Source organism: Cinclus cinclus, chromosome Z, assembly GCF_963662255.1.
Source record: "Cinclus cinclus chromosome Z, bCinCin1.1, whole genome shotgun sequence".
In the NCBI taxonomy this organism is placed as follows: Eukaryota; Metazoa; Chordata; class Aves; order Passeriformes; family Cinclidae; genus Cinclus; species Cinclus cinclus.
Genome location: NC_085084.1, coordinates 1,108,535 through 1,252,713, shown reverse-complemented (window position 1 = coordinate 1,252,713; position 144,179 = coordinate 1,108,535). Strand labels below are relative to the sequence as shown.

The 144,179-nt window shown below is 42.6% G+C and overlaps 3 protein-coding genes across 3 annotated transcripts; 1 reads left to right on the top strand and 2 right to left on the bottom strand.

Annotated features, from left to right (window-relative positions):
• Positions 1-55,495: 55,495 nt before the first annotated feature.
• On the bottom strand, positions 55,496-70,441 carry LOC134056274 (V-type proton ATPase subunit S1-like protein). The gene is made up of 7 exons (XM_062512951.1): positions 70,353-70,441; positions 64,341-64,381; positions 63,458-63,519; positions 60,945-61,189; positions 58,472-58,522; positions 57,408-57,651; positions 55,496-55,798 (listed from the first exon to the last, which is right to left on the bottom strand). Exons 1-7 carry the CDS (start codon positions 70,439-70,441, stop codon positions 55,496-55,498), a joined length of 1,035 nt encoding a protein of 344 aa, XP_062368935.1.
• Positions 70,442-80,213: 9,772 nt separating this feature from the next.
• RPS23 (ribosomal protein S23) lies at positions 80,214-81,930 on the top strand. Its single transcript, XM_062513281.1, has 4 exons — positions 80,214-80,277; positions 80,514-80,673; positions 81,430-81,550; positions 81,734-81,930. The coding sequence occupies exons 1-4, from the start codon at positions 80,274-80,276 to the stop codon at positions 81,878-81,880; spliced, it is 432 nt and encodes a 143-aa protein (XP_062369265.1). The 5' UTR covers positions 80,214-80,273; the 3' UTR covers positions 81,881-81,930.
• A 2,451-nt stretch (positions 81,931-84,381) lies between these two features.
• Positions 84,382-143,006, bottom strand: ATG10 (autophagy related 10). Its single transcript, XM_062513222.1, has 8 exons — positions 142,887-143,006; positions 138,576-138,695; positions 107,522-107,648; positions 100,917-101,014; positions 88,177-88,274; positions 87,756-87,874; positions 84,469-84,521; positions 84,382-84,390 (listed from the first exon to the last, which is right to left on the bottom strand). Exons 1-8 carry the CDS (start codon positions 142,998-143,000, stop codon positions 84,382-84,384), a joined length of 738 nt encoding a protein of 245 aa, XP_062369206.1. The 5' UTR covers positions 143,001-143,006.
• Between the last annotated feature and the right edge of the window lie 1,173 nt (positions 143,007-144,179).

The window sequence follows — 144,179 nt, the reverse complement described above, 5'->3', positions numbered from 1 at the left end:
CTGAATTATTTCCTTTTTTATTATTTCACTAGCATACAATCAAATGGAACATGTTCTTTGAGAAGGAGCACCTTTAGGCAGCTCTTCTTATTCAGGATTTCTGCTGAAGTTTCCCTGCTTCAAAAGTTGTTTTCTCAGAGAGCCATAAACCTAAACACATGGCCTCTCCTGGTTCTCTTCCTGTGAAGAAGACAATAACTTACATCTTATCAGACATAAGAAACCCTACTCTTATGTCATCTAATAACACTAGAATTTGGGGAGTTTTTATCTTCTTTATTCAGGCAGAAAAGTTGGAATTTCACTGTCTTCCCCCCACCCCCCCCCCCCCCCCCCCAAAAAAAAGATCCAAAATGCTTTCCAGGTGAATACAAGAATAAGTATTGTTCACCCCTCTTTTAACTTCAACCATACTTCCCCTGCTGTTTTTTCAAACAAAAACAATTACTAAACACAATGCCTCATCAATTTAATTTTTTTTCTTCCCCCCATAATATTTCACACAGTGGGGTCTTTGCAAGCTGAGCTACTCCCAAAATAAAATCTCATTTTCTGCATATCAAGTGATTTTTCCTAAATGCACCACAGCTTTACTGATGCAGACAACACTCCACACCCTCCTTGTGAGCCCAGACCAGTGACCAGGCCAGACTCTGTCCCATCCCAACCCTGCTGCAGCGTTCCTGAACCATCTGCACGGAGAGGAAACAGGAGCAATGAGCATAGGAATTTGTGTTCCCCTCTCCTGATCCACACAATGCTCACCCCAAACCTCAAAATCACCTGTTGGACCCATGGGACAGTTAATTCCTTGCTTGTATCCTCCTCTCTAGAGCAGGGATGCTGAGGGAGGCACAGCCAGCAGCTTTAGGATGGCTGTTCCATACCCTAAAGTGCTTAAGTAGAGTCAGGAATGAGTCCTGCAGTCATAGAGACTCCAATAAAGTGTTAATTTCAGTAAATTCTAAGCCACCTGAATGGATATGGATTGTTCATCACAGTCTAAGAAGAACAGGGCTGGATAGGTAGAGTTCAACACCTATGCAAAGGCTTTATCTCTCCTTATTCTGATATTGCACTCCTTGCCAGAGATGGAGCTCCCATAACTTCCCACAGGAAAGGTCAAAAGCCATGTTCTGGAGGGGAACACTCCAGTCAGAGCAGGAAATTTTCCAACATGGCTTCTTCCTTTAGAGAAATGTCAATTCCATGAGATCAGCGCGCTCCCTCAGAACGTTTTGATTTCATCAGCTGCTTTGAAGGAAAGCAGCTGCCTGGTTCTGGGCCAGTTTCCCAGCTGGCCCAGCAGCCCACCCTACAGACAGCCAGGACAGAAGCCACGGGGCTCAGGGCTTCTCCACTCTGCTCACTCTGGAGATCTGCAGCCAAAATCCCCTGTTTGCACAGCATAAACCATCCAGGTCCCAGTGGCCAGGGCAGAGGAGCCTGGTGCCGCATCAATGTTGGTTTGAAAACAGGTGGAAGGAAATGCTCCGCCCATGAGAAGTCGTAAAGTTTTATGCCAATACAGAGCTTTTGAATTTATTTATTTATTTATTTATTTATTCATTTATTCATTCATTTATTTATTTATTTATTTATTTTATTTCCCACAGACCAGGCATGTTGAAGCCTGGTAGTTTGGTCTGGGAGATATAAACCTACAGGAGGTAATTGGCATCACACTTACAAAAGGCTCCAAGTACCCTGTAAAATGCAGGAGGGAAACACATACATAAAGCCAAAGCCTAACTGAACAGGATTCCTCTTTAATACACACCAAGTGAACAAAGGTGATATGAAAAATAAAAGCAATAAAATTTTAAAAAAAAAGAAGAGAGAGAGAGATAAATAATTATTTAGAGCAGTTCATTTAGTAAATCTTAGAGAGAGAAAATCATCTTGATCAAAAGAATAAGAGTGAATGATTAACAACATAAAAGTCATCCAGGAAAATGTCTCAGCTGAGCCTGTGGTTTTTTGAGCTGTGCTTCGGGCCCATCAAAGAAGAATCCCATGAGTGCTGAGCAAAGGCTGTAATGAAATCTGAGCAAGTGGAAACCTTCCGTCAGAGTCTAGAGTAGCTCAGAATCAAAAGGACACAGAAATACACCTATTTCTCCTGTTTTCAGCTGCCTTAATTACTGGGCAGTAAATTATGGCATAATTAACCAAAAAAAAAGTAAATGGGGTTCTGCACGAGAAAGTAATTGCCACTTGACCTAAGGCAGAATTTAAATTATACACTTGCTGTTAGATGGGAGCAGGAATCAGGGCTCCTCCATGACCCGAAGGGAATCAGGGAAGTCTTTTGCCCCCACAGCTCACACTCAGGAATATCTACCCCCTTTGCTGTTCTTCTGCTTTAAGAGGACAAAAAGCATCAAAGAAAAAAGGAGAAAACCTTCAGCTTTCCTCCTATCAGCTTTTTAAATAGAGTCACAGAATCATTAAGGTCAGGAGGTTCAAATACTTGCCAGGTGAGGGGAAGGTTTGTAATAGAAATGCTCATTGCCATGAAAAGCCATAAACAAAGATCACTGCTGGGAAATTCAGGATGTTACCAAGGGATCTTCCCAGGCTACAATGCCTTTGGCAAGCTGTAAGGACCAGAAATTACAGAAAACCAGGGCTGAAAGGCTCATCTTTTTTTGAAGGGCTAAAGCTGAGGTCACTGAGAACGACTCTTACCCTGTAACTATTAAAGATCTGATCAAACACAGCTGTGCTGTGGAAATCACACACAACCACCACCATTACAGGGCTAGATTTCTGCTGAATTGTCAAGGTAGGTTTAAAATATCTGAAAGAGAAATTCCTCTGTAAAATACTTGAGAGCCTCCAAGGAGAGGTGTCAGCCAAAGAAATCCCTGGGCACTTGTAGCCCCACAACCCAATTTCTCCATCCTTTCCACGGTGGTTTCAACCAGAGCTGATAATTGAGTCTGGAGTCTTCCCATCCTTCATTGGGCCCTTCCTTTGTCTCTGTTTGGGTGGCTTGTTCTTTTATCTCTAAGGTGGCAGCCTGTCTTAATGAAGGTGGCTTCCTCACCCTCTGGCTTGAGCAGCTCTGGGGCCTTTTTATTTTTCAGGTGAAAGTTCAGCATAACTGGGTGAAAGTTCAGTGCCTGCAGCCCAAGGCTTGGGCAAAGTTAGCTACTACTGGTGAGCAGCCTATGCTGAACAAGTTCCCTGTAAGTGCTAAAAATGTAATATCTAAGTGCAAACCTACTCCTACCTAAGTAGTGCGCCAAAATCACAAACAACTGAGTAAAGCATTGACAGACTTGGAAAACAAATTGCCTCAAACCTGAGGCCCACGAGAAAGGCAGAGACCAGAAACTGCTGTGTTGAAAAGAAAGCCTATGAATTAATCATGTAAGTGTACTAAAACATTATTAGTTTTGAACACTGAAGGTGAAAGAACATTTGTTCACCAAAGGTCATTCTCCCAGCTCAGGGGGGAGTTTTAAACAACACATGTTGGAAAATTTGCCTCAGTATTCATGTTATTTCACCCCTGGGCATCGTTTGCAGTGTAAAGAAATTAGTCTGGTAGCCAATGAGCATCCTGGTGTTGAAACCCTCCAAGAAAAGTCAGCATCACTTAAAGTAACAATACCTCACTGCCGGTTCTCACAAGCATTTACTCCTTATTAAAAAAATAATAATGAAATTATCCCAGACTGAACAAGCCAGACTGATATAAAAAATTAAGATCCACTGCCAGCAGAAGTAAGAAAACCGCAACTGTGAATCTCGAAGCTGTCACCTTTGGAAAGGGGAGAGAATTAATGGCAGCACTGCTTTAATGGGTGGAGGAGAGTGTGAGCACATGCCTGGAAAAGAGGATTTTCTGGAACAAGTTGGGTGTGAACGGGGCACCCCACGCCCAGCTGTGGTTTCACAAGGATTTCTGTGGAGGAAACACCTTCGGAGCGGCTGCGACAAAGGACGTGGTGGAACAGCTGGGAGAAACTCTGACTGCAACCCAACCTCCCTTCATTATTTCTCTGCCAGTTTCAAAGGAAAGTTAACATCAAGTAGCTTTTTCCCACTTAGCTTTATTCAACGGAGGCAATAGTAATCTCCTTGGAATTTGGTGCCTCTCCAATGTTTATCGCACCATTTATCATCCAGATTCCCAACTTGCAGAGATGTATAATACCAAGCACAACTTAAATCATGCTGCACTTCTGGCAAGAGATACCATTTATCGTACATGAAAGGAGTCCAGGGGCTGATTTATGCAAATGGTTATATTAGTTACTTAATCTGACCGAAAAGGCAACAAAAAAATTGCTTTAAACTCTGATAAGGTACCCTGTACAAATGTTTCTAACTCCAGCACATAGTGGAAGTTATTTTTAAGACTAATATACTGTACTACTGTAGAGCATGTTTTCTCAAATGCACACTCCATATGTTTGTAGGCTTTGCCACTATTAATTTTATGAAGCATCCTTCACCATCCCAAATGGACACTTTCTAATTCCCCCTTTGAAGAACCAGAATTCTTAAGAAAAACTCTCCCAAAGATTCACTAAAATAATGTATACTGACAGCCTGGCAGGCCCATTCTGGGTTTTGCACATTTCCAGCTCCTGGAAAATATCTGGAAGGTTTTCCTGAGAAGATTGGATGCACATACTGTATAGACTTTAATTTTTGCAATGAAACAAGCCTACTCTATGCAGGTACTTGCATATTTTAGCATAGCAAAAAATAATATATTTACTGTCAGAAATCCTGTATTGGTCTCATCACAGACAGCACTGAGTGCTTAGTGCTGTGCAGAAACTCCTCTGTGTAAAAAAAGGAACAACATCTTCCCCTGCTCCCCATGGGAACAAATCACTGGCTGCAAGCACACTTTGGGTATTTTGTGGGATTATTTCACTACCAAAAGAATAAAAATCTCACTTTTCTTTCTTCCTTGCAGAGCAGCCTGACAGGTGCCCTGCAGTTTTGCCTGGTAACTAGTTATGGACTTTATTACTCGAACTGCCCCAGAGCAGGATTTCCAGCATTAAATTATAAAAAAAGTCTCCAAATCTGAGCTATTTAAACTTCAGGCTCCTAAAACTTGCAGTGCCTGGAAGAACAAAAACACGAAGTTAAGCATTCACCGGAGGCATGGGGTAGAGGAGGGAGAAACAAGGAGCTGAAGAAGGTGACTGATTCATTTTCCTGCACCAGAGAAGTGCTGCACCACCTCCACAAACCCCTCCAGCCTCCATCCTTCAGGAAAAGCTTCCTACATAACCCAACAGCAGAAAGAAACAACACAAAACACCAAAACGAGGGTGCAGTTCAGCTTTTCTTGTATAAAATTATTAGAACAGCCCAAAGGAAAGAGGTACAGCCACTCAGATAAATGTGGGACCATGGCAGGGTCAAAGGTTGAGCCTATGTGAATGACATTCTGGGATGAGGGCTTGACAGCTTCTTCAAAGGGTGAATGAAGTCTGTTTGTCAGTCTGTTTCACCAAGACAAAGGGAAATGGCCTCAAAATGCACCAGGAGAGGTTCAGGTTGGACATCAGGAGGAATTTCCCCGCTGAAAGGCACCTGAAGGGGCTGCCCAGGGAGGTGGTGGCAGTAAAAAGGTGTTCAAGGAATGACTGGACGTGGTTCTGTGTTGGATGACAAGGTGGGGATCTCTCAAAGGTTGGGCTCGACGGTCTTGGAGGTTCTTCCCAACCTTGGTGACTCTGTGATTCTGCTTCCAGAGCACCCTTCACCAAAAGAAGAATTCTGGAGCTAAGAGGCTCCTACTGTGTGTATTTGAGGTTTGGGTGAGTCCTCCCTAAACTCAAGGACTGCCAAGCTCCTGCTCCTCAGTGCTGTGATGTGGTAGAGGAGTTGAAAACAGCATCCAGACATTTCCACGCGGCAAGTGACGTTGGGTGCCACAGAGACACAGAGCATAGGATAATCCAGTTTAAGAATGGCAAGGGAAAAGTAGCCCATGGTAACCATTAAGCAATAAAACTGTCAAGGTGTTTGAAAACACACCAATGCTGCAATTCTTTCTCACCATACTCAGTAGCTGTTCTGCCTTACAACACTTCCCAGCACAACCACAATTCCCATATTATTATTACCTATCAGGGATTACAAAAATTTAGGAAACACACAGCACCCTTTGCTGATCAGCAGACGCTTTTTTTTTTTTACTCCAGGTCTACCATTTTCACTGTTGTAGTTATCAAATAGTCACCTCTTCAATAAAACACTTCATGGTAAGTAACTGCAGCAAGCAGCTGAGGGGAAAGAATTATGCAGTCAGGAAATGGGCAATAATCACTGAGGCAGCAGAGGAACCAGATGTTAATATGGGTTTGTAAACCCATTAAAAAAAAAAATATCATACTCAGCTCTGTGATACGAGGGCATTCTGTGCCAGGAGGAGGTGAGTAGGACAATTGCATGGATTGGAGGCAAATAAAAACATGTCTGGAGTGTAAAGTTCATTTTTCTCTGATGTAGCTGTGGAGCAGTGCATGTATTGAGAGATTATCCAAGCCTTGCTGCCAGGCTGGAGGAGTTCATTCGTTCTGCACAGGGGATGAATGGGCTGAGGGTCTTCTGGAGAGTCCTCCCAGCCACATCTTTCTCTGACCAAAGAGCAGCAGAGACAAGAGGTTGAGTTTGCTGTTGGGTGGGGCTGGTGCCATGAAGCTTTTGCCATCCAGGTCTCCTCCTGTTGAGCTGATGAAAGGGTAGCAAGGGCTTAGTGTCAGATGAAGAGAAAAAAAATATTTTTTTTTTTTTAAATTTTGAAAATTAAAATTAAGCCAAAATTAAGAGAACTAAAAGCAGCTCTATGTATTGAAGGTGTTCAGGTGCATTTCAGGCAGACAAAACCCCTTGGGGCTGCACCCAAAATGGACAATGGCTCACAGGGTTTCACACTTTTACAAGTTTGCTCCATTTGCAGGTTGGGGTTAATCTCCCAATGACAGCTTCAGGTAATGAAGTCATTTACCCCCAGCCTGCTCCCCCAGCTCACTTTAGTTTCCATCTCAGGGCTGAGGCAGTGAGGGGTCCTTGATTCCCAGCCTGGAGAGGAATTGTTGTGTGTGCCCAAACTGGGAGAGCAGAGCTCACACTGGCTGTGGAGTTTAGACTTACACACCAAAGAATTGCAGGGTTACAAATGTATGGACAATATAAAAAGCTAAAATCCCAAGGCACCCACCACCACCATCATCTTCCTCCCACCACATGGCTCCTCTTTACTTCTGCTGCCCTGTCCTGAGGCAGGTCTGAGGTCTCCCAGGGATGTTCCTCCTCTCTTTGCTACAGCCTAAAACCTGGAAATGAGTTTTTCAAGGATTATCAGAGCAGCAGACAGCCCCGAGTCTGCAAGGTCTGAGCTTTTCCTGGGGTGAGTTTTTCAAGGGAAGGGAAGTGCCAAGAGGGAAGCTGCTCACTGAAGTTATTCAGTGACACTAGAAATCACTGAATCATGGAATCACCAAGGCTGGAAAAGACCTCCAAGAACAAGAAGTGCAAGCTTCACCTGAACACCCCCATGTCCACTAAACCATGTAGTGCATTGGCACATATACTCATTTTTTGGACAATTTCAGAGACAGAGGATCCACCACTTCCCTGGGGGAGCCTGTTACAGAATGACATTAATTGCTTTTAATATAATATCCTAATAATTTTATATTTATATTTATATTTATGTTTATATTTATGTTTATATTTATATTTATATTTAGATTTAGATTTATATTTATATTTTAAATATATTTACATTTATATATATTTATATTTATATAAAGTATGTTTTCTCTATATATACTTATATATAAAAATAGAAAATATGTATTTCTTTATATTTCTTTATATTTATATTTTATATTATTGATAATAATATATTAATTTAATATTTGACACATAAGTGGAAGGGGGGGGGGGGGGGGAAGGCCAGAAAAGTAATCACACCTCTTTCATGCTTTTCTACTTATTGTCTTATATTTGCACCCACTTATCTTCTAAAACATCTCCAAAATAAATCTTTCAGAAGTATATATTATTAAAAGCAAAAATGAGGTTTCTATAGGCAGTGGGGAAAAAAGAAAAGCAAGGTAGCTGGAAAATCTGTAAACGGTGGCTTGGGAGTAGAAAGATGGACAAGAACAACACACTTGTAAAAGAAAAAGTGCAAAACCCATGCAAAAAGCAGAGTCTGTAAGTCCCACTCTCTGTCCTGTGAATTGTTAACCTTGGCAGTGAGCAGCTGACTCACTGTACATTGGATCCCAACCAAGTAAAATAATAAACAGGGTTTCAATCAAACCCTGCATGCTAATAATGCTGAAACAAATACTGAGAGAGATGTACAAACATAATCTATCATTATGCAATCTCCTTTTCTTCCCTTTCTTCCCCCCCCCCCCCCCCCTTTGCTTTTTCTTAAGGTGAACTTAATGCTTGTGAATGCTTCCAGATTTATGCAATTTTCTGGCTTTTCCCCATATAGGAACAGAGAAAGCATCCAGCATATAACTAAATTTTAAATCAGAGTGTAACATCCACCAGCGTGGCTGGAAAAAACAGCACAGAAGAGCTGCCCAAAGAGTCCCAGAAACCCAGAGTCCTGTGTACACTGAAATCACTCTGCTCCTCCTGCATCACCAGCTTGGGAACAGTTGGAGGAAACTGTGGTTCATTACTGGGGAATAAATTCTGTAGCTTATGACACTGCAGAGCTGAAAGAGTTGTTGTAGTTGAACGTGTTTTCAAAAAGAAAATTAAAACTTTGGTTGTTGGCATGTAGAAAAAGGGGTAGAATAAAGCACTGAGGTTTTTCCTGCTGATTAATAACCAGAGGAAAGAACTTAGTTGAAACCACACATGTTCACAAGATGATACTGTCTTCAGAATTAAAATGAGTAGGCCAACAAAAATTTAATGTGACGTTTTGGCCCAGCCATGAAATGAGAGAGACTCTTGATTAATGATACCATCATCTAAAATAAAATGCATCTTTGATGGTTTTTAGCATCAGAAAGAAACCAGAAGTTGTGGGAAAAAAAAAAAAAAGAGTGGTGAATGAAACAAAAGCACCATGAAAAATAATGTTCCTTGCTGGCAAAAAGAAATTCACAATCAGTTTCTGCAGAGGGAACCCTGTGAGGAGCCATGGTCCTTCACCAAAACAATTAAAAATAAAAAAAAATAAAAAATAAAAACAAAAACAGGGCAGGGCACACAGGGGTGAAAATGGAGTGCTATGGTTTTAAACACAGAAAATGAAACACAAATACTGCTTTTTATTGTATGGAAGGAAATTTATCTCCAAATAATGCATCAGGGAAATACTGAATAGATTTTGAGAATAAGGTCCCGTGGAGGCACTGTGGGTACAATTCTGGGTATCAGTAGATGGGGTTTGCCTAGAGCAGGTCTTTATAGATGGAATCACAGAACCACAGAATATCCTGAGTCCAGGGGAATCCACATGGATCCCTGCACAGGACAACCCAAAAACCACACCACGAGCCTGATAAGGTCATGATAAACTTTTCATAAGCACTGAGGGCTGAAGGGGGTTGGAAAGGTCGCAAAAAAAGGAACAGAATACACTTCAGATGCTAAAAACAAGACATGACACAACTGCTCGAGTTCCTGAAAACACAAAGCATTGCAGAGCTTCTGCTGAAAATTTGAAAAATTTGTCAGTTTGTCTGTGCAGCATGGTGGAACAACGTGATGCACTGAAGGATCCCATTGCTAAGGTGTGAGATCAGGAAATCAAATCCCATTTGCACGCTGCCAGTGGTGTGGACTGGAAAAATCCCTGGTACCTCACTCCTTGTGCAGCTCCTCAGCCCAGACCTTGGTTTTTGAGCCACAGGTGATGCTGCCCAAAAAACAGTGACACCCCCCCCCCCCTAAAGCCACGGCACTCTCCTCCATGGCAAATCCAGCTGCATCTCCACCTCCCCTTGATGCTGCTCCAAACAACCAGTGCACACGAGCTCATCATTCTTTCCAGCTTGGAAAACATTGCAGGAATGGGCCACTGTTACAATAATTGTGGTGAGCATCTTGGAAATTATCTTCCTTTTGATACAGGCCCCTCTCCTGCTCTGCTTCAGAGCATGCACAGTTGCTGAGCCCAGAGGGGTAAATCACCCTAAAGAAGAAATGACAGCTCGTTCTTTGAAGGAAGAGACAGCTAGCTTCAGCACACTGCTAATCTTGGTGATTTCATGCTACAGCTTTCATTCAAGGCAGGCTGTAAAATGGACTTCTAAAGAATTATGAAAGAAATTATTCTTTTCATAGCTTTAGAATTAAAAAAAAAAAAAATTGTAGTGATTCCGTAAAACATTTGTTCTACAGCCTATCAGAGATGAGAAGCCAAACCAACCTCATTAGGGGCAAAATTATTTAAGTGTGGCACATTAAACCTGTGTTTGAAACTCCAAATAAAAAGCGCATGATGGTGACCTCCAAATAACCCCTGACTTAAATGCAAACCTTAGTCTCAGCTGCTTTAATAGCTCCATAACTCCAGCACAGCCAAGTTTTCCTCCTGGAGTTTTGTGATGATGTTCATTTTTTTCTGGGGAAATAAGCAAGACATCTACAATGACATCATAATTTTCCCAGTGCTGTGCTCATTGGGGAGTGTCCTAGCAGCTATAGCTGGATGTTAAAAAAAAAAAAAACCAAAACCCTAAGCGAAACTCTGACATTGCTCACTAGGGAGAAGCAGAGTTTGTGATTTTGGTTTATAAGTTGTTTGTTGTGTTTCCCAAAGAATATTCACTAAATGTAGAGCCAGGACTAACAAACAGCAGCAGGGAAGGTTCAGTGCTCCTCAGAGAAGTCCCAAAATTTATCTTGCAGCAGGTAATTTGTCTTGTAGGACATGCTAATCAGCACTTGACAAACAGATTGAAAAACAGAGAAACGGGCAGACAAATTGAATACTACACTTTCCCTTGAGCAAGTTAGTAGCCCAATTGTTATTTTACAAATTCAGGACATTCCACTTGATGTCTAACACTGAGCATAATTGTAACACTTCTCTCCTAAGTCCTTGTCAATTTATTTCAAAAAGTGTCCAGTGGACAAAAACTGAAGAGCTTCCCCTAGTATTTCCCTGCAGTTTTTGAGGTCACTTGTACTTTTTTAGGGCTTTGCACTTCCCAGCAGTGCACGGGCACAGTGCAACCTTCTCTAGCTGAGATGTCCAACTGCCCCAACAAAAATGAGGGGAGATTCTTCTTGCCCCCTTCCCTTTACGAAATCAATAATCTCTCATTTCTTACTTAAAAGAGCCAGCTGAAAGTCCTTCAGAAGGCAGCAGTGTTCTGTCACCACTATTGGGCTGCCCCTAGAAATGGAGCTATGGAGCTCAAGGTATCTTATATTTATTTGTATTTGTACTTTTTAATGTATTTTTTATTTTATTGTTTTTGCTTTTCTATTTTTGTATACACATGCATGCGTATATATGTATTATACTGTATAATTTTATTTTTTATAGCAATTAGATTATTATTGCTTTTTTTTTTTTTTAAAGAGGACAGCTCCTTGGCTACTGAATGGTCATTGCAGAATCAGTTCTGCACTACCTACAGTTATAAAGGAAAGGGGTTTCTGCAGAGACCAACATTGTGTCTACATGAAATTATTCCAGCAGGGTAGAGACTGCAAGGAGATGGGGAGCCTAATACAAAGGAAAACTGGAAAACAAATTTCATTGTTGCACATAGCCTTGAGAGGGAGGAAATCCAGAGGTAAAAATCACAGGCTTGGACCTCTGAGCCAAGAAATTTCCTTGTTTTACTTGGTTTGGGTTAGGATTTGGAGACAAATATTAGCTAACCACAACTAAAACCTGCCCCTTACATCTGAAAAAGCAGGGCCCAACTGTGACCCTTTTCCTGGTGCCACTGTTAATAAGAAAAAATTAAAAATTATTTATATCTGCATAAAGAGCAGGTAGGAAGCCAACATCCTTGCCCAGAAGCCTGCCACGCAGGGGCAGGGGTTGTCAACGGTATAAAGCAAATTTTGAGCAATACCATAAAAGCATGGAATGTGTGCTAACATTTCCTGAAGCTCATCTTCAGCACTCACACTCTATATTTACACCCCAGTTTTTTTCTCTTTCTGTGCCATTTTTTCCCCGATGTTATACGTAAGGAATTTCTCCTTATTTTCAACTTCCTTTTACATTTAAAAAAAATGCCGAAAATTCCTTCACATCTAAGTTCCCCCGCTGCCTCCTATAACCACATTTTACTGAATGTCACTTGAGGAACTGGAGAGATCAGCGGATAAGGGATCAAATCATCAGGTTTATAAACTGCTCCTCCTGACATCCAAATGAACCTGTTACTCAACTTTTCTGACAAAAGAAGATTTTATCTGACTGAAGTCAGGGGAGAAGAGCAGCAGGGCAGAGTAATTATGTCGACTATTCTTTCCCAGCAGCATTACAATGAAGTTGACTTCTGTTGTTCTTGTGACTCATTCTTGGGATGTTTGAACCAAAACGGTGCTGACCTGCATCAAGAGAATCAGCAATTAGAAACAGCAAAGAAGTCATTGCAACTCTGGCAATTACTAAGAAAGGCACAGGTTTGGTTGTTTGAGGTTTTTTTTGTTTGTTTGTTTTTGTTGTTTTTTTTTTTTTTTTTTTACTTTGAAATAAAAATTCCACACGTTTATAATCTACTTAACAGAAATAAAAGGCAAATAAACACGGGAAGTAATAGAAAAATAGGCAGAGAGTATGTTCAAATGCTCAGCTGAAATTTACCAAGCAAAGTTAATTACCTACACAGACATTGCTGAACTAATATTTTAGTTTATCAAACCAGGAAGACAGCAACAATATATGTACATAAGCTGAAAAGGAAAAAAAAAAAAATATTACTAAAATCATTCTATCCCTCTATTTCCTGGATCAGGTATCTTGTGCTTTAACATGGAGTTAGGCATTACCTGAAACCATAAATAATGAAAACTTTGGTGAAAAGGCAATAGATTTGAAGGATAAGCTTAGGGAGCCCTGCACATACCACAGTGTTAGAAGATAAAAATGGGAATGGCTGAGAATATCCAGTGTGGGACATTGTGCTCCTCACTCCTTGGTTTTGCACCAATGATTCAGCTACTTATGATAATTGTGGCAAAGAGGTGTCCCAGAAGCAGAATTTCCTGACCTTGGGTCACGGAAGATTCCAATCACACCATGAGTCTGAATGGTTGCCATAACTCAGTAATGATCAAAATGTTTTGTCGCGTTAAAACAGGGAGGAGAAGGTGGGAACAGTGAAGAAAAAATAGGGAAAGAACTGCCCTCCTGGCACATGGAAGGCATCAGAAGAGAACCAGCAGCTTCTTGAAGCCAGCAGGACCTGGCACAGGAGTGCCAAATTCTACCTCATCCAGTTACTGGGAGGATTTTAAAGAGCCCCCTGACAGCCCACAAGTGATTTATCTCATGAGGCACCTGCAGTGAGGCTCGAAGTCTCTGTTTCCTACCAGCTCACCAGCACTGCACCTGGAGGATTGCCATCCCTGCTCGTCAGTGGTTTGGGAGTCAGAAAACCTGCTCAGGGTTTTGTTTTTATTTTGCGTGCACCAAACCAGGGCACTTAGTCTGGCTTGTGCTGGTGCTTGGGAGAGGGGACAAACTGAACCAAAGTAAGGGTGCAGAATGCCCAATGTTTCAGGGAACAAAGAGCTCCCAAATTCGTGTTACAGTTCTGTGACATCCTTGTACAAACCCCATCCCAGCTCGGGTTGCTCACACAGAACACGAAGCCATCCCTCTATCAGAGAGCACCCTCCATTATAAATAACCTCCTACTTCAAAGGCTAACAAATTACTTTGATGCACTTTTAAAGTCAATTCTGCAGCGTTTTTTGCCCGGTGGGAAATCATTAAATAGCTTCAGAGCACCTTGTTTGCATTTCCAGCTGGTGCCTCTGTGAGGAGGCTTTGGCCCCTTTGCCCTCTGAGATACCACTGTCAGTAGCATCCACATCAAATAACCTCAAAGTAAACTAGAGGTCCAAACACTTCACGTGCCTGTATTTTTCCAGGGAAAGTTCAGATCCTGCCATGGAGATCACCAAATCAATGAAAAATCATGGCTAGGAGTCCTTTGTAATCAACAAATCAGAAGTGTCACGAAAGCACAGTAACCAGCTATTAATCACATCTCTTTGATAACCCTGACCCTGCTAAAGCACAGCATCTGTCTTGTGTTTTTTGTGGCTGGAAGCCAAACCTGGGATCAGGATACAGCTATTTCACTGGTCAGATGTTAACATAGCACAGCATGTTGACTTTATAACCACCCTATGAGCTCAGAGAATTTAATGGAACTGTCTTTTACTTGGCTCAGCCCCATTTATTAATATTACCGGAGTGAGTAACTCATATGATCACACATTGCACTTGAGAGAGACATGTCTAGACAGACCCAGAAGCACCCACTGTCTTTTCCACAACCAGGCAAAACCTGAAGCCTACAAGCAGCAAGGCTGGAATAGCTGTTTGATTTCACACTGAAAACACTCCCACCATTTACTGTCAAGGTAGATACATCTGAACAGGAGCAGGCAAAGGCTTTCAGCCTAGGACCAGATGGTAAAAATTAGTGGCATTTATGCCAAATGAATGATTAGGGGGAGAGAAAAGGGATGATCAAAGGAGTCATATCACCAGAGGGGGTGGAAAAAATACCAAAACAAAAATAATTATTACAGCACTTGAAAGTGGAATTAGCTAGTAACTAGTAAATCCATCTAGGTCCACAAAGCCAGCTACCACTTCTTGATACTACTGTGGCTGCTGTTTGGCCAGCCCTGGTCTGCATCCTTTATGACACAGCCAAGACCTGGTTTTGCCAGGGAGATCCAAGGCTTGTGCTCCACTGGCAGCTCCTCCTTCTCCTGCGTGGAATTTGTTCTTGCACCATTCTTGTTGTTTTTGGCATTTTGTGTTGCAGGAACAGACTGTGCTTTGAGGGACCAACATGGGAAGGGTGGCAGCAGCTGCTGTGTGCTTAAACACCAGTGGAGACAAAGGGAAGTGGGGACAGATGATGAATAAAAGCCCAAATTGATATCCCAGGTGGTATCTCTCACCCAGGGGATCTGTGGCTGTCCCATCCCAAGGCCAGGTTGGACACTGGAGCAGCCTGGGACAGTGGAATGTGTCCCTGCCCATGGATGGGGTGGGATGGGATGGGCTTTAACCCAAACTAGTCTGAGACTCCACGAGTCTGTGGTTTTATTCACTTCATGCCATTCAATCTGGATGAAAACTGCGTTTTCTAAACAGAACTGCCCCTTTAGTCAAGGGAAAAAGGTGGGTTTGTGCCCCAAAAGCATCTCTTCCCTGCCTTCCAAGGGGTGATTTGCCCCTTGTCTCCACTGGAAAACAAGGAATCCAGGTAAGCAGGTGAGGTTCTTACCTTCATTTTAAGGCAGCTAAAGTCCAGACATAGCAAATCTGTGCCTAAACAGAAAATAACTGGGGGAAACTTGGCTTTACTGTGAGCCTAAATAGACAGAAGCCAAGGTCTAGACATTTACAGGCTCTCTGCACCATGTATTCTGAGCATTTTCATTTATTTCACATAAGGTTCAGTTGCTCATGCTTGAACATAATATGCCTATTAGCGTAAATTGGAGATTTGAGAAAACAAACACATCTTGCAAACACTTGAACCACCGCCAGCTCTTTCACCCGTGATGCCTCACACAGGCTGCTAAACTCCCCCTCAATAGTCCTGTCTTTGTCCGTCACAGCACTCCTCTGATTTTCTCATCTCTCCTTTCCGTTCAATAAACTTCACTACATCATTTAAATAACTCAGGTGCAACCCTGAAACGTGCATTGTTTTGGGCAGAGACAGGGGCAAACACCTGGGAGCCCTGCGCTGCCAGCACTGCTCTGTGCAGTCACTCAAATGCACTTCCATATGGTGCCAATTCCCAGATCAGAATTACCCTCCCAAATCACAGTTATCCCCTCTTAAACATCCAAAACATTTAAGCATGTGATTAATTTGAAGCATTTGTGGCGAGTGAGCAATAAGCGTTCTCCTGGGCCCCTGCTGGATGACAACTTTGGATACTCGAGTGAGGAAATAATTCTGGTTCAGCAACCTATTGCTTTGGGGTCTGATTCGTCCTTCAAATTGCAGGAAAAATCCACAGGGAGAGGGGAAAAGTTGGGGAAGGATTCCAGGAAGGAAGGATTCCAGGAAGGAAGGAACGAAGGAAGGAAGGAAGGAAGGAAGGAAGGAAGGAAGGAAGGAAGGAAGCTGATATCCCATACACACCACAAAAAAAAAACCCAAAAACCAGTTCAGTCCATCACCTCAAGAGGTACTTATGTCACTTTGTACTAGAACAATACTTTCTATAGAATCTATCAACTGCTTCCTTTTGATGATGTTTTCCAAACATTTAACGTCCTGGAGGACCTTACAGAAACTAAAAGTCTCAAGGTAACCATTATTTTTATTTAAAACAATAAGGTTAAGATCTTTTTCTCCTTCCTTCTCCAGCTACATTTTGCTGGAGCAGGAGAAAGTGCTTGGAAAGCAAACACATGCCAGGAGGGTGTTTATATAAAATCTGCAGTGTGTAAGCCCACAGCATCCAGCCTGACAACAGTCAGGAACTACACTCAGGTGTGCACCTCACCTGCCACCCCTCCCATGGCCAGCCAACCTGTCAGCAGAAGCTGTCTGCCAGGAGAGTGGGAATCAGAAAGCAGCTGGGCTCTTTTTTTTTTAATTTTTTTTCCCTTTCTTTTCAGTTGAGACAATAATTATCCAGATGTTCATTGCTGGAATTTGTTGCGGGCTTCTTTTTCTTTTGTTCCCTCAGCAGAACCAGGCTCTGAATTCCTCATAAACCCAAGTGGAAAAGGGGATCTGGAGTGGAAGAACACACATGGAAAAAAAAAAAATATTTCTAGCCCCACTGGAGGACCCCACTTCAACATTAGCAGAGTGGTGCAATTAGCTGAAAGAAAATTGGGTAGGTAAAATGGATTATTTTAAGCATTCCAGGATTCTTTTTTTTTCTAGCATTCATTGGTACAGGAAATCTTCAGTGTTTGTCTGGCTCTCAATAAAAGCAAGTTCTGAAATACTAAAGACATTTTTGAGATGGAGCAGCCCTCTCCCAGGTACATGTGGCAGGGACAGAGATCTCAGGGCAGTGAGGGACATGTCAGAGCTGGGGAGATCATGATCCCCTGCTCACAGAATCAGGGAATCATTAAGGTTGGAAAAGACCTCTGAGTTCATAGAGACCAGCAAAGAGCAGGAAAGGGGCAGGAGGACACTTGTGAAACCATAATGCCTGGCCTGTGCAATTAGCCTTTGCACAGAGCAGGATTTAATGAGAACGGGTCTGTAATTGCAACTCCTTTTACACCCAACCTGAGAATTTTCCTTTTGCCTCTCCCTGTGCCCTCCCTTTGTTTAAGCACAGGTAAGTGCAGATGATCAAGAGCCAGGAACTCCTTGATTCCGAGCTGCACTTGGAGCTAACAGCTCGTAAATGACTGGGGATAGAGGAAAGCTGTTTTTACACACAGTCCTGGAGAGCTGTCCCAGCCCTGCTCTGGCTGTGACACACCTGTGACACACCTGTGCCTTTCCCCAGGTGTGCCACACAGGGCTGGAGCACAGACAGGTGAAAGCTCTGCCTAGGGAGTCTCAGACCTTCCCCAAGGTGTTGGGAAAGCTGAGCAACAGGAGCACCCTGGGGTTGGGTAGCCCTCAGGTGCCTCTTCTGTCCAATTTGGCTCCATTATTTTGGGTGGGGTGCTCCTGAGCAAACAGGCTCAAACCCCTGGGCTGGCCCGTGCAGGGAGAAGTGTATCTGCATGATGCACCAAGTCCTTGAAGCAAGGGAGGAGTTTCCCAACAAGAAAATTGCTCAGAATCAATCTGCCCTAAAGTACATGGTTCCTCCTAGTTTTTAAAAGACAGGAAATCAACTCATTAATTTCATATTGACACAAAATACTAAAATTTTGAGTTTAAAATTAACTCGAAGCACCTTTCCACAGCACAAAGCTTTGGATGACCAAGGTATCCTTTCAGCACATGTATTTAAATGCTGATGGGCAAGCAAAATGAACATAAGGGCTTCAAACTCTACAATTCCTACCTCACATCCATTTCCCCTAAGTCAAACCTCTCAACAGCTGCCTCAGCTGGCAACAAAACACATATAAATACAGAAACAGTTGATTTTGGGGTATCTCTGTTAAAATTTACATAGCTTGCTGCCGGGTGTTTCAACAGCACAGCTGCTTCCAGCTGATAACTCTCTGCCTCCAATCACCACTGTGCAGCTTTATTTCATGGGGGAATGTGTATAATCATAAACATGATATGAGTGTCCTGCCCGCTTTATTAGTCTGGGTATCTCCAAGGATCACTTGGACATTCCAGGCACACTGTGTGCTCAAGGAAACCCACGGGGACTTCAGGGAATACCAGATTTCAGAGACGTCCTGTAATGTTTTCTAATAAAATCACCAGTGTCCTTGTTACAGGGATGCAACAGCAGTAAAACCCGGCCAGGAGGCAGTGAGGGGGGACTGTCAATCCCAAATCACACACAGAGGTGCAGGTAAATTTATGGGCAGGCAGGTAGATACATACACACCTATACACAGAGAGAGAGAGAGATGCACAAGGAATTTTGAGGAAAGATTATTTACAGTGATCAGAAGCATCTGGCAGCCCACAGAAAGATTTCATTTTCTTCCCCTCCTTCTCACAGGAGCCAAAACCTGTTGAACAACCCTTCACCACCAATCAAGCAGAGGCTGGGTCCTTCTCTTGGTTCGTTTGCAGGAGCTGGGGAATAAAGCCATGGGTGTGAAAAAAAGGAGATTAATCCATTGCATTCCTTGTCCTCAGCCAGGTAGCTTTACCTGCCACAACCAGGGCAGGTGAGAGGATGTGAAGAAACTCTGCTTGATTGCTCCTGGAGAGTCCCAAATGTGATGTGAGACTGCAAGGCTGACCCACAGCACACCACAGCAAACCTCTGCATCTGTGCATCATCCCACAGGTCCACTGCTGATGTTAAAGTACTGGACAAATTAAATGAAAATTTGCAAAAATGCCCCATATTCTTTCTGCCTTCTTCCTATTTTTGAAAAGGGAGGCAACTGCCTGTGTGTGAGCCCCAGTGGGTGTTGCTTTGATGTGGAGCTCAGGAGACATATCCTGGTGGTAATTCATTTATGCAGGAGGGCTCAGTGAGCCTGGTGTGTTAGTGACACGTGTTGTCTTCTCACACACTGACACTTCATCCTTTTTTTTTCACATTAAATCATCTTCTAAGTTGAACTGAGGATTTTCTCCTAAATAACAGAGCTGACAATTATATATTTCAACACAACTGGATTATAAAGTTGTCAGCCCCAGCTCTGCTCCCCAATCTCTATCCCTGTCAGCAGTGGCTGGCTGTGGAAATTTCAGCATGAAAACCACTCTGTTGTTGAGCAGGTTTTTGCAAATCTGCAAAGGGAAAGGGAAGGAGCAGGAAGAGCATCCCCTTTTCCCTGTGGTCAACCTGGAGGCACAGACCAGGGCAAACAGAGAAATTGAAATTACTAATTACCTTCCACAACATAAATGGCATTCTTATGCAGCTTGGCAGCAGGGTGAGCGCTGGGTGGATGCTGATCCATCATTAATCCTCCCCAGACAGATTTAATCACATATCACCACCCTGTCCAATGGGTCCTGGGTCTACACTATCAAGGCAATGGCACTACTGCTGTATTTGTTTGGGGCTTTTTAGTTGCAGAGGAAGCCATAAAATCTGCTGTATAAGAGAAAAGTGTTCCTACAACTCAATACAGTCAAACCACAACCACCATCAGCCTGTGGAACTCAAACCCCACTTGAAAAACTCAGCTGAATGACTTAAAATAAAAGCAAAGGGTGGGAGGGGTGAACACAAAACCAACCCACCCTCTGGAGCCACAAAAACTCATCCCAGCACAAAACAGTAAGTGGGATTTCACCACAGACAAGGCTGCACATAAATACATATGCTCAGTGAATGTAATCCACGAAAGACTTCAAAACAAAGCAGGAGACAATAATCAGGCTGTTTAAAACTCATTATTAAATGAACTGGAATCCAGTTAAACTGTTTTTCCGTAGAAGTAAAAATCCCAAAGAGGACAGAGAAGACAGGACCACACAGTAATTTATAAAGGCCCAGAAATTTTTGTGGTACAATGGATCTGACAACCACCAAATGCTTAAAATGAGGACTTAAAATTTCAGGATTGAAAATCCAGATGGGCAATATGCTGAGTAAAAGTCTCTTATTAATTACAAGATATTAGAGGTCAGTTTATAACCTCAAGAAATTTTATAGTCTTGTCAGAAGCATCTGGCTCCAAACATTCTTTTCACAGGTGTGACCTTTGATTTTTTTCCTGATATTTTTAGACTTAGGAGCATCCCTAGGCAGAGAGTCCACAGGCGGGACGTGGTACTGGACAAAATATTTATTATTTTTTTTTTTGTGCAAAGTTAAAATCTTGCAGATTCAAAATTTAATGCCCTCCCTCTTCTCTGTTACACAGGAGAGAAAGATGACTCTCATCTCTTCTGAACATCCTTCTCCAAACTGGCCATCCTGTTAAGAACTTTCACAGTTTATTTATTTAATCCTCTCCTTCTATCACAAACTACCTAAACCTCTTCAGTCCCTCATCAGAGGGACAATTTTCCAAGTCCCCAAGCATTCTTGTCAATTCTCTCTCCTCAACCACTTGCAATGTATAAAATGAAGACACTCATCCCAGAGCTGTAACCAGTCTCTAAAACACAGGGAAAAAAATGCTGACAGGCTTTGTGAATTACAGGTTTTTAACTCTGTCCAGGTCTGCATGCACCTCTTCCAGTAAACTTATTTGTCCTCTTCAGAAAATGTCAATTGTCTTTGTCAGCATAAGATTTTCCACTGCAATAAACTGCAGGAATGTAGAGCTGCAGTATTTCTTTTTTGTTGAATTTGGGCATCTGATCCCTGGGAAAGAGTTCTATTCATCTTTTTTTACATCAATACCATTCCATAGTTATTTCACATTAATCCTTTCTTGGAGGGAAAAAAAAAAATATGGATGCATTCCTCTGAATTATTCATGTAGGGTTGAAAATATGTCAGGATGTAAAAAATAATTATTCATTTTAGCAGGCTGCTTAGCAGGTGAAGTCCAGCTGGAGAAAGCAAGCACATGTTACATATCCATGTAAGAAGAGCATTTCCTGTACCATGGAATCATGGAATGGTTTGGATTGGAAGGCAGCTTAAGGATCATCCAGCTCCCTCATCCTCCCTTCTCTTCACTGAATTAACTCCTTCTCTGAGCTTCCCCCTGCAGACTGACTGATGCCCTGTGTCCTGAGCCCAAAATGTGTGACCAGAAGGCAAGGTTACTCCAGACAGAAGGAAAACTAAAATGTTTTGTTCACTCCTGCTGTGTAATACATGATACATTTTTTGTTTTTAAAGCCCCTCCATGCAATCACAGCACTCCTGGCTGGAAGAGAATCTGTATCCCCAGCCCAGCCCCCTGCTCCAAGGGTCCAGCATCACTGGGCCACCTCCAAGGTGGGTTTGACCATCCACTCTTGTCCATCCCCATGGAAGGAAATTCCTCTGGGATACCCAGAGCAATTCTGAAATACTCACCTGGAGAAGAAAACCTTCCTGAACCCAGCCCAGGGTGTTTGAAAAGAAAGAAGAAAACCTTCCAAAACCCAGGGTGTTTGCTCCCTCTTGTCTTCTCTGCCAGGGCTGCACCTTCAGGTCCACCCTCAGGAAACTCCTTCAAGTGACCATATGCACCCCAAATTTCCCAGTGGCATTTCTTATCACCTGGCAGATTGTTTCCTTTTTCCCCAAGCTGGAAATGAAACTCTAGATCATTTTAGTAGGGAGGTAGTGTAAGAATGGATCTTTATTTGAAAGCTTTCAGGGGCAGTTATGGAAAGGGCCCACTCACACAGGGGTGATACATTTTACAGGTTTTAGGAAATTAGTATGATTGATGAAAAGCACCAATTAGGAGGACGAGTGGTGATGGAATTCCATCCAGGCTGGAGTCTTCCTCTTGGCACTAGCTGTCCTTTGTCCATAAAAGTTATCTCCAAGAGCCATTTCCAACCTTTGCAGTCAGAAAGAACTAAGAGAGGATAGGGGCCCTGTACCCCCTGGGGCTTGGAGTTCTAGAATCTGTCTTTTTGATTAGGGAAAGGGCATGGAAAATTACTGGGAAAACGAGCCACTCATGCAACAGGCTACAGAGCTACAAATGTGTGTGTGAAGAACACAGAGAACACAGAGAAGGGAAAAAAGGCAAAGACCAAACTACAACAAGATGAGTTACCACCTCTGGTCTGGAGCTGATGTGAAGCCACCAGAGTCACAACTGCTGCCTTGACAGCACCAGCCTTCACTCTGGTCATTATTAATGAGAGAAGTTAATTGCAGCCTCTCCAGATGTGACATCACTGCAGTTTCCAGTGCTATTTCTTCCTCCATCAAGAAAAAGCAGAACAGTTCCTAAGCTGAAAGATTCAGAGCAGCTACAAAAACAAAACACTGACAAGTAAAAACACTAAAATAGATGTACAACCGCATGGACAGATTTTCCCATGAAAGATGAAGCAGGAAAATAAATCTGGAAAAGGGTTTGGAAGAAAACTCCTGCATTTTTTTTTAATACCCCCCCCTTTTCCTAATGACAATAAATTTTCTACACGATTCAACCATGTGAAAAGTCTCTAGGCAAGCTCATCAAATAAACTAGTCCCTGAAGTCCTAAGAGGAAAAAAAAATAGGAAGAAAACAAAAAAACTCTTAAAACTCAATGGGTAGCCATTATTACGTTTTGCTTAGTGGCCAAATCTGCTCCTAACGGGGGAGGGGGGGGGGGGGGGGGGGGAGGAAATTTCTTTTCATTCCTGAAGCCTGGAAAGAGCCATGCTCATGCATCCCTTGCTCCCTGCAGTCTGTGTGCTTTGCCAGGTCCTGGCTCCACGGCAGATTCACAAACGATTCCTTCTTTGCCTTTTGCTGTTTTACGGCCCTGGTAAAACCCCCCTTCAGTGACCTCCACCTCTCCAGGGGGAAACAAACCCACCAGTTCTCCCAGTTGGGTGATCCACCATCCGTGGCTGGGGTGGCTCTCCAAAGCCACCAGTGATGGCCCAGCAGTACCAGCTGCTGCCTGGGAGCACTGATGGTCTCCAAAACCGTCCTGTTTTGAGAGTTTCAGGGATGACAAATGCTTCCCTTGCTCCATGGCAGTTGTGGTTTATTGCTCTTGCATTAACATGATGTGACCCCAGTTTTAAATGACCCAAATATTCCAGATTTCAGTACTTTACTTGCAGGTCCATGACACAGCTGCAACCACCTCCACGTTGCCTTTTGCACCCTGTTTCTCTTAATTGCATCCCAAATGTGGTCAGCATGGAAAATGGCTTGGTTTTACTCTCAGCTCTAGCAGTGGCTGTGAGGTGAGGCAGAGCCAGCCAACATCAGCATGTAGCTGGCAGATTTAAGGTATTCTTGATGTCAGTTGGGTTTACCTCATCAGCAAAATAACACCCCACTTAGGAAAGATTGCTGTCCTCCTCTTTACTTAATCTCTTTTTTATTATTTTAGCATGAAAGTCAACTGCAGAAGAGAGCATTTAAATGTTCTATTAAAGAAACTGCCTTCAATTTTCACTGCCACTCCTAGCCACCAAAGTGAAACAAAATGCCCAGTTCTGGTTTCATGTATATTTTTCATTTTCACGACTCAGTTGCAGTGTATTTTATGATTCAGCTTTTGTGACTCAGTTGAAGCCTTTTTTTTTTTTTTTTTTTTTTTTTTTTTTTACAATTTAGCTTACAAAAATTACTTCGAGGGGCACAAAATGTCACAAGAGAAAAGCTCAAAGGATTGGTAGGACAGTACCTCTAATTGAAGGATTTATCATCACAGTCCAACTCCTTATAAGGAGCAGATGAAAAACACCAAGGTCACACAGATAGAGGAGATTTAGGTGCAGCAACTCCCACCTTTCCCACAACTACCTTTATTCCATGTTCTGATAGTCCTCACTCTGATGTCTCCTGTAAGCATCCAATTTGTAAAAGACAGAAATGTTGCTACTAATCGTAAGGATAGGAATTCATTGACATTTCCAACACATTTTAAATAGAAACAGAATATGGAAACAGATTTCGCTGTCAGTTACAATTTTTGAGTTCAGACTCAGTGGAACTACAGTCATCTATTTCAGCTTCAGCCCAAGCAGGGGCAGAAACTCGTCCAAAATAATGTGCAAAGTATTATTTTTGACATTCAATATCATCTTACTTCACCACCAGTTTCAATCTAATTAATTCAGACTGGTACAAAACAAAAGAATGGGACAGCTATAGAGGTCATACCACGAGACAAAAGCCATGATCCTCAACACTTATAATTTGTTTTTAGTGCTACCCATGAATGGGCTTTTGTTCACTAAAGCTGTTGATAATCACACTAATATACACAATTGTATGAAGCAAAGGAATTAATTAATTCCTCTATATGCTGCCTTTCATTTTCTATCAAATGAAGCAGAAATCAGTGCCCTGTGACCCAGGATCAAGCAGTACAGGGAGCTGTAGAGATCTACTGCCATCAGCATAGAAACTATTGGCTAAATGCAGTCAAATAAACAACTTTAGGTTATAATTATTACTTAAACAGAGATAAGAGCTCTGTTTTCTTAGGCACTGAAAAAGCACGTTACAGTCTTCCTCCTAAAAGCTCTATTATTCCATTCAGTGAAGGACTATTTATTGACTTAACATTTATTTCTGATTTAACATGTGCCAAAAGACAGCGAATGTAAACCTCTTTAAGAGAGTCCACAAAAGGCAATTGAATTAAGATCAGTGCCCTCTGACTGAGTTAGCTGGATTGGTTCAGCTTGAGCACCCAGAGCTTTACCCTGAAAGGTGTCACAGCAGCCACAGCACGTTAAAATTGACTGCACACACATTTTAGCGATCCCAAATTCTGCATTTATTTGCAGTAATGTTTTAGAAAGCTCCAAGGACTGAGTTTCATTATCTTTTTGGATGCATTTTATCATAGAATCATGGAACACCTGAAGCTGGAAGGAACTTGAAATATCACTTAAGCCAATTTCTGTGGGACAGGGACCCTCCATGAGATCATCCAGCATCCTGTCCAGTCACTCCTTGAAAACCCCCAGTGAAGGGGTTCCCTCTGATTGATCCTCTCCAGAGATGAGAGATTTCCTCCCCAGAAATAACCTCCATTCAGAGTCCAGCCCGCAGTGAGAAGATTCAGTGAGGGACTCCCACACTTTCTGCAGCCAGACATCCCTTTCCTCAGGATCACGAAGCCAGAGAAAACCGTGTGGAGATGTTTGTTGTCCACCCAGACAATCAAGATTGACAGCAATCCATAGGGATGTGAGAAGTTCACCAGTGCTGGGAATGTGTATCTTGGGTTCAAAGCCCAGGTGAGCACCCAGCTGTCCCTGGTTTGGCACTTCTATTTTTGTTTTCTCTGTCTTTTGGAGACAAACCTCTGCCTGAAAACACAATGTGTTGGGTTGCAGCCACGAGTTTACATGCCTAGTCATGGGATTTAATTTTTTGCTACTTTTTTTAATGCAGAGCAGGCTCTTTCTGGCAGAAGACAATGAGAGAAACCCACTTTGAATAACCAATAGCTCAGCCATCAGAGCATCAGAGTCCAGGGATGCATCCAAACACTCCCTGCAAGTGAGTTGAAAAAAGAAAGGGACTGGGAATGGTCACTCCCATTCATGCCTAAACACTGGGATTTTGCATGGGCAGACACAAAGCCCCGCCTTGGTGGATTAAGAATGTTTTGAATAGAGAGTTACATGTATTGGTGGAAGAGTGAGGAAAAACCACTTAAATCACCTTGTTTCAAAGGGATTGCTGTTTTCTCCCAGGGTAAATGTGTAACAGAGACTGGAGTGTTAATGGGATTAAGTAGCATCCCACTGACATTTTAAAGAATGCCTGCATTCCCCTGTGGGTAGATTTGGGTCCCTGAGAAAACAGAAAGGTACCATGAAGGATGAGAATTTTATTTTTAAAGGAAGAACAACATGAAAGGGGAAAGGGGAAAGGGGAAAGGGGAAAGGGGAAAGGGGGGAAAGGGGGGAAAGAGGGGAAAGAAAGAGGGGAAAGAGGGAAAGGAAAGTTAAGGAAAGGAAAGTTTAGGAAAGTTTAGGAAAGGAAAGTTTAGGAAAGGAAAGGAAAGGAAAGGAAAGGAAAGGAAAGGAAAGGAAAGGAAAGGAAAGGAAAGGAAAGGAAAGGAAAGGAAAGGAAAGGAAAGGAAAGGAAAGGAAAGGAAAGGAAAGGAAAGGAAAGGAAAGGAAAGGAAAGGAAAGGAAAGGAAAGGAAAGGAAAGGAAAGGAAAGGAAAGGAAAGGAAAGGGGAAAGGAAAGGGGAAAGGAAAGGGGAAAGGAAAGGGGAAAGGAAAGGGGAAAGGAAAGGGGAAAGGAAAGGGGAAAGGAAAGGGGAAAGGAAAGGGGAAAGGAAAGGGGAAAGGAAAAAGGAAAGGAAAAAGGAAAGGAAAAAGGAAAGGAAAAAGGAAAGGAAAAAGGAAAGGAAAAAGGAAAGGAAAGAGGAAAGGAAAAAGGAAAGGAAAGAGGAAAGGAAAAAGGAAAGGAAAAAGGAAAGGAAAAAGGAAAGGAAAAAGGAAAGGATCCTGCTCTCTGCACAGACCAGCAGAGCTCTGGAGGGGCAGATGAAGCCAGGGATACAGGGATATCCTTTGCCTTACAAATGACAAATCTGTCAACCAACACTTCAAGCCACCTCTGTTTTTCCATTGACTTTCAATCTCACAGCGAGATTCCCAGCAGAGATACAGCTGCCTCCAGGGGTTTTTTTTCCATCCCTGGCTTCTCTGGAGGTTCCCCTCCCTGGCACACCTGGGCTCTCTCCCAGACTTTGACAGCAGGCATTGGTAAGCCTGGAAGGGGCTCCCAAGAGAGATAAACACCTCTCCCCACTGAGACCTGTCCGAAGCCAGGGTGGGGAGAACCACCCCTTCCTAGGAAAAACACCTAATTTGGGGGTGTAGGGCTGAGTGCTGCTGCAGTGATGATGCTGTGAGAGGAGGCATCACCTTGAAAAGTTCCTCTTGCCCAGATTTGGAGCCTTCCAAAAGCAGCCTCCCAAATTCCACCTCTCTGGTAATGAGCTCTGGAAAAGGAGGAGTTTTGGTTTTTTTTTTTAATATCAGCTTCCTCCCTTGCAAAGCTGTTCAGGCTGATGTGTCACTTCCCTGGGTTCTCACCGGCTCTTTTAAGCATGACCATAACATTAATTGCACACCCTGAATAAATTCCTGCAGTCATCTGGAGACTTTCCCACTTCTCCTATGGGAAGCCCTTTCCATCCAAGAACAAACAGTTGGTTATTGACCAATGGGCTTACTTGAGAATTGAAAAGATCTTGCAACACACTCAATTAGCTTTGAAACAGTCATGTTACTTATATTTTCTTGTTGTTTTGTTTTTGAAACAATGACAAACTACTTCCTGAGCAAAACAATGAGATGTCAGCATATTCACAATATTTCAACATTATGTGCTAATCCATTTGTATCCACAATGATGCTTCCAGAAAAAAAAAAAAAAAGTATGCCAGCAAAATGCCAAGGCTACTTTGACATATTTTATTTTCTTCTTTTTTCTTTTTCTTTTATTTTTTTCTTTTTTTTTCTTGTTCAAAATAATTCAGACATAAGACCAATTTTCTTCTCAAGATGGGCAGGCAAAATAAACAAAGATAATACCCATTAGTTCTAAAGAGCACTGCCCTTCATCTGAGAGGAGAACCTCATCAGAGCTAAGCATGTAAGCACTGCCTTTTCTTCTCTGTTCCAGACTGTTATCACCTCCCAGTTATTTCTCTGAAGCCTAAATCCTGGAGACAGGTTTATTTTCCCCAAACTTTAGGAGGTATCCATATCCTCCAATTATTTTCTGATTGGATACTTTCATTAAAACATGAAAAGTCATCATGAAGGTATATTAAAATCTGTCTTTTTCTACTTGGTACCTTACCTCACACAAAATGAACAAATCCAACTAACCAACCCAGCAGAAAATTTGGCCCATAAACCAGGAAGAATTATTCTCTTTGGAAGAGCTCCATTTGGGAAAACCTTTCCAGAGTTCCTTTTAAAAAAATGTATTTGGGAGAAGGTAATCATGAAGAAAGAAGACTCAGATCAACAATAGGAGCTGGATAATTCCCACAGAAGTTATTACTGATCCTTGCTTCCAGGAAAACAAACAAATAAACAAACAAACAAAACAAAAAACCTTCTGGATAAATTCAGCTTTCTGGAAAAGGGTTCAAAAGTAATACTTTCATTTTACTGGTGTTCTGCTTTCCAGAGGAGATAAAAGATAATCAATGACTGAATGGCATGAAATCTTCACGTTTATCCACACCTCTGGAAAATATGCTGGGCTCCACTTCCTTCCCTTCCCACATTTTCACCCTGCCATAATCATTCCCAAGTGTTAAAAAAAAACTTAAGGTTTCTTTGTATCCAGAGAGCAACCAAGTGCTCACATGACCTGGTGGTGCAAAAGACAAAATTTGCATCTGTGGAAGTTGTGCTGGAACTCAGGAGCAAATCCTGCAAGTTTTTTGTGGCTCTCCTGGTGGAACACCCCAGAAAACATCAGAAATCCTGAGTTTTGTCTGTTTTATCAGCACCCCTGGAACAGGGGCAGCACCTCAGAGCCCCTCTCCTGTCTGTCCCCTGGGGCTGAGCCAAGAATCCAGGGAGCAGGAGCAGGTCCTGGCAGCCCAAAAATGCGTGAGTGAGGTTCCTGCAAGCAGAGGTGATGCTGAAGGTCAGGTAAAGGCTGGGAAGAGAGGGAATTCCATGCAGTGCCACGGGAACCTCAGTGCAAGGCACTTGAGGGGAGCACCAAGGTGCACCAGCTGTGCTTGGCACCTCTTGGGAAAAAGCTGGACCTGGGGTCTTGTGTGGTGTGGTCCTGAAGCATTGATGCCTTAAGTTTTCAGCTTTTGTATTTTTCAGATCCTTCTTTAGCGTTTAAACTCCATACAGAGAATTTCTGTTTCCACATTTTGGTCCGACAAAGCAATTCTTCTGAGACTCAAGGACACCATACAACCTCAGGCACCAACATATAAAAACAAAAGTGAATTGTGGGGAAGCAAACTGGGGGTAAATAGCTTCATTACCTGAAGCTGTAATTGGAGGATTAACCCTTGATATGTAAATAGACCAAACTTATTAAAGTGTGAAAAACTTGTGACCACCATCCATCTTGAGTGTAACCTCTGGGAGGCTTTGGACTGCCCAAGGTGTATCTACTGAAGGCCTTTAATAAATTCTAAATCCTTTTAAATATTTCTGCCTAGCCTGTGTCCCTGTAGCCACTCCAAGGTGTCACTGTCACACCTGTGGCAGCCCCAGGACAGGGATGCTGCTCTGTGCTTGCCAGGGGCAGTGAGAAAACCAAGCAGCAGATGCACACCAGGTTCCTACACCCCTCAACCTCTGCTCCCCAGGCACCCACAGCTCCTGAGAAAACAGCCCCCAGCCTGGCTGGAAATGGAGCTGGTGACAAATGAGATCCTGGGACAGGAAATGAAGGGGCAGTGCCTGTGCCTCTGCGAGCTGCTTTGAACTGTGAAGACATTTAGTTCACCTTTCAGGCACCATTTACTTCACTGGCATGTTGGTGGTTCTGTCTTCATTTGCTTTTCCTCGCTGAGCATCACCCTTGTAGTTAAACTGCCAGTGCCTGGGGGATCTAAAGTCAGAGGAAATGCAAGCATCTGTAAAAAAAATGTGCTAAAGCTTGTATATTTTTACACTGGGTTCAATATTCTAGCAATCCTCTTCTGCTCTCTGAAAGAATGGCAAAGAAGAAACTGCTTCATGCTCCTAGGAGTAGGGTAAATCTATCCCAACAAAGGGTCATGGTCACCACTTTCACTCCTTGAAGGGGAATTTCATTGCCTATCCTGTGCAAGACAAGGTTCTTCATCTCTGCATTAATGAAAAAAACTTGCCCTGAGGCTGCAGGAGCACTGCTGTTCACCCTAGGGGAGCATGGGATGCTGAAATGGTCTGGTTTTATCCTAATTTAGAGGATGTGAAATGCAAGAAGAAGTGTTCACAGCACAGGAATGATCCAGTGCTCTTTGTTTCTGTTTTCCCCAGACTCCCTGCTCAGAGCTAGACATGCAGGGCAGATTTCTAAAAGTCTCATATTTCTGCAGCCATCTTAGAAACCTCAATTTGTGACAAAATCCTTTAAAAGGAAACAGCAAAAGGCCACAGCGTGAGGGAAGGTTGGCACCATCCAGCCTTGCTCCATCCACTGGTCCAAGAACCTTCCCAAAAAAAATCTGAATCCAATTTCCAGGATGCCAAATGGTGACAATGCACCAGCAGCTTCACAAGTTTTCCGTTTTCCGCCAAGAAAACCGATTGCCCGGGATTTTGGATGGGAATTAAAACGACCCAGCTCCCTCTCGCTGTTTTGCTCATTGTTCACAGGCTGCTCCCCGTTCGCCCAGCTCAGTGAGCTATTGTTCCACGGGGGCACAGACCCGAAAACCACGCTGTAAACAGCACATGGCTTTGTTTAATCCAGAGCAAACCCCTGGGTTTAGGCTGGAGAGGCAGGCACAGCAGAGTGACCTGCCCCGTTTATCACACTGCCCGCTCTGTTCCGGTGCCAGGACATTGTGTGCCTCGCTGATAATTTATTTTTCCGAGGATGCTGCAGCATGAGATGCTTCTCTGCCGGGGTTACAGGGTGCTCTGAGGGTTTCCACGCACTGGTTAAGGCAGCATTGTCCTGCTGAGCCATCACTCCCCTCCTTGCAGCCCTCAAACGCAGGCTGTGGATGCCCTCTGCTGCTCCACCGGTGTCAGTTTAGGGTTTTTTTTGTTTTTTTTTTTTTTTTGCTGTTTCTAGAGATATCCTGTTGTTCCTGCAGAGATTAACCTCCTAGATATCGTTTTCATTCCCAATAAACACGTGTGTGCTGTCAACAGGCTTTTTTTTTTGCAAGTATTTTGCAGCTCAGAAATCTACAAACGGGCAGCAGAACAAGCTGCCCATCACGGTTTAGATTGTAGGTTTTCTGTGTTCTGTTTGCTGAGTTGGTGTTCCAGCAGTCCTTGCAGCATCGTGAAAAAGGAGAGGAGTGTGTTACAACAAAAATACCACTTGCTAAACGCTCTAATGCCACCAATTTTGCAGACACCACCCCAGGTTAGGGGGAGTGAAGAGCCAGGTCAGTGCTCTGAGAGGGAGAAGGAAACCACAGCATCCCTGGTCCGGTCCCTGAGGAAGGACAGAAATGGGGAGAGAGTGTTCAAAATAATAAATTCCTGTTTTCTCTGTGGACGAGCACAGAGCATGAGGGGAGCAGAGCATCCCTGTGCACAGCAGCAGGGGCAGGCTGGCTCTGAGGGGTGATCCCACAGCACTGTCACCCTTTGCAATTCGACCAGCTGGCCAGAATTCAGGGACTGACATGCTGTTTCCATTAGAAGAAGTAATTGATGAAGAAATCAGAATCCTGCCTGATGCTCTCCCATTTTCCTGCAGTGAATGTACAAAGCCCCATTCCCCTTCCTCCATTGTGTTTGAGCAGCAGGAGATGAGACTTTTCCGTTCAAAACTCCAAAACTTTTCCCAGCTAGGACCCTTCCCGAGGACTGTTCCTTACCCTTTTCCTTATGGATGCTTTGCAAATGTGGCTTTGGCTGTCTGTGGCCTCTCTGCCACTGGGTTTTCCACCCGCACTGCTCTCAGAGCTGTGTCCCACACGGTTTGGTGGGATAATCCCAAAATTATCCGTGCAGGCAGCACTGTCTGGCTCCTGACCAGCCCCACACCTGGCCTGCACCTTGTTTCCCACCAGCTGCAATGGAAAAGAGCTCCCTCAGGGGCTGTTTTTCTCTTTCTGCAAACAAAGGATGTCTCTCCACCTCCTCAGTGTGAGATCTCGCTCCAACAGGAGGCCTGAAGAAGCATTTTCTGTCAGTGCTTGGTCCTTGAAATACAGATTTCCTCTTGTAAGCAGGTACTAAATTAAAAGGCAATAACTAGGTGAAGAAAGCAACATGGGGAGATGATTTCTCCCTCCAGGTATAAAGAAATCTTCCGCCCCAGAAAAAAAAAAGGAAAAAAAAATAAAAACCAACAACAAGAAGGCAGAATAAATAAACTTTCCCTCACTTCTGCACAGTACACACAGCTGTAACTTCAGTGCTTTCTGGAGAAGGTCATGGAGTCCATCTGCTAATGGGTTTCCTGCCTGGGGGTATTTACAGGGAGAGCACATTTGATGGGCAGGGGCCATCACGGGTGAAAACAATTTGACAGCAAGGAAGATGAAAGCAGAAAGTGACCAGAGCAGCTCAGGGCAGTGTCCCTCGAGGACACATCACAGAAGCAGCTCAGAGACTTGTGGCAACAGCTTTTGGACAAAGAGAGATACTTAAGAAATGCATCTGACAAGGGCTGTCATGAAAACTGCAGCTCTGAGCAGAAAACAGGGGAGGGACAGACAGAGGGAGGGAGGGAGGGAGGAAGGCTCAGGTGGAACCATGCCTGTGTCCTAAGGAAGAATTCACCTCAGGAGATACTTTTCAGGTAAATGAAAAGCAGTTATGTAAGGAAACTGGCATTTATTGAGCTTTTAGTAATGAAGATGTGATAAAACCCTCTTTTGTTTCTGCCCTTCACGCTGCAAGGGCCAAGTGGATAAAGTGCACACAAAGGGGGATTTGTGTCCTTCAGACCACAGGAGTTGCACCCCCTGACCATCACACACTGGCTCTTAATGCTCATTTTATCTACCTCTTCAACTGCCAGGCACCTGAAAATTTCTCTGACCACCCTCCCTTGTCCTGTGCCCCTCCCTCTCCTGCTGTGGCATGAGCAGCTCCAAAATTCTGCAAACTCCACCTGTAACTGCCAATTCCTGGTTGTTCCCCACTCCCAGCTCTCTGCTGAAGGTAGAGACAATGGTTTCTGTTTGAGAACAGGTTTTGAGGCCCCAATCACTCAGCCATGCCCACACACCTCATCCTTGGCCACTTGTGGTGCAGCTGGACACAGGAGCTGCTCTCGCAGAGTGGAGAACTTACCCAGAATAATTCTGCTTTTACAACCCCATTAAGCCAGGTGTGGAGCTTGCCTGCTTGAGCATGTTTCCATGCAAACTTTTAGCTGGGCAAGCCAGTTCTTGGCTTTGCTCCTCCAGCTCCAGCTTTCCTCTGGGAAGCAGTGAAAACCATATTGTCCAAGGAGATGTCACTGTCACTCTCCATTTGGCACATACTTCCAACCTTTTTCTGTCATTGTTTGCAAAATGGTTTGGTTTGGGGTTTGTTTTTTGGGGTTTTTTTCCCCTTGCAATAAACTCCTGCAGCTGGCAGTTTATTTGCCTTTCTCATATTTCCCCCCATAGTACAGTCATTGTTTCCCCCTTCCTCTTGGGCCACTCTGTTTCTCATTAGTCTGCATTTGTCTCTTGTTTTTTACGTGACAACCAAGCTCCATTATTATTACACTTTCAGCTTTCATCATCAATTCTTTCCTGGTCTGCTGCTGCAGAGGGAGGGCTGGATCACCAGCTCCACAGCCTGCAGGTTTTGGGTGCATCACCTCCCTGAATGCAGCAGAGAGCAGGACCAGGTGTCTGAATCAAGGTGGGTGATATTTCTTCAGGAACTTCAGCCCTGCATGAGGGTACAGGCTCCCTTCCTACAGAAAAAAAAAGGCAGGGAGGGGACCAGGAGGGGTGCTCAGCTGTGTGAGTCTGCAGCAAAGTTATGATTGTGTCTAATTTTCCGACATGCAGAATGAAAGTGATGCCTGAAGTTTTACCTTTCACATTTCCCAGCTCTGCACTGCACTGGTGTGTGACTCTGAACTCCAAACAAAGTGTCCCAAGCTCCCCTCACAGCTCAGTCACACAAAACAATCCTTTTCCAGCCCCACAACCAAGGACACCGCTGCAGCTCCAGCCCAGAAAGTGCAAACAGCAGAGAATTGAGGGGAGAATCTGGGAGGGTGGGACTGCAGAGCCTGGAGCTGGGATGGGACAATGAACCCAATATGGGAATGGAGCAAAACTGATAAAGGTGTGAGAACTCATGACTGGGATCCATCCAGGGTGTAGCCTTGGCTCATGCACTGCCCAAGGTGAACCCTTGGAAGGGTTTTTAATAAATCCCTGCTTTTTAATAAATCCCTCTGCCCAGCCTCTGCTCCAGGGAGCCTCTCCAGGCATCAAAAGTGCCCTAAATTTAGAGATTTCTCAGGGGAGAAGCAGAGAGCTGGAATGCAGGAACCACGACCATGGGGAAAAAAATAACTGAGACAGCCTGTGAGAAAGTGAAAGTGAGAGAATGGACTCTGATTAATGCCTCAAACACTGGGTCCAGTGCTGGACAAGGGACAAGCTGCAGCACCTCAGAAGGTGTCAAGGACTCGTGAGATGTCCCCGATGCACCATCACATCCCCCAGGTGAAATTCCCCAGCCTGGGGGAGACCCCTGGCATTCCCCCCTGAACCTGGGTGACCCCAAACCCGGCAGGGGTGGTGCTCCCTGGATTCTTCCCTCCACCACTCAGTGGTCTGCACCCGCCAAGAAGGATAGAGGATCAACAGGACTTCATCAGAATTTACAGAGTGGTGGTGTTTTCCCTGTTTCTCTGTCATTCCTATTCTCTTCCAGCCCACCCCATGCCCTCACCTTGTTCTTATCTCCCTCTCAGCTTCACATTTCCTGTTAAATAATAATCCCTATTATTGACTTCAATAAATGCTCTCGTTGGCACCTTAATTGGGGCAGAGGCGTCTCTCTAATAATTTTAATTGCCAGATCTCTACAGTGAAGGGCCAGGTAAAATGCCCAGCAGAAGATTTATCAGCAGTGAGGTCCCCCAGGAGAGGGGAGGCCTCTTCCCTCTGTTACTTTTCAGGCTACCCTGAACCCAAAGGAACCAAGAGTCCCCTTCCCTGTGCTGATTTCAACCCCTGGCATCTTCTCCTCATCACCAAAATCGCTCTGAAGAATGAGGCTCCAGGCAGCTGTTGGCTCTTGTTCTGTCACACAAATGTCCCAGGTTCAAAAATATCGATGGATTTCAAGTGTGTTCCACTAGAACACAAGCTGCTGGTGGGCAATGCCATTGTTTTTTCACATTATTTTTTTTTTTCCAGGAGAATGAAGGTTGTGTGTGATTTATTAACATTGCAGAGTTATTTATGTGCTCTAAAAACAAAACCAGCCTCCTGCAACCTCCCACCAGCTGATCCTGATATCCCAGGCACAAATCAGACTCTGCCCCCTGGCACTAAACCTGTCCAAAAACACCTACTCTGCAGGAGTTTTCCATGGAGAACCTCACTTGTGTAGGGAACAATTAAATCATCATTTTTAATTTTTTTTCCCTATCTATTCCTCTTTACAAAAGAAAGCAACTCCTGTCAGGCCTGATTGATTAAGAAACTGACTGAAATCATTCAAGTTTTAGGAAAATTGGATTCTTCACACTTTCAGGTGTTTTTGAGAAAAAAAAAAAAAAACACCTGTGGCAGAAAGCTGTGCAAGGAATTAATTTAAAAAAAAAAAGGAAATGGCTGCTCTCTCTGGAGTTTGGTTATTCTCTGTAAATACATGCTCCCATACTTACACAGCCACAGAATCCTCAAGAATGGATGAAACCTTCAAGATCATCCAATCCCCACTGTCAGCCCAGCACCACCATAAACATCCCTAAAACTTGTCCCCAAGTGCCACACCTGGACACCTCTTCCACCACCTCCCTGGGCAACTTATTCCAATGCCTGATCAGTCTTTCAGTAGAAAACCAAATTCCTGATATCAGTTCTGAACTTTCCCTGGTGAACCTGAGCCTCATCTGACATGTCCTCATGGAATTCTGCAGTCCTGGTCCTGTGGGCTCAGGTCAGCTCCTGAGCCAGACCCTACAGATCCAAAGGAGTACCATGAAACTCAGCTGTGCGTCCAGAGGACAGGGGAACTCTTGGACTTCTAAATTTAGTACAAAAAGAGATATCCAGTGTTTGGTCATTGAAATATAACTTTCCCCTTGCGAGCAGTTACTAAATAAAAAGGCGAAGGTGAAGAAAGCAACATGGGGAGATGATTTCTCCCTCCAGGTATGAAGAAATCTTCTGCTGCAGGAAAAGAAAAATTTTAAAATAAATAAACCTTCCCCCCACTTCTGCACATTACACACAGCTGTAACTTCAGAGCTTTCTGGAGCAGGTCGTGGAGTCCCTCTGCTGATGGGTAATACCACAACAGGCTGAGAAATGAACCTACCAAAACACCAGCAAGTGCTGGATGCATTTCAGCTCATGTTCCCAAGCTCTTTGGTCAATCTGGATCTTGGGACCATCCAGAAGCACCATCTAGGGGGAAAAGGAGAAGGAGGAGGTGGCTGTGCCAGTGTTGTGAACAGCCCTTCAGTGTGGTGATCCCCAGTGGGCACCGTGGGTGCTGAGCAACCACCCAAACCACGCTGGGCTTCAGTGGCTGGAGAGAAAACCTTCTTGTGGCCAGCCCTAGGTGCCCATAGTTATTTCTGTTTGAAGGTAGGCTCTTAATGAAATTTTCAGTGTGGAAACACGTTTGCCACACTGTCCCACGTACAGCTCGGTCTTGGAAAGCATTTACGGCTCGAAACCCAAAAATACTTTCAGCTCAATGATTCCTTTGTACCTCGTGAAGTTAATAACTGCAAGTTAATAAAGGCTAACTCAATTTTCCTTCAAACGAGAGCGTCAGGTCTGGTTTTAATCACCAGTGCAGTCTAGACCAGGAATATTGTCTAATTAGAACCCGGATGCAGACAGCGCCGGGGTCGCGCTTGCAGGTGAACTTGGAACCACAATTTCCGCTCCTCTCCCTCTCCCCCCAGTTTTTAACCACCCTGAGATGAAGGTCTCATTGTGAAATCACAAATCCTTCATCCATCCTGTGCCAAAATCAAGCAAAAATGGTTTAGAGCTTTCTGATCACAGTCATTTTCATTTGCCCGTACAACCAGGGAGAGAGCTGCACTTGCCAGGTTTTTGGTTGTGACCAACCTTTGTATTCCCTGAATTTCCCTGAGTTTCACTGAGTTTCCCTGAATCAAACTCTCAAAGCCATTTTTAAGAAGGGCAGAACTATGCAGAATGGGGAGAAGGGTGGTGCTAACAACTTTTTAAACCATTTTTATAATTGGTGTATAAAAATGTGTTGGCTTCACCCAGGTGCAGATCCCAGCCCAGCACAACACTTGGAACACACACCCACCTTTAACTGGAGTTCAACTAAGTGTAGATTTAAACCCAAAAATCATACTGGGTTTTAGCCCACCACCATTCCTGCTTCATAAAATTACCAGTGGAAGAAGAGGATCAGCACCTGACCACTCCTTCACAGAAACAAATGTGTGAAATCATAATTAATTTGCCCACCTTTTTGCTTCTTTTAATATCAGATAAACAATCAGAGTATACATCAGTAATTACACATGTCAAAAAGTGATTATTTTTTGTAACTGCCAGCAAATGAAGAGGGCCTTGTGTTTTGTTGGGTATTTTTCTTCCAAAGCAAATTGCTACTTTTCTAATGGTCAGCAGACATTCCTATTTTTAAAAGGAAATTTTTAAAAATTTAAAAGTGAGCTTTGAATAGAGCCAGCATTAAATTAAAGGCATGACTCAGAAGAACTCAGAAGAGATAATGTGTGTTGCTTGACCTGGTTCAATTGTCAGACCATATCCTTCATCAAAAGTGATTTTCATGCAGACTTTACCTAGAATCCTTTCTCTTATCCTTGGCTGTTTTTTATTTTTTTTTTTGGGTGGGGGGGTTGGATTTTCTGGGGGGAGGGAAATTGGCTTTTTGGCAGTATTTAATTTGGTTTCTTTGTTGTGGGGCTGTTTGCTTGTTTTTTTGCTGTTGTGGTTGTTGGTGGTGGTGGTGTTGAATAAATGCAATCCAGAACTCTTAGTCTTAGAAAAAAATACTAACATTAACAAAATCATTTTTTCCCCTACACGCATATTACAATAGCTTCCTTCTCTCTAACAGAACATAACATAAAGCAAATATTTCTGTCAACATGCTAGCACTAGAACCCAGAACCAGGAAATATTTATGTTTTTATCAATGCAGTGCTGTCACTTGGAAAAGAAAAAAAAAAAAAAATGTGAGTCTGCTGATGAATCTGCCCAAAGTTTTCCCTCATCAGTTGCACAAATAACACAGACAAAAACAAGCAAGCAAACCACACTTTTGATTTGAACCAGTGTTCAAGGGTATTAAAGAGTGAAGTGAAAAATATTATACTAAGTTTCCATGTTGAATTATGTATATTTCTGCCAAACATTCTCCTCTCATTGAGCCCTCAGGCTCTGAATCTGCTGGTGCAACTCACTGACACAAAGGTGCAACCAGATTTTGAAACTGGTGCAACTGATGGTGGAATATAGTGATTTAAGCATTGAGTTTATGTTTCTGTGAAATTACATCTGTCCTTTTGCAATTTCTGAAATGTCTTTGTGCATGGATGTACATGAGGAAAAAAGGGAAAAGGGAAAGGAAAAGGAAAAAAGGAAAAAAGGAAAAAAGGAAAAAAGGAAAAAAGGAAAAAAGGAAAAAAGGAAAAAAGGGGAAAAGGAAAAAAGGGGAAAAGGAAAAAAGGGGAAAAGGAAAAAAGGGGAAAAGGGGAAAAGGAAATGAGAAATGGGAAAGGGGAAATAGGAAATGGGAAATGGAAAAGGCTCTTCTAAAGAAAAATTAGGGTGACAATCTTCCCAGTGTAAAGAGGATTCCCTCTTGATTCAGATTTCAGCAGCTCTGTGTTGTTCAAGCATGGTAACGCTCACCCTCCTCCTCCTCCTCTTCCTCCTGCCTTGGTCACTGTGCTGTGCTTGGTTGCCTTCCCTGGGCTCTGACCCAAAATTCTTCCACCTATGGCCACATCTACTTAATCCTTAAGTTCACCACATAAAATTCTGCCCTTGGCTTGTTCCACTAACTTTCTTCTCATTTTTGGTTTCTGTATTTTAAAGGACAGAGGCCTTCTTTCTGCCAAGTCTGACACTGCCCTGGTTTAATCAAGGCTGACACTATCCATTCATTTAGATTTAAAATTATTGCAGACTCTCTTCAGTTCCTCATTAACCTCTGATTTCCCTGCATTTCTTCATGAAGGGAAGGTTCATCCAAGAAGATCTCAACCCTCTCCTTGCAATGACTTACTCTTTGCAGGAATGGGAGCTCTGCACTGGGCAGCAGCTTGGTTTTAAATCTCCAGAATTTTCTCTGTTCAAGTTTTCCACCTTACCCCCTCATCTATGAGTGTTTCCAGTGCTTGAAACTTCAAATCCTTCTTCATCACCCAATTTTTTTGCCAGCAGGACAGTCACATCCAGTCCCAAGTACTGGAAAAACTTCTCTGCCTCCCACAGAACCTGAACTGCACCCCCCAAATGATTATTTGGGAAACCTCATCTGTACACGCTGGCCTCTGCAGCTGCCAGCTTCTCATGTGCTCTGCTTATCCTGGTAGATAAAGGTGTTCCTCCTCCTTTTACCCTCAAAATTCTCTCTAGTCCTGATTTTCAATCCCAAATGCCAGCAGTCATGTGAGTGGTGTGGTTTCCATCACACTGCCACCAAAAGGGAGGACCAAAACCCACCTGCACCAGGTGTGGTGTTCTGTGCTTTCCTGAACAGCTCCACCCCAGAATGCCAGGACTGCTGTGGGAAACAGAAAAGGGATAAAGCTCTTTGTGAAAGCAAGTCTCAGGATGGAGAAATGCAAGAATGCTGAAGATGCAAGGACAAGAAACAACAGGGCTGTGAGCAGTGTAGAGATAGATCTCAGGAAAATGTCAAACAAGAGAGTAGAAATATGTAAGTTTAATAATGTTTATCCATTGTTTTAAGCTGTTACAACCAAGTATTGTTCAAAACAAGAAGTACCTGCAGCTTTGTTAATTGGGCTGAGCAAATGCTTGTCAGCTTTTAATATGATGCTATAGGCTAGAAAGTTGTTAAAAGATTTTATTTTACCAAAGAGAACTTGGTCTGCTGTGGCAGCAGCTGAAGCTGCTCCATCTCCCCTGCCTGGTTCTGTAAAGTGAGACTGAGGGTTGTGATGGAATAAAAGCTCTGAGACAGCTGCTCCAGCATTCCCATCCCGTTGTTTGTGTACAGAAATGCACGTAAATATAAGGTAAGAGAAAAAAATATCCCAGGAAACCACAGACTTCCACACTGACTGGCACCTTCCACACCAAAGCTTTCAATAAAACTGTGAATTTGGAGCGGTGATGCCTGGCTGGAGCTGAGCAAGCACCAGGTGGGGGCCACTCAGCACATCAGACCCTCCTCACCATCAAAGCCAGGGAAATTCATCCTCTGGCTTAGCAGGCATCCAGGTAAGCCAATAATGTTCTTTCATTAAACAGGGATGAACCCTCATCAGGAACAGCCTTTCCTGCTGATCCTTCTGCCGTTCAAAGAGGAGCTGAGGCTGCAAGTGGAGCTGGCTGGATTACTGGGACAACTGGGGAGGAGCCAGGGCTAGCACAGATGATATGGGAAAGGCTTGCCTAGCATATCCAAGTGAGGGAGCCTGACTGATCTCTGAAAATACACCGGTGGGTAAACCCTGGGGAGGAAGAACGGCTGTCAGGCTAAATAACAGCCCTGGCACAGCAACAAAAGAGTGCAAACCTCGTGGTGTTGTACAGCTTGCTCCCGAGGGGCAGAGCTCCAAACTCTGCTCCCTGCGACAGGGACAGGACCAGGGAGCAGCTGGAGCTGGGCCAGGGCAGGATCAGGATGAATTTTGGGAGAAGCTTCTTCCCCCCTACAGGGTCGTGGGGCACTGCCCAGGCTGCCAGAGCTCCAGAAGAATTTGGATTCTGCTCTCAGGGGCACACAGGGTGGAATTTTGGGGTGTCTGTGCAGGGACAGGGGTTGGGCTGGGGGATCCCTGTGGGTCCCTTCCCCTCAGGATATTCTATTCCACTCTATTCTAATTCTATTCTAATTCTATTCTATTCTATTCTATTCTATTCTATTCTATTCTATTCTATTCTATTCTATTCTATTCTATCCATTTCCATTGCCATTCTACTTAAAATCTGATGGTTTACACACCAGAATTGGCAGAGGCAGTGAGAGGCAGAAATTAGTGAATATTAAATAAGCATTTATTATTAAATAAGCATTTGACAAGGGGTTCTTAATCAGACCATGATAATGGTCTGACCTTGACAGGCTAGTCCATTGTATCCTCTGTTTTTTTTTACCTTACACCCATTATCCATGTCATGTTATTCCTAAATCTTTCATTTATTCAGGATTTGTTCAGACTAAGTCAGTATCGTTCTGCCTGACTGCTATTATGGGACATTATTTTATCATAATTCTCCAAGTTCCTACATATCACTCATCAGCCTCACACCCCATATAAAACTGGGAAGGCTGAGAAGCCAATTTTGCAAGGCAAAAGGGTACAAAGTAGCATTCTTCTTAAAAAGAAAAATAATAATAATAATAAAAAAAGGAATGTTTTTGCCTCTCAGCTTATTGAATGCAGTACCACAGATGTCTTTATAATTTAGGAAATCCTTAATTTCTTTCAAATGGCATTTTGTTACCAGAGTATTGCTTGATAAATTTTTAGTGTTCCAGTCTGAATAAACTTAATTATTCTTTTCAAAATTTTAAAATTTGCCTTGACCTAGGTTCTTTATTGAATTCATCATAAGTTCACAAAGTTTTTGGGTCAAGAGAAAATTTTGATTGTCAAATAGTTATACAAAACATTTCAGTCAATCTGAAAATGCAATGATACACAAACACTTTTACTTCCAGAATCTGCTGGGGAAAGAAAAAACACCTTCAAAAAATTATCTATTTATAATCATGGCAAAGAATTAATAGAAATGAACTTCTTTTTAATGAGTTTCATGTTTATCCCTTTCCAGATGAGACCCCTCCTTTCTTGCATTCCCATTCCACATCTTCTCTTCCTCTTTTCCCACAGGCACAAAGCAACAACCTGCCCACATGAATGCTGTCATGCTGAAGGAACAGCTTTTACCTTCAGAAAACTTTCAGAAAACCTTCCGAAAACCGAAGATATTTTTTTCCATATCCATCTTTTTAAAGATAAGAATGTATGAGGGAAGAGCCCCAGGATATCTGGGGTTGGAAGGGATGTTTGGAGCTCTTCCAGCCCATCCCCACAGAGACCACTGACCTAGCTTTTCAACAGGGACCGCATGAAAAATCCACGTTCTGCAAAGGCTGCGTATGCAAAGGAAGCCTCTTTTAAAGGGGGAAAATGTTGTGAATAACCTGGGAGAGGCTGCAGAATTTTTTTTTTTTTTCCAGGAACACAGGTGTATGAGGGGTGAACAACATTCCTGCTGTGTGTTTTAAGCACACCACAGGTCCTGCTGGCACTCCAGGAATAACTGCAAAACAGTCCAAAATAATTGCAAAGACAATTTTCAAGAGTGGAAGCAAAGAGCAACCTGACAGTTGCAAGGGTTTAATCATGCAGCAGCTGGGATGTATTTTAAACAAGCTCCTTGTCATGCTGAATCCACATGTCCTGCAGGTTTTAACAAAAAAAAAAAAAAAAAAAAAAAACAAAAACCAAAAAAAACCAAAACGGAATCTAGGTGCTTCAGGTACCTGCAGTGAGTTTTGACTTGCACATGCAGGGAAAGTCTTGCCATGCAGAATACAGCACGTGCTCCCCATCCATCCATGTGCTGTGGAAGTAATCTTGCATCCCTCTTTATTGCTGATAAATCCCTTCTGTATGTATTCCTAGAATAAATAACAATTTTAAAATAAGCAATATTAATTACCTGAGAATTTGTAAGATGACCCAATAGTGCAGCTGTTGGTACTTTTTCTCTAATTGAAGGAGCTTCAGCTGCCTAGACCTTGGAATTGGTTAAAAAAAATTTGTGTGCCAACTTCCATCTGGTCCAAACAGAAGCTGCCTTGAAGAGCAAAGTTCTTCTTGAATCCACAATTAAAAATAAAAAGCCTCTGCAGCTTGTGGCAGGGAGGAAATTGGATTAACTGGAAATGGCCTTGACAGCAAGTTTGACCTCACATCTTTACATCTGCAGCTGAACCTGCTCACCTCTAAATCTAACACCGTTGCTCCACAGCCCTGGCACATCATTATTTAAACCAGATTTATTTAGATAAATGTAAAGTTACCTAGGAAAAAAAATCAATAAAAATAAAAAAGTAATAAAAATTAAACAAGCTCTAAAGCCAAACCTCTTTCATTCAGAGGACTGTAGAAATGCAGTTACTTTGGTTTTGCTAAGCCCATGCAAACAATTCTGCCCCTGGAGACCTAACACTGGCTAATTTAAATTCAAGAAAAGACCATTAATTAACCAGAAAAATCAGTTTTCTGGTGTCTAAGCTCACCCTGAGATCAGCAAGCACCAAAATCATCTGGGCAGTGAGGTGTTAATTAGTGACCTCTTGAGGAATTTAAGAAGCATTGATTTGTACCTAGGAGGGAGGCAGAAAGAGAAGAAACAGAAGATGAATCTGTTGCTTTCCAGTGTTAATGTTCTTTTAGCACTGATGCTGCAATGTTTTAATTCCAACTAGGCTGCCTCCAACAGGAGCTCCTGTTTGTCAAAAGAACACACGGGGGGTTTTTTTGCTTTGATGTAGAGGTAGCATGAGACTTCTCAGCTGCCTAAAGAGGTAAAAACAAAAATTCTTTAATCATTTAGGCATTATTAAATGTTTTTGTTCCAGTTTCTCTCTAGACCAAATGAAAAGCTCAAAGTTACCTGGCAGAAACTCTACGGCTTGCCAAAGTTCTTGGTTTCCTGATATAGACAAAGCTAGCTGGGAGTTTCTGGAAAGAGCCTCTGTGCACTCAATTTTCCATAAATTCTGCATAGAATTGCAGTGTTTCACAACAATAAAGAAATAAAAATGACATTTTGACAAGGGATGCTGTGATTAGTGCACCCTGGGGGGAGATACCTGCTTAATTCTGGGGTTGTCTTATTCTGCAGAGCAGGGTGGTGGGTGCAGGGGCAGCCAGGGAAATCTTGACCAGTCCTTTGCTCCACAATCTTCCCTGGTGTCCTGGAAAAAATTCACAGGGGGATATAATTAGGACACAGAGAGGGAAATTCATGCAAAATACGGCAGATATCAGATCCTGATGCAGAACATTCTGAATTCCAACTCCTTGTGTCAGCAAGGGCAAGGCTGGTCCACAGCTGCAAAGTGGAGTTATAATAATTGGGCTAATTAGGGATAATCCATCTCCCACCAGCCAGGAGTGCAGTCAGACCTTCAATTTGCAGAATTCTCCATAAAACCTCGCACAGAACAAAACAGCAACATCACCTGGGATCCTTCTGGTCACTGTCTGAATAAATGGTCTAGATCTGTCACTCACAAGGTCTGTCTTCCCATCCTGCCTGCGGGAAGTGGAAAGGTAGAAACTTCCACAGGTACTGAAGGGTTTGGTTTGGAGCCTTGGAAGAAGCTTGGATTGGTGTGAAAATAGAAGCACACAGACATCAAGCAGAAAAAAAAATTATAAACTTATGTTTCTACAGTTATAAATGAGAATATGCCTTAAGTAAGTAAGATACTGTATTGGATAAGATGGTGAAGAATTTAATAGTGTAGTGTATAAGGTATAAGTAATGTATAAGGTATAAAGTATAAGCTATGCTAACAGTTTAAGTGTTATAATAGAAGCATATGCGTGTGCATGTAACAGTAATTAATTGGATAAAAGTATACACAGTGCAGCATCATTAAATAAAGGGGATAGATTAGAAAAGCAAAATAAACTTTGTAGCACCTTTCTGTTGGATTGAAATGTTGCATATTGCCTTGTAACAAAGGAACCTGTACTTTAAACTGTGGCTGAATTCTTGTTTCTCTAAATCTCACACCTTGAGGATGATGTGAATTGGAGCAATAAATTGTCTTTGGCACATTTGTAGTCCCGTCTCTTCATTTAAAGAGACAATAATTCTGCCTGTCTTCTCCCTCCTGCTTCCACATCCCTGGAGGACACCTGGCTGTCCCCATCCCCACACACCACACCTGGCAGAGGTGACACAGAGTCATCCTGGCCCCACAACCCAGAGCTGAGGACTCCTGAGCTGTTCAGCAGCTCTGGCACTCCAGGGAGGGTGTCCAGAGTCGTTGTGTGGGGTGACAGATGCTGCCTTTGATATCTGCCATAAAGCTGCTGGTAATGGAATCCCACAGGGGGTTGTTTCCAGAGCAGTTTGGGAATCAAGCTCTGTTAACAAATAATGATTTTCTCCTGCTGAAGCCTTGAATGAATGTGATCCTGAGGTTTCTGGGACATTAGCACAGCTCAGGGAAGGTGTCTGTGCAGGCAGGCTGGGCACTAGGGATGGAAATGTGTGCTTGCACAGGGATGCTCAGGATCTGACAGCAGGGGAAGGTGCAGGAGTGTGGGTTTGCAGGGATGGTGGATCAGTCTGTGACACAACTGCTCACAGGGCTTTTCATCCAGCGGGGGGGTGCCCATCCCTGGAGGTGTCCAAGGAATTCCTGGAGGTGGCACTCAAAGCTCTGGGCTGGGGATAAGGTGGGCATGGGGCACAGCTGGGACTCCATGGGCTGGGAGGGCTTTTCCAGCCTCAAGGATTCTGTGAGTCTGTGATTTGGGGAACTGCCACCAGCCAGAGAGACCTTTCACTCATGGAGCCTCTGGCACAAGACCCAATTCGGACTTTTGCAGTTGTAGAAGCAAAATTTATGAGCAGAATCTCCTTCCTCTGGGGGAACAATGTTCTTGAGCTGCCCAAGCACAACAAGGAGGTCACTGCACAGAGAACCAGAGCCAGGAGCAGACAGGGGAGAAAAAGGCCTCTTCCAGGTGCTGCATGCCCACCTGCAGAGCCACAGATCCTCTCTCCTGCTGCACCAGCAGCTGAACCTCAGGGCAACTGGAGGATCCCAGTCCCTGCAGCTGGAGGATCCCAGTTCCTGCAGCTGGAGGATCCCAGTTCCTGCAGCTGGAGGGTCCCAGTTGCTGCTGTGAGACCAGGCAGAGCATCTGTGTCCCAGGACTTCCTTGTGCCATCCTGAACTACGCATGTGAATGGCACAAGTAAATTTAGCTGACTTATGTGAGGGATAACAGCCCCACAAAGTGACCCCATCTCCTTAGATTAAAGGGTTTGTCTGAGAAAACACTGCTTGTTTGGCTGTTTTTGCACCTTTGAATAAAATTATTTGTGCTTTTGCGCTTCCTCCTCCCATTCAGATTTCTGTGGTAAATAGTTTTGGTGTATTTAGGGTCCTCCTCGTGTGGTTTGCCCTCCTCAGGCAGTGTGCAGTTGTCACTGCCACACTCCAGACCCTATCTGCCACACAACATCCTCCTTGAATCTCTCCTCCAGCAAGACACAGCCCTCTTCCACAAGGTTTTTCAGGATGTGAGGAGGAAGAAAAACTCCCCACGTCTTTAACTGGAATCACTTTGGGACTGCAGGAGAGCTGCCTTCTTCACAAGCATCTGCATTCCCTAATTAAATATCTTGCCTTCCCTAGAGTGGCAAGGCTCATCACAGCCAGCTATAACCTGACCCTCTCCTGGAAGAGGGACAAGTGCCTGAGGCTGGTGGCTGCCCCTCTTCCTCACATCAGCCGTGTGCAGGACCAGGGGAAATCACATCTGACAGACACAAGGAGCCAGGAGGGGAAGAACAGACCCCAAGGAATAAATCTGTGGTAGGGGAAGCAGCAGCACTGCTCAGGCTTGTCAAGGAAAAAACCACTCAGAGTTCAAAAGAGGTCGGGAGGACGGCAAGGATGATGCCTTAAGTTTTAGCTGTTGGAGCCCTGGTCACTGAGAATTTCAGACTTTCTGTGCTAACAGGCACTGACCCCAGGGAGAACACTAGGTTTGACCTGAGTCCGTGGAGAAGGCTTCCAAAATGGAATGATAGAACTGGGATTATGAGTGTGTAGTTTAAATAGAAGTGTGTAGTATCACAGAGTGGAAAACTTAGAGTTCAAAGTTTTAGAATATAGTAATATATATATATATATATATATATACTACTATATATCAAAATGGAGGCTTTAGTCCTTCTTCACCTTCTTGATGGGTCTAAGTGATCTTGTGTACTTAGATAGAAAAGTCTGCATTGCAGGTCACGGCTGGGTGATTATTGGGTTAAAAGTAAAAATAATTTAGGTGTCATATCTTAATTGAACAGTTTGCCCTTAAAAGGTGCTGCAGAAAAATAAATACAGCCCCATTTTTAGTTTGTTAGCTGGAAGTGCAGTGGAATTCATGGTTTGTGAGACTGTAATATAAATAAGAATTAATAAACATCTGAGTCCAAACAAAAAACACGATCTCACACATTTAATCCTGACTCTGGCAAAAAGAAAATAAAACACAACACAGTGATGTCCCATGTGAGGATCGAATTTACAACCTTCAGATTATGAAACTGAGCTTTCCTGTTTCCCAGTTCTGCACTGCACTGGTGTGTGACTCTGAACTCCAAACAAAGTGTCCCAAGCTCCCCTCACAGCTCAGTCACACAAAACAATCCTTTTCCAGCCCCACAACCAAGGACACCGCTGCAGCTCCAGCCCAGAAAGTGCAAACAGCAGAGAATTGAGGGGAGAATCTGGGAGGGTGGGACTGCAGAGCCTGGAGCTGGGATGGGACAATGAACCCAATATGGGAATGGAGCAAAACTGATAAAAGTGTGAGAACCCATGACTGGGATCCATCCAGGGTGTAGCCTTGGCTCATGCACTGCCCAAGGTGAATCCTTGGAAGGGTTTTTAATAAATCCCTGCTCAATTCCTTTAACTCTGTCCAGCCTCTTCTCCAGGGAGCCTCTCAAGGCTTCAAGGAGATGGAAAAGAGCAGGACGAAGAGGGGAGATAATTCCTTGCTGTCCTGTGAGATGATGCCCAAAGAAGTTGGTGTGTAAGTGGTGAGCAATCACAGAAGGGTAGGCAGTAGTGGTGTGACAAGGTGTCTTGGTTTGAAAGACATGTGTTAGTTAAGAAAGGCAGGACCCTCTCTTGAAATGGAAAATGTAAACCACCCCCCTCCAAATTACTATAATTTGGAAAATAAGGGGCTCTGCGGCAAAGATATGGGAATAGGAGTAGCAGTTCTTTACTAGAAAAATTAAAATAGAAATGCAGTATTACAAAGAACAAACCCAAAACGCTGCCAGAGTCAGAATCCAAGCTGACACCTCGTCAGTCAGTCAGGGTGTTGGAGCAGTCCCATTAAATGGTGGCTGCATCCTCCTGCAGTCACAGATGTGGTTCTGTTGGAGCAGTGCTCCTGTGGAAGGTGCAGTTTTCCTCCAAGGCTCCAGTGATGATGTAGAAGGGTCTGGTTTTCCTCTGGAATCCAGTGGGAAAAGGCTGCTCTGATGTTCCAAATCTCAGATTATATCCAGGTAGGAAATGCTTGGTTCCTCCCCCTGGGTGGAGCATCTCCCAATGGGATGATGGAATTTTATCATCCATGCAGTGGGACTCTATGGTCCATTAACAGGAGATATCTACTGGAGGGAGGATGGGTTGTGGGAAAGATAAAGAGCACTGGCCCAGCTGGTTTCACAGCTGGTTCATGAACAGGAGATATCTCCCCAGAGATAAGGATCACTGCCCCAGCTGGTTTCACAGCTGGTTCATGAACAGGAGATATCTCCAGAGAGATAAGGATCACTGCCCCAGCTGGTTTAACAGCTGGTTCATGAACAGGAGATATCTCCCCAGAGATAAGGATCACTGTCCCAGCTGGTTTCACAGCTGGTTCATGAACAGGAGATATCTCCACAGAGATAAGGATCACTGCCCCAGCTGGTTTAACAGCTGGTTCATGAACAGGAGATATCTCCTCAGAGATAAGGATCACTGTCCCAGCTGGTTTCACAGCTGGGTCATGAACAGGAGATATCTCCACAGAGATAAGGATCACTGCCCCAGCTGGTTTCACAGCTGGTTCATGAACAGGAGATATCTCCACAGAGATAAGGATCACTGCCCCAGCTGGTTTCACAGCTGGTTCATGAACAGGAGATATCTCCAGAGAGATAAGGATCACTGCCCCAGCTGGTTTCACAGCTGGTTCATGAACAGGAGATATCTCCACAGAGATAAGGATCACTGTCCCAGCTGGTTTAACAGCTGGTTCATGAACAGGAGATATCTCCTCAGAGATAAGGATCACTGCCCCAGCTGGTTTCACAGCTGGTTCATGAACAGGACATATCTCCTCAGAGATAAGGATCACTGCCCCAGCTGGTTTAACAGCTGGTTCATGAACAGGAGATATCTCCTCAGAGATAAGGATCACTGCCCCAGCTGGTTTCACAGCTGGTTCATGAACAGGACATATCTCCTCAGAGATAAGGATCACTGTCCCAGCTGGTTTCACAGCTGGTTCATGAACAGGAGATATCTCCCCAGAGATAAGGATCACTGCCCCAGCTGGTTTCACAGCTTTGATTGAGTACACACTGCTGGGCACATCCTGCTTTGCAAGCCAAGACACAAGAGCACAGGCAGAAGCCAGCAGAGGGAAGGTTGGCACCAGCCCTGTGTGGCAGGAGGGACACAGGGGGGACAAGGCCACAGGCAGGATGTTCCTGGGGCTAATTAGGGCAGGTGCCAATCTTCCTGAGGGACAGCTCAGTAAACCAGTCAAAGGGAAGGGTAAGATGGGCACAGAGAACAAAAATGAGGCTTCCCAGCAAATAGAGGGCCAGAGGATCCTCTTCCTGCCAGAGGGACCCCCAGAAGGTGCCACATGGCACAGAGTGCTGGGGTCACCACAGCTCCCCCCTGATCCCAGATCCCCCCCATGTCCCACACTGGAGGAAGGGACACGGAGTTCTGCTCTGACCTACCCATGCCAACTCCACAGCCCACTGGAGAGATCCCCACTGGCTTTCCCAGTATTTCAGATTCCTGTACTTTAAATGTGGCCAGAAGTGGGTCAGAATCAATAAGGCAACGCAGCACAAACAGCACCTAAAATGGTTTACAGACCAGCTGGGGACCTGATTCAGCAGACCAAGGAGTTAATCACAACCAGACAAAGCTTCTCCATAAGGTTGGCTATATTCTGCTTAGCAGGGGGTTCATTATCCATAATTCATCTTTCAGTTACTACCTGCTTTTCCTTCAAAATTCCTAGTTGTTCTTCCCAGTGTGTCCTGGAAGAAATGAGATTTTACTAATTCAGAATAATTCAGACGTTATTATTATTAGCCTCTTAAAGGACCACCAAAAAAAAAAAAATAAACCTCTAATAATTGCAAACATTTATTCACTTCAGAGTGTAGAAGGATTAAAGAAAAATTACTGAGTCAAGCCTAGTTCCTGCATGCCTTGCATATAAAGTGAGAGTTCCCCCTAAAATCTACAGAACAAAGAGAAAACAAAAAGAAAATATTAAACCTGGCCTAGAAAGGAACAGGACCAAACATATTCAGGCACTACTGGAGAACGATGCTCCATCTACTTCCACACAAATTGCTGCCAGGGATTTATGTATTCACTAAGCAGATTTTCAGGAGAAATGAAGACTTCCTGATCACTTTAATGACATGAAGAATCTGCCTTTGGAGAGGCTTACACTATCATTTCCCCTCTGTTGGTGACCCATTAATCTTCTCAACATCACAGCAAGATTATATGTGTAATTCTGCAGCTTTCTGATTTTCCCTGCAGATTTTTGCAAAATTCCAGGGGTTGCATGGCACATTCTGGGGACAACAGTCCCAAGGGACTTTTACAGACCATGAGTTTTACTGGAACTGTGTTTATGCAAACCATTTCAACCCTTAAATATTCCCAGGTGGCACCATAGGCAACAGCCCCACAACAAAAGGGATTTAAGGCCCTTTCCTGTGTTGTATGAGAAGCCAAGTCACCTCAAGCCAGCTGAAAGAGATCTGAAAAGCAAGAACATTAATAATAATTAATAAAATTAATAAGAGGATATGCTTATTTGGGAACAGGTTTAAGGATTTCCACCAAACTCATTTTGCTGATTAGGGGCAGGATTTGTGACATCCCACACTCCATTTCACAGGCTGTGTTTGCAGAGTGGTTGAGTGTGGGCTTTTTCAAGAAATGAAGTTAAAAATGTCCCTTTCTCTCAGGCTTCACATCTGTGCAGTTATGGGTATAACTGGAACACAGCTTTTCAGTCTCTTGAAGAGCCTTGATTGATGTTTTGTGACAGAAAACTGCAGCTGGGAGTGAAAAACCTGCTCATTGTTGATAAGACAAAATGCTGTAAATTCCTTTTCACTGGAAAGACCAGCTTTAGCTTGAAGAAAAATGGGAAATCATGATCAGAGCCGAAAAACTCAGATTTGTTTTTGTGTGTGTGTGATTTTGGTTTGAGGTGTTTTTTTGGAGGTTTATGGTTTGGTTTGGTTTGGTTTGGTTTGGTTTGGTTTGGTTTGGTTTGGTTTGGTTTGGTTTGGGTTGGTTTGGTTTGGGTTGGTTTGGGTTGGTTTGGTTTGGTTTGGTTGTTGGTTTTTTGGGGTTTTTTTTGTTTGTTTGTTTTTAATTAGGGAAGTGTGATAGTGAATTCTTTCCACTGCAGACATACAGAAATGGCAGAAAAGATGTAGACTCCAGGACACCTGGAGCTCGATTGTGTCAGGGGCATCATGGGGACCAAACAAAATTTCTTGCTTCATTTACTTGGAAAACCTCTTTTTTGCAGGTTCCATCCCAAGTGAATATTCCTTCATATTCCCAAGCAGCAGCACCTACCTACAAACAAGCCAGGCAATTATTTGCAAAAACCAATTCAGGTATTTAAGCAGCCACGCTGATGTACCAGAATGAAAAATCTCACCAAGAAAAAGAACTCAGAGGTAGCTGCAAAATATGCAGGAACTGAAACTCTCTGATAGGGTTCAAACATAATGTGAGTCATGAGTGAATTCACACTTTTGGCTCAGGAGAAACAAGTTGCAATTTCTGATTTATGACCAGTTATCAGCTTGAAGGGAAAAACTGTGAAAAAAAAATAAAAATATATATGTATGTGTATATATATGTACAAGATTAAGCCCTTTCTTCTGATTCCATACAGGTTTTGTCCTGTACCATCAAATTTTGTATTGATTTGATGTATTGTTACAGTGAACAAATGAAGGGGTGACCTAGGAACCATTAAATCAGATTTCAGGCCCATCACACACCAGTTAAATGCCACGTCACAAGGCTTACTGCACATGGAGAACCCCTCAGGAGGTGTTCAATAATGGTAAAGAACAAACCCACCCAGAAAATGCTTTCTGAGCTCCTGGGCAAAATTTCTGAAATGAGAGGTTGCACCCAGCTTTTTTGGAAACCCTTGATTTAAAAGAAAAACAGAAATACCAAAGCTGCTGCGGCAAGAACCAGTGTTTTAAGGATGGGAGTGAAATGCCACCATTTAATAAACTTGAAGGAAAGAAAGAAATCTGTTTCTTCTGGCTCCCTGGAACTCAGTGTTACCTGCCAGCCACAGGTTTGTCTCCCTGCCTTTACAGTGACATTGATTATTCCTTGTGCATTTTTAATCATTACTAAGCCAAAACTCCACCACTTCAGTTCAAACAACAGTGCTTAATGTGCTGCCGGAAAATCTACTTTACTGCTGATGAAAAATTGGCAAATATTGGGGCCAGGGGGAATTATACAACATTTTAACTACTGCACATGAAATGTGTGAGGAACAAATGTATTAATTTGTTCGATTCAGCCTTATGGCAGTCTGTGAAATTTATCCTGTTTGAGTTAAAGGAAGTGAGAATCCTCCTTTTAGCTCTGAGTGGGAGTGAATGGGACCCTGAATTTGAAACTTTGAATAGGTTTTGAAAAGATGGCCTAAGGTTTTTGTTTGGCTGAACATATATACATTGGGAAGCCTGAGGTGCTGTCATGCAGAAATGAAATTATGCATGTGGAAAAAAAAAATATTGTATTTTCTAAATTAGTCTGCTAGTGCCACTGCATATTATTTCCATAGCACACAAATAATTTTAAATTTAATTTTCCTGTTTCAGAACCAAGGCAGTGGAATGTCTCTGTTGTTCCAAAATGCACATTTGATAAATGTGCATTCCCAGCTTACTGGGGATGTAAGAATACACATTTTTATATTTTTCAGGCATGGGTCCTTGCTTTTATACATGGCACCAGGAGACAGAAACTACAATTAAGATGATTTTTTTTTTCCCTCTGGTACATTTCCCACCAAAACACCATTAACTCTTTACAAATATATGGTTCATCCTTCCAGTCCTGTGATGAACAATATGCTTTCTGTCTAATTTAATTAGTGTATTTATCATTTCTAAATCCTTCTGTCATTTGAGAAGAATTGTGATGACACAGGGGCCACCTGGCAGAGAAGAATTACCTTCCCCTGCCAAGCAGAGGTGAAACACAGAAAGTCACAGCAGAGATAACTGCAATGTGTACTCCTTCCCCCAAGACATCCCAGTCAGAACATGGATTACAAAAATCTGATGAACTGAAAGAAATTATTTTTCTTGGGTTTTTGTGGGTTTTGTGGGGTTTTTTTTGTTTGTTTGTTTGTTTGTTTGGGTTTTTTGTTTGGTTGGTTTTTTTGTAGTTTTTTTGGTGGGGTTTTTTGGTTTTTTTGGTTTTGTGTTTGTTTGGTTTTTCTTTGGTTTCTTTTTGTTTCTTTTTTAAGTTTTTTTTTTTCATTTTTAACTGCATTCTCTTTCACTTCTGAAGTTTTCCTTGTAAGTTAACAGGTAGTAATTATTGTTTCTTGTTCAGGAGGGGCTTGGAGGGACACACACACTCACACAAGTCTTCAAATTCTGCTTTTGCTTGCTCCCTTTGTGGAAGAGGTAAAAGTTTGGCAGCAAATGGCCACAGGCAGCCTTGGCAAGTCCTCAGAAGCTCATCCATTACACCTGGTTATGTGTCAAAGATGTATTTTTTTTCCCCCTCTGAAGTGTTTTCCTAGATGAACTAATCTCTTAGGACTCCACATCTGGTCACCTGTACTAATAAACAGGATTTACATGCACATCTCTCAAGTTCTTTAAAGACTGCTGCAGTACCATTTGCAAAGGCTACAAACAACTAATTAATTCTGTAACCTAAAATTTTTTAAAAAAGGCATTTGCTTGCAAACCTGGTTTTGATTGGTTTTTTGCCATCCTAAGCTTACCATTATTTGCAACATAAAAGCACTACAGTGTCAGGAACAGTGCTGTGTCCTTATTTGCTAGAAATCAGGGCCAAATTATGACTAATTTGGAGTTCCCAAATTTGCCTCTAACAGAAGAAAGGATGAGTGGGATGGCAACATCCTAAATTCTCAGAAGCAGCAGTGAAAATCATACCACAGTATCCTTTTAACTGCTGGCAGCTTCCAGCTCTCTGTGTATATATATTTTCCATCTGGCAATCTCCACTCAGGTGGAAGTCCCAAGACAGACTGATGGGATTTGGTAGGAAAGAAATTAACCTGGAATTACATGATATAATGCTCATAATCCATCTCCTGGCAGAGATCTGAGCTGGGGAGTTGAGGGAAAGTTTTTGTGAGCAGATGTCTGTTGTTTTCCCATTAGATCCTTGGGGTAAACCTCCAGTTTAGACACAGGAAAAGCACCAGGATGCTGCTGTCCTGCAGCCACTGTTCCATATGGGCAGTGGATAAAAACACACCCTATGTGGGGCCCTGAAGATTCCAGAGTAGGAAAAGGAGTTTATGGGGGCAAAAAGGAGGGGTTGTGACTCGGAGGGAAATAAATAAATAAATAAATAAAAGGAAAACACATCCTGAGAAAGAAACTGATGCTGTTTTGTCAGGACACAGAGTAAATATAAAATGAGGTGAAATCTTGGCTTCTGAAAGAATAAGCAAAGAGTTTGGTTGGGAGGTGTTTTTTAACCTTTATTTAATTTCAAAGTGTCTATTACAGAGTCTCTTCAAGATTTGGATGAAGAGTTATGCATTTTGGCTTTTTGCTACAGGATTCATCCCCAGAACATGAATATCTCCTATTCACAATGGAATTTTCCCCTCACCTTCTTTCCCAAGGCATCTTTGAGATTATATTCAGTGAATAACTGGCTAAGCAATCTGTTAGCTACTTTTCCCTTCATCAGCTGGTACAAAAATCTGCACAGACTACATACAACATCGCCAGAAGAAGAAAATGCCTCTTGTTCCACTGAGACAGATACATGCTACTAAATATAGATTTTACCAAACTGTTGGTTCCTGAGTTCATAGGACTCATTCCCACTGTTTCTCAGTGGCTCCTTCTCATCCCCCATGTCACTGTCCTTCATCTGTGCAAAATAGGCAGGAGAAGCTTTGCATTCATAGTGCCTGTCGAGAGTTTTCAGGTGGATGAGCATGTGCAGAGCATAGGCCAGGACCAGCAGAAGGACCAGGGACATCACCAACCCCATCAGGATTGCTGGGGAGAAGAAGGATGCACAGTCTCTGGCGTAGGCAAAATGTCCTTCTTGAACGTTAAAACCTTGAATCTACAGAGGGAGCAAGAGGGAATCACGTCAAAATGAAGTGCTGGAGTTCCATTAATTTGCTCCTGATGGCAGTAAGAATTTCTGATTTAACACCTGCACACTGCAGATTTGTGTCTGCCACTGATAGCTGGAGCTAATGCTCAGAGATTATCCAGGTCAGTCTTCTGAAACTGCCAGCAATTCTAATCCCCTCCATTCTGCTGCCCAAAGGAATTGAGGCTGTGTTTCTAACAAAACCTTCCACGCTCTCTCTTGGTGGCTCAGCAATGTTTAATTACAAGCCTGGTACCTTTCACGTTAACTCCAGCATCACTTGCTGAGAGTCTCCAGAGTCTCTGCTTCAGACTGCATGAATTCCAACACGACAAACCAGGAAATATTCTCAAGTGCCTGCCCTAGGACAAGATTTTTCTCACCAGTTGCACATGGGTGGTATGTGGCAGCAAACCAGCTAAACTACAGGAAGGTGCACCCAGCTATGGAGAACACCAAGTTTTACTCGTGGCTTCAGTTCTAATGTGGATTTTAGCACTCTGGCACACAGGGAACTGACTGTCTGCTCCGCTAAATCAGTCCATGGATATTTTTCACATGGTGACAAAAGGGGATGAGCTTTTTCCATTCCTTTTCCAGCTCCTCATGCCCTCTGATTCAAGTATCTAAATGCAAGACAATCTAGTCCTGCCATCTTAGGCTCCCTCACTGCCAAACGAAGAATTGGCACTTCCAGATGATTATTAATCTCATCCTAAAATAAGGACTTAAGATGGGTCAGGGGAATTATCTAATGGCTTTAGAGGCAGGCTGGGGTGACTACAATCAGGGCACAAGGTTAAAATTCCTGGGTATCAGAATTGTGTTGAGATGAACCCCATGTCTGGGTGTGTGGTGCTGTTATTGGTGCTGACTGTGACAGATCAGCTCAGAACGATGTAAGGACAGGAAATTAGATCACTCGCCACTAGAGGGAACACAAGCAGAAAGACTACAATAAAAACACTACAAAAAAGCAGCCACTAATTTCCTCGGACAGGAAAAGTCTTAGTTTCTATTTTGTGCTCCATGTGATGCCTTGGGATTTTGGCTTTTATAATGTCCATACATTTGTAACCCTGCAATTCTTTGGTGTGTAAGTCTAAACTCCACAGCCAGTGTGAGCTCTGCTCTCCCAGTTTGGGCACACACAACAATTCCTCTCCAGGCTGGGAATCAAGGACCCCTCACTGCCTCAGCCCTGAGATGGAAACTAAAGTGAGCTGGGGGAGCAGGCTGGGGGTAAATGACTTCATTACCTGAAGCTGTCATTGGGAGATTAACCCCAACCTGCAAATGGAGCAAACTTGTAAAAGTGTGAAACCCTGTGAGCCATTGTCCATTTTGGGTGCAGCCCCAAGGGGTTTTGTCTGCCTAAAATGTACCTGAACACCTTCAATAAATAGAACTGCTTTTTATTGTCTCGATGTTGTCTGGACTCTGTTTTCAGGAAGCCCCAAAAAGGCATCACACTTAAGGCAGAAGTGTAAACTGTGCCTGGGAGGCGACAAACTCATCACAAAAAGGTCCAAACCTCCCCTCAACCCATCCACCTGGCTGAAATCCATGCCATCACCTGGAAGTCGATGAAAGTGACCTCCCAGAGGTGGGAGAGGTCGCTTGCAGAGCTGGGGACCAGCAGGGCATCGTATCTCTGCAGGCTGCTGACGTGCAGGCAGTGGAAGGAGGAGGTGGAGGGTGCCTGGATCCTCGAGGCGTTGAACGTCGCCTGCACTGAGTGGTTGTAGAGCAGCTCCAGCCTCTGCAAGCTGAACCAGCTCTGCACAGACAGCTGGTAGTAGCTGGTGGCTAACAGGAGCCTGGGAATGGCGTGTTGGGAGCAGAGGTGAGTGAGAAAAGGGTTAGAGATGTTAAATTCACGCATTGAGATTCGTTTAAGACTTGCTGGTTTGTAGCAGGGTGAGCTCCTGCTCCTTCCATGGGGTGTGGAAAGGGAGGGACAACTTTCCACAGAGGGTGGCAGAGCCCTGGAACAGCTGGGCAGGGAGTGACCCTCTCTGGAGACATCCCATCCCAGCTGGACACATTCCTGTGCCCCTGCCTGGGCAGGGGAGTTGGACTGGGTGATCTCCAGAGATCCCTTACAACCCCAAATACCCTGGGATTCTGTGATTTGAGGTTGTTTGCTGTGGCAGCTGAAGGAGTTTGGCTTCTCCCACAAAAGAAGAAGACTATGAGGAGATTTTGACTAATTATTGGGAAAATTATGAATGCAGTACTGGAATTGTACCTCCACCCAGTGTATGCAAAGTCACTTATCAAGAAATGCTGTTCTCTTCTACCACCAAGAAGCAAACCTAAAGTAGGTCACAGTCTGATGCCCAGTCTGTAGTGAATTAGCAAGGTTTAGCTAAAATCTCAGACATGGGAAGATTCTACACCAAAGACATTACCCAAACTTTTCCACGAGTAGAAAAGTCAATGCAGAATTAAAAAATGCCTCAAAGAAGCAAGGCAGGTGACAGATAGACATGATGAATGGAGGTGTTTCAGTTACACAAGAGTTTCTCTCATATTATTTTTGCTTTAACAAATTCTCTTTAATTCCCCAACCAGCTGCATAACAATGTATGTTAGCATGTTATAATATCTGGCAAGGTTTTTATTATGTAAACTTACCTGATAGCAAGTCCCTTTAGATTGCCAATGTCACCAAACTTCAGGGAAAGCCTAGGTCAAAAAGCAAGTAACATCAGTCTAGGAAAAACATTCAGAAACCCTCAGAGAAAAAAAGCAGGACAAAAAGATAAAGCTCAGTTATACATAGAAATTCTTTGCTCAGTCTACCCTTAAAGTCAGTGGGGAAAAAAAACCTGAAAGGATTTAATCTTCCTCCAGTGAGATATACTCATTCACCTGTTAATTGGAATGAGGCCCAGACTAACCAGAAAGAACAGAAATTCATGTTTAACTTCCCACACAACTCAATCCCACTGCTTCCCACCTTAGCTGATAATTAGGCTCAGGGGATGTTCTGTTCTCCTCCTCAAGCCACGACATCTCAGTCAAGCATCAACCCTGCCTGCCACTAGAAAGTGTAAACAGACTCCTTGCCCTCATCTTTTTAAATATCAGAGCATGGAAGAAAGCAGAGGCAAGAACTGGGATTTGCACATTCCCTCTTTACAGCCTCTTTACAGATTCCCTGGCTGTGGGGCAGCTCTGCAGTGCTCACCTGCAGCAGCCTTGGGCACCTGGATAAAGTGAAAAAGTGCTGTATTATTTCACATGTTGATGATGTAATATTCAAACTGCCTTGTTGAATATTGTGGTGCTAGGTTCTTTTTCAATTTCACTTTTAGCTTTCAGGTAACCTCACCAAAATGTCAGAAAGAGGTAACACCTATTTTTCAGTGAAAACATATTTAGATGTACAGGTGAAATGTTGCATAGGATATAAATGAAACTGCTGGGTTTGGTTATGTTATTTTTATTGCTGTGTGTCTCATTACAGATTTAGACTTCCTTTATGGGGTAGGATCAGTGCTGATGTTCAATTAGGAATCTACCTCCTGATTTTTAGGCCTCCCAGAGTGGAATCTGGTGTGAGCCATGAGGGGGAGAGAAGCAATCAGGCACGTGGCAAAGGAAATTAAAAAATACCACCTGCCTTCCTAGAACAGCCAAGGCTCTGGAGGATTTTGGATGCAGTGGGGTACATGTTTAGCTCTCACTCAGCATGAGAAGCATAAAAACCAAAATTTTGCTGAATGCTTCTCACTCAGGGTGAGAAACACTGAGCAAAACTGCTAAATGCTGTTGATACTGAAGAAATTAATGACAGGCTGGTGTGTGGAGCTCAGGTTTCCAGACATTCTTGTGCAAACCTGAACCCACCCTTTGTCTCCAGCACCTCAAGGATCACAGCCTGGGATTCAGGGTGACCATCAAATACAGATCTGCACCCTGTGCAGCACTGCTGGTGATGCCTTGAGATTTTGGCTTTTATAATGTCCATACATTTGTAACCCTGCAATTCTTTGGTGCGTAACTCTAAACTCCACAGCCAGTGTGAGCTCTGCTCTCCCAGTTTGGGCACACACAACAATTCCTCTCCAGGCTGGGAATCAAGGACCCCTCACTGCCTCAGCCCTGAGATGGAAACTAAAGTGAGCTGGGGGAGCAGGCTGGGGGTAAATGACTTCATTACCTGAAGCTGTCATTGGGAGATTAACCCCAACCTGCAAATGGAGCAAACTTGTAAAAGTGTGAAACCCTGTGAGCCATTGTCCATTTTGGGTGCAGCCCCTGTATGGGCTAAATATACCTGAAGACTCTTCAATAAATATTGCTTTTAGTCTCTTACCTCTGTGTGGCTTCTGATTTTAGGTAGCCCCAGAAAGGCACAACTGGCACACACCCCAACAGCTTCAGCCCCATGAGCACTGAGAGCAAAGCTGGCTCCCCCAAGGAGGGACTACACACTCCAGCACCTGAAAATGTGTCTGTGTCCACAAAAAGCTGGGTTTAAACTGCATAACCTTGGCTGCCTGCAATGGTAGGACTTCATCAGAAAAAAATCTGGGGCTCTGCAAGTTCTCCTGATGCCTTGGAGTGGCTACCTAGAACAGACACACTTAAAAGAATAAAGTGGGTATTTATTAGAGGCCTTCAATAGATACACCTTGGGCTTTCAAGGTCTCCCAGAGGCTACACCCAAGATGGATGGTGGTGATGAGTTTTTCACACAATTATAAATTTGTGTGAATAATTTTTCACAAATTATCTATTTGCATATCAGGGGTTAATCCTCCAATTACAGCTTCAGGTAATGAAGTCATATTCCCCCAGTTTCCTCCTCCCCAACTCTCTTTTGTTTGTACTTTTTGGGGCATGAGGCTGTAGTGTGTCTTTGGACCACAAGCCCAGAGGAATTGTTTTGTCTGAACAAAATGTGCAGTATTTGTACACTGTATGGAGTTTGGAGTTATATACTAAAGCAGCACAGGCAAAATACATAAAATACAAAAGCTAAATATATAAAATATATCTTGAAAAACATAAAAGCTAAAATCTTCAGGCATCAGTCCCACACACAGTTCCCAGAGTGTTTCTCTGCCTCAGTCCACCAGCAGAGCAGAATTCCCCTTACATGGCACTGTCCTCGCTGCAGCTGGAGTCCCCAACATCCACAGTGGCATGGACACCAAACGTCCTCTCTGTCAGGTCCAGCTGGGTGTGGTTCTCCAGCCTGATCAAGATCTTCTTGGCCCAGAACAGGATGCAGGGGGTGCCGTTGACGGTGACGTTCAGGGGGCTGCAGTGGCTCTGGGGGAAGAACGACCTCCAGGCTGCTCCTTCCCACTGCCCTCCCCTGCTCCAGTTGTAGCTGACAGCCTGAGGGACCACACAAAGGATTTCTGTCAGGAGATGTGGTTTCAGGAGTTACCTGAAATCACAGCAGAGCACCTGAGCCAGCCCTGGGCAGAGGAAGCAGAGGGATGCTTGGCTGTTTCCCCTTCCCACTGAGCCACTAAAATATGGGTATTGATTTAACACCCTTTTGTGACAGACAAAAGACTCTCTAACAATTTAAAATTAAAAAACCTGAATGCTTAATTCAGTGCTGGGCAGCTGTGTGAGGTAACCCCCTAAAGGCACTGCAAAATCACAGGTGATCACAGAGTCTATTTATTTGCAAAAGTTTTAAATTATTACATATTCATAACAGCAGCACCTCCCATTCCCTGCTCCCTATGGCAATTAGCTTGATTGGCTATTAAGCATGCATGGTTTGTTTTCTCAATTTGGTCTGGGGTCTTTTTTATGGGGAGGGGTCATGAAAAGAGAAAGTAAGGCAAGTCATCCTCACCCTGAACTTTCAATCCCTCCCATAGATGACAACACAAATGATCTCTGGGAGATCTCTAATTTACTCCCTTCATGACTTTTGAATTGGTTGAGAGATGTAAAAGATTCCCAATTGTTTGTGTTCTTTTAGATCTATTTATCAATTTCTCCTTTTCTCACTGCAAACCCAGCTGAGCACACAAGAGATGACAAGCAATTTGTCATTTAAATTCGAGATAACTATCTCAAGTCTGATTTCTTTCAACTACTAACTCTTAATTGTTTCCAGAAAGGAAATAGCTATCTGCTTTAATTAATTCTAGCAAATCTATCTTTTAGCTAAAATCCTATTTTTTTCTAAAATTAGTGCATCACCACCACGGGGATGGCACTTCACAGAACACCCAGCCCTAGCACAGAAGGTGCTCCCATCATCTGAAGACTCTCTGGGAGTCTCACTAGACCTCTAAGAATTGCTTCAGCCCACTGGAAAGGACTCAGGTTCTGCAAAGGACACAGCCCAGCACTCTGGACAGCTGTCCAGGTGAGAGAAATGTCTGAATTGTAAAATGTCTGTTTACACCCAGCTGCAGGGAGCTCGGCTCACCATGGCTTTAAATCAAGGAAATGCCTGCTGCAGAATGGGATGGATCAAGTAGGGATCCCTGCTTTTACAAAATCAGCTGCAGGATTAAGATCCAGGGACTGCAGCTTCTGTGTCATCTGCAGTCATCAGAAAACTGCCATCCCTTAAAAGCCAAATTTCATAGCAAAGAGACAATTTGGCTGTCAGGCAGGACAATTTGATTTAGGGCTCAGAAAGAACTAAATAATTTAACTGCCATTCTCAGATTCCACACTCAGATTTCCAGTCACCATCTCTGTCCTATCCTAATAGGATAACACACAATATCTGCATGACTGTTTTTAACATGGGATATGACTGCAAGTTCACATGAAGACAGGAAAGCTTTTCTGAGTCCCAGCCATAAACACCATCTTACCAGGCTCCAGAAGGGACACCAGTTAAGTCCCAAGGTTTTATCCTGGCTTAAAGAGAGATTTTGTGTGTGTGTGCTGTTTAGATTAGCAAACCATAACTCTCAGCTCAGACCCTGGAAGATCCCTTTTGATACTGGACCTTACATCTGGCACAAGGATGTTTTAGGATTACAATCAGCAAGCCCTGACAGCAACAAGCTGAAAGCAAGGCGAGATCATGGTCAGGAAATGTGCTGAGTGGCTGTGAATGTATTTACACAAATTACAAGGCTGTCTCCTCACAAGCCCATATGAGAGAGATTTATTCACCTTGTTACCAACATTGGAATTCATGACTTTTGGTAAGCTCCTTTTGGTTAGGAACCCTTTTATGCTCAGTTTTTGACAAGACCTACAGCCTGGTCTCAGGAGAAAAAAAAGAAAAAAAAAAAAAAAAGCCTCCCACTATAAATATGAAGTTTTGCTTCAGCTCTTTCTTCTGTACCAGCTGATAAGAGAACAAGACTGGTCACAGCAGTCAAATCCTATTGTACAGAATATGGATATGAGGATTTTGTCCTTCCAGAAAGATCCTGTGCCCAAACCCATGGCCAGCCAGCACCAGCAACAGCACCTGAGGTGTTACCTCAGTCCTCAGAAAAGCACAGAGTATTTGTACAAGTGGCGAGGCAGAACTGTATCACAATGTTTTAGGTGGTTTTGTGGTTTCTCGTAAACAAGGCAAAACAAATATACTTTGTAAAGTAAATGTAAGGCGGAAAAACCTAAATGTGCTGTGAAAAGACTTCACAGATCCAGTCCTCCAGACATTACCTGTGCAATTCCCACCTGACTGACATTAAACTTCGGCTTCACACGACCATGGTAACGCTGACCTGCAGAAGAAGGAGTGTTAGTTCATTGTTAGCACGTTATAAACACCCATTTATAAACACATTTATAAAAACACACATTTATGAAAACAACACATTCATAACATCTTGCACATTCTTATGTGAACAATAATTATTTCCGCACAAAATGTGTGTGTCAGAATTACTGATTTTGACTTGGAAAACACTTGAACTGCAGCAAATACTGCCTTCACTGCATGTATTTTCTAATTTACCTTTCTTGCTCACCAAAGTTCCTCCTCTTTCCATTGGACACCTTGTCACCGTCACTGGGAGGAGCTCCACTGCCCCAAAATTACAGGGTTCAGTCTATACCTGTATTTATTCATCTCAAACACAACAAAAGCTGTTTTTTTCTCTTCATACAGAAAATTCATCCAAGGGTACGTGCGGAACTGCCTGACAAAAGTGTGGTAACTGTGCTGGGAACTTTCTCCCTGCACTGCCATAGACTGTGACAAATGCCTGACATCCCAACTCCTCCTTGCCAGGAGGGTGAAGTTTCACAAGCACAGATCATTTCATGGGCACTCTCACAGCCCCATCTTTCAAATATTTATTTTCTGTTTTCATTTGGTTAAAAACAGGTGAAGGCTTTTTCCTTCCACATTCTCACTGCATCTCGGAGTTGGACAGTAAATTATTAACAGGAAAATCCTTTAAGGGGTATTTTTAAGAGGGTTATGCTTTAACCCAACACAGAGAAGAGTCTCCAATGCCAAGAGAAGCAGCATCTGGGAAGGAAATATCCAGGCATACTAACAGAACCAGCATCCAGGGATTGAGCACAATGAAAGCCTTACCATTTCTCTGGAGAGAATCTTGGTCTGAAAATTCATGTGAACTAGAAGAGATGAGAAAAACATTTATTGTGCAGCATGTGAATTCAAACTCTGCAGCAAGTTTAGTGGGGAAAGCTCCTGTGGCTGCTTCTCTCCACAAAACATTCCAAAGGTAACTGAGGTCTTTGGCTGGTGAAGGCCACAGGAACAGGGGTTTAATCCCAAATTATGCCAAATTATCCCAAAGGTACTGTAGCCTGGCTAAAAATGTCTCATTTTCAGAGCTCACTCAACTGGACCAGCCCTGTCAGGCACTCTCATGTCCTTATCACAGTGACAAAATGTAAATGTGGCAATTGCACCACTTAATTAGTGGGTTCTCTTCATTTTCTTCTGCCTTCACTCAGAGTCAGGATTAAAAACACAAAGCAGATTAATTTCTCAATTAGACCTGGTTGTTTATTAAATCTTATCTAAAGTACAGAGGGTTCTGCAACACTTCTGGCTACCAGCTAAAAGTGAGCAAAATGGAGCTGAACTGAGCTGGTTGCAAGGTCTTTTAGAGCTAAATAGTCCAACAAAGAGCTAACACCTATATTATTTATACTTTTGACCCAATTACCAAACTCCTGTGACCCACAGTGCTGCACTGACTGTCCAACCAAAAACTGCTGCCTGAAATCATGGAGAAGAAGGAAGAACAAAAAGGAGAAAGAGACAACTCCCAAGAACATCCCTCTTGTCCCACACCTATTGCTATATTCCAAAACCTTCAAATTCCAAACCCTTCACCATGTGAAATCCCACACTTCTATTTAACTGCACACCAGTGATTTTAACTCCATCACTCCAATTTGGGAGCCTTCCCCAAGGCTTCAGTCAAAATCTGTGTTCTCCAGGGGGTCAGTGCCAGAAAGCACAGAAAGCTCAAAAATCCCAGAAAGCTCAAAAATCCCAGACTGCTGAGTTCCAGCAGCAAAAGGCTTCATTACCCCTCTTGTCCCATCCCATGGGATGTCACCTTTGGGTTGGGGACAGATCCAGTTCCAGTGCACAAGCAGGGGAACCAGGGAGAGCTGAGCACCATCCTTGTTCCCCAGGGAGGATCAGAAGCAACACGTTGGATTTAGAGCAGAAGCAGGGGCTTGGCACACCTTAGGCACAGATTTACAACATAGGAAGACAGCTCCTGGAGGGTTCCAGGCAACAACAAATCCCATGGAAGTCGCTGCAAGGCAGGGCTCAGGTGAAGCACATCTCAGATCGTTAGGGTGGAAACACATAATCACAGGATGATTTATGCAGGTGCTTTTACTGAAGAGCTCTGGGAATCAGGGGTACAAACCCAAATCTGACTCCAACACGGATTCGAGATGGATATGTTTTTATACCCTTTTCATTATATAACTGTATATTAATTATTAAACCCATCTTGTTCTGTTGTACACATTGATCTTATCCAAGCATGAATTCTTGTAATTTTCATCAGGTCCCCCAAACACCTTTTCTCATGATTCTTATTACAATTAAGCAATAACTATATTCAATTACCTAACAATCCTTACATTTAACAATCATATCACTTATCACAGATGATTACACAGGTGCAGTTTCACCTGATCTAATTCATTCCCAGTTCTAGTTCCCCTTCCCAGGCCTACCAGAGCCAACCTTTCTTACCACCCCCTGAATCTACACAATTCCCATGATTTTAGAAAGATTTTAAACTTACGCTATCAAAGTGACAACTTCCAGGCTCCTGCAGTTTTCAGCATTTGATTTTCCTCTTAGGCATAAGTCCTCAGCTGGTGTCAGCACAATCAGCTTTCCCAAGTTAGAGACTCAAGCCCAGTGGATTCACAAAAACCCAACAAAGACCTAAAGATCACAGTCCAAGAAGCCAGGACTCACTCAGGACCAGACTCCTCTCCATAAGCCCGTGAACATTTTCCTCCCCACATTCCAGCAGCTTCCTCGGGACCTGCATCCCCCTTCAGTGGATTGATTTGCTCCTCTGATGGCCTCTTCCCCCTTCCCAAGCACTTCCACTGGAATTCCCACTCTCCCAGCTGAGCACCAACCCACAAACCCTGCACACCCTGCCCTGCCTGTGCCCCTTGATGCCCTGCAGACCTGCCTCACCTCCCACTGCACATGGAATTACACTTCCACCTTCTTCCTTTGCCCCATTTCTTACCATCTTTCCAAACCACCACAGCAGAAAAACTTGTGGAAATATCTACACCGAGGATGGTATATAAATATTAGGAATTAGAGCAGCTTTCACTGTTTACGTGGAAATTTTGCCATAAGCTGTTGGAATTGCAAAGTCAGGGCTTGCTGCTCCTGGGGAGTGCTTGGACAGCAGGGTGAACCCTCCCCTGGTGGGCTCTGGGCAGGGGGAATCTCTGTGACACACACAGAAGGAGTGATCCCAACCTAATTTCCATCACGGCATCCTCAAGGGCACACAAATACCCCAAGCAGCAGTGGGGCAGCCTAGAGCCCACCCTGATTGCTGCCAGGCTGAAAGACATGAAGATCTTACACTCAGAAAAGTTCCACTCTGTTCAGAATTTACCTGGCAGTTTTATGCACATATTGAGAGGCCAGCTTTGTCCCCAGCTGCAGCTCTGAAAACCCAGAGGCTTTAAGAAGCACTTCCAGAGTGGGTTCTCTTTCTCCCACTGCTTTTTGGGTTGGTGCTGGCCTGGGGTCTCCAGGGGGTTTTGAGGCAGCTCATGCCAACAGCAAACAGCCTTCAGAGATGGGAGGAAATATTCAGATTTTGACGAGCAGGTAATGAAAGGTGTGGCTACAATGGACCAAAACTTGTTTTCTTGCTTAAACAAAACCCTCTCTTGGGCTGTTTCACAGTTAGGAGCATGGGTCTCATAATTTGATGCAGCTTTTTTATTCTTGTCCAGTCTTTCTTCATTACAGGCTGTGCCTTCAGGCTGAAAAAAGCAACATTTGGGGGGCCTTTATTTTTTCATTATGATAGCTACAAAACCAGGGCATGCCAAAAAGACATGGAAGTTCATTATTTAGTTACTCTGACTTTAGTTATATTTAGTTGCAGCTATATATATATATATCTACCTAGTTATGCTTAGTTATACTTTGAGCTCCTCTCCACATGCATAATTAACTACTATCTGCATAAATGCATAATTAAGTACTCACAGCCATTTACTCCAGCTTGGGTATCACCACCTGCCCTAAAACACTGGGGGGTTGGAAGAAGAATGGTGTAAAATTGTGCAATTCATCCCTGGCAGGTTTCTATGCTTTATGGAAGAGGAAAGGTTAATTCTGTTTTTGTGACTGCCCATTAAGAAAAATGGATGCTGGCTCCTCCACACCCCATGCAGGCACAGCCACTCTGGAAGAGATGTCACATCTCTGCTTTCAGCATGAAGAGGCTCAAACAGAGATGAATGTGCACAGCTGGTGAAATATTCATGTTTTCATGAGGAATGCAGAGCAGAGAGTGACCTGGGAGCCACACCCAGCCTGGCAGCCAGGCCCTCCTGCTAATTACACTGTTAATTAGCAGTGCTGGCTGCCTGCTCCCCTCCTGCAGAAGGCATGCAGTGCCATCAGGAAGGGAAACCCATCACCCTGTGGCACCTTGTCAGCTCTGTCACCTGCCTCTGACACCCTGAGGTGTCACCAAGGTGTGATCCATGACAGGACCTGTGGCTGGCCTCGGCCACCCTGCTGCCAAAACAGCAGCTTTTCCACCCAAAAAAAGGCGAGCTGGGGAATCCACAGTGCGTTGTCATCCCATGGAAACAAAAGCATTGAAAGCGAATAAAGACAAAACAGTTGCACGCTAAAAGAAATATGTATCCCCTTTTGATTATAAAAAGGTAATTAGATGTATAAGAGAAAAGAAACTAGCCAGCACTTGAGCATTCTCCACAGCAAATAATTCCTAGCACAGCGAGTTAGAGACCCTTTTATCAGCCTCTCTTAGCCTGAAATTTCAAATTCATTTGATCACAAGTGGTGTCTGTTTGGATGAGCCCTATTTTCCCTTGCCAGCTGGTAAACAGCACTCCCAGATGCACCCAAGCACATATGTTGTATGTTGAATTTACCACACCAAGCACGTTAGGGACCCACTTGAAATTGGATTAGCCCTAATACAAAGCACTGGAATGACTAATCACTATGTAAAACCCAATTAAATAGGATTATAAGTACAAAGATGTGTAAATTTCCTCTTATCAGATGACATTATCCATCTACATAAGATAACCAAGTCTGGCTTGTTTGTCTGCAAAAGTTGATAAATACTCGAGCTCTTGAGGACTTCCATGTAAACAGCATTTTCTCCACCCAAATATCCACAGGAATAATCCTGGCACTCAGCAGGGGTTGAGTGGGGAGGCCACAAGCAGTTTTCATGGCATGTCCACATTTCTACTCTTCATATCACTGCTCTGATAAGCTGCACCAGATGGGCAAATGCACTCTACATCTACAGAAACAGTATTTCTGTATTTCCATTACTTCAGAGTCATCTCCCTAAGAATGATAATCTCCAGCTGCAGAATTCCTCACTGGCTGCTGAACTGGTTACAGCTAATTTGTGAGATGTCCAGTTGGAAAATAACATGTGACCTCTCAAATGCACTAAAAATAAAGTTATGAAAAGGTGAGGAATACCTGGGGGCATCTAGGGATACTCAGCATAAGGAATTTCAGTTAAACTATTAATGCTATAAATGTGTGAGTTTGAAGAGACTAGATTCTAGGAAAGAGCTGGTTCCTTCTAAGAAACATCCTGCCAAAAAAACAAAAAAAAAACAAAAAAAAAACCACAAAAAAAACATCACTGACTTTTAAATGCTCTAAGTAAGTTCTATCAATAAGAAATATCTACAGACCCCACAGCTCTTCTGTTTTTTTTAATGTGTGATTTGACACAGGGAAACAGATTTCCCCAAATATTTTCCCAAACCACTGATTAATGGGGCTGATTTGCAATTTAATGGATGTCCAACGAGCTCTGGATCTGTACTCAAGCTTCCATTTTTAATACAAAAGGAGAAACTGAGCTGAAAGGACTTCTAGCAAATTAACACTGCCGAGGCACAATGAGGCAAAATTCCCATGTGATTCACTGGCATCAAGATCATTAGTTCATCTGTTAATATTTATTGTAATAAAGTACAGGTTATACCCCACTGCTCACTCTGTGTCAGATTTTGGTCTGATTGGTTTAAAAAAAAAAAAAAACCAAAAAAAATGGAATTATACTAAGAACAGCAGTAAGAAATCTGAGAACTGGCAGAGGAGAGTAGCAAGTAATCTATTTAATGAAACCATATTGTAGTATTTATCAGTGACTGGCTACCAGACCTCTTAATACAAGATTAAGCAAATCAACACATGTCTTTCTTGCCTGAAATGCACAGATTTTACTGACAGCTGTGACCTTCATCAGCATGTTTGTTCTGTGTGCTTTTGGTGACTTTGGGCATTGTTCAACTCAGCTCAAGCTGTTTTCACTTTCCTACTGCTTGTCTCTACAAAGTCCCCTCTTCCCCCTGCTCTGATCTGGGCTCAGTGTTTGTGTTTCATTAGAGAGTGAAACAGCACTGCTAATAATAAACCCAAATCTCCACTAATTTTCTAAGTTTAATACTCACTTGCAATATTGAATTCACGCTTCAAATATTCAACACAAGCAGAATATTTTAGTGCCTGTGTTTCCTGAAGGAGTTTTCACACCCTTGTTTTTATACTATCTATAACTCCCTTTTTCCCAGGGATCAGGGAAAGTCAGCGTGGGAGTCATTAAAATGTAATGAAACGGATGCACAGAAAACACCCGATTTTAAAAAAACATTCACAGAATTGTATCAAAGTCCCAGCTCTAACGCACGGCATCCCTGAAAATAATTAATTTCTGCATTAGCCCGGGGTGTTTTCAAACCTGGGAAGGAAACCACAGCCACGTCCTCGCGGTCTGAAGGCGTTTGGAACCAGCGCTCACCCAGCTCCGCTCCCGGTACCGACCTGTTCCCAGCGGGGCTTTTCTCCTCGGAACCGCCGAGTCCGGCACAGGCGAGCAGCACCAGGAGCCGCAGGGCAACCTTCCCGTCCATGGGCAGGCGAGGAGCCCCTCCAGGAGCGGCACATCAGCGCCCGGCTCGGGGGAGGGACAGCAGCGGGGCGGCGGCGGCGGGCGGAGCTGCTCCTGCATCCCTGCTCCATCTCCTGCTCCATCCCCTGCTCCATCCCCTGCTCCATCTCCTGCTCCATCCCTGCTCCATCCCTGCTCCATCTCCTGCTCCATCCCTGCTCCATCCCCTGCTCCATCCCTGCTCCATCCCCTGCTCCATCCCTGCACCATCCCTGCTCCATCTCCTGCACCATCCCTGCTCCATCCCTGCTCCATCCCTGCTCCATCCCCTGCTCCATCCCTGCTCCATCCCTGCTCCATCCCCTGCTCCATCTCCTGCTCCATCCCTGTTCTATCCCTGCTCCATCCCTGTTCCATCCCCTGCTCCATCCCTGCTCCATCTCCTGCTCCATCCCTGATCCATCCCTGCTCCATCCCCTGCTCCATCCCTGCTCCATCCCTGCTCCATCCCTGCTCCATCCCCTGCTCCATCCCTGCTCCATCTCCTGCTCCATCCCTGTTCTACCCCTGCTCCATCCCTGCTCCATCCCTGCTCCATCTCCTGCTCCATCCCTGCTCCATCCCTGCTCCATCCCTGCTCCATCCCCTGATCCATCCCCTGCTCCATCCCTGCTCCATCTCCTGCTCCATCTCCTGCTCCATCCCTGCTCCATCCCTGCTCCATCTCCTGCTCCATCCCTGCTCCATCCCTGCTCCATCCCTGCTCCATCCCCTGCTCCATCCCTGCTCCATCCCCTGCTCCATCCCCTGCTCCATCCCTGCTCCATCCCCTGCTCCATCCCCTGCTCCATCCCTGCTCCATCCCTGCTCCATCCCCTGCTCCATCCCTGCTCCATCCCTGTTCTACCCCTGCTCCATCCCTGTTCTATCCCTGCTCCATCCCTGTTCCATCCCTGTTCCATCCCCTGCTCCATCTCCTGCACCATCCCTGCTCCATCCCTGCTCCATCTCCTGCTCCATCCCTGCTCCATCCCTGCTCCATCCCAGCTCCATCCCCTGCTCCATCCCCTGCTCCATCCCTGCTCCATCCCCTGCTCCATCCCCTGCTCCATCCCTGCTCCATCTCCTGCTCCATCTCCTGCTCCATCCCTGCTCCATCCCTGCTCCATCCCTGCTCCATCCCTGCTCCATCCCCTGCTCCATCCCTGCTCCATCCCTGCTCCATCCCTGCTCCATCCCTGTTCTACCCCTGCTCCATCCCTGTTCTATCCCTGCTCCATCCCTGTTCCATCCCCTGCTCCATCCCTGCTCCATCCCCTGCTCCATCCCTGCTCCATCCCCTGCTCCATCCCTGTTCCATCCCCTGCTCCATCCCTGTTCCATCCCCTGCTCCATCCCTGCTCCATCCCTGCTCCATCCCCTGCTCCATCCCTGCTCCATCTCCTGCTCCATCCCTGTTCTACCCCTGCTCCATCCCTGCTCCATCCCTGCTCCATCTCCTGCTCCATCCCTGCTCCATCCCCTGCTCCATCCCCTGCTCCATCCCTGCTCCATCTCCTGCTCCATCTCCTGCTCCATCCCTGCTCCATCCCTGCTCCATCCCCTGCTCCATCCCCTGCTCCATCCCTGCTCCATCCCTGCTCCATCCCCTGCTCCATCCCCTGCTCCATCCCTGCTCCATCCCTGCTCCATCCCCTGCTCCATCCCTGCTCCATCCCTGCTCCATCCCTGCTCCATCCCTGTTCTACCCCTGCTCCATCCCTGTTCCATCCCTGCTCCATCCCTGTTCCATCCCCTGCTCCATCCCTGCTCCATCCCCTGCTCCATCCCTGCTCCATCCCCTGCTCCATCCCTGCTCCATCCCCTGCTCCATCCCTGCTCCATCCCTGCTCCATCTCCTGCTCCATCCCTGCTCCATCCCCTGCTCCATCCCTGCTCCATCCCCTGCTCCATCCCTGTTCTATCCCTGCTCCATCTCCTGCTCCATCCCTGCTCCATCCCCTGCTCCATCCCTGCTCCATCCCCTGCTCCATCCCTGCACCATCCCTGCTCCATCCCTGCTCCATCTCCTGCTCCATCCCTGATCCATCCCTGCTCCATCCCTGCTCCATCCCTGCTCCATCCCTGTTCTACCCCTGCTCCATCCCTGTTCTATCCCTGCTCCATCCCTGTTCCATCCACTGCTCCATCCCTGCTCCATCTCCTGCTCCATCCCTGCTCTATCCCTGCTCCATCCCTGCTCCATCCCTGCTCCATCCCTGTTCTACCCCTGCTCCATCCCTGTTCTATCCCTGCTCCATCCCTGTTCCATCCACTGCTCCATCCCAGCTCCATCCCCTGCTCCATCCCCTGCTCCATCCCCTGCTCCATCTCCTGCTCCATCCCTGCTCCATCTCCTGCTCCATCCCTGCTCCATCTCCTGTTCTATCCCTGCTCCATCCCTGTTCTCTCCCTGTTCCATCTCCTGCTCCATCCCCTGCTCCATCCCTGTACCATCCCTGCTCTATCCCTGCACCATCCCTGCTCCATCCCTGTTCCATCTCCTGCTCCATCCCCTGATCCATCCCCTGCTCCATTTACAAGCAGTTCTGGAATTTCTCCTTGTGGTCACAGAAAGAATTGGATGCATTCTGAAATCTTATAACATTTTATGCCATCTACATTTCACATAGATGAGATAAATTTATGAATGTTAAGTATCTCGACTTAACTGATGTGAAAGCAAGACATTGCAAATTTTGAAGCCTAGTATTTGAAAGCAGTGTCCTTTCTTCACACTAATTCAGTTTGTGTGTGTCCAGCTTTCTGGATCAATTGTTTTGGTGCTTTGAATTCTAGAATTACTGAGCAGCTTGGGTTGAAAGAGATCTTAAATCCCATCCAGTGCCGCCCCATCCATGTTAGGGACACCTCCCACTGTCCCAGGTGCTCCAGCCCCAGTGTCCAACCTGGCCTTGGGCACTGCCAGGGATGCAGGGGCAGCCACAGCTGCTCTGGGAATTCCACCCTGTGCCAGCCCTGCCCACCCTGCCAGGGAACAATTCCTAATTCCCAAGATCCCATCCAGCCCTGCCCTCTGGCACTGGGAAGCTCTAGGCCAGGCCACAGCTGTGAAATGCCCCTAGAATCATAGTGTCTGTGTTTCAGATGGAGACACCAAAGCCCCCACACACCACTGTGACTACAGGGGGTTGGCTCCGGGTTATCCTCAAGAGATTTGCGGGTTGCACACACTGCTACCCCTAAGAATCATAGAATGGTTTGGTTGGAAGGGACCTTAGAGATTATCTAGCTCCAAAACCCTTAAATATCAGGCAGGACACAGCCCCACACCAACCTGCAGGCATCAGACACCCAGCCCTGTCCTGCTACCTGCTGATGGCACCATCACTGAACCTTCACTTGCTGAATACGAGCTCCTGCCTGCTGCATTCCAGATATTAGAGAAGGATTGGGGCTTTAGCATTGTAATCATTAAAAAGGATTTGCCATCTTAATTCATTTCTCCTTCGGGGGTGCAGAGGGTATCTGCTCCTCTGAGAAATCCCCCAACAGCTTGTCCTCAGTTGAGCGGCTTCCATCCAGTTTAAGGAGGAGTAAAGATACTTATGCGACAATCCCAGATTGAAAAATGAGATGAGGGAATGTGGGATTAAGCAAAAACCACTTGAAGATAACTGCTACATTTTCTGAGAAACACCAGCAACAATGCATAATGCTGAAGTTACAGCAATTACACCAGAACAGACACATGGCTCAGTTAAAAAATTTGAGCAGCCCTCGGAAGGGGCAGAAGCATCACACGCTTTTCTAAACACTGTAAGGTCACTAATATCACTGTTCAGTGCCTCAGCACTCCTGGCTACTAAATAAATGGAGGGAAAGGCACAGAGAGGATTCTTGTGGTGCCTTGAGACTTGATCCACGTGCATCCATTTCCCAAGCATTCCTCATTCACTTGGGAGCAAAAGCTTAGAAATAAAAACTCTGAAATACAAACCACTAGGGGCCAAAAGAAAAGAAAAATGTGTCCTTTGAGGGCAGAAAAGGTGAAAGAAAGTATCATAACAATACATGGCAGGCCATAGGTAAAGTCAGCACAGGTTGAACTCCAAACGATGCTCTGTGATAACTGAATGTACCTTTAGCTGCTCTTCACACCTCCTGTGTTTCCATTTGTCAATTTATCAACACCTGCTTTCGTGGACCACCATTTCACCTCAGAAAAGGTATTGCCAGTTTGCTCAGAAAAAATAGGGGGGTTGCAGACAACCCAGGAAACACCTAACACCAAACTATCAGAGTGGATTAAACCAGAATAAATCAGTGAAAATATCCCGACTTTCTTGCTATATATTAATGCTAGGGGTACTGATAGCAAATTACTAATCAGCAATGAACTGAAATGTTGGTGAAGCAAAGAGCAAGAATAAAAATCTTTCCTTGCCCCTGGACTGTTGCTGATAATAACAACAATTCAATATTTCCTAAAAATGCTGCCTTTTTATGAGGTTCAAGCATAAACAAATACACTTGGTACCTGAAAAGAAATTAGATCTTTCTGGTGAAAAATGATGACAAAATCAGCATTCTGAATTACTGAGCTTTGGAAGAAATTCTGAATGGAGCCTTGCACGCAGCAGTCCTGACAAGGGCATGCGTAGGGGAGCTCTTGTGACTCCTTTTTTGAATTGCTGTTGTACTTTTGTCTGGTTCATGTTGAAATCAACCAGAAAAATCTTCCCTTTTGTGGCCACAAAGGCTAAAAATCAATCAACTATAGGGAAAAATCGATGTGAAGTCAGCAGAATCCTGGGATCACTGAGGTTGGAAAATCCCTCCAAGGCCATGGAGTCCCAGCTGTGCCCAGTCCCCACCCTGTCCCCAGCCCAGAGCTCTGGGTGCCACCCCCAGGAATTCCTGGGACACCTCCAGGGATGGGAACTCCAACCCTCCCTGGGCACTTCCAGTCCCTGAGCACCCTTTCCATGGGGAAATTCCTGCTGCTGTCCACCCTGAGCTCCCCCGGCCCAGCCCGAGGCCGTTCCCTCTGCTCCTGTTGTTCACAGCCTGCAAGATGGGCTGTGCTAGGCTGGAAGTGTCCAGTATTCCACGTGAAAGGGTTAAAACTGCTGTTTATCATCTTTTCACCCTTCAGTTGGAGATGAGGTGCTGGTTGTAGTTAATCATGATGCAGAACTCCCCCTCTGATGATCAGGCAGTGAGGTCCCCCTTGTCCGTTCCCCATCTCCTATGGAGGCAGTCCAGGCATTCCCACTCCCAGGAAGGAGGCACTGCAGCTCTTATTGTACTTTAAACAATGCTTTTAAAAAAAATCTACCTCGCATGAAAGGTAATTATATTCAGTTCAAGTCAGTGCAGAGGCTCACAGTTCTGTCAGGGCTGTGAAGAAGTCAGAGAGGGTAGACATGGCACCCTGCCCACCCCTGGTGTGTCACCACTGTCCAGCCACCCCCCTGCCACACAGAGTGACCAGATGGACACTCATGGAGACCCTGAGATGCCAGCAATTGTGCACAGGTTGGGTTTGCATGCCACAAAGATGGGTAATTTATCCCTGTGGCACACACAGCACAAATAGTTTCCAGCTGTTTGCAGTCACCTCCCAGTGCTGTATCAGGTCACCACGAAACTTCCTAAATTAACCAAAGTGTGAGGTGTCAGCCACTTTACAGGTATCAGCACTGAACACATCACCTCTTTAATCTAATATGTCATTGTTGCTCTGATTCACAGTGCACTGACCATGCCAAGGAAGCACAGAGAGAAAATACAAAACTTATTTTGTATTAAAATACATTTAAAAAAATATCTTGTCTCAGTCTCCACACAACCCTCCCCTCTGGGAAACTAGCCAGGCCAAAAAGCCCTTCTGCACCCTTCTGGGATGGGATGCAAAAAATTAATCCTTCTACAAGTTTTTTTCTGCTTCTCTGAGGGTGTGAGGCCCTGGCACAGGGTGCCCAGAGCAGCTGTGGCTGCCCCTGGATCCATGGAATTGTCCAAGGCCAGGCTGGACCTTGGGGCTGGGACAGTGGAAAGTGTCCCTGCCCACAGCAGGGAGTGGAGCAGGATGGGTTTTAGGGCTCCATCCAACCCAAAATAGTCTGGTATTCCAGGATTATCTTTTTGGCTTCCCCATCCCCATAGGATCCCATCCCTGAGAAATCCCCATGCAGACTCCAGGCCTTCCTCCACCTTCAGGAAAGGGTCAGGAGGGGAGAAAGTACCCCAAAAAATCCCAGAATGTGTCACAACCCAGCTATCCCTGGTTGTGCAGCGCCACGGGACGCCAGGAATCAGAGATCAGATTATACCAGGGAGTTTCAGGATAAGTGGTGGGATTTTGGGTGGATTTGTCTGCTTGGCCAACCGAGACATTTAATTTTAGAAGCGCTTATCTGGCAGCACTCTCCAAAGAGAACAGCTGCCCATAAGTGCCCTGAGGGCTGTGACCAGGAGGGGAGTTCTGCAAAAAGGGAAGGAGTCCCAGAATCACGGAATTACTTGGGTTGGACACTGATGGTCACCTTGTTCCAACCCCCTGCCATGGGACTCCTTCCAGGGTCACACCTTGAAGCCACCTGTGCCTGCAGACCTCTCATTCATTAGCCTTAATTGACTTTATTCTTATTTGTTGTCTCCATTAAATCAGACATGTGTTTTTAACTACTATTACTGACTTTACTTCAGTTGTTAAACTGTTCTTATCTGAACCCATTTTCGGCACAGTTCCCCTTCAGGAGAGGGGCAGGAATGAGGAAGAGGCTGTGTGGTGTTTAGCTGCAATCTGGGGTTAAAACATGACACACTGGATTTAAAAAAAAAAAAACAACAAACCAAAAAACAAAACCAAAAAAACAACAACACAACCAAAGCACTAATTTTGAAGAACGGTGGTGAAATTAAGAAAATCTGTCTCAACAGAAGTGTCCCCAGGTCCTGGTGTAGTTTAAAAAGAAAGAGCACACCCCATAGTAGGTTCATGGCAAATCATCTGTTTCCCAGATCTTGACCTCTTAATGAATATTTGTCCAATAAATGCCAGTTTGTTACAGTATATTTCTGTTACATTCACCAATCGCCTTTCTAGCCAGCTTTTAAAGTATTCCTACTAGTCCTAACTTTGTAAAGCAAAGTTGCAGCATTTTCACAAAGACAAAATGGTTGTGAAATTACCAAACGACAACTGCATTCCAGAATTGGAAATGCATCTTCAAGACCTGTCTTTTATAAGAGCAGTGTTTTCTACTCTAAGTGTTGACGGGGTTTATGGTTTTTTTGGGATTACTTGTGGTTTCTTTTGCAGGGGGAGGTTGGATTTTTCAAAACATCTTAATTTTTTCTATTGGTTATTCTATAGAGACTGAATGTAAAATGAGCCCTGCGTAAACACACAAAATATGCATTTTTCCACTTAAGCCATGAGCAGAGGCTGTGTTAAAAAAGATGTGTTTATATCTAATTACTGCCTCTTCAGAGTCATTCCCAAAAGGGAAGGGAACGTTCATGATTTGGATGGATGCAGTTTGGTGGCATGGACTGCAGCAGCTTTCAAAAATGAGAAATACAAGCTTGTTTCTATTACAGGACTTCACTCTGTGCACATCTGCTCGGGGGCAGTGCAGAAATCAAAGCCACAATATCCCTGGATCCCTGGCAGTGTCCCAGGCCAGGCTGGATGGGGGTTTGGAGCAGCCTGGGACAGTGTCCCTGTCATGGCAAGGGTGGCACTGGATGGGATTAAAGGTCCCTGCCAACCCAAACCATTCCATGGTTCCATGAAAAGAATCAATTGGGTTGGAAAAGACCCAGAAAACCAGTCAGTCCCACCATCTCCCAGCCAAGGCCACCCCCACCCATGTCCCCAACACAGCTCTGAAATCCCACAAAGGACAGAGGACCCTATCCCTGTCCTGGGCAGCTGTGCCAGGGCTGGACAGCCTTTTCCAGGAAGGAATTCTCCCAATATCCAACCTGAACCTCTCCTGCTGCAACTTTGGGCAGCATTCTCTCTTGTCCTGTTGCTTCCTCCCTGGGGGAAGGGCTGAATCCCAGCTGAGTTCAGGCTAATTCCAGGCAGAAATGCTGGTCCAAGCCCTGGGCATGGCCCTTGCCTGGCACAAACATCCCACAGTACTCGAACCTGTGATTCCCAGGACTGCAGCGCTGTGAAAAACAAGGTTCACCTTCCTGGAAAAATTTAAAAGGTTTAATAAAAGACAAAAAAAAAAAAAAAAGACAGCAAAGCAAAAGGTTACAACCTCCGGGGTGGGTGCCTGACATTCAGCCAAGAGCACATCTTAACTCAGAAAACGCTTATTTAAATGCATCAACCTGTTGCATATTCATAGATCTTCCATTTATTATTCAAAATCAATTTCCCCCCCCCCAGCCTGTAAATCAACGTGTTTTTTTCAATAAATTCCTTTCCTGGGGTTCTGGTGTCCAATGATATAAGAATGTGAAGAATTTACTGATTATATATACTTTTTTTTACCATTCTCTGAGTTAATTATATGAACAAAAACTTTTTACATTAACATGTTACAGTCCAAGAAAAAACATTTATTTATCACACTACTGTTTCTAAGTTTTGTTAATAGCAGAACTAAAAGAAAGGAAGTTTTCCAACAACATACACATAGCACTCATTTTAATATTTGTGAAAAGCCAGTAATATAATATGTACTTATAACAAGAGCTCCATTGCAGGGATGCCAAAAGACCTCTGTGCAAACAAGGGCCCACACAAACAAAAACACCAAAAACTGTGGTTTTACCTGCCACTAATAATAATCAGGTGAGCTTTTTTTGGCAGCTCTGCACACCAGTAATAACCATGAGTTCCCCTTGAGAGGAATGAGGGATTTGTCTTTACAAACAAGCTGTGAGTAGATAAAACCAGCACTGAGAGATAAAAGGAACAATGGGAAGGATTCCACTGATTGATGGATGGACAAAGATATTTGCCTTTACAAACAAACTGCAGGTTTGCTGATCAATGACACTGGATATTGAAAGATGAAAGAAGCAATGGGGAAAACCCATGAATTCCATAAGAATTAAAAAGGAAAAGGGAGGGTTGTACATTAGAGAGGAATCTCGGGTATCAGTCATTCTGGGAAGTCTGTGCCTCTCCAGTACCTCAGCCCATGGGCAAAGAGAGGGAAATGTGGATGGGAAATTGGGATAAAAAGGAGGCTGCAACCTCCAAAGAATTGAGAGATCCCAGGATAATACCCCATGGCCTCTCCCTTTATTCGAATAAAGTAAAAGGACTCCCCTGTCTCCTTTTCGGACATAAACCTCTGGTGTTGGTGGCTTAATTTCTCTGACACATTGATTAGCAAGTATAGAAGGCTTTTCCGGAAACAGGCCTGAAGTCTTCAGAATGTAAAAACACATTCGTGTAACAAACTAGGAGTAATCTACAAAAGTGAGCGCCTCGGTGTGGGCGACAGGAAGAGAGGCAGCTCCACGCACGCGGCGCGGTAATAAAACAGTGTCGGTTTTCTGTGCCTACCTCTGGTTCCCAAAACTTTGTTTCCCAATTTCCCGCGAGGCCCGAACGAACCTGACACCGGCGGGACTCGAACCCGCGACAGCCGCACTCGAGCCCACTCCCGGAAGCGGGCGGGGGTCCTGGCTACACCGCCCTGCCGGGGCTCGAACCGCGGTCCCCCTGCTCGCCGGGCCGCCCCTCGCGGTGCCGGTCTGTAATTGAATCAGGCGCGGCGAGGGCAGCCCGCGCGGGTCCTGTCGGGCGCGGCTATAGGCGGCGGGCGCGGACGCCCTTCCCTCTTTTCTCGCTCGGCAGCCGCGCGGAGAAGATGGGTGAGCCGCGCTCCGCGCCGGAGCCGAAAGTGGGGACGGGGCTGGGGCTGGGGGATCTCCGGCGGTGCCCGCAGCTGTCTGCGGGCGCTGCCTGCCCGCCCGCAGCCGGCTCTGTGCGGTGCGGGCAGCGCTGCGGGCCGTGAGGCCGCGTCCGCCATTACCCGCCGCATGCCCGCCGTGGCCTCGCGCCGCCTTCCCCTCATGGCTCCTTCCCCTCCTCACCTCTCGTCCCGCAGGGAAGTGCCGAGGCCTCCGCACCGCTCGGAAGCTGCGCAGCCACCGCCGGGACCAGAAATGGCACGACAAGCAGTACAAGAAAGCGCATTTGGGCACGGCGCTGAAGGCCAACCCCTTCGGGGGCGCTTCCCACGCCAAGGGCATCGTCCTGGAGAAAGTGTGGGTGCTCCTCCCGGTTGGAGTGCGAGTCCCAGAGCCCCTGGGAGGGGATGCAGCTCCCCCGAAGGACTGGGGGGAAAAGGGGATTCGGGGAGGATTTTTGTCCGTCAATGATTGGGGGGGGAAAAAAAAAAAAAACTCCCCCCCAAGGATTTCAGAAATGGTGGGGGAAAAATATCAAGATCTTGGGCAGAAATCAGTTTTATTAAGAAAAAAAAAAAGGAGGGGGGTTTCAGAAATTAAGGAAAATAGGGATTTTGGCCATGACCTGGAGAAAATAAATGTCTTCAAAAACGTAAAAATAGGAAGCTTTAGTTAAAAATAGGGGAGAAAACAAGACTTTTTTTTTTTATAGGCAGTAACCAGGATTTTTGGCACAAATGGAAGTTGTGTGTCATGTGTTACAGATCCTGCCTGTTTCTGCCTTTTTTTTTCCCCCCTCTTTAATAATTGATAAATTTCTTGGCTCTAGTTTTGGGGCACTTTGGTTTCAGTTGTTTTGGGGTGGTTTTTGCCTTTTTTTTTTTTTGTTTGGTTTTTTTGGGGGTTTTTTTTACAATTTTACTGAATTATTTCAGAGGTCATTTAAGTTTCTGTATCTAGATTAATATATATTATGTAATATTTTTCAGTACTCCTAAACAGCTCGCAGGTGTTAAAGTACAGATACAATTTACACTGCATGCAAGGTTAAAAGGTTAATTTTGTGTTAATTGCTGCCACACTGATTTCTTCGCTGGTTGGTTTCCCTTGCAGGGGGGTGGAAGCCAAGCAGCCCAACTCTGCCATCAGGAAATGTGTCAGGGTCCAGCTCATTAAGAACGGCAAAAAAATCACAGCTTTTGTCCCCAACGATGGCTGCCTGAACTTCATCGAGGTAATTCCCACAAAGCCCAAAACGTGAATAACAGATTTATTGTGCTTAAATCTGTGAAGGGGGCTGGTTTTCTGGGGTTTGGGTGAACACCCAGTGCCTTCCCAGCCTGGGGAAGGGTGCAGCTGCTCTGGGAAGCTGGGTTTGGTGCTCACACCCTGTTCCCTGTCCCCACCCCTGCCACAGGAGAACGACGAGGTGTTGGTGGCCGGGTTTGGGCGCAAGGGCCACGCCGTAGGGGACATCCCAGGTGTGCGTTTCAAGGTGGTCAAGGTGGCCAACGTGTCCCTGCTGGCCCTCTACAAGGGCAAGAAGGAGAGACCCAGGTCGTAAATCCTCGCTGGATTGACACCACCACCAATAAAATCTTCGGTTTTAAAGGAGTTCTGCGCTGCTTGTTTTGTGGGTTTGCAGGGGGAGATGGGGTGGTCACAAAAATCTTCCTGTAGAAACTGAAATTAAATCTTTCCATAGATCTGGATGAAGAAAAAGCCCAGATCCTAATGCTCCTTTGGGATTACTAATCAGGAATCAAAGTATCCCCTCGGGGCATGAGAAAGTGCATGAATTTTAGTGCATAATTGTGAAAAGGAGCATTCCTCCCATCACAGACTGTCACTGGAAGTGCTGGGAATGGTGTTTGTGGCAGCACTTCTGGTCTCAGCTGTGAGCACGGGCACAGAACTCACCAGGGTGATGGAACCATCCACCCAACCCCACAGAGCTTGGTCTGTGGTGAGTACAAATTAACTACGGTTATTTTGGGGCGAGTCTGCCCAATTTTAACACATCTGTTTTCCTACACTAGAGCTGTGTACAGACGAGTCTCTGAATTTTTACCTGCTTGTCCAGATAAAAAATGTGTAGTTCAGGGGTTTCTTAATGCAGTAAAACTCCGAAATACTTGGGTGGAGTCAGAGTGAACAATTCCTTGTTAAAACTGCGTGGTGAGGGAAAGACTCTTGATTATTTCATTAATAAAGGAATTGATGTGAAAATTCAATAATTTGAAGGAAAATGGAGGAGATTTAAGACAGCGTTGAGAAGCTGTCCCGATGTTTGTGTAGGAGACTGCGGGGGGAGGCAGGAGGACAGGGACTGCTCCCCCCCTCGCGGTTCTCAATCCCCGAATTCCAAAGGAGGAAGATTCGGCGGGCGCTGTCGTGACGCCGTGTCGCCACCAGATGTCGCGACAGGAGCGGGGAGGGGACGGAAATGCTCGAGCCAAGAACTTGGGGTGGGTTCTGACAAAGGAAACGGGGAAATCCGGGAAAACGGGGACTCCGAAAATCCGAAAAGGCTGAGAGCGACCGCGGGTCAGGGCTGGATCCAGGCTGGGGCTGAGCAGATGGAGCAGCCCTGGAGGAGCCCTGGGGGGCTGTGGGGCAGAGCTGGGACCCCAAACCCTGTGCTGGGCTGAGCCCCAGCGTGGGCAGCAGGGCAGGGGGGATTCTGCCCCTCTGCCCCAGGTGAGACCCCACCTGCAGAGCTGCCCCAGCCCTGGGGCCAGCACAGCAAGGAGCTGGAGCTGCTGGAGTCAGGCCAGAGGGGGCTCCAGGATGAGCAGAGGATGGAGCAGGAAACGTGGAGAGAGACAATTGCCAAGGGTTGGAGGGACAGGACCCAGGGAATGGCTCCCAGGGCCAGAGGGCAGGGCTGGATGGGATCTTGGGAATTAGGAATTGTTCCCTGGCAGGGTGGGCAGGGCTGGCACAGGGTGGAATTCCCAGAGCAGCTGTGGCTGCCCCTGGATCCCTGGCAGTGCCCAAGGCCAGGCTGGACACTGGGGCTGGAGCACCTGGGACAGTGGGAGGTGTTCCTGACATGGGTGAGTGGCACTGGGTGGGCTCCTAGTGCCTTCCCACTCCAGCCATCCTGTGATGCTGTGATTGTGCCAGTGCCCAGGAATAGCTGGTGTTACCTGGACACTGCAGGAAGAACTCAAGAGAAAGATGAGCTGAGCCAAACATCACCAAATCAGTACTAGAGGGGGTTTAAGCTTAATAAACATGTGCTCTGTAACCGAAAACCCTCTAAAACAGAGGGGAATCCACAGCAGGCCATGTTTTCCACCTCCTCACCACAACTAATTAGTATTTTCACTTATTAAAGCAGTTGCCCAACCATCTGACACCAGCAGTACCTGATGGAATAAAAACGCTTCTACAAGAGATGTTGTTTTGTAATACTCTTGAGGAAGGCGTCAAGAGGGTGCTCTGTAAATCCATTCTCTGTTCAAACACAGCAGAGAAATCCCCTCTGCCCTAAGGTGAATTTGTCTTCAGGAAGTGACAGCTGCAACAAGCTCTCAAGTGGGGAACTCAAACCTTCCTCCTGGTGCAGGGTTTTTTAAGATTTTAATGAAATCCAAGAGATAACAACCTGTGTGACACCTTCCTAATCCTGAGCACTCAATACAGGGTAACTTTTGCAGCTCTCTCAGCTTCAGGCTTTTTTTTTTTTTTTTATTCTACTGCTAAGAATTTATTGCTAAAAAATGCACTAAATTCCTTGAAACACTTTTAAAAGCCTACGTGTTGCTAAAAATAGGTATAAATACCCATACACACGCTGTTCTCTAGAAGAGAGTATTTTTGAGGAAATAATTGTAACTTCACCATTCAGAGAGAAGAGCAATCGTCCTTCCTTTGTGCTGGAACTGAATTTATATGTGTGCAGTATAAATACAGATGTCCAAACAGACTCATTAAACCATCATCACAGCAAAGAGTGAGGGGAGAAAAGTTTACTGAGAAAGTTTCACTGAAATTCGTGGAGTTGCAGCAAGAATTGATACTGATTACTTGACTGTAATTAGCTGTAATTAAGTAGCTTCACATTTCCTGCCTGGAAAGGAATGTTCCTGTTGGTAACCAAAGCCAGGCAACCTCAAATCTCCTGGCAGGGGGTTAAATTCTTACCTGGTCATGCTGACACAAATGACATCTTATGTATATGGCTACCAACTGCATTCCACAGAACAAAACACATTTTTTTGCTTAGGTGACCACATAAAATTAATTCCTCTTGATGATTCTGGCAACCCAGGGCAGATATAAGGTTCTCTCTTACAAGAAGTCCCCAGAAGTAAAGAACCTCCCTTGATACGTCTTCCCAAATTAGCAAAGATGAACAACTGAGCAAATTTACAAATCTGAACTGGAAATCTTCTGGGTAGGATGCAAGAGTTCAGGCAATGCATGTAGACAAAACCCAAGCTCGGGTCTAAGGAACTTCAGTAACTACCCTAAATAATGAATTGCAACATAAAATATAATCACAAAACAGTGCCACAATTCACTTGATTAAAAAAAAAAAGAATAATTTTAGTACCAAAAAAATTCAGTTAAGGTATTCAAGTAATTACAGCATAAATGTAAACAGGAAATTGGGTGCCTACCTCCCACCCCAGCCATTATAAAGGAGATGCCCAAACAGGCTTATTTATCTTCTTGGCCCAAATATTTACATTAGCCTGTATTTGTTTCTCTATCTAACCTCCTTGTATTTGTGCTAACCGAGCTGAATTTTGATTTTCCAGGCAAAAATCAGGGAAACATTGATACTGATGAGACACTGCTCTGTGACCTCGTTGTTTTAGCCCAGTACAGTATGTAATGCCCTGGAGAAATAACCCTCTTCTTTGTTTGAAATGGTAAATTAAGGTAGAAAGCAATGGGTGTTGAGACTTTTTCCATGAAAAATAAAAATATTTATTTTTCCTTTACATATAAATTCCACATTTCCAAGGCTGAGTGCTTCTATTCTTCTGTTCCAGGATGTCACAAGTGAAGATCACAGAACAGGGATGAACATTTAACAGCTCTTAAACCTGCTGTTAGCCTCTTTTTGTTGGCTCTTCCTCCTGTCTAAGTCTCACTTAAATTTAAAAATGGGCTGTGGATGCAATTATCAAGCATGTGTTACCAAAAGTGTTAATGAAATCAATGTAGCTGTGGGCCATATTTTGTAAATCTCACATTAAAAAAAAATAAATAAATTGTTTTCCAGGTTATTAAGACAGAGAACAAAATAAAACACGTGCTTTCATTATTAATTCCAAATGGCTGGCAAACAAATTCCACACGGAATTTGAAGGACTGCAACCTCTAATCCATATCCACCAATGACAAGTAATGGAAGTTAAAAACATAATCTGAAAAAACAGAATTTGGATGTATTTCACACTGCCTGCTCTGACGTGGCACACATTAGACTCTGTGTGCAAGTGGCAATTGCTGCATGTACAAAGTAAAATCTGTGTTTCAGTGTCAACTGCTCAGACTCTGCTTTACACTGCAAATAAAATGGGATTGGGAGAGAAGCCAGGATGGAAAACTGGAAAAGGGAAATTCCTTGTAATCTGGTTCTCAGAGGCAGCACCACCAGGCAATTCCCCAAAAACCAACAGCTGTCAGGAGAGGCTGCAGGAGCAGAGCAGGGTAGGGAGCAAACCACCACAACGACAATGAGAAACACTAACTGGGAACAGCAGCAGCTCCCAGGGGACACAGAGAGCTTCCCTGGCAGGCGGTGGAGCACGGCAGAGCCAGATGTTGCCACACGGCTGCTCCAGGCACCTGAGCTCACAGCTGGATGTGTTCACTCCATGCAGGCTCCAAGGGCTCTGTGACGGTCCCCACCCCGTTGGCTCCCTGAGGACTGATGTGTGTGGGATATTCCTGGGATGAGGATGTTCTGTGTGCTGGGAACACGGGCTGGTGCCTCTCCAGGCTCTGGTGGAGGAGGTGGCTCCCAGGTGAAGCAGTCTCAGCCCATACCCTTGTTGGAACTCAGCAGTCTGGGTGTTTTGAACTGGGAGTTTTGTGCTTTCTGGCACTGACCCCCTGGAGAACACAGATTTTGACTGAGGCCTTGGGGAAGGCTCCCAAATTGGAGTGATGGAGTTAAAATCACTGGTGTGCAGTTAAATAGAAGTGTGGGATTTCACATGGTGAAGGGTTTGGAATTTGAAGGTTTTGGAATATAGCAATAGGTGTGGGACAAGAGGGATGTTCTTGGGAGTTGTCTCTTTCTCCTTTTTGTTCTTCCTTCTTCTCCATGATTTCAGGCAGCAGTTTTTGGTTGGACAGTCAGTGCAGCACTGTGGGTCACAGGAGTTTGGTAATTGGGTCAAAAGTATAAATAATATAGGTGTTAGCTCTTTGTTGGACTGTTTAGCTCTAAAAGACCTTGCAACCAGCTCAGTTCAGCTCCATTTTGCTCACTTTTAGCTGGTAGCCAGAAGTGTTGCAGAACCCTCTGTACTTTAGATTTCATAAACAACGGAGCCCAAACATGAGAAAATTTGTCTCCTTCATGTTTTAATCCTGACTCTGAGTGAAGGCAGAAGAAAATGAAGACAACCCACTAATCAAGTGGTGCAGTTAACCCATTACCAAGTGGTGCCCCATGTGAGGATCAAAATCACGACCTTCATACCCTGACTGCCACAAGCTCACACCACGTCCCATGAGCATTTCTCTGTGTTTACATTGCATTTTCTGCCCCACACATGGTGCAGGTTTTCTAGAGCTAAGTTCAGTCGATCCAGCAACTCAGCTCTGTCTTGTGTATCTGTGTGCAGCCTCACCAAGGGCACAGGAGGCAGGAGATGAGTGACTTCAAGGGAGGTGAGGTCTGGGTGGTGCTGGGGAGGTGTTCCCACAGCTGCAACCAATTCCCAGAACTCTGGTGAGATCTGGCCAGAGAAAGAGCCATGAGCAATCATTTCCATTCTGACATGGCTAAGGATCCTTCAGCTTCATCCCTAGGGAACTCTGCAACAGCTTTATCACAGCCTAGCCACTCCCAATCCTTCAGCTCAGGGCTCTGGAGAGGCGACAGCAAACACAAAAAAGAAGTTAAATTAAAATCCTTGCCGCAGTTATGCCAGACCCCCAGCCCTGTGCTGGAGGAACCAATATAAAACACTTCTCCACAGCTGAGAGAGTCCCCAGAACATCAGGGACTCTCTGGGCTCATGAAGGGTGTCAGCAATGGGGCAAGCACCTCTCTTTCTGCACAAACTTCCATTGCAAAACAAGGGAGGCAACAAGGCAGGCAGGTAAGCAAAACACTGAAAGGTGAGTCCTAAATTAACTGAACCAAGGGCTTCAAAGGAGGAGGTAATGGTTCTGCCATTGATCCCTGTGATCTTTGGAACAGGAGGATGGGAGAGGAAAGGGTGATCTCCTTTTCTCTTACCTTTCAGCCAAGTCAACATCTGTGCTCTGTGCAGGTGTCAGTTTTGCATAACTCAAAGGCAGATTCAGGCCCACAACTGGGCCTACAGTACTGAGCCACAGTATGATGTAATTTGTGTGTCTGGGGGGGGAAAACACACAAAAAGCATAAATATATTTATATTGTATTTATATAATATAAACATACCATAAATATATTATTCCAGCATTTCTGAACTGCAGACAGACTCAACAGTTACAAAACAACTTCAATTCCCTCACTTTTCCTATCACAAATATATTTTAATTTTCAGGCCTGAAGTGTGTATACATACATCTTATTCTGCCTGGACCAAGGAATTAGCTTTGGCCATTTCCACTCTGCAGCTGATTGACTTTCCCTGCACTGCACAGAGCCCTGCAAGGCCCAGCAGTGCCCCTCACCTGTGATGGTCCTGTGAGCCACTCAGCACAGCAGAGATGAATTCATTGGTTCGACAGGGGTGCAGGACAAAGAAAGGCTGCCCGAGGATGGGGTGCTCCTAAGAGGGAACAGAATTGGCTGTCATGGAAGGGAAAAACAGGAAACTCATCACATGCATGTGGGAAAAGACAAGGCAGGGTGCACTCAGCCCCTGATGCAACTTTTCTCACTTCAGAGTCTTAGCTTACATTGCTCTTCCTATCACAGTCATGACAAATTAATATATATTGTACATCTTATACATCAATTCTCCTCTGTTGAAAGGGAAATAAGATCAGCAACCAGGCTATGCCACTATTTTAGTTAAAATGTAATGGCTTGCAAGAGTAACTCAAAATATTATATCAGCATTAACTGGCTGCAGAGAGGGAAAGCTGCTGTGTAAAGCTCAGTCTGATCAAATTTAACACATGGAACCCATTCCGCTCAGGAAAAAAGGACTTCAACCACCCTGAGCCCTGGTATCTTTCCAGGCTGGTGCTGGGAAAAACACATGGTTCCATTTGCAGAGGGAAGTGCTCTCAAGGTGGCTTTAACTTCCACATGGCTCTGATGCTGAAAATGTTCTCATGAGGATCAATCCCTTTATGGCTAAGAGAACTTTTTAAAATTCCCAGAAGCTTCAGAATATACCAAAAAGGGTGTTCAGAAAGCTTTGTTTCGCACTGCAAACAGATAACTTGCATAAGAATGCTACCATCTGCTGTTGTCAAAAGTGAATTGATGAAGCTTTTCCTTGAGAAACAGTAGTATTTTGAATCAAAACCCCCTTTTCATTATCTGCTCACATTAACTTAGGCCTCCAAATAATTCCAGATCATGCCAACAGCATACCTTAAAGACAGCAAAAAAAGTATATAGATAATAATATTTACAGAACTATTACACAAATTTAAAAAAAAAGTAAACTGTGCAAAAAAACTTCAGTGAGCTCCCTGACACAGGAGATGAGTGTAAGAAGGAGCACAAACCCACAGAAGGAAGAGAGAAGTAACCTGCATGTAAGTGACTCAGCTCTCTGAAGAAGGCATGAATAATACTGGTAATTCCCAGAGCGGAATATTCAGCCTGAAGTTATTCCCAACCATCCTGACCCCCAGAATCTTGATTTTTGTCCTACACTTCTTGCTTCAGCAAACCACTGAGTGACACACAGAGGCCGGACTTGATTTTTAAAAATAGTTTATTACCTTTACATTCTTTACCTTTCTTCTTTTAGTCTTTCCTCCTCTTACAACATGACAACAGAGTGACACTGAAAACATTCCCAAATGCAGGAATGGCTACTGAAAGGACAGGAATGTGTCACACACTGACAGGAAAACCACAGAAGTACAAAAGACCGAGAGAAATCCTGAGCCAAGAACCATTAAGGAGCAGCCTTTAAAAAGGGGAAAGGCTGAGGTGGGGACGAGAAGCTTGTGGAGCATCAGGGAAAACACTCTGAGAGCACCAGCTCTGATTCAGTCAAATGCTACTGTTCCAAATCCTGTACACAATGGCATCCTGTGAGGCTCTGATGTACACTCAAGGTTAAACCACTGACACAGCAGCTCTGAGCAGGAAGCATAGGGATGCTGCCAATAAAAATGCAGGAGTTATCAAAGCACCAGATGATTTCAAAATCGTTAATGGGCTACAGAGCCTCTCACTGCCAGGGCCCCAGCCTGCCCTGAGAGAGGGTGGGGTGTCTGCAGTGGGATGAACCCCAAGTCCTTCTCAAACACTGCCAGAAGGGTGAAAATGAATGAAAGTTTGTGCTGCATCAGCTTCACTAGCATTAGTTCACTGCCTGCTGCACTTACCTGGCAGAACAATGCACTGAAATGTATCCTGAGCAAAATATTAGGGCAGGAATTCTACCCTTCATCTAGGTTGGTCCAGCGCCAGTCACACCAAAAGTATAAAATCTTGCTGGGACTTCATGAAGAAAAGAACCCAAAACAGTGCAAACAATATGTAAGAATGATCCCACTTCTTGTTTAAAATTGATCTTTTTCCAGTCAGTCATGCACCAGGGCAGTGTGAGAGCTTCAAGTCAATTCCCTCAACACTCGCTGGCATTGTACTGCAAGAACCCATTTGCAGGTTGCCCACGACTTTCCTGAGCAGTAATACTCTGACACACAGTTTATTTGAAGTCAACAGCATTATTTTCTTGGATCTGCCTATGATTTTGGATCTATCTAGCTGTGAGGCTGATTTACAGCAGTGCCTGTTGAGCACCACTCGTTGGAATCCATCACACATCTGCATATCCCTCTGAGTCTGACCCAGCTGGGATGGGGAAGGAATACTTCCACAGGCAGACACCAGCTCTGCTGAATTTGGAAGCTCAAAATACTGCTTAGCTTGTTTTCTGTAGAAAGACTTCTCTCCTAGGTGCTGCAGGAAAGACATGTGGGGATGTTCTGTGCCTGCTGTTGTAGCTGTTGCTTCAACTCCACCCATTAAAAAACCTGGGAGAGAGAGATGGCTGAAAGACACTAAATGTTCCATGGGGTAGATTGAAAATGATTCACAGAGTCCTGGAATGGTTTGGGAGGGACCTCAAAGTTCATCTCATGTCACCCCATCCATGTGAGGGACACCTCTCATTGTCCCAGGCTGCTCCAGCCCCAATGTCCAACCTGGCCTTGGGGACTGCCAGGGATCCAGGGGCAGCCACAGCTTCTTATGGGACAATTTCCCCCCAGTATCTCATCCAGCCCTGCCCTCTGGCAGTGGGAAGCTGTTCCCCCTTGTTCTGAACCTGTTTTTTTTCCCAGGAATACCAGCCCAGGCTGGGTTTGGCAGCACAGCTCTCTGCTCATTGTCTGTGCAGGTACAGCCCTCCATGTACAGGTGCTGAGCAGGGAAATGTCACAACACTCAGATCTGAGCAGTGGCAAAGACTGGGCAGTTCCCAAGCACAAGTATAATTAAGACTAAACTTCTGTCAGATTGGATTAAGTCATTTTATCAAGCAGTCTCCATGTCAGATTTAAACCAAAAATAAACATTACTTCAGATAACAGATAATTGTCTGTAGGTTTCTGTACTGAGCTCTGCTGCTCTCCTCCCCAGCCAGCAGGAATTTTGTTGTCAGTACATCTCTTGTAACAGCACCATTTATTTTCTCTGTCATAACTGGAGCTCTTCCAGGGGTAATGGCTTCTATTTTCTCCAGTGCTACATTAAACTGCCTTCAAGCATCCATCACAACATTTATGGTCTCTCATTGATGATAGTGCAGGGGACTTGTGCCTGAAACTGCCTCTTCCCCAACCTGGTTTGCATGATATTGCTTTGCAAAAATAAATTCACACAGGGGTGTCAAAAATTTCATGCAGGATCCTACCAGCAGACAGCACAGCTAGTGCCAATTGATTCCAGACATTTTCCCAGCAGTGTTCAAAACCTCAGCCACCAGGTCAGAAAAAGAAGGTCAGAATTAATAAAACATGCCCCCCGTAATCTCTTCCATTTACGAAAAGGAAACAGTGATGCAATTAATAAAGAGGACACAGGTTTTTCCCTTCTTTCTAATTTCTGACCACATTTACTGAAGCAAACTGCTGCATTTAAGTAAAACTTCTTCACTCAGGATTATACCACAAGTAATTTATGTTCTTGAATTCCTGGCCTATCTTCTTTTTCATTCCTTATTTTCATACATATGAATAGTAACTTGTTAACATAATCCAACTCTACACATTCAGAAAGAAGGCAGGAAGATTCCCCTCTTCAGACTGACCCTGAGTCCCACAGCCAGAACAGCAACTGCACACAGGGAACTTCAAACGTGTGGAACTTGAGGTCAAAGGGATTTTCCTCTAATAATGCAATTACTACACTGAAAACTCTATTACTATGGAATAACTATGTTGCAAGCACAACGTTAAGGAACTGTGATGGCACAGGAAGCTTTTATAATCCTGATGGATGGTGTAAATCACAGTAATAAAGCTGTTGGTAGCACAGTAAATGTATGGGGCTTCTCTATCCTACTGACTTGGGGTTATGCGGGACTTTGGGAAGGAATTGTTCCCTGTGAGGGTGGGCAGGCCCTGGCACTGTGGCTGTCCCTGGATCCCTGGCAGTGCCCAAGGCCAGGCTGGACACTGGGGCTGGGAGCACCAGTGGAAGGTGTGGAACGGGATGATCTTTCAGGTCCCTCCCAACCCAAACCACTCTGGGATTCTGTGACAGAAAATGTGTTTATGGTCACTGACTGCAATTCATAACCAGAAGCCAAGTCATCCCGCTGGCATAACAAAGGCAACAAAACACAGAAACCCCACCAAATGCAGCAGCTGAAGGTGGAACAACCTCCCCTGCCTGCTGAGGAATGACCATCACTGCCACAGCTCTCCTGCTTTTCTCAGACCATCAGAGGAGATCTGCATGGCCATCTAGGAGGGAGAGCATGAAGGGACCCTGACAAGACAAAGAAGTGTAAACTAGCCCCACAAAGCAGATGTCTGTGGTGGCTGAGCCTGTCTTTGTCAGAGGAGGCTGCAGAGAGGTTTGATTCACACTCCAGCTCTTTTGCAGGCCAGCATTTGCTGCAGTTGCCCCCATGATTTAATGTCCCCGTTCCCCGGATGCTCCCAAAGACCCACAACCAACTCCAGCCACGATTTTTCACTAACACTTCCACTGCTTCCAACACCACGCAGCCAATTAAGCTGGATCCCATCCTTCTTTCATCAAATACCAGGTCTAAGCCGAAAAGGCAATTAAATGGCTACATCTCCCTGAGGAAAGAAGAGATGCTTTGGCAGATCCTACAACACAGAAATACAAGGACATTTAACACAGCCAGAATTTCTCTGAGATGAACCACGCCTACCACTTTGCATCTGCTGTTTCAAATACATCATGGATCCCAGTGAAGGTGCCTTCCAAACCAAACCATTCTGTGGTTCTGTAATTCACATTTTATGCCCCAAGTCTGCCTGATTCTAGAGTATTTACAGTTTTGAAGAGGTGGTGATTTTTTTTTTACATTTTATAACTTAATTGTTTTATTAGAGGTATTAAATAGCTAACACTACTGAAGGAGAGGTAATGCAAGACAAGCAAAACAGTAATCAAGAATAGCCAACACTACTGATCTGTAATTACATATTTTATATATATATATAATAAAGTTTGAATTACTAATTTTAAGAACAGGAGGAATCAAAAGCAGTAGGTGACACTCAGGCATGTTTCTAAAGCTTAACAAGCTTCTTTTAAGGCTTTAAAGCTTCTCACAAGCACGTAACTTATGCATTTAGAATTTTTCAAGAAAACTTTATACTTAAAAATTGGCAGGTCCATAGTTACATTGTCAAGAAATGGCATCTCAGCCATTTTCCTAAGAAAATAAACAGATGATTCTTCTTCCATACTTGCCAAGAGCAGATTAATTCAGTTGTCACCATTTTAGTTATGTAGCATATAGTCTTAATTAATTACTATTTAAAATCTGTTCTTAAGTTATGAGATTCATCTAAGGTGCAAAACTGAATGATCCAACAAGCTGTGGAAGTATGGAAAAGACACTGGAGACAGATTTCCAACCCTGATTAAAAAATTATAAGGGGCGGGGGGGGGGGAGCAACCCCAAACCCATGCTGGCATTTGACAAAAGTGGCCTGAAAGGGTTCATCCCATAATCCCAGGGATTCCAGTGGATGCTCCAGCAGTGGCTCCTGCCTCCCCCAGCAGCATCGGGGACAGCACAAGCCTGGGCTCCCTCTGTGTTTCACTCTCCCTGCACTGCTCCAGCAGACCTGCACCATGGGCACTGGAGGACAGGCTCCTGCCAGGTAATTTTGCATCCATTTATGGACAAGTGGCCTCATGAATTTGTTTAAATGCTTTTGAACTGCTGACACTATCTGCTGCCACCGCTCGAGAGCGCAGGTGCTTAGGTACAAACTGTTAGCACAGATACCTAACTCCCATTTCAGGAGCACTTAAAATGCCTTTTTTATTAATAGAGTAAGAAAAAAATATGGTTTACAATGCCTTGTGGCCACTCCAGTGGCCTTTCAAATGGATCTGAGTGTGCCACATATGATCCTCAATTATTTCATACTGTGCAGTCAACGCTGTTGTGTAATTTAGGATTTTTCCATAAGAGGGGAATGTTCAGCAGGCAGATTCATTCCAGTAGTGAAGGGCCAGCAGTCATGGTGGGGGGAACACAGAACAGAACCCACCTCAGCTCACAAGGAGAAATGCCAGACCTGGCAGAGAACATGCTCTTACAACTTACTCCACATATCTCTGCTTGGGAAGATCTCTGGAAGAAGAACCACTGCTAGATAAATTATCTGTAAATGCAACACACAGCACTGAAACAGATTTTTCCACAGAAGTACAAAATAATCAGAGAATCAATACTAATACATTGTAATTGTTCGATTAATTAATTATGAATCTGCATGGAAAATATCACAGAGTCTTCAGTTCAGAATAACTCAAGTAACAATAGTACTGAGACTTGAAAGTCTGCCCTGAATTATGCCAAAAAACTGGCAGGGAACTTCATACTGCTTATATCTCTGCATGTAAATTATTACAGCATCACAGGATGGCTGGAGTGGGAAGGCACTAGGAGCCCACCCAGTGCCACTCACCCATGTCAGGAACACCTCCCACTGTCCCAGTGCTCCAGCCCCAGTGTCCAGCCTGGCCTTGGGCACTGCCAGGGATCCAGGGGCAGCCACAGCTGCTCTGGGAATTCCACCCTGTGCCAGCCCTGCCCACCCTGCCAGGGAACAATTCCTAATTCCCAAGATCCCATCCAGCCCTGCCCTCTGGCCCTGGGAGCCATTCCCTGGGTCCTGTCCCTCCAACCCTTGGCAATTGTCTCTCTCCACGTTTCCTGCTCCATCCTCTGCTCATCCTGGAGCCCCCTCTGGCCTGGCTCCAGCAGCTCCAGCTCCTTGCTGTGCTGGCCCCAGGGCTGGGGCAGCTCTGCAGGTGGGGTCTCACCTGGGGCAGAGGGGCAGAATCCCCCCTGCCCTGCTGCCCACGCTGGGGCTCAGCCCAGCACAGGGTTTGGGGTCCCAGCTCTGCCCCACAGCCCCTCAGGGCTCCTCCAGGGCTGCTCCATCTGCTCAGCCCCAGCCTGTGCTGGGATTGCCCTGACCTAGGCCCTGCTGAGCTCCATCAGGTCCCCATGGTCCCTACACCCATCCCTGGTCTCCACCTGGACATTGACGCACTAACCCCAAGTCCCTGAGTGTGACAACTCAGCCCCATCACTCACCCAACCCAGGGGTTAATCCACCAAACCCAGGGCTCTCCAGGTCAGAGACAAGGATGTTATGTCAGACAGTGTCAAATGCCTTGCACAAATCCTGGTAGATGCCATCAGCTTCACATCTGCCAGCTGCTTATCCCTTAAGCTTCTGTATTTACAATACATTTAGAATTAGTTCATTATTTGGTCTTTTCCCTCTATGAAGTTAGTTGGACTAGATTATTGTCCATGAAGTCTTGTGGGGAAAAGCATGATGAAACTGTAAGGCAGCTGAACATTATTAATCAGTGTCTAGTTTTAAATAAAACCTCCTTGGTAGCTTGTACAATACTACAACTTGGTTTAAACCCCAGGAGCTCAACACATCATAGAAGATTTTAGTGGGAAGTAAATACCCACCCAGCTTTGCCATGCTTGTATCTTCCCCCTGTCAAATAGCTTTCCAGTCTGTACTGGTACGATTCCCTTTTCTCAGGAAGTTGCACTAATAATTTTCCAAAAATATTAGCAGGGGATCCATAGCAACTGTTGATGCAACTGAAATTCGTTAAGAGAGATCCTAGCAACCTTCTGTTAAGAAATACTGTATACAGCCTCCCCCACTTAGCAAAATCCCACAATATGGCAAGAAAGATTTGTATGTCTAAGAATAGCTACCTTACCACATTTTTCAAAATGACTGAGCCATAATGATTTAAATCCTCCCTTTCACATTTTCAGCAAGATGTGCCTCTACAACACTATATCAATGTGTTCTGTTCAGAGTTTTGACTCTTTCTCCTTTTTTAAATCACACTATTAACATCCCTGACATTTTAGAAATAATGTTTATTGATTTTTCTGTTAACACTGCTATAAATTAAGTGATGTAATGGACAGGATTATTGAGGCATTGTAAAGAATGTGTCTTCCCGATTCCTAACTCCTGATTGAAAAAGAGTCTGGATTAACTCAGAAATAGGTGCAGTTCTGTGCTGTGAATTCCACAACATAGGTTTGGTTGAATATTTTTGATAATGACAGAAAGAACATATTAAAACTACCTGCTAAGTATCAAATGACAGAAAAAAACCCCACCTTGTTCAGATGAAACTGAGGAATGAACGGTTGAGAAAACCCAGATGCAAAATTCCTGATCACTCACTGTTCAGGAAGATAGGATGCAGTCAGTACCAGAATGGTCTGAGTTGCTTTATCTGCAGCAACAGAAAATGGCTAAACCAGGAAAATACTAATTTATTGCTGGCAAATCCAGAACCAAGATGTGACACATGAAATGTGGCTGGGAGCACTTGGGTAGCAGAAGTAATTGAATCTGAACAGAGTTGGTTAAAAAGAAGGGGAGCCATGTATGGACACATGTGCTCCACAACTTCCAGAGTCCTTTGGAATCCTGACTCAAAGATTAATTTTTTAAGACTATTTTTGCCGGATCTTCAAGTCACCAACTTTTGTTCTTGTTTTATGGGGTAGTTTTTCAACCCTTGAGCCTCCTGCAATAATGCAATTCGATTTCTATCCTCAGATGTTTGGTTTTACGTTCCATCATCACTAAGCATTGATTAAGCCTTAGCACAATACTTGATTGTGTTTACGACTTTGTTTCCTCAGGGGAAGGTCAGGCTTTATGACAACATCACTCTGTTAAAAACAAAATTGTTGGTGATGCTACTGACTGTGATCAGCTTCATTCAGCTTACAAAATTCTCTTGCTAGTTTGCTTCCACACAGAAAAAAATATTAATGGATGACATGGATCAGCACAAGTAACAAGAATCAAAAATGGACTTGGGCACCTGTGTTCATACAATTAATTACATTAATACTCAGCTTGTGTAGTCTTAGAAACACATTTGTCAGAGCGTTGTCTATCCCCTGCTGAAGTCCTTCTGCTTTGTCTACACTTTTATAAATATCCATCAGGGAAAAAAAGTTATGAAGAATCAGTAGTGTCCTTACCCATTTTCTTTTCAATCCCTTATTCCACTATTATTAAATTCCAGAGGTTGTCTGTGAAATCAGTGGGTCTCAGTTTACCTCCTAATAGGTGCCTGTATCCATCAATCCAGCATCATTCCACATTCTGTGAAAATACCTGGATGTGAAGGCTACACCAGTGTCCAGGATCTTGATGAAGGCACTTCAAAAGAGGTGTGGAGCTCTCAGCCTCAGCAGGATGACAACTCATGCCCTCACAATACCTATCCCACACCCATCCTAATAAAAAAAAGCATTTTAGGCTTGCATTTCCAGCTCCACAGAGATGACCCAACCAAGGCCACACAGCCTGAAGTTCTGCCTATAACCACAGAGTCACTCTCTGTTGCTTCACATGTCCCACTCATCTTCAGAAAAGTTTCCAAAATGATAAAAGGTCAAATGCAGTCTCTACAGGTTAACTCAGTATTAGTATCCTTTTTTTTTTTTTCTTAATTCCTGGTTCTTACACGACACACTACCATGTGACAAAATATGTTCACCTTCATATTTGGGGAGATTTTTCCCCATTTGTGTTATTTCTGTTCTCCACTCTGTTCTTTTTTTTTTTTTCCTTGAATTTTTTTCCTGTTCTTGTGAGGTTTTATTTTCTCAATTTGCCTCACTTTTAAGCATTTAATCATGGCACTTTGGGCTGCTGCCTTCCTAACTGGGACATTACACCTGATATTTCTTACATTTATTATACACAGAAGGCTCAGTAAGTCTGAGCTGTTTAGGCAATGCTACTATGTGTACAACTAATACCTTATCAATAACTAATATCAATATTATACATAATACGTATAATGCATGTTTATATGGTATTTAAATTACTAATACAGATAAATAACACTAAAAAGCACCCACCAAGTTACAAGCACATAATTCAGGAGATGGGGCTGCCATATCTGTAATTCCACTTCTGAATCCTCCTAAAAAGAAGCTGAAAATCACAGTTGGCAACATTTCTGGAAGGCAACAGTAATCCATAAATACTCCTTAATTTTCCTGTCATTGCAGAATTAAGCCACTTCCAGCTCACACAGATCTTACCAGGTGTGCTAAATTGATGTCATTATAAGTCATCAGGAAATACCCACAGAGACCTGTAGCAACATTTGGAAGTTTTGTTAAACAGCTGTGTGCTCTAATTGATTTGTATTATTTAAAACAGCTAAAGCAAGTTATCTCCGGATGTAGAGAAGGGATGACTGAAGACCCCAGGGAGATTTAACTCACAAGAAAGCCAATCACAGGAACTTCATTTGAGCATTTTAAGATTATTACTAGAGGAAGTGCAATTAAATCATCACCATTTATCAATTATCATTATAAAATACTATGCAACCTTATCATGTTAATTTATTTATGAGAAGGTAACTAGTTGACTTCTGCTTTTTGCAGTAATCTAGTCAGGAAAAATATTTCAAGATGCTTTCTCTGGAAATGAACATAACTTTCCACCATAATCAAAAGTAACTGTAAAAGTCCACATTTTACCTAAAATTTGCAAATGTCAAATATCACCTCTCTTTGCAGCTTGTCTCAGTTCCTGAGATGTATTTTGCTATAGATGTATTCCACCACAGAGAGTATACACCAAAATATAGTTGTATCAGAAATGTGCACAAGCCTGGCACCCTCATTTCATGAAATAAATGGAAAAAAAGTCCCAAAAAATCAGTAAGCCTTTCTTTTCCTGGCCTGCCAATCACAGTACAGAACAGCCCTAGTTAAAAGTTAAGTAACGTGCATGGACCCTTGGCAAACTCAATTTTTCTTCCCAGTGGTGGAGTGCTTGCAGCATCTAAAATTTGTATCTCTTTTGGAATAAAATCCTAAACCTTTTTACTCTGCTGCTCATGTGTACTGAGTGCTCAAGCCTGATTTGATGAGTTTGCCCAGTGACTTGCATTATAGGATCTGTGTCCCTGCAGGCAAAGCCTAACCCACATAACAAAATGGGTCAGCAGAAAAGCAGCAAGGCAAGACAAAACTCTGTATTTCAGTTCAGAATCCAGGCTCATTTGATGGAGAAAAACAGGTTTTTTCTTGTAGACCTGACTCTTGCTTTGATCTGAGGCTTGCAGGCTAGTTTTCATTATCTTCCATAATCTTCTTATTTAACAGAAAGTCACAATTTGCAGCTGGTGACTCTGCTAATTTCTCAAAAATGTTCTTCCTGTGTTTGCCACTGCACTCACAGTTGGCTGTATCACCTCTGTAGAGTGTCCCAGAATCAGATTCATCACTCCACACATTTTGCCACCCAAAACTCCTGTTTCTGCAGGAATTTGTGGGTATGTATCCCACGCACACCTCCAGTTATTAGATGCAGGACAGTTTTTTACTTTACTGTCCCTTAAGAAGCAAAAATAATCCCCATGTGAGAGTGACCTGATTTTCCTTTTGGCATCCACAACTCTGATTTCACACATTCCAAACATCCCGTTTATGCTTTATTCTCAGTAGTGTCACATTATTAAATTATGTTATTAAAACTCAATTTCCTCATCTTCATTCACAGACAAGCCAGGTAATTAATGCTTCATATGAGAAGTGTGTATTGCAAGAACCTGCCAGCTCACAACTGGAATTCAGACACACACAGCAATCACCAGAACACCCATGGCTTGGTAGGTTCTCAGGAAGCTGTTGTAAGATAAATAATAATCTATGGCTGCAAAAATAGGAATGCTGCTGGTGTTCCCATAGCTGAGCACCACCTACAAACAGGCATCCTGTAATTAAACTGTGTTATTTGAATTAAGGCAGCACCTGTAGGACCCAGTGGATGTTACATCCTTGTCATGCTGCTGTGGAGAGAGACCTGAGCACCTGGAAACAGCTAAACATCAAAAAATAGGGAAGGGGAAAGGGGAAAGGACACGTTGGTATCTTGGTTTGATGGGACAAAAACTCCCACCTGCAGAGTCTCAATTCTTTGTCAGATTTTCATGTGAGACCTGGAGCAAAGGGAAGACACCAGAGCAACCAGCTCAGCCCTGAGCTCTGTGGCAGTATTAGACAGCACCAACTTATTTTTGGATAGGAAACCAGTTTTCCCTTGTTCAATCCTGAAGGTTGCAAGTCTATTAAAAACACAATCTTTTTTGGTAATTTGATTACCAGACAACCCATGACATGTTACACTGATATGTTTTATTTATGTAAGTCTGCTTTTGTATTTACACAAATTCACAATTACTCAGAAACTGCCTGAATTTTTGAGGACTGGCTCTGGAATAGTATTTTAAATGTGAGATACTGTAAAATCAAAAAGCCTCAAATTGTGAACACTTACATATCCTTCAAAATCCTGGACTGAAAGTATTGCTAGTAAATGGTTCAGCTCAACATGATATAGACATTTTTTTAATTAATTTTTTTTCTCCTGTCCAATAAAGGAATAAGGCCATTGAGGATCCAGGCATATACTGTATTCCCAAATTTCATGAAGGACCAGAGGATTCTCACCTGCTGTGTAATAGTGTCCCAGGGCCCCTCCTGCAGACGAGCCTGGTAGGATGCATGAACACTTCCCCATATTTCATCCAGACTTAAAGGCTTTCCATCTGGGGGAAGAAACAACCAACTTCAGCCTAAGCTCTTAAGCATGCTATATCTGCAATACACAACAGGAAAATTAAAACTGGTAAGGGTTCAAATCCTGACTGAAGGTGCACACTGAACTAAAATTCCCTGTTCCGTTTTCTTGTCTGCCACCTGAGAATAACAGTTCACTGTGCTGATTGCAAGGTGTGAAGTGTAACTAGTTTTGTGAAACAAAGTTTTGATAAGGTGGATTTAAAACCACAAAACAGCATCATGAAGAGTCACCAACTGTAAACATATGCAACTCATAGTGAGAGAGTGAGGAAAATCTAGGGAACAAAATTCTGCAGAGTTTACTGCATTTTGGAGTGTCCACAATGTTTTCCTGAGCTGCATTAATATAGCATTGGTGCATCAGGTTTTTAGCTGTGATGTTAGAATTACACAAAGATATTAGTGTCAACCACTTAGAAAATAAGCATGTCTGTTTCTAAGGAATATTTGTTTATGGCAAACAGAGTATTTCGATAGACTTTCAATAAGTAGCTTCATCTTGGTATTTATCAGGTGTCAGAAACCATCATCCTCTGATAATCAGTTTTATTCTACTAACAATTGTATGCCTGTAAAATAAAAAAGATTTATTCACACAATTAACATCTGAATGCCATGTTTAGACACAAGTTCAAACCAGCTGCCTACAGCCTGTTTTTTCGGCACATATTTATAAAAAAGCTTATGAAGTTCTGAACTTATTTAAGCACAATATAGCAGAATCACGTGGCAAATGAAGTATCTGAGGGGGTTACAGCATATTAATCAGCTTTTCCATGCCATCCTCATGAAGGTTAGACCACGACATCCACTGTCATGCAATGAAAGATACCAGAGAGAGAGGTATGGAGACATGTCTAACATTCACAAAGAAATTAGCTACAACAGCATAAATTTGTCTTAGAAGGATGTATTAACACTCAGATCACCTGTGTGCAGGTGATATGAAATGCCATGCACACCTGCAATTTTGCTCTCAACAGAGAAAGTCCAAGTGTAAAATCTACAATAACACATGTTCTGCAACATCTGATCTGCCACTCTAGATTGTGCCCTGTACACCTTTGTCTGAGAATTTTTATAATGACACTCAGCAGATTCACATACACATGGAATGGATTACTCGGACTGTTAATCCCATGTTTAGAAATTATCAGAAGGTACTTAAATATTAACCATGTTATAGATACAAACAAGTTTTGTCTTCACCACAGGGTGAACTCATTCTATTCATGAGCTCCCAGACTTGCTCTGAACACAGATCTGTATTCTTTGGGTGCTCTTACCCCCTTTTTCCAGCACTCTCACATGTTTAGCAACCCTGTTAAACATTCTTGCAACCCACTGAGACCTCAAACACCCAGCTGGTCTGACAGAGCAGTCAGTAATTGTTGCTGCTGGCAACAAGGGCCCACTGTGGCACCTGCTGAGCCAAGCAGCCTCTTGCCTTCCTGCCTCTTTTTTTTCCCTGGGATGGAGATGAATGGGGAAGTTCAGCCAGAAGAAGAAGGAAACAGCAGCACCAAGCCGTGAGAAGGGGCAGGAGAGGAAGGTGAAGGCTCCAGATTCACCCATCCATGCATTTATTTAGTCACCATCCACCCACAAGGACACAGCTTGCTGTGTGTCCCAAGGCTTATCCCAAGTCTAGCTGGCATAGTTTTATTACTTACACTGTTTAGACGACAACAAACTTCTGAGAAAAGCTTTTTGACTGCCCAGCTGGGGTTAACTCGATCATGTCACCGCAAATAAGAAATAGTTAAAAGGCAGAATACTGAGTGCCCTCTCACAGCAGCAAGGTGAGGCTGTCAAACCACACAAGCTGCAGTTCTCAGCTGGACCTTAATTTCTGCAAAGAGCAGAAATTCTTTAAGCAGAAAAAATTCCATATTTATTTTCAGAGAAAATTTTCAGGTTTCCCAAGGTGTTGTATTCTATTTTCTTCATGTTAAGTGAGGGCATTTAGTAATTTCAGAGATTCCCAATTAAAAGCTTTCAACGACTGCTAAGATTTTCAATTAAAGGTTATTTGACACTCTGGGTGAAACAGTGCACAAGTTGTTTTGAGACTTCATTTTGATGCATTTCATAAAGAAACAATCTCAAGATACCATTGCCAAAAGAGAAAGAAACACTCATATGGCTAAAGAGAATATATGATCATAGAAATTATTCAATTTCAGTTATGTCCAAAGCCACAACAAAACCAGTTCTTACAGGATATGTTCTTTAGAGCAGCTGGGTTGCTGAGAAAGGACATGGTGGTTACATGTTTTTGAGCTCAGGAAGCAAATCAGTATTCTGGAAAGCACTTCAGTCAGGCCCAGTGTGGTTGTGAATACAGAAAGTCATGCCTTCAGGGCTGGAGGAAGTTTCCCTATCTCAGAAGCTCCCTCTCTCTAACCACTGATTAGCATGGTTTTTATTGGCAGGGATTTAGCTGTCACTGAGCTGAGAGAGTATTTTGAGCAGGTCAGCCTGAAAACCCCATTTCTTTTCTCTTCTCTAGAGGAGTGAGGGTGCAGTCCTTGATGACTCCCATTAGTCCTGCTCTTTCATTTCAGTGTTTAGCCAGCTTTCATGCTGCTTCCTCTGCCTTTGCAGGAAAAAGAAGTGTGAGATGAGCCATTATTTCCTCTACACACAGGGCGATTCCTGAATGCTGTGCTCATCTGTACTGCTGATACCTCATTGAGGGTTTTCTAATATATGGCAAGAAGGTTCTGAATGGCTGGCTTCAGATGGGGATGGTTCAGGAAAAAAACAAAACAAAACAAAAAAAACAACAAAAAAAAAACCCACAAAAAAAAAAAAAAAAAAAAAAAACCAAAAACGAAGCTCCTTGACATCTTAAAGACTAGGAAAAGAGGAAAATACTCTGCTGATTAAAGAAAGCTTACTGGACCTAGCTCAGCCCATCTGGCTGATGCCAGCATTGAAGGGGAAGGATAATTGCCTATACCATCTGTCTCCAAGAGGGCTAATTGCTGACATCAGATATCAGCAGGGGTTCATGCATTTCTTCAACTACCTATTTGGTAGTCTCAGAAGCCAGGGAAAGAAAGAAGGGCTCTGTTTCTGGATGGTATGGCAGGCACAGGGCTGATTTTGGAGAAATTAGTCTCTGCCCTGAGCTCCTGACACTTGACCATGACTTCAGCAGGTCTGAAATTAGGAATATATGCCACGTGGAAAGTATCATGAGGCAGTGAACAGGGTTTCTTATGTATATACACACTGCCTAAAAAAATCTTCTTGTACCCTATAGTGTTCCCAAACACCTTTCCAGACAGCCTCATCATGTTTAATCACTATTTTCAACTGAAGTACTTGTCCTTGCACAGAACAAGATCTTCTGGGTAAATCCATCCCCTGAGACTACAAAAAAGTTTAGATGTCTCTCAAAATGTTTTAGGTGTGTTGCAATCAAAATTTCAAGCCTTACCTTAAGGTGTACCACCTTATGTAGCAAACTTCACCTCACAAACAACAACAAAAAAAAGGTATAAAGATGAGCTCAAGAAAGTCAGTTATTTCATCCAATTTAGACAGCAAGGACAAGACTACAATGCAACTTTTTCCCTTCTGAAGGAAGAAGTGATCTGTAATGCTTGAACAAAACTTCTAGCAGAGAGGAGTGAATTCTGGATGTCTTCACTGGCACAAGCTCCTGAGGATGCCAGCTAAGCTGGAGATCACAGGAAAATCCCCCCCAGCAACTCTATGGGGAGCCTTTTTCCTAGGAGGGACTGAAAGACCAGGCAAATGGAAGCTGGACTCACATGCAACAGGAGAAAGGCAGTACTTCATTGATTTCATCATTCTAGAGGATTTTGTAAAGTGTCTGTTGGGAGTGCAGATTTGGACAGGCTGGCATCAGCTGCTGTTATACAAAGGGAGGAAGTGAATACTACAAAAGCCCTCAGCCGGGTTGAACAGAAGAATTATTGTTTCCCAGGTGTGATGGGCATTTCAGGCACTGCCAGGGAGGAAGCAGAGCTCTGAACTCCAGCTCTGTGCCCTGCTCTGGGGAAGGCAAGATGGGGCAGGGCTGTGGAACCACTGGAAGGATTACTGTTCACCTCTACCTCCCACAGCCAGCTCTAATTAGCACAGGGATCAGCATGGACAGGATCCCAGGGGAACCAGGAACAGCTCACAGGAGATTTGGGAGGAACAACTCCTGCAACCTGTCTTCTAATAATGGTAGGAATTTAGACTGGGAAATTGAGGTAAGTCTTGGGGAGATTGTTCCTTGATTAGTGCAGGTGAGTATTTCTGATTATATAATGCAGTGAGTATTTCTGATTGTCTGACAAAGTGAGGAGCCCATCATATGGACTATTACCTCAAAAGGAAAAAGCTCAGGGCATTTCCCAGAGTCTTCCTCACAGCAAGTTTGGGAGAAGACAAAGGATAGTCTGCTCAGGTATCTCAAGTGATTGTGAGCACATGCCAGCTGTACATTTCCAAAAATCACACTGTGGGACCTTCAGACAGCACAGCACAGGCAGACCAACAATGTGCAGGGAAACACAGAATTCTTCATTTTAAAAGTAAGCTGCCCATAATTAAAATCAGAGAATACCAGCTGGTAACACTGTAGGAAACACAGTTACTGCCAGAATTTTGTATCCTGCTCCCTTCAAGAGTCAGATATTGTTATAATTTAAAAGAGAATGCAAAATGCTGAAGAGAACCCAGGTGACCTTTGGAAGCATCTAAAAAAAGCCCTTGCTTTCCATTGTGAAAGGTCCCCAATAAGTGTTTTAAAAGGTAAATTGTACTTGTAGGAGCAATTACGGTTCTGTACTGCGAGGGGAGCTGTTGGCACACAATACCACGATTGTGCATTAGATCATCCACTGCCTCCTGTAATATCCACTTCCAGCTATAAGGAGTCATGTTTCAACACCTCCGATTCCCTGGTGCTGACAAGCTAAACAACTTGTTTTGTCTCTGTGAGCTCTTCTCTGGTGATTAACTGCTTATGGTGAATACTAATTATATGGAAGTACAGTACAGTAGAGATACTGTCCTACTTCCTCTACCTGCAGCGTCTCTGTCCTCTTCTGTAGAGACACTGCACTATAAATTCAGCAAAAATCAAGATGAAATTTTTCAGGACCACAAATAGGCTAACCCGTCTCTCACAGCAAAACTACCTTTATCTTCCTGTCTGCACAGTAAGTTCAAAGGCAGAACACTGAACGTTTGTAAATGCCTGTAATAATGCTGGAAATAAATTTGCAACAGGATGTGTGCAAATGAGTTTTGGTGGTGGTAAAGGCAGAGCAATGTCCCCAGGTCCCCATGTCCCACTCTGAAAATTTTCCCCAAATTATCCATTCCTGAAACTAAAATCTTCCCAACAGGGAACCTACAAGAATTTTGCTCTTCAGTTTTGAATCTGAAGTGCTTTTTGAAACGCTAACACTGCAAAATTAGAAACCATTAAACAATATAAGGCAGAGAGTGATTAAATCTACCAAACACATTCAAAGCAGCTTAAGCTACTTTTTAATTAAAAAGGAGAAGATATCACTGGCAACATTCAGACATCTTTATCTAGATAAGGTTAAGATATTATTCAAAACAAAAAAAATATGCTGATCATAGAATCATTCAGGTTGGAAAAGAGCTCTAAAATGATCGAGTCCAAGCCTTAACCCAACACAGGCATGCTCACCACTAAACATTGTCCCCAAGTGCCACAAGCTGGTCCTGCTGGCCACACCACTGCAGGCACAAGCCAGGTGCCACTGGAGCACAGGCACACAGGCTTGGGGCAGCAAGAACAGAGCACAGCCCGTGCTGCAGTGTGATCACTCCGTGCCTGCCTGCAGATTAAATCAGTGACACCAGCACTGGCCTCCGTGGGAGGCTGAGTGTTCCTCCTGCCTCCCCTGACAGGATGGGGGCTGAAATCACAGTGGCTACAGGCAGGGAGCAGTGGGTAACAAAATGTACATACCAGGATCAGACTGTTTCAAGAGCCAGCTTCAATTAAAAAAAAAAAAAAAAAAAAAGGTCAATATCATATTGGTATTATTTTATTTTCCCTGAAGCAGTGAATTTCAACAGAAAACAGCATATATTTTAAAAGACACATTTAGATGCCAGCCTTGGTGGCTCAAATTATGGCTCAAGCACTGTGGTTACTGTCCACTCATTGCCCAGCCCAGTTTAAACCTGCAGCACTAAGTTTTTGTAGAAATTTCAAGAAAAGAACAAGAAAAATGACCAACAGTTTCAGTCAACCACAGGCAAGAGGCCAGGAGCCAAAGATCAGCCTCGTTCAGGCTGAGATGATATCATCTCCACACTCCTGGAGCTCTGAGTCCAGAGCACTGAAAAATTCACCGGTGAGCAGCTTCACCTCTTAGTCTCTTATTACATCTCTTCCTCAACTTGATACAAAATTTTCAACATCTGCTGCACCCAACACATTGAGTCTCTGCTGGCCTTACCCAAAAAGCATGCTCTGAAATACAGCACAGGCACTTGGTAGCTGCTGGAGTAGAGGACGTGGTACTCATAGCGAACCACTTCTTCTGTGCTGCAAGCCCCAGCAGCCTGGGATTCATCCACGGGCTCCTGAAACGACACACAGTGACCACAGCAACACGTCAACCCCTACTTTTGTGCCCAGGGAAGCTGTCATTAATCCAATAAATGTGCAGAACAGAAATAATGGCAACCGCCCCTTTCATAGCACTGCTCGTGCAAACTCCCAAAGGGATTTTTCAACGTTAGCAAGAAAATCAGAGAAGTCCAAAACCTACAAAGCATCTCACACACTTCCTTCCACAAACTGTGAACCATTTGCAAGCCTTTCCAGAATTGAGACCTTTCTAAGCTGCATTAAGGCTCTCTCTAAAAATCTTCATAGCACAGTAACTGGCACAATAAGGGGACTACAGCTGTACCTCTCCTCATTGCATTCAGTATAGACCATTTTAGAAGTGTATCCTTAAATAATCTGGTTTTGCTTGCCAAAAGACAAATCAAATGTATCCACCAAAAAAATCCTCTGATCTACTTTCTTTAAAGGCTCTTTGCCAGGAGTTGCTTTTGCTAATAATATAATATATACCATATAATGTAATTAAAATAATATCATAAAACACAATAATAAAACTGAGAGGGTTTGTTTTCCCCCCTGTTCGTGCATATTCCAGGTGTAAAGTACTAAAGTTTATGGTAGATTTGAAACAAATCAAAATAGATTAAACTAATTGCATTGAGATATACCCCAGCTGCAGCACAAATTTCACAACACTTCAAATTAATATTCCAACAGTGCTAAGCACCCAGTTGTTTGGACTTTTCTAAAAGCTGTCATAACTCAATGTCTCTGAAAATGGAACCACTAAAGTAATAGCGCCATTAAGATTAAACATAAGAACAAACTTTCCAAGAAGACACTCTGGGTGTGGACTTGTTCAGTGCTCAAACCCCCAAATTTACATGCATGAACTTAGCAACCATAATGCCCCACAGGTTGGGTGTGCATTTCACAACTTGGATATTGCCAAGCAACCCTGAATACTGGCTTGTGGTATCAGTCCAAGCAAAACAGAAAAAGACTGAGCAGAAAAGAAGAACCAGCATCCTCTGAACACTGTGTTCATACAACACACCAGAAATTTAAAGCTATTTTGCATTTTTGTCTCACATCCTTAGTCAAGTCAGCAATGGATGAATCAATATAAGAAGAAATATAAAAACTGATGAACTTTAACAGTAATGACAACCAAGATATTTTCAAGGATTTTTTTACCTCATGTGACTTTCCCCAAATTCAGTGTTAGACACAGAAGTGTTGCTGAGGCAGAGGGACAGAAGTTCACAAATGAAAGCCCAAACCTTGGGAAGCTGCAGACCAAGGAACTGCCCATACATTTTTTGGACATGAAGTGAGAATAACACAGATGGCCAAGGAGCAGAGGTTTCCTGGTAAATCCTAGGTGTCTGCTGGAAAATGGTTGATTTTTGCTTATGGGGAAACAAGTGGTTAAAGCACTGAATGGGAATATTTGAAAACATGCTCTCTTAACTTAGTTTTAAAAACTGCATGTGAAGAGATCCTAAAGTAAACTTGCAAGAAGGACAGTGATGATTGCTGTTCCTGAGGTCACAGCCCAGATAAAGACAGCTATGACATGCCCAGTTCCCACATACATGAGTGACAGACCAAGAAGGGGATTTATTTTCCTCCTCATACAGGTGGTTATATGTAAAATACAGATTAAAAAAAAATCAAGGAAAAAAATCAAGTTCTTCTCTATGTAGTTCTGAATTTTCTTTAGAATTGATTAATACTTCAGTAAGAATAGCAAAGGGGACCATCAGCAGCCTATGGGGAAAAAAAAACAAAACAAAACAACAACAACAAAAAAAAAAACCAGCTACGGTTTTCATGTGTGGTAGGGGAAGAGAAAGAGTCTGTGCTCAGCACTGAGCCTACATGGTGCTTCTGAGGCATTAATGTTTCATCAGATACCACGGCCTTGCCTCCTGCTTAGTCACCAGCTTACCCTGCCCTAAAAGATACTTCTGGAAATGGCAAGACTACCTGTTCCTCTGCTAAATACCACAGTTCTAGAAAAGAAGAAGAAAAAAAAAAAGACTGTCTGCATATACTGCATTTTGTATATAATGGTAAAATGACTAATTTGTGACTATTTTAGACCTGCACACAAAAGCAAATAGCTGAATCCTTCTCAGGGCTACTCTAATCCCCCGTCCTCTCAGTAAACAGCAATTTCACGTTTTCTGATTTAAAAAGACACATCATTGATGTGCAATTGTGCTCTTTACAGTCCCTGCAAGTACAGCCCACAGTATTTCTGCAGGGAAAGTACATTTTGTAGCTTACAAGTTTTGATGGTATCTCTATAGCTGATGAGATGAACTTCGTTGATGAGATGAATAAAATGAGTACAGTCATTTTAGGTGATCTTGGAAACATCTAAAACTCTACAAATGGCTCACTAGAACCAAGGAGTCTCAGACAGTTTTATATCAGCCTACAAGACTTCATTTTTACTCTTTAACCAGCTACTGATATAAGCCATAAATACAAAATACAGGTGTAACTTAATTTTAAAAAAGCAAAACTCACACTTTATTTTTATATATGTCATGATAACCTGTTTTAACTCTTTCTTTGAATAATTGTTCTCATTTCCTTTTTGTATTTGTATGGTTCTTCTGACTGTTTTTGAGCTAATGCTGAATTTTAGTTACTGTACTAGACAACACTGAAATCAAATTTAAATTTGGATGGTTTTGTAAATGCAAAATGTTTTTGCTGCAAAACATTCACATGTGGCATTCAGATGCCACAAAACAAAAACACAAACATCAGCCTTAAAAAAAGTCATATGCAACACCAACCAAAAAAGGCATTTTAACCACACTGCAGTCATTAAAAGTGATACAAAGAAGCTCGTTCCGCACATTTTTTGCTTCTGATTTTCAACTTTACTTGCATGCCTGCCATACTTCAAGTTAAAACTGTGAATCCAGGGCTGACTGGCTGTTTCCTAAACAAATTGGGAAGCTGTCATCAGGAAGCATCTGCTCCTCTACTGCTCTCAGGTAAAATCACTCCCGTGCTATCATAATGGTCTATTGAGCAGATGTTTAAAAGCAATGTATGTTTTAGAAAGAAGATAAGCAGCAACTACCTAATTAATTACATTAGTTCCATCATAAATGAATTAGCACTGATTTTAATTGATATAAAATTGTCCTCAACCTTTAAGTATCCCCAAACCAAATTAAGTCAATTTGTTCCTTTTAAAATGCTAAATTATTTAAATCAATAGGTAAGAAACACTGCCAGGTGACATTCTGCAAGCGAAATAACATATTTGTACTATTTCAATTCCTCTTGATGAGGAAGGCAAGTGTAAAACCCATGGTAACAAGTTAATTTGACAGCAGGAGAAAGCTAATTGTGGTTTTGGGTAGTGTAGTGGCACTAGAGCAGCAGGGAGGGGTGGGTTAAGGTTCCTTTGGAGGGAGACCAAGGAAAGGCAAGGCAGACAGGGTAAACTGCGATAGTGACAGAATTGCCTAAAAAAAAAAAAAAAAAAAAAGGATTTCTCCGCTGACACCAAACATTTTCTTATCCCCACCTCACCTGCAGAGCCCCACTGAACCAGACTTTACTGCTCAGCCTAAATTCCCTTTGAAATTAAGAAGCATGCCCCATTTTGGGGGAAAAGGTAAGAGAAGTGGTGCAAATAAACATTTTTCCTGGATGTCCAGACACTGTTGCCTTTCTCCCAGGTCCCAAGCTCCTCATTTCCTCTCTTGCTGCCTTGGCCTCTTGTTTACTCCTTCCTTGTCCAGGCTCCTGGGAGATGCTCCTGCAGGAACAGGGCAGGACTGGGAAGAGGTGACACAGGCACAGGTACCAGCAGTGCTACTTTTAGGAAAAAGGAGATGCAACCCAGACTAATGAGCAAATTTGCCTTCGTTGCTCACAGTGCATTTACACCTAAATTCATTTCAGCCTCTAAAGCTGAAAGTGCGTTGTTCTTGCTTTCTCTTCAGAGGTGCAGAGCCACCAGTGAAACACAGGAACTTCCAGGAGCAGCTCTCTCAACACTTTCCCCATGGCAAACAGAGAGATTTGAGCATGGAAACAGAACGGTGGGACAGTGTTCATCAAGGACAATTACGGCAGAGGTTGATGAGCAGGGTGTGGCCGTGTGGTGAGATCCTATCTCTGCTCTCTGCTCTCCTCCTGAGTGTTCTCCCAGGCATTCAGACCCCACGTTCTTGCTTCAGCACCCACGGGTCCGGTTTCTGCAGGACATTTTCCTGCAGGTTTTGGTCCCTCCTCTGCAGGATCTCACTCCCCTCCCAAGCCTGGCACAGCCCTGAGACCTCCAGACTTCTGCCACCATCACTGACCATGCAGAGAGGGGTCACAGTGGCCAGCGAGGTGACCCTGCCTGGGGAGGGGGACACTGAGTGCATTTACTGACTGTCACTGCTTTTCATCACTACTAAATATTCACACTGTGCTCAAATTTACAGGCTCTAATCAGAAGTAGCCCTCTCTACCACAGCGTGTAAAAATGCAGATATCTCCCTGAAGAACTTCCGTGCAATATGAATGTTGCACAAAACCCTTTACCACCACTTGCACCATTTTTATGTGCACTGATAAACTCCTCTCTTACGTGAAGAACACATGGGGAATCCAACCACTTCCAGGTGCTTTCTAGTGCTGACATCACTGGTGATGGATGAGAAAAACACAGGCAAAACAGAAAAGGTCTGAAGCATAACAAAGTTATCTTATGGATTTATTTCCTGTGTACAGCTACAAAATCCTCCCCACTGTCTTGGGCTTCTCACAGTTTAGTCATCCAAGTGAAGAACCTGTTAAATACTCGATAACAGAGAAAGCAAGTGGCTCTTAAATCATTTGGTGATGCCTGAAATACCGTGTGAAAGGAGCTTTCTTTAGCAAGACACAGCTGCCCTGAAAAACAACCATGTCACCAGAGGAATCAAGGTAAACAGGTAGTAGATCCCTGAAACATGTCATTTTCCAAAGGGAATACTTCTGACTGAACTCAGCAGCCCAGCCATGACACTATGAGAGCATCTAGTCGTTTTTAAAGTAACTGTTTCCCAAAAAAAAAGTTTGCCCCCTCTGCAAGCCTTCTGTTGTTCACGGCATACCAAAACACCAAAACTAAGAATTGCAGCCAAAAAAGACATGGCATATAAAACTGCAGTAGTTCCTCATGCATGAACAATCATTTCTAACAGCTGGAAATTAGATTTGTCTTTTGATTGCTTCAAAACCACTATCACAAGTGAAAGCAAAGCCTTTTCAAGCAAAAGAAGCAACAGACCGTGAAAACAGAACAGTTGTGAATTTTGTCTTCACATAAAGGTGGAGAACTGTTACAAAATCACTCCTCATTCTTCCTGGGTTGTCACAGGTCCAAGGAGACAGAGGGACATAGCTCATCTGTTGAGGGAAGATGGACCAACCCAAACTACCTGTAACTCCTGAAAAGAAAGTCCCTCTGAAGCTACAGGCACAGACCTTACAGAACAACAGAGCAGCACCCCTGGAACCACTTCCAGTCCTCCCCAACAATGTTCTATGCCAATGTCATCTCTCAGACTGAGGAATTCACAGCAGTTTTCTTTCCATGGAGGTATGGTGGGAAAAGGAGGAGTTGGAGATGGTGGCACATGTACCCACTCATTTGTGCCACCTGCCTTTCAGTAACAATCCCAGGATCCCAGGATCACCAAAGGTGGAAAATCCCTCTCAGACACTGAGTCCCAGCTGTGCCCAGTCCCCACCCTGTCCCCAGCCCAGAGCTCTGGGTGCCACCTCCAGGAATTCCTGGGACACCTCCAGGGATGGGCACTCCAACCCTCCCTGGGCACTTCCAGTCCCTGAGCACCCTTTCCATGGGGAAATTCCTGCTGCTGTCCACCCTGAGCTCCCCCGGCCCAGCCCGAGGCCGTTCCCTCTGCTCCTGTCCCTGTTCCCTGGAGCAGATCCCAAATCCCCCCGGCTGTCCCCTCCTGTCAGGGAGTTGTGCAGAGCCACAACGTCCCCCTTGAGCCTCCTTTTGAAGGATTTTCCCATTATTTTTGTCATTATCTTCCATTTGCACAAATTGGAGTAAGCTACTACTTTGAGGTTAAGTACTATTCCGCAAGATTATTGCTTCTTTAGAACTGAAGTGCTTCCAGGACTGGGCTCTGTGCTTTACAACAAGCAAAAAAAGGAAAAAAAATCCTACACTAGAAGACAACAGTAGCAGTTCAACTGTATTTTAGGTCAGCTTTATTTTTTTAGAACAAGGATTATTATTTCTGCTTTGTGAATCACAGCAGCAACCCAGTTTTGGCCACGCTTAATTCAACAGGGAGACTGACAGCAAATGCCTACAAACCTTTACTTTTTAGAAGACAAACTCAAATCCTCATTAATTTCTCAGATGGGAAACTGTATGAAAACGATGCCAAGACTGACAGACAGTGTTTAACAGTAATTCTAGTGAAAAAGTTACAGACAGAAATGCTCAAATTATCACAAAATCTGGCAGTGTAAAAACAAGAAATCTGAAATTAAGGGGTTGCAATTAGAAGTGGCAGCACTGGTGCCCGCCCAGGACACTCCAAGGGAACAACTGTGACACTGGGACAGTGACTTACTGCAAGAAACAGAATAGCTGGATGCTGCCCACTTCAAAAAGGAAATGGCATCTGATTAAGTTAATATCTGACAAAATGATATATCTTGAAAGTTACCTGAGATGCTAACCTAAGATTGGCCATAGACTGTATTAGATAAGCACAACCATTAGAAACAATAATCATAAACAATGTGGCTTAATTACAACTGGCTTATTTGGATGTGAGATCTAATCCTCCTAACTGTATGTTAGGGCTAAAGCACATGTGTTATTCTTTTATTAAGAAAACAGGAAGATGATACTAAATTATAATGATCTATTTCACCTTCAAAATAGCCTGAATTTAAAAATTTTAGCTATCACTAGAAATAATTACGGGATTACTCAAAACCAATGTGAAGTTACTCCTAAAATCTCCAAAAGAAAAACTGAGTTTGTTCCTACAAAAGACAAAAAATGATAGCTCATTAGGATCCACTGATTGCATTTGGAAATACCCAAGTATAATAACTAAATTCTTTAATGGAACGGGGACAGACCCTACCAAGTCAAGTATGTTCAGCTTTTGCCCACTCTGAAAAGCTGTTTATTGTATTCATAAATGATAAAATACAGATGCACTTACCTTCAACTCTGTAATCACTGTTAAAAAGGAAATGCAAAGCTCTGAACTCAGAGCAGGTCAAAAGCCCTTAAGCTCATTTTCAAGCAAAATACTCTCTAAGAATATTCTAAATAGGAACAAACACAAAGTTATCAAATGTCACTGATCACAAACACACCAAACGTACATTGGAGACATTCATAGTACTGAATTACTTCCTTTATTAGTCTGATCTCAAATGAAAACTGACATGGAATGTTACATGGTATTTTCAATTTCCAGAGATGTGGTACATCATAAGTCTTGATGCAAACATAACCACTTGGAATTTGATTTACAATTCTTTAAAGCCAAGTACAAAATCTGCATGAATTATTGACCATGTTTTTGTCTGGAATGACTCTTCTAACAGTCTCCATTCAAACTGTGTTTTATTTGACAAGAAAGCATGGTACAGAATTAAGAACACCCAAGTATTCCCACTGCTGTATGTGGTGGAAAACATGGGATCAGCAACACCCAAAACACAATGACCAGACAATACCACTGTGGCAGAAGGGTTAAAAAACATCAAGGATGGTACAGATGTACATAACTGCACTTGGCCAAGCTCATGGATTCTTACAAAAACATTACACATCTGAAAAATTGGCATGATGGCTGAATTGTTAAATAAATTACTCTCATTTCAAGGAATTAATTCTTGTAGTTGAATTGCTCAGAACTAGGTGGAAGGACCTCAAGAAACAGTTCTGTATGTTCTGTATAGTTCAATAACTATATCAAATTTCCCCTTCAAACTTTATAGATAACCTACATAAAATACTTTAAAGCAATGAGCAAGTTGTTTCAAAAAATGTTCAAACTCATTGTCCCACATGATGGGAAACAAGAAGCAAGGAAAGATTAATTGCACACACGTGCAGAGAAAGAGCCAGAACGTGGCTCTGACTCTTGGGACATTTTATCTGCCTTCATTTCCTTCAAAAGCTGCTCTATAATTTATTCCTTCAACTTGATTAAGGTATCTCAGGGGTTATTCCATATACTTATCCCCATTCGCAACTCACAGAAATCATAGCTAAGACAATGAAGTACAGACTTGGTTAAATTGCTCTTGCTTCTTAAAACTGAGATATTCCAAGTGTCCTGAAGGCATTCAATTCCAAAACAGGAAGCCACAGAGGAGAGCACTCAGTAATTCTAATCATCTGCAGATCTCTTGGAAAGTATTTCCCTAAATATTTGCTGAAAGAACCTTTTTACTGTTTTGCATGCTGCTGCTTGCACCCCAAACAGGGTCCCACAGCAACATATTTACTACTTAAATTGTCTCTGGTTATGTAAAGGAATCAATCTGAAGACAACCAAGATCATGCTTCCCTAAATATTAAACTTCAACCAAGTGCAAAACCAGGGAATATGGGGAAGGAAAAGCAACTAAAAATATGTTAATACATTTTAAGATCCTATATGATAGTTTCATTCATAAGGCAGAGGCTACAAATGGCAGTGTTGCACCAAAATCAAAGACTAGTTAATTGACTTTTTTTTCTTAACTTCAGTTTATACGTTTGTGCAATAAACAGCAACCCCTGAAGGAATAAGTTTAGAATAAATGCCTGGTGTCCATATGATATTTCAAACAGTACTGCTGAGGTCCCCATTCCATCATGTTTCAGGTAAAAGAAGAGTTTCTGGCTTAGCAGAGTCTGTAAGTAACATGTGAGCAGATCAGGAATTAATGACTGCAGAAACCAGCTCCCAGATAAGATTAATTCAAGAGGACTCCTTCCAATTTACAGAAAAAAAGGCTTATGATGCCTTTTTATATCAGTCTGCTTGTTTTCACACGCATCTACACACCTATGCACAGTGTGAGTGCAGGTATGTGGAACTCTTTTTCACAGCAGACTTCTTTCCCAGAGGACTCTGCTTAGGATTTTATAGAATCATGGAATCATTTAGGCTGGCAAAGACCTCTTAAGAGCCCAAATGTTGATTAGGCATCCACACAAAACATCTCAACAAAAAGACACCATGGTCACTCATATTTACAGGATCCTGGCAGAGTTAGGGTTTTAAACCAGGAAAAGTGTTGCGAAAGATTTGCCTGTTACCTAAAAAGAGAATAAAAGCACAGATGAGGAGATGAGGAAATAGCAAGCCATAAACAAAACAAAACAAAAAAATTTTTTTTTTGATGCAATATTGGTACTATTTGTTCACCTACATTTCCTGAATTAATAAACAAAAATATTGTTATGTGGATTAACAAAGTTCTAAGCTGCTTACATAAAAAAAATCTGACTCACAGATTATAGTTACATAGAAGTAAAAATACACTAAGAGAGGAGCATACATGATATTAAGTTTATTTGACTGTTGGGTCTTGCTCAATCTCTCAAAAACAACCAACTGCAAGACACCAAGTCAGGTGGGAATCTCATCTGCCATCAGACCGGCAGAGATTATTGAAATTTTAATGTCTTGAATAGAAAATCAGGAGTGTGCTCTGCTTTCTAGGACCAGACAGGAATTTTACAAGTTCAAGAAGCAGCAGTAAGGATTTTGTAACAGATCTTTGTATGGGGAGCAGGGAAATGTGTTCTGGCCTGCAATGTCCAGGTGACCACAGAACAGGCATTTCATGGCTCCTCCTGAACTCAGCATCTGTTCAGATACTGCCTGTGATAAGTTTCTAAACCAATGTTTAGATTTTTTTAAATATTTGAGAAATAAGGAATATAATGAGTTAAAAATAAAAGAATTTGAATGGGGAAGGACTGGAATTTGGAAGAGGATTAAATTTATTTAAATCAGAGATACAAAAATGTTCTAAAATTTACACTCTGAACTACTGAAAACAAAATATAGGATAAAACTGTAGATCTGAGTAAATAATCACCTCACAAATTCATACTAAGAATATGAAAAGAAAACCCCTGACAGAAAACAAAAAAAGAGGTATGGCAAGTAAAAAAACTCTATTTCTTGAAGCCTAAGTTTAAAGGAGAAAGTAAGAACTGCCAAAATTCAAGTGGTATTTACAAATGGCAAAAGGGATTAGAACAATTTTTGAAGGGAAGAATAATTAATCATAGAAAGCTATGTAGAAACTGGATTAAAACTTAACATTGGTTTGTCAAAGAGAGAGCAAGCCAAAGGAACCTGATATCTTCTCCTGATAACATAACTGAATTAGTGGACAAGGAAATGTAGGAGATTCAATCTGGCTGGATGCAGTAAAATATTTGATACCAGGCCAAAAGGGGAGCAGTTCTTTAAAGTGGAGAAGATGGGGATTATGTTCAAAATGTGATACACAAGAAAGTGGAAAAGGGGGAGAGTATAATGTGAAAAGCTAAAAAGAGAATTATTGACCAGGAGACAGTCAACTAACAAAGCACTTCTACAGCTGGACTGTAAAGTAATCTTAGTTACAATATTCCTCCACAACCTGAGCACAAAAGCAGGAGATTGTTGACAAATTCTGCTGATGATACAAAGCTGGACAGCCCAGTCAATAGAGCAGGAGATGGAAACCGTGGCAGGAAATGGAGTTTATAACACGAGCACTGCCACGCTGAGATTGCCCACGAGCTGATCTCAGCTCTGCTCTCCCCCTGCCACACCAGTACTGACAGGGACAGCAAATCACAAGACAAATGCCCCTCATTCCCCAGTGCCACCAGGGATCCCACACACAGACCTCACTGCCTCAGCCCTGATTTACGCCCAGAGCAGGGAGACAGAAATGCTGAGACTCCACCATGTGCTGCCATTCCCACCCCACCACAAAACCCGGTACCGTAACATTTGTCTTTTTCTTTAATCAATAAGCAAGTTAAATACGAGCGCTTTTCACAGGAAAAACCTTCTGGTCCGAGATGGTAAATATTAAAATAGAAAATGTCAGAATTTCCGAATTAAAGTGTGCCACATAAATCTGAAGTGGCTGGACACTCAGTCTGATAATCCTGGTAGTAGTGTGCATTAGGGCATTAGTGGGAAAAGATTTTAAAAATAAAGCTCTGCTGGGCAATGCACCAGATTACTAAACTTGCTAAAAAAAAAAAAATACTTTCAGAAAAGTTTAAAACCGTGTCACATTTTCAGGAGGATTAATCTGAACCTAGACAAAATACTTCATTTGTCTAATTAGAAAACTAAGTTCCTGAAAAAAAATCTGAGTTTGTAGAAAATGGGTTTTCTACTCAGAAATTCTCTTAATGTCTTCACCTGTACTGTAGTATCCACACAGCACTAAGCAAAAAAAAAAAAAAAAAAGAAAAGAAAAAAAAAAGGGCATGCTCATTAAAACTGCAATCATAACTTGAAAATGAGAACAAATAAAGCCACATCATAGATAAAGAAAATCAATTTATTTCATATCGGTAAATTAAAACATGCAAAATTAAGCTAGACAGAAATTTAAACCCACTTTTCTTGTTTTTACTATCAGCCAATTTTAGGGTGGGAGAGGAATGCAGACCACTACACTAAATACTGATCATACAAGTTCTGATGTGACATAACGTTTGTTCTCACAAGACTATGTGTAACACAAATATCAAACAGCTCTGTCCTGAGGGGTTTTGTTATCCCCAAAAACAGTCTTTATTGATATGACTGCTTTTTTAAGCTGCACCATGCTTGCTTATCCTACAGCTCCACCCTTAAAAAAAAGTTGGGCAAAATTTTCAGCAATAAACTTAAGAAGACCAAGATACAACAGGAAAGACAAAGTCCTAAACAGACTTTTGTTGTTTAACACAGGGATACTTGAAAGGAAAGTAAGCATTGCAATGCAGTGAAGGATTAATTCAAGGTAAAGTTATTGCCTTAACTGTTTCATTGAGCATTTTAAGAAGATTTTCCAATACAAAGTGACAATACAGAGCTCATGGAATAATCTGTATCAAGACAACTTTTACAAAGTTATTTTGTTCTGTTTGTTTCTACCCTCTACAAGCAAGAGCTCCTGGAAAACGGAGACAAAACAGTGAAAAAAAAAGTGAAAAGCTTTGATCAAAGGTACATCTCAAATTCACAACAGAACAGAGTATAATTTAGTTATCCTGATTCCCTACTGAGTATTTTCAAACATTAAAAAACCCCAAAAACACCCCACAAAAAAACTCAAAAACAACAGCAAAAATCCACCCCAATTAGTGACTTTACAGCTCACTATTTTATTAAAATAACTCTAAAACTGATTCTGTTTATGAACATTAGGAACCTTTCAAACAAGTGATGGCAGTGAAGTACTCAACACATACTCTCATATTTTAACTACCTTTGTTTCCAAATCCAAACATTCCAAAATTAACATCAAATAGTACCAGGCTGTAATCATTCCGTGGTAAGTACCTATGTATTTTAAAAGCCCCTTTTAGTAACTGTTTAATTTTACAATTGAAAATGGTAAAAACCATGCTCGATGCTTCACCACAGGTGAGGAGAACCTCTAATTAGAGGACAACATTATCAGGTTTCAGACAACCTTGGAACACACCCTGGCAGCTTCATAGCTTTTACCAAAGCTAAAAACTGTGTTTTGAAACAATCTAACAGATGACTTTTTCAAATACATCAACTCTCTGTTCTAAACACCTGCTTAAAAACAACGTCACTGCCAAATAGTTCTGTGAGCTATTAGACTTACTTCCAAAGGATGGATACCCTCACATCAGCAAGAATTCCATTTTCAGCAGCCTCAAGGAACAGCATGCAATATCAACCAAAGCTGCAAACACCAAAATTTATTCATTTTTTCAGGTAGTGCAAGACTTTTACCATGTATAACCCAGGAGAACGCTACAACTCTGTCTGTAGAATTAATATTATCGTGCTAGTAAGTAACTTCCAGTGTAAACCCAAGATGCCACAGAAGCAACAGTAAATGCAAGATTTGTTTGTATCTTTCACTTCAATAGATAATGTAAACACTAAGAGGGTTAACACTTTTGAAAAATTTGTCTTCTATTCAAAAAAGCATTAATCACAGAAATAGGTGCCAAAAGCATACTTAAAACACATCTGAACATATTATTTTCCCACATTTTCCTCTGTAGAAGAAAATACCAGTACTTTATATAGTCTTTGGAAGAAAGACGAACACGGGAAAGAAAAAAGAAACATTAATTTTATAACAAGAACTAAAAATACATATATTTCCTTAAAATTATGAATGATGAGCGTGTTACACAGGGCTGGAATCAGCTTTCCAAAACTGACTGGCCAGCCATGATGCATTTGCTTTGCTCCATTTTGTCATGGCTGAACAGAACTTCTGTGTCTTTCATCCCTTTAATATTAGGTGCTCTCAGAATAACTGGGTTTTTTTTTGTTTGTTTTTTTCATAACCACACAAGCATTAAAGGAATTGCTTATACTACATATATTAAGTAATAGACATAGAACCAAACCAAATTTACAATGGGCGAAGGGAAAAATCACATGTTAGACAGAAATATATAACTTTGCTGAACTAAAATAGAAAAAAAAATAGTGATATTGAATTCTTAGTTATGGAGAAAAGCCTCAAGGAAAAGCATACGCCATGTCAGGAAGTGAAAAAAAGTTATTACAGATTTTAATTTGGTTTTAAGGTGTAAGGTTAGAATCTGTTGAGTTGCCAATGTTTAGCACAGCTTACTTAATGCCCATTCTATTTTATATATATATCATATAAGTCTTTGTCTCTGATACTTTACACAACAACCTCTTCAGTCCCATGAACTCATTCCTTTGAATAAAAGCAGTGCAATCACATCTGTACCTGTGCAGAAAAGCAATTACTCTGTCTGCTCGGAGCCCTGTCATTTCCATGAGGAAACATGACAGTGTTCATATCATTGCTATTGATTGCCAATCACAACTGGGAACTGTCTGAGTCACTCAGACAAAATTAACCTAAAAAGAGCATATTAATATTAGATTTTATCACAAAAAATTATAATTCTGTCATCAGGGTTAGCTTTTTTTTTTTGTTCAGTATAAACCTCAAGTAAGGCACTCTGTAGAGATGCTGGCAGGATGTTTTCCTGCCACCTGAGAGACTCCAGGTGCTCATGGACCCCTCCAGTTGGCAGGAGGCTGTAGGAGCTCCACAAAAACCTAAACTTATCTCAAGTTCTATATCCCGGCTGCTTTCCTGTTACACATCCTCCTTGGAGAACACTGCCTGTCAGTTCTGCTCCTTTCCAACACCAAACGACTGACAAATGAAAACAAATTCCAGCCAGGAAAGGAAAATACTGTTCCTGGTAACAAAGCTGGAAACAAGATTACCAGGAAAAAGGCAACAATCTAAAGCTATGAATAATCTAAAATTGTGTGTGATTAAAAATGGCATTTTTAAAGACCGGAGTGTTTCTCTGCTTCAAGATAAACCTTGGCTATAAAGGTGAAATAAATTACTAACCTTGCAGCATTCTCCTTCTTTAATCCATCAGGACATAAAAGAAGAAACTCCTAGAAGAACTGAACATGAAAACAGAACTTGGGAGACAGCTTTTTAAAAGAATAAAATTGGAGGGATTTTGAGGATCACACACTCTCAAAATCAGATCCCAGGCTTCCAGGACCCCTTATCTAGGCCAAACGTGAAAATCCCTCTCACAGAGCTATGTAAAGATGAGGACCCTGTTTCACACAGGGAAAATATTCATTCTTGTGCAATCTCTGCTTTGATTTTCCTGCTCTCCAAGCAGAATCTGATTTTACACATAATATAAACAAAGGCAGTTAATAAAATTAACTCTAAATGTGCACCTACAGAATACACAAATGAACAATGTTCTTGTGAAACAGGAGGCTAAGGGACCTCCTGGTGATGAAGTTCAGGTATCAAACATCACAGAATGCCTTTTTCTAGGTTTATATAGTTTTATCTGCAAACTAATTGACTTCAGGATACTATTGCTCCTTTTGGAAAGCTATTTCAGCATCTCACTTCTCTGGTTCTAGTGCATGTTTATCCAAGTTCCATTTGTAACTGTAAATTCTCATGCCAACATGATAGTTTGGTTTCAGGAGCTTTCTTTCATTCCTTGGAATTCCAATCTTTTTTTTTACTCAATATATTAACAGAGATAAATCATATTTCCTTCTATGCTTTCTTTTTTTAACACTACATAAGAATTCTTCTGGTCTTTTCTCTTTTTCCCAATCTGATTTTTCTAATCAACATGAAAAAATCCATTCCATTTTAATTCTCTTTATTTTTTGTTTCAGTGGGAGTAGCTGTAATTAAACACACAACACAACAGACAAGTCCTCAACATCCTTATTTAATACCAGTTCCATCAGAGAGCAACAGCCAAGCCTGTCTTTATTTCATTCATGCCCATGAGCAGTTCACAGTAATCCTATGATCAACTAAAACATCCATTTATTTCTCTTCCTCAGTAATTTCTAACTAATGAGCCACAAGCTTTTGAAGCAGAATTACCTTACCTGTACTCCCCAAGTGCATAACCTTATACTTTGCACTGCTAAATTTCTTCCTGGTTCTGCTGTGCCAGTCCTCGAGCTCCTCTGGATCTCTCCAAAGGAATTTCTTACCTTCTGCTATATTGATAATGCCTCCAGATATTCTGCCATCAGCAAATTTCATTAACCCTCTCCAACTCGCTGTCCTGCAATTACAACTAACAATATGAGATTTGTCTGAAGGTGAATTTTTGTGGTGTTATCACACAGCTTTGCTTTCCTGTGGGCTACTGATAAAAAGTTTTACTGATAAAAAGTTTTACTGAACTCTGCGTGGATTAGGAGCAGTGAATTGTCTTTGTCCAGCCACTCAGTTATTTTGCCAGATCATAGATAATGGTTCAATAGATCTGCTACCTGCTGTAACATCATCTTGCATTCCATCCTATTTCCACATTCAACCTTTAATCAAATCTTTTCTCAGAATTTCTTCTAAAACTTTGAATACCACTGATGCCAGACTAATAAATATATAGCTTTTTGCCTTTTGAAATAGGAAAAAAAAAAAAAAACCAAACCCCAACAGATTTCTAACACCTGACAGAAACTCTAGGGTAGAAGTTCTCACTCACTTTCTTCTTTGTTATCTCATCTCAAAAATTGTTTCCCCCTTGACTGAAGCATCTACTATCTATAGTAGTTATTAGTCAGACCCATCCTCACCAGCCATACTGCCTTGTTTGAAATATTCTTTACTGGAAATAGGAATTGATTTCCATTTACCTGGTGAACAGAATAAAATATAATTTTGTCTGCAAACTCTTCCCTGGGCTTGTTTCTCTTTCTTTAATATTGCTATATGCAGGATTAAATAATCATTGGGTATTTGTCTCATCTTTTCAGACTTATTTTCCATATATAAAGAATATATAAAATTCTTGAATCTAAAAAGCCTAAGCTATGCTTTTGTGCCATTCCTAAATGTTGGGGTTTTTTTCCTAATGATCTTGGTATAATGGCTGCCTCTCAGACTATCCTACACATTTAGATTGCTGAGAGAAATCCATCAGCTGTTAAATACCAAAGACTCTTACCATTTTTAGAAATAATAACCAGAATAGTAATTAAATTTAATAATGCCATAGTTATCAACAAGCTACTTGCAATAGACTAGTGGGGAAAAATAATTCTGTAAGTATGACTTCAAATGCAATTAGTGACGTACTCAAAACCTGTTTCAACTGTTCTTTCAAACTAAAAAGTTGTAGATCCTCTCAAACTGACTTATAGTCCCACAATAAGTATTTTCCCTAACCTATTTTTCAGAGAAGCATTGAAGAAGCTTTCTGTATTTTTCTTATTATTTAAGAACAAATACTTTACTTCAGGACCAACTGAATACATCTGTATCTACTCTACAGAGAAAACACATTTTTAATATCTAGGGGTTTTTATCCTGTTAGGGGGAAATTTAAGTAAAAGACAATTCAAAAAATGGACAGGGAAAAAGGAGGAAAAACAAAGCATGGAAAACCCATCCTTCTGCTGCTCTCCTGCTGCTGAAAATAAAACTATTTGCAATCTCATTTCTGGCATTGTGAAGCCACAAAAAAAAAAAAAAAAGAAAAGAAAAAGAAAAAATAGGCTCTTATAAGAAGGCTCATCCTCCTTCTTACCAAAGTATTGCATCAGCTCACTTCCCTCCTACTCTTCACACTTCTTTCTATTTATCCATTCACTCCCTCCCTCTATGACTACAAATTATTAATAAGTTCAGCTCAAAGTGTCAAGTGTTCAGTTCTTAATAATTATTATTTTAAAAACTTTGAAGCACTTGATTCTAATTTGATTTGCTTAAGCACTTTGTTGTATTACTCATGCATGGCCATTAAATGTTCTTTAATCACCAAAGAAAACTGATTATGCTTTTTTTTTTTTTTTATTTACACCTTTGAGGAGGGCTGTCCTTTACGAAGGGTTTCACACATGTAAGGGAACAGCTCCTCACAGCAAGATTCCCAGACCTGACTGAAAAAAGAGATGATGGAACACCTGCCACAGCTGTTTACACATGGTAACAAAGTCTGTGATCCATGTTTGCCTTTAAAAACAACAGGCGAACGTGAATTCTCAGAAACAGTTTAAAATACCAATGGACAAAATCTGAAAGTGCTAGCTAATTGAAAGAGTGTGAGAACACCTTCCAGAAAACTAAGTGTAGCAGAACGGGATTTACATTTGAAGATTATTAAGTACATTAACTGAAAAACACCACCAACCACCCCACTCATGTTATTTTTCTATTTCTTATTTTTTTACCAAGATTTCTTTCACACTATTATCTCAGCAGTTTTCAGAAAGACTTTTTTTAAAAAGGACATTAAAGTCTAGTTATTTTTAGAGGTATTTCCACAGATGGGTTTCAAATAAAATTCTATAATGAGACCCTACTGTGGAAGCTCTTTCCATGCAGAGACAAAGAAAATCAGTAGAGTTGGTAGATGAGTTATAAAACCTGGTGCAGGAAATAAAGTCCAACACCACAAATCTGGCTAACAGTGGGAAAAAAAATACCTTGCCAAGGTGTTGTCACTGCTCATAGGCATTCAAATCTGCCATTCACAGGGACAAATGTTGCATCAGCTACAGTTAAGCTGGGCTCCCCCAAAGAATGAAATGTTTTAATAACGATGCACTTTGCATACTGTGCCAGGAATACAAGGGTGCCTTTACTCACATTCCATCAAATGCACTCTATGTCTTCCCAAAGCACAGGCACTTGAGGAAAGAGAGGGGTGGGGAAAAATCAATAGCAAAAAAAGGAGTCTCTTTTCTTATGCAAGCATAGTTCTTCAATCAATTAATATTTGTTTTCTTGTATTGACTCAAATTCAGATGACAAAATATTTTGAAACTGCTTATCAGGTTGGTTGCTAAACACTGTAAGCTCAGAATTACCTGGAATTAGTTTGAAAGGTTTAGTCTGGCTGATTTTCCTATCCTTCAGATCTGCATCAAGTGTAGGGCCCAAGGAAGGAGAGGGCTCTTGCCCCAGCTGGGACATTCACAAAGGCCATTGTCATGTGGATTCTCTGGCACAGAGTTAGTTACCTCAGGCAGAGAACTTTCATGGCCTGTCTTCCACTCAGCCACTTACCTCCATAAAACTTGCAGGAGCTTAATTATCTTTTAAAAAACCTTCACTTTGCTCAAACGTGGTTAGCATCACTCCATGGAAAGAAGAATTTCTGAGAAGGAGCAAGGGCAGAGACTGAAGCACACATCACAGAAAAACAGATCAAAACAGGTTTTCTAACATGATCCAAAGTAAAGTGTTATACCTTGCTAACCATGGTGTAGCAGACCTTTTGCAGTCTCATCTTTCCAATGTTTAACATTTTTCTCAGCATTAGAATTTGTGCAGTTACAGTTTACACAAAAGCTACATCTAATGTTAAACAGAAAATGTGTTTCTAATCCTCTAAAATAAGGACAAAACCTGGGGAATATGGAATTTAAGCATCTAACAAGGGGTAGCAATTAGAAATATTTTTAAAATTAGAAACCCACAAGACAGTCTGCCATTTACATTTGTATTTAAATGGACAGTAGTAGTAATAGCAGTATTAATATTTTTTTCTGAGTGCTGTATATTTCTAGCTTATACCAGACCGTAAGATCAAAATTTTGATTCAACATTCTCTTCAATTTTTAACTACAGCTCAGCATCTTAAACACTGGACTAATTAAACATACATTAAGTATGTATTAGAACGCATGCTGTGACTCTGCTGAAAGACAAGATTCCTGCAAAGGAGATGTTTAAATATATTCCATGCATCCTACTTTGTTTCAGGATTTCATATAGGAAGCTTTTTATAGCTCTTGTGTTCTTTCTTGCAAACCTGTGCAACTACCCAGGACCTTTACCTTTGCCTTAGCTTCTAAATCTTGGACAACACTTTAAAAATCAGAAATTATCATTTGGACTGGCATTGTTGTCTTTAAGTGCCTGATTTTCCCAAGCATCTTGTGCTCAGAAGTTTTTGCTGAAGAGAGGCAAAAGACCCACTGCTGCCGAGGTCCAGGTCAGCTCAGACACCTGCCTCAACTTCCACAACTGCTGGAAACTGTACGGCCCACATGGCAACATTTAATTCTTCTGACACACCTCCCTTTCAAAAAGATCAGTATTCCCTACCAACATCCCAGAAGTATGGATTTCACTGGGTATATAGGAGGGAAAACAAAAGCTTCACCAGTACTAACTGAAGGTCTAACAAAGCTGGAAGATGAAATTCAGTTTGCCTAAGTTAGGCACTTAATTCAGATTCATTAAATCATATTCAGGGCTAAAGTTCCAAGTTAGTTGATGAGGAAATAACTGGTTTTGAAGGTCACCATGACCATCTACCCACGCCTGCACTGCTGCTGCCTGAACTCAAGCAGATAAGATCTTTATTTAGATACTCAAAAGCACAAAAAACTGGCAAACAACCTCAAGAGTACACTGTGGTGACAAACAGAGTCTTAAGTCATCTCCAGAGCATTTCCAAAGGAATTGAGTCAAAAACAGGCACAACCACTGGCTCCCACATACCTGCCTATGAGAGTTAAAGTTCCATCCTAAAAGCCCTGACAAGAGCAGACCTGATGGTTGGTATTTGAGACACTGCACCTGCAACACGTGGAAATACAGCAGTGCCAGATCCCACACACAACTACCACAGTCACGTCAGTACAGGCAGCACCAAGTCCTTCCAGAAAAAAAATAAAAAAGAAGCTGGAAAAGACAAAGGCATATCGTACAACACCTGAAAATTTACATAAACTGAGATGAACATTTCCAAGGTCATTTCAACACACCCCAACACTGCTCACAATTTCTGAAATCAGCACAAGATTTACATACATGTGCATCATTATGTAACATTCAACCAAAATGGGGCAGAATTCTTGTAGTACTTTCAGGAAAACTATTAATAAGTTAATCTTCCCGCTTAATACCACAGGGCTGAAGAAACTAATTTAAATTCTAGGATAGGATCACATATGACAGGTGATGGCTAACTTGTCTTGCTACGAACAAATCACCAGAGACTATTGCTGTAGGAATACAGTGACTTCAGAGGTTCAGAGGTGACCAAAAGTTGGGTATTTTTAAGTGGTTTGTGCTCAGAAATTATATATGAGCTCCTTTATCTCATGGTCTGGCAATAAGAAATGTGTCTTCACTTGCTTTAGCTCCTTAAACCATTCCTCCCTCTCAGAGCAACACCTTCCACTCAGCTGCTATCTCACCTCCCTGAAAATTAACCAGTCCAGATGCAACAAAGAAAATAACCACCAAGATCCCAAGAAAAGAAGGAAAACCAAGGCTGCAATGTTAGCTAACACCAGCCAGGAAATTCAAAGCGGAAATTGAAATTTCAGACTGAGATAGACGTTTTGGCACGGATATTGCATGATTTTCCTTCGAGTATTGTCAGTCAAGATCCTTGCTCCTGGGACTACACCTTCACAGCACATTCCAAATATACACAACATGCGGAGAGGCTTTGAGAGCTGATGGTATTTGCATTTGGACTGACATCTCCTTGTAATATGTTTGACACTGAGCACTTCTGCAACAAAGAACCGAGGCGCTTTCAACCCAAGTCTTTCCCGAAGAATAACGGGCAACTACACAAGAATGAATAAGTGAACAGTTTGCTACAGCAATGAATGCCTCCAAAAACAGCAAGTTTGCAGGCACCAGATGGATGAGAACATTATTGCAATTCCTGCATCCCATTGTGTAGCAGCCAACAGAGCCGTTAACGCTTTTGGGTGATTTCTAAGCTTTTTAATGTGCTTTTCTTTAAAGGTGGGTTTTGTGGTTGTTTTTTGGGTTTTATTTTGTGCCCTGTCAGTGTGCAAGATAGCTGGGAAAAAAATTTTATTGGCAAGCTATCAAATAGGGAAAAACGCAAAATACAGATGGAAACATTAATGATCATATTACAAAAATCACTAGTTGGACACAAAGCTTATGTTATAAACCATGACCTAAAGCATGAGTCTTTTGTCTCTCATCTTTCTCTCTCCCATACTGGACACATCTGCCTTTCCACAACTTCATTGATCACTTCTCCCAGAAGAATGTCTATCTCATGATCACAATGAGTTCTCACACTTCATTGTTTTCCTCTTAAAACAGCAAACTTAAATCTTATTTAGTGTACAACATTATATCTTCCTCAGAATTCAGAGCAAAATGGTGCCAAGAGATGTTTGAGTCAACTAACTCATCTTCATTGCTACCACCACAGATCAACATGAGAAAGCCACCCATTAATCAAAATACTCCCAGTTACATCCAGTTATGCCAAGAAGTGTATTTTCCATTCCCAAGCATTAATGTGCCCTGTGCTCAGTATCTTGCACTCAGTTAGAAGTGAGTGTCTCATTTAAAAAGTCACTGAGCATGTCCAAGTGCTGCCTGAACTAGTCCCTGGCTAACCAGGCCAGAAAGATTACACAACATTAACAAACCTAATTCAAGTGAAAAAAACCTCACTCTGTATTAAAGATCTATTGTCTTGCTCATTCAGGAAAACACCTGTATCATATAAATTGACAGAACCAAATTAATTTCTGCCATATACTAAAAGAGAAATTTTTAATTTGGGGCATTCATAATCATATTAGTACCAAATTTTAAAACTCTGCATTGGCAGCACCATGTTAAGTACCAGTGCTGTACAAAAAAGTCTTACGTTATATACATACTTTATATATAGGCATGTTTCTAAAGTATATATATTAAGTCTTGACTCCTACAAGGTAAAAAAGGAGAGTGTCTCCGCTCTGTGTGTTAGTCTATATGGGGAAAAGTAAGATATTTTTATGACTCATGAAAAATAATTTGTAACTCTGGAACACTTTTTTCCTGCACCACAAGTTCCTAAGTTTCAGTGAACTTCAATGCTCTTTAGTTATATCTAGAAAGGACCTGACCTCAAAATCACACAGATTACACAATGTAAGCCTATAATGTTCTTGAGAAACACCACGTTCTGACCTTAAGAAAAAAGCTGAATTGCTTTATTTACAATATTAACACATACCCAGCAGTGGCTGCTTCTTAATTAATAAGGCTAACAAAAATATTTATGCTAAAGAAAACCTTATCATGCGGGGAGGGGGGGGCGGGGGGGGGAGGGGGAAGAATGTGTGAGACTGCATCTTTCTCCAGAACAGAAATTCACAACCATTCTTGGTAACAAAGAGGAGAAAAGCATTTTTTTCATGTATCTTGAGAGTTCAGAGACAATGAGAGTGAGATGGTGTTGGGAAGGAAACAAAACTCACAGTTGGACCTCACAGCTGAAAGGACAATAACCATGAATTCTCCACAAAGCAGCAACATATGGAAGTTTGGCCATTTAGTCTGGTTCTCAGGCAGCCACTCTGAGGCCCTAAATCTGCAATATTCACTCTGAGCCAACACGACCTGTGTGCTGCAGGCGAGCAATCCAAACACACTGAAAGATAATCATATGACACTGCTAAAAACACAGGCACTTGGCCAAAATAAAAGCATTGTTCCAATACAGATGAGCATCATCATCTCCAGAAAATTAGAGTGTAACATTGAACCAGTACAATTTAATTTAACAGAAACAAAAGCAGGCATACATGCAAAGCTGGAAATGTGAAGTGTTTTGAGGTTCACCATTAAAAGTAAAATGCTAACAATTGACCAGATTGTGATTTTGTTCCTATTGTGGTAAAACAGTATTGACAAACACTACAGTGCCATGTCCCTCGTTTGTGAATTAATCTCGTTAAGGATTTGAAAATGCTTATTTATCTACAAAATTCATCTACACCTGGCAGGGTCAGGTTGTTGCAAACACACTGGAGATTTGCTTTCAGGAATGAAGGAATGTTAACATTAATCTTTCTGTGATATTCAACATCACATGGAGAAAAATCCTTCAGCATTGTGCGTATCTCAGTGATTAAACAGCTCTGAACAGCTATGACCAATGTGAATCGTGTCCTACTACATCCTACAGTATGCTTTGACATCAAAATACATAAAAGTTGGGAAATTTAGATCCCCCCCAAACTCTTCATTCCTGTTATTCCCAGGCACACAGTGCTGCTTAGGAAATGTCATGGTGGTCCTGTGTTAAAATACACATTATTTTCCATATATTAAATAAAAGGAAGCTGAACTGTGGCCAAACGTGCCAACACAAGCACTGCTGATATGGCCATCAGCTCAGTACCTCCTCCATTCATGACAGCTCATTTTGAACATTTTTTAGAGGAGAAAAACAGAGGGAGAGAGAGGGGCTGAACAATACAACAAAGGAAAAATATCTTTTTCTCAAAACTGTCTGTCCTATGAAGAACACAGCAGTAATATTTTTTAAATTGGAAACAGAGAAACAGATTTTAATTTCTCACAAGCTTTTCCATTGATAAAACTTCAGAAGCTTGACGTTTTGCCCAGTTATCAAGCCATGCCAAGCATCAAAACATTTGATGGAAGAGTCACCAAGACTTGTAAAAAATTGTATTAACCTAGCAAGTTGAGAAGGGAAGTACACAGTCCAAGTGAGTGAGTGACTGTGTGGCCTACCTATCTCTGATACTGCTGCTGTATATTGAATTACACACAGTTCTAAGGTAAATTAATAGAATTTACTGTGTGGAGACAACCACAGTTCAAGTCCGCTCCGGCACAATTTTTAAAAATTATTTTTTACAGCCTCATAACAATGACTTACTGTACAAAGAAATCCCACCAGAATGTACATTTATGACATTAAAGCAAACTAGAATTATTTAATTAAATTTTAATTTGAAGAATTAAAAGAGTGTAAATACTTCATTCTGATTTTGATCTTGTCTAGATGCTCTAAAAGCACCATACAGATTTTTCAGAACACCTTTACAGACATCATGAGAAAATTTACTAAATGGAAACAAAACAACAACCAGAACCCCTTTTTTAGTATCTAAAACACGGGATCACCATGACAAAAAGGTGAGCTTACAAACAGCTTTGTCACTGGCATTACTACTCTCTCAAAGTTCAGATTCTGGGAAAATCACCTTCACTTCCCACAGCCTCAGTGTGTGCTCCACAGGAAATGAAGGTTTATTTACTGCAGAAGAAAGACATTCTACTGGAATGACATAATGCCTTCAAACAGGCTAACTCCAACTAAACTGTCACATTCAGTTACCAAACCTGAATTAGAGCATCTTTTCCTGTGTCTGATGTAGCATTTATTTGCTAATATTAAGTGACAGCTCTGAATTCCAAGATGGCAGATAAAAAGCTGAAATCACTCCATGCTAACATCTAAACAGAAAATGAATCACTTTTGGAGGTCATGCAAAGTGCTCCTTCAGCTCTCCCAAAAGCATCATAATTAGTTTATATACTTGCTTTTGATATATTTTCTGAGATTTGTGGAAAGTTATTAGTGGGTAAAACAGAACTGCAATCAAAGAATGTGCAAGATAGAGAATTCAGATCAGGATCCCACCACCCTCAACGACAGTCAAGCCAACAGCATGTCACCAAAGCTGTTGGAAACTAAATGTAACTACTGCTAACAACATTTGCCAGGATTCCAATGTGGCACGCAGAAAATGATGCACAAAGGTCTGTGTGTGGGAGACAAAAACCTCCCCGTGCCTCCAGAACTTTGCAGGAGCAGAAATATTTGAACCTCCTCCTTGAAGACTCAGGCATCCCATCACAGAAGGAGCCCCAAAGCAGGATTGGGACTCAGGTGGTTTTTGTCTGAGGCCATTCTGCTTTTTTTCCTGAGGGCTCCAGCTCAAGGAAGGGGTATAATGTCTACAACAAAGTTCATTCCAGCCTTGATATTTCTAAACAATGCCGTTATTTTGCCAAGCCTTTCCATGTAGACAACAGTTAATAAAATCCACACTGGAATATTTTCCTGTGGTTTAATAAAGGCTAATTCCAACTTTCAGATTAATAGATTTTTAGGCAGAATCACGAGGATCTTCACTGTGTTTTGCAATATGCTTTAGAACTCTTGAGCATAAGTGGTTTCTTGATTTATTTTTTACAGGTCTCCATTTGGGTTCCATTTCTGTGATGTGGCATTTGAAAATGGTGCTGGTACATGAGCAACTTCACTACCCTTGAGCCCGACACATTTACTACAAACTGATGTTTTAGGTATGCAATACTTGATTTTTCTCCCTCTTTACTAAGGTACTTCCATTATTTCCTGCAGTGAATGCTGGATTATATTAAATGTATTTACATTTTTCTCCTTAAGCACTGTTTGCTGAGTTTTCACTTAACCATCCAACAAATACTGTGGTTATGCAAATGTTTACACTGCGTTCATTTATTTTTGCACAGAAAAAATAAAAATGGAGTTGTTCCTAAATGTAAAAATACTGGATTTGTTTGGAGAAAAAAAATATTAATAATTGAAAAAAAAATGTAGTTTTCTATTTGCTACAGACTTAAAAGCACAGCTGAACAGCAAATTATGGAATGGCAACGTTTAAGAAAGATGTCAGACTCATTCCCACATCCCCCATCAGGCAGATCCTCACCAACACTCACGAACAGCTGCCAGCAAAGGTGGAGCCCACAATACAGCAAATGCAAAAATTCATCAGCATGTTTGCTGGGGCTCAGTGCTTGTTTTCCAAAGGCAATATCAGGTATGAACAGACCTTCAGCATTCCCAACCTGCCCACTCCTTTATAAAGCAGCAGTGGCTCCAGCTCCAGGAAAGGTTCCATGCTGACTCACTTCTTCTGCAATACCCGGGGGAGCTGAGACAAACCACACACTGAGAACTATTACTCCAAGATATTGCTTCCCTCAGGCTATTTGAATAACAAACAAAAAGAATGCATAAAGTGAATCCAGATTTTCCCATTTTACTCATTTAGAGTATAAGCTCTTTGAGGCAGGAGAACTACCTTCACTTTGGATCCTGCACAGTATTTTTCACCTTATCAACAATTCATGCAATAATGTATGTAGCTGTTGAGTCCCTGCTAGAAAAAGAAGATACAGCCCCATGTTCACTGATAAAGACCCTGACAGATGTCCCGGGAGGACAGATTTCATTTGGATCAAGAAAGAATACATACTGAAGATTGTTGTTGAATTAGCCAGAACACTTTATGGTGGTTACACAAGATTTATGCTGTCTGTGGAAAAGTACAGATGACACTCAGCTGGCATAAAGTCAGAACAGCTCAGAAAGACAACAACTGATTCAATAAAAATTTAACCAGAACAAAATGGCAACTTAAAAATTTTCAAGTGGCGCCCCTGTGTTTCTATCTGTCCCTTGCTTTGCATCTCAGGCTATTTTTATTCTTCTGGAAGAGACTCTAAAAGGTTTATAACTCTTCAGATCATATCCAAGGGACTGAATCTGATCTCACTTGTCAGAAGGGCGTCCTCCACCAACTTGGCCTGAAGTATATCATCAGTCACAATGTCATTAGTCGTCACTGTTTACCAATCAGCATGTTGAAATAAACATCTTGGTTAAGCTAAAACTACAAAAAAACCAGAGGATGGTGTACCAGAAGAACAGTGTGAATCCTTTTCTAGGAGGATGGAAAAATGGAAAAATAGGGTCTGCCTAAGACAGGATCCCCAGGCACCTCATTAAGATAAACAGCTTGACAACCCAGACACTGCCAAGTATAAAAAGACAAATTTCCTTAAATTGTCTTTAAGTTGCTACTTTACAAAACACAGTCCTCAGCTAAGCATGAGCTTCACCATCAAAGTGAAATCCTAGCCCCAGTGAAGTCACCAGCACAAATTCCCAGTGCTTTAAAGATCCCAGAGCCACCTTTTGTTGTGTGGGGCTCACATGACAACATGCAGGCATCCACGGCCATGCAGCTTAACCTTCATCACCCCTGAGGAAAAACACACTTTTAGACTCATCCTCTTTTAGAGGAGACACCTAAAATAGGTCAACTGATTTATAACCAAAAGTGCTTTTTTACCTCCTCAGGCTGAAACAAAGATTTAAGTGACAAGCTCTATATTGCAGATATCTAAAATAAGCAGAAAGAAACCCACATAGAATTTTATTCTTGGTTTTCAGATGAAAACATAACTTGTATAAAAGGAACCAGCACACAATGCAGACTGTTCTGTGGAAAAGATCAGAAGAAAAAGTTATTCATCACTCCTTCAGCAGGAAGGCTCCTGATATTTAGACCCCAGTCAATGAGATGGAAAGTTGGAAACATTAACTGTCCATGCTAATCAATGAGATGAAACAAACTCCCAGTAAATTGGTCAGGTGTACAGTAGGCCCCATAAGATTAGCAGATTTTTGATACTGTGAAAACTGATAATTGATTTTCTGTTTCAATAAAGTTACTTCAAGCTATTTGTGCATTTTCTTTATCATATTAAGTTTCAGTGTCTCTTCACAGACTGAAAATTAGTAGAACAATAATAATGTTGCCTCTCTGCAGTTTTAACATCCTAACTACACCAGGATACATTGATGATTTATTCTACATCACCTCCCCTCTGATGTGTCTTGGGTCCAACTTCTTAGGCAGGAGTTAAATCCTCACTATGGATAACTTTCCCACACCTTCACCCAACTTCAAAAATCTATCTCCTGATTTTCCTCCAAATTTTCACTTTGTCTGCCAAAACTAACGTTCTGTTTCCAACCTTTGAACTGGATTTCCAGGAAGAGGGGAGGAAAATCTTCTGGCCTCTTATTCGCTGGCATATTCCACAGCATGAGCTTTTTATTTTTGTCAACACTGATTGTTCCTAGCAATGAATTTTGATTACTCAGATCTTAATTTCCGTATTTTTCCTTTCTTACTGCTCCTGGTTAATTATACTATTACATGCATCGTATTTACAACACCTTGGAGGAGATCAGATTAGACAAATGGAAATATTCCAATAAGATACAAATAATAGAGATACAATACAGAAAAATCAAGATCACAACAGTAATTTTGGAACTGAAAATTGTGAAATGCAACTATCAGTCAATGGCTGTTTTTTACAAAATAAATTTAATTTCTTACTTAGAGCTTCTTTAAGCTTCAAATATAGAAAAATAAAATGTAATAATTTTCAAAAAAACCCCAAAAGTTAAATATTGAATTGCACATAGCAAGAAGAAATCTTTCCAATTCCCACCTAGACCACAACTTTTGCTTTTCATCAGAATGTATTTCAATAACTTGTTCAAACAGATTGCAGTAATTCCATAACACCATGTGATTTATGGGTACAACATACATTAAAACAAACAAAAAAAACCCCTAAACCTGACACCTATTTAAATAACAGATTGTTATTAGAGTGGAACTGGTCTCTAGCACTCAACATCTATGAAAAAAGAACATGCATCTCACACAGGAACTACTGTGCCTAAGAAAATGCAACCACTCTACAGTCACCATTTTCATCTTTCTTAGTGTTAAACACACAGCTTTACATCTACATATCCATAGCAAATTTAATTTTCCTATTTGATAGATTAAATAACTTTAACAGTCTGGTTACCCTTCAGCTCAATGAGGAATGTAAATTTGACATCATCTCTATTAGGCACTGAATATTTTGGAGAAGAAATTAATTCTTTTTCTTATGGTCTTATAACCTCCATAATTTTCTGAGACCTTTCTCTTGCTTTACTGCTCCTACATGACAGGTACAAAGACTCCATCTCAAAGAGGGTCCTTCCAATCTGCACATTACTGTGGTTGAAAACAAAGAATTCTTTCAAAACACCTCAAGGACTGCTTACTTCAGTATCTTGATAAATCACAAAGCCTGGCCTGGAATCTTATTTCAGTGTATTATTTATTATGATACTTTGGTGTATTTAACATTTCAGTATTTTAGAGACTCTGAAGTCTTTTCTGTTTAATGACATTTTCTATAACTGACACCTTCTTTCCAGAAGAAGGACTCAATAGCTTTTTACAGATGTTCTTTTAAAATGTACTCTGTAATGAAGACTTGATTCATTATTCAAAATATAAAAAAAAGGTCACAATCATCAAAAGCAATTTTCAATATAAACAGCAATCTGTTGATACAAGTCAGGACTGAAGTATACAAACACTGTTGTTAATGACAATTAAATAACAACCCCTGAAGCACTGATATCCACCTCCTTTTTACAGAATACTAGAATACAATTTAAAGAAAAACTTGAAAAATGCCTCAGCTATTCATTAAATGACTTGGATATCTATCCCTCTTTAAAATGCAGCTGAAACCTGTGAGTGGGCTCAAAAATCAGAAGAAATTACTGTATCACAGACTAATAGCACAATTGTTTTAAGTGCCATTTCCTTCAGAAACCAGGCCAAAAGAATACTCATTTCAGACCAGAAATGTCTTAAATGTACCAGAGGCTCAGTGGGGAAAAGAAAAGCAATCAGAGTGCTGATGAAAAAAGGAAAGGAATAGCAGAAAAAGGTAACTGCAAAGTCTACCACTATTCAACAGCTTATAGCACACAGAATACATTGTTTCCACTCTATTATAATCCAAGATTTATTTTCTTACTTATAGTAACAACATAACAAGGGAGGGAATCCCTGACATTTATATCCTGATTAGTCAATAATCTGGAGGTCTAATGCAGACTCAAGCAAGCAAATAATTATTCAGATCAGTCCAACCAGAATTTAATGAACAGTTTTAATTTTCTGGAAGAAAGACGTTTATTCTCCTTCAGGAACATCTCATTGCCCACCACCAGTTTCAAAAAATTGCTCAGTCTATAATTCAGTTCCATAGTAGAAAGGTAGCCACTCAGTATAAAACTCTTATTCAATAAACACCTCTTCAAATTAGTATTAACCTCAAAGTTCCCTTCATTCTTTTAACTAACATTTACCTCTAAGATAAATACATCTTGATGATCAATCTTTTTCCACACACACACACACCAAAAAAAAAAAAAAAAAAAAAGTTTCCTTAATGTTAGTGAATCAAAATGCTGAGAAATATTATCCTACAAGAAGAACACCTAAAGAATGCTGGAATCTTTTCCATTTCTTCCCAGTTTTCATCACCAACACAGCTGTACACCTCAATGAGGTGTATTAATTAATTTCCCTGTAACTGTAGGACAACTAATTAAAAGCCACTGGTAAATTCAGATCTCAAGTCTAGCTGGAAGGACTTACTAGCACAGTGTTTTTTAATTTTATTACTTATTTTATAAACAAGTAAATTCAAAAATCTGTACTTACTTCTATATGTGCAAATAACATTTGTTCAGTGTTATCATTGTTTTTCTCCTTGAGATCTGGTGGGATGTGTCTATTTCTTACTTGGAAGTGTGTCTTAGTAAGATAACCATCACCAAGGTCCTGCATTGAGAAAAAAGAGAAAAGAAATTTTCTGCAACCAAAATGGTAAATGCCTTCACTATGTTCTAGAAAATAAACAGAGCATGGTATTTAGGCACAGGCTCCAAGTCTTTTTATAGATGACTGCAGTGCTCCTCAGCACCTTCTCACAGATAGTTTACACCAGTTCTTGGTGTTGAAGGAAGTCAAAGACCTGAACAGCAAAAATAAAGTTTAATACAGCTATTAATGGAATAAGACAACTTCACCATGGGGATCAGGATGAGTGCCAAAGAATGGGAAGGCAGTGCACTAAGGTGATGAAGAGATGAGGACTTATTAATGATTTTGACCTGTTTCACTGCATTCATGCCAGGATTAACTTCCCAGCTCTTGCAAGGCTGGCTTGGTTTTGCTTTGTTGCCCCCTCTAACTTTACAAAGTTCTTAAAACAACACAAAACAAAACCACTTCAGAATTTACGTATGCAGAGTCACAGCTTGTTTCCTCCTCCTGATCACCTCTGAGGTCAAACATAAGAGAAAACAGATGAAGCTGCGCCTTCTCCCAGTTCCCATTCTATCCTTCTGCTTCCCAGGCCACACGGCCCAGAGTTGTTAAGTGTCCTTGCACGATCCCAGAGTGGCAGAAGAAAGGTTTAGGAGCTTTCCTGCATTACTGGCCTGCCTACCTGCACATTTTACTTTTCCTAATTAGGAGCAAGAGGAGAGAAAATGTTTAATAACAGGTACACTCTGAAAGGAAGAAAGCATGTACAGGACACAAAGAACAGTAGTTGCATGTCAAGGATTTATTTCTCAAAGGAAACAAATAAACTGGGGGTTTATTAGCTGTTTCATTACATTTTAGTTTAGACAAACAGAGAGCATATGCACAACATCTGAAGAAAAAGGATTCTATTCAAAACAGTCTCGCTACAAAATTCATTAACATAGCATTAAATTACTTGACAAGACTGCAAATTTAACTATGATTTAACTCTTTGGTTAATTTGTCAATGCTGACACAGTTTATGCCATTTATTTTGATGTTTAAACCATCACAGGTTTTATACTGACACACTAGCTCTCATTCTAAAGACACTTTAGATTATACATACCTCCAAAATCTACTATGAGCTACTTGTTTACTTTGTTCTGATCAAGTTTCACACATAAAAAAAAGGATAACGCTCTACACATGTATTTTTCCCATTGATTTTTAAGTATTAATAATACTACAGGCAATTACAGTGATCACTTTTCCTCCTGTATGCCTTATTTTCTCAATAAATCTCACTAAGAGCATGAACCCACCAAACTTCCCTGCATGGCCTGGGCTGCAGAGCCAAGTGCAGGCTGTGCAGGGAGGAGCCCAGTGCGCAGAGAATGGTGAAGGAAAAACTAAGCCTAAACTGGTGACAGAAAATCTGCTTCTTTCACTCTCAACACCCTCTCAAGTGTCTCCTCGTGGAGATTCCCAAGAGTGCCAGCAGGAGGAAAGATACCTGCACAGGGATTTGTGCCACTAAGAGCAGCAGAGGAAGTGGTGCAGCCACTCACTGAAGTGAAATGCCCCACGGCACAGCAAGCTGTGCCAGAGCAGGGTTGAACAGAGCCTCTGCCTCCATGAACCAGCTCTTCCTCCCAACAGAGTGCACTTAAACTTCACAGCCTTTGCACTCTGAGAGTGCCACAAAAAAAACAAGGGTGGGTGGGTGAGTGGGTGGGTGGATGGATGGATGGATGGATGGATGGATGGATGGATGGATGGATGGATGGATGGATACCTGGAGCCAGCAGTCTCTCTCTGTAGCTGTGCATCAGAGCAGGCAAAAAGGAGGAGCATCCCTCCTGGGGCACTCCACAGTGTTTTGTACTCTGTACACTTCCACACCCCTATAAATCAAAGCTGTAGCCAGAACCTTGATCCCACTAAAGTGCAGAGTCCCTTCCTACTGCAGGTGTATCAAAAGCCAAAGGGAACTAACGCAGCTTTTGGTATGATTACCTGGATTAACCTCATTAAATACGAAACAAATGTAAAGCGGAGAGCAAACAGGGACTCCTTTGCTTCAGCCAAATCTTGACCTCCACAGCAAGATTTAACCATTCATCCCTACAGCAGCACCCAAGTGCAGCTCCACCAGCTCCTGCAGTAGAGGTGCTCTTGGATTTTTTACAGCTTTCTTCCGGTGGGAAAAAAACCCCAAATCAAGAAAACACATTATAAAAATAACATCATTTGGAACATTTCACTTACAGCTATAAATACAGGGTTCTGCTTGGGCCATGTGAGCTTATGCACCAAGAGCCAGCTCTGAGAGAACAATGAGTATTTCATCATCTAAATTTAATCTCCACAGAAAACACGGGAACACAGGAACACAGTTCTACCAGCCTGGTTCACTTGTGTGGTCTCACTGCTATCAATGGGTCTATTCACATGAGTCAGGAATGAGGAATGGGATCCAAGTGCATTACATCAGCAAAATTAAGAGTGCCCCAAACTACCCACAACACATATACTGGTTTAAAAAAAAAATGGCAAAAAGACAACAAGGCATCTTGTTGAGCAAAAGCTTTCCTCCCAGACTCCACACTATATATGGATGGTCTCCATGGCCAGGTCTTTATCACACACTGAAATCACAGTCGCCAACCTGGCCCATTAAAAAAAGAAAACAACCCTCTAAGAATTATTTTTTTTAATATGAGAACAAAAATCTATCTCATTCTCCTATTCCAGCAAAGCTTCTTATTTCACAGAAATTCAGACTTTGACCCATGTATTAAGTTCCCAGTAGAGCCTCAGAGCATCTTTCTTTGTTGAATAAATCCTCACAAATACAGCCTTGGACTGAAATCTAAAGTTTCAAATGGTTTTCTGTAAGAAAGGGTGCATTGTAACACTTGGCTAATATTTGCACTCTTTTAAAAACTCCTGAACAGAACAAATCTAAGCCCAAGGTCCTCGCTTTTACTGAAATTCTGATTGTCTGTGATGAAAGGGTTACAAATATTAATGTACAACTAGATATGTAAAAGTGATAGCACACATTGGAAAAAGCATGACTTTCCTCCAAAAAATCCATGAAAGCATGGGAAACCACTAAAGCCATTAAACTCTTAAAAAAAAAAAAAAAAACAAAGCTAGAGCAGCAAATTTTCTACAATAGAATGAATACATAAAAAGTGAACATTAAAACCTACATGCTGGAGAAAGCCAGCATGTATCAATATATCTTCATATACTGTAACAATACATATTCATATACTGTATCAATATATATTTATATACTATAATACATATACTGGCTAATTTATGTACCTATACATGTATTGGTTTGACATTATCCTGAGCAAAATAACAAGTCATATGGAATTCAGTAAATGAAAAAATATATACAGTAAAAGCTTTTTTCTTAAAGAAAACAGAATTTGTTGGTGTAGTTTCAGAAGATACGTTTGGTTGACAAACATACAAGTTGGAACAATACATGCCCAGAATTCCCTAAGGTATCTGTGGATTCCACAAGTGGAAATATAAAAACTTCTTTTAAATCCCACACTAATCTTACACGTTCTATAGGATGAAAATTTATTAAATCACAGATCTCAAGTGTAACTTAAAAAAATGGGGAAATCATCATAAAAGAAGTGATCCTAATGGGGTCCTTTGGGACTAGTCTTAGCCCTATGCTATTTAAAATTTTGATTAATGACCTAGAAACAATATGTAGTTATTATTGTAGAGGTCTGGAATTTATGAAGAAGCAGCAAATAATGAGAATTGATCATTAATCCTGGCAGGTATTTCTGGTTGTTGTATGCAACTGACAGGTATTGTGATGAAAATATTAAGTCAAGGATCTAGAACAAAGGCTAAAGTGCTACTTCAGCCTAAAGGGTTAAAAGTGAATCTGGGATATAAAACCACAGGCAGCTGCCCAGAGTAGGAGGGATTGAATTTCACAGTGACACCACATTCATTGTCTGGTCCAGCCCACAGCTGAAAAAGGGTTTTGATAGATTGGCCAGGATTCAGAGACCCACAGCTCCATTCAGAACACTGGCCCAAACCCTCCTGTCAACCTATGCATTGTTATGGTCTGTGTAAAAAAATTGTTTTCGGTGTTGTTAAAGGATGTTCCAGCTTGTGGTGGTTGCCAACAGCTCAAAAAGTCCATCAAGAGTCTCTAAAATGTTTTACCTTGCTAGTTCTCCACTCCCAACCATCTCCTATCTGCTGCGAGTGTTTAACAAAGTCTTCACAGTACTGCTTGAATCTTTTCTCCTCCAAAAAGAAGCCTTCTTGACCTGCCATGCTACAGGATACCTGCAGAGCAAACTGAAGGTTAGTGCTGGCACTTAAAAAAGAACACCAAGAAATTTCAGTAATTCATAGCAACTGAAGAGCAAAATAACAGAGCACAGAGAGGGGGGGGAAATCCTGTTGCTTTAAATAAAACAAAAACTTTTCTTGAATTCCATCAGGGAATGGTGGATCTGCAGAACAGCTGAGACTGGAAAGAGACCTTTGGTACATTCCCCCTGCTCACAGCAGTGTCAGCTGAAGCAGGTTGCTTGGGATTATCTCCATTTGGGTTTTGATTATCCCCAAGGATGGAGATGCCACAGCCTCTCTAGGGAATCTGTTTCAGTGCTCAATCACCACAGCAGGAAATGTTTTTTCTTCTGTTTTAACTGTAAACATTTACCTATCAGTTTGTGCTTGTTGCCTCTTGTGTTGTCTTGACCGAAGGAAGTGTGTCTCCATCTTTATTCCCTCCCACCATGTATTTATGGACATTCAGAAGATCTCACTGACTTTCCTCTTCTCCAGGGTGATTCAACCCAGCTCTCTCAGCCTTGCTTCATACACCAAACACCCTTAATCATCTTTGTGGCTCTTTGCTGGACTGGTTCTAGTATGGTGGTGTCTTCCCTGTACTGGGCAGCCTGGACCTGCACTTTTAACATATACTTACTTAATTCTGCAGTGCAGCTCTCTGTAGCCCAAAAATATGGCTTCAAAACCTTCCCTGACCCTCAAAGAGTTTTCTCACAGGGTTTTTAAGACAAATTTTTTCTCCAAGAACTTGGTCATTTTTACTTGTGCCCCCTGTCCCCTGCCTATTTCAATGAGGATGTGCCATAAACAGAGCTGTTTTAATGTGTTTGTGGACATCAGGCAGCACTGCAGCACCACAAACAAATCACTGAATCACAGAATGGTTTGGATGGAAGAAACCATAAAACTTATCTTGTTCCACAGGCAGGGACACCTCCCACTGTCCCAGGTGCTCCAGCCCCAGTGTCCAACCTGGCCTTGGGCACTGCCAGGGATCCAGGGGCAGCCACAGCTGCTCTGGGAATTCCACCCTGTGCCAGCCCTGCCCACCCTGCCAGGGAAGGATTTCTTCCCATTATCTACTCTAAGTCTACTCTTTCAGTTTAAAGCCATTTTCCCCCTGTCCTGTCAGTGTCTATCACAATAACCTGT

Excerpts from the sequence above, each read along its gene's own strand:
- LOC134056274 (XM_062512951.1), bottom strand. The coding sequence starts at position 70,441 with ATGGACGGGAAGGTTGCCCTGCGGCTCCTGGTGCTGCTCGCCTGTGCC. Across the intron at positions 64,382-70,352 it reads AAAAGCCCCGCTGGGAACAG|TTCACATGAATTTTCAGACC; the intron begins GTCGGTACCGGG and ends CATCTCTTCTAG. Across the intron at positions 55,799-57,407 it reads TCACTTTCATCGACTTCCAG|ATTCAAGGTTTTAACGTTCA; the intron begins GTGATGGCATGG and ends CTCCCTCTGTAG.
- RPS23 (XM_062513281.1), top strand. Across the intron at positions 80,674-81,429 it reads GGCATCGTCCTGGAGAAAGT|GGGGGTGGAAGCCAAGCAGC; the intron begins GTGGGTGCTCCT and ends TTTCCCTTGCAG. Across the intron at positions 81,551-81,733 it reads GCTGCCTGAACTTCATCGAG|GAGAACGACGAGGTGTTGGT; the intron begins GTAATTCCCACA and ends CCCCTGCCACAG.
- ATG10 (XM_062513222.1), bottom strand. The coding sequence starts at position 143,000 with ATGGCAGGTCAAGAAGGCTTCTTTTTGGAGGAGAAAAGATTCAAGCAG. Across the intron at positions 107,649-138,575 it reads TGTTATTTGCACATATAGAA|GAGCCCGTGGATGAATCCCA; the intron begins GTAAGTACAGAT and ends GTGTCGTTTCAG. Across the intron at positions 88,275-100,916 it reads GGGACACTATTACACAGCAG|GAGCACCCCATCCTCGGGCA; the intron begins GTGAGAATCCTC and ends GTTCCCTCTTAG.